At 37.5% G+C, this 131,109-nt stretch overlaps 1 protein-coding gene across 1 annotated transcript; it reads right to left on the bottom strand.

Moving 5' to 3' along the window:
* Positions 1–68,869: 68,869 nt before the first annotated feature.
* MTNR1A (melatonin receptor 1A) lies at positions 68,870–121,612 on the bottom strand. The gene is made up of 2 exons (XM_074904109.1): positions 121,371–121,612; positions 68,870–69,927 (listed from the first exon to the last, which is right to left on the bottom strand). Exons 1-2 carry the CDS (start codon positions 121,561–121,563, stop codon positions 69,059–69,061), a joined length of 1,062 nt encoding a protein of 353 aa, XP_074760210.1. The 5' UTR covers positions 121,564–121,612; the 3' UTR covers positions 68,870–69,058.
* Between the last annotated feature and the right edge of the window lie 9,497 nt (positions 121,613–131,109).

Raw genomic sequence — 131,109 nt, forward strand, 5'->3', positions numbered from 1 at the left:
GGCTTGAAAGGTGGGCCTGTGCAAACATGTTTAACAAGGCCAAGTGCAAGGTCCTGCACATGGGTTGGGTCAATCCCAAGAACAAATACAGGCTGGGCAATGAGTGGATTAAGAGCCCTGGGGAGAAGGACTTGGGGGTATTAGGGGATGGAAAACTGACTATGAGCCAGCAATGTGTGCTCGCAGTCCAGAAAGCCAACTGTATCCTGGGCTGCATCAAGAGAAGTGTGGCCAGCAGGTCCAGGAAGGTGATTCTTCCCCTCTGCTCCACTCTCATGAGACCCCACCTGCAGCACTGTGTCCAGCTCTGTGGCCCCCAGCATAAGAAGGACATGGACCTGCTCGAGCAAGTCTAGAGGAGAGCCATGAAGATCTGATCAGGAGACTGGAGCACCTCCCCTATGAGGACAGGATGAGAGAGTTGGGGTTGTTAGCTTGGAGAAGGGAAGGCTCTGGGGAGACCTTAGAGCAGCCTTCCAGTACTGAAAGGGGGCTACAGGAAAGATGGGGAGGGACTCTTTATCAGGATGTGTAGGGATAGGATGAGGGGTAATGGTTTTAAGCTAAAAGAAGGCAGATTTAGCTTAGATACAGGGAAGAAATTCTTCACTGTGAAGGTAGTGAGACACTGAAACAGGTTATCCAGAGAAGCTGTGGCTGCCCCCGCCCTGGCAGTGCTCAAGGCCAGTTTGGACGGGGCTTTGAGAAACCTGACCTAGTAGAAGATGTCCTTGACCATGGCAGGGGGGTTGGAACTAGATGGTCTTTAAGGTCACTTCCAACCCAAACCATTCTATGATTCTATGATAACAGAATCTCTGATAGCTGTCAAAAAATACATTCAGAAAGAATTATGATAATATGGATTTTTGTTTTAAAACCCTGTCCTGCAGAATGCACTCTAAGAAGCCATTCATGGAGTCACTAGCTCAATAAACATCTAAAGACCTTCATGAGCTTAACTGAGTACTAGTTAGCATTCTGAGAAAATGACAGACCACAAACAAGTAGAGAAACTCAGTTACGATTGATAATATAGAACAGCCCAGGTTGGAAGGGACTTCAAATGATCATCTGGTCAAATCTTTCATGGAAATGGGAGCATAGATTAGAATATTTAGTACCCTGTCCACTCATGCCTTGAAAACCTCTAGTGATGGGGACTCTACCACGTCCCTGAGAAGATTGTTCCAGTGGTCAGTTGTTTTCACTGTGAAAAACCTTTCTTATGTCAAGATGAAAACTCTCCTGATGCAACTTGCACCTGTTGCCCCTTGTCCTCTCCATGCAGCTGCTTGTGAAGTGAGACCCTCAACCCTCTTTGTAGTCACCCCTGAAGTTCTGGAAAACTGTGATGAGATCCCCCTTGACCCTTTTATTCTCCAGGGTGAAAAGACTTCATTCCTTCAGTCTTCCCTCACTGTGCAGGTTTTCCAGCCCTTTGATCATTTACATGGCCCTCCTTTGGGCCCTCTGAAGCCTGTCTGATATTTAAAGCAGTTCTGTGTTTTGACAACTTCTTACATGATAAGAGCATGACAAGAAGGCAAATGGAATCTTATTCATTAGTTCCTTAAAGAAAATGTTCTTTATCCCTCTGGTATTCATTTTCATTTACAATAGAATCAAGATTATCTCACAAACTTTGGCTTTTAACTGTGACACCCAAATTGAAAGTGTCAAATCTGTTAGCAGCAATGCAGATCTAGCTGTAGACTCGTGTTTATAGTCTTTACAAAGGTTTCAGTCAACCAAGGTCTCTCTGCTATTGAAGTTGTTGCCAGTATTTGCACTATCTACACAAGAAGGAGATAACAGTGTCAGGAGAATGGTACAACATTGTGCTGCCAAAAGAGAGGAGGAGAGGGAAATTTAGTAAGTACATTATACCTAATACAAGACCTTATGGTTAGAATGAAATCTGAACATCTTGATCAGGACACATGTGGAATCTAAAACATACTTATTTGAATATTGCAGAGAAAAGATTCTGAAACTGTGTAAATTCTGTGTTGTTTTAGGGAATATGATGCTATGTCATGACAGTAACATGCCTCATCAAAGCTTCTTATAGGTCTGCAGGCTACAAACCTGAATAAGACTGTCACTGAGCTTGAACTCATTCTTTATGAGGCAAAATTAGCACTGGTGTTTCCAGACTGCAGTTACTCTGGTACTGTCACATCCAGTGTTACAGCTCTAACATACAGATTACCAGCAGACAATGTCTACAGCTACAGAAAATAGTCAACAAACAATTTAAAAACAAAACAAAACAATTTTCTCATACAAAAAGCCTTGTTTTAGAAAATTTCTCACTTTAGGAAAAAAATGTTAAAGATCTGGCTCAATACTTCTTATCTATTTTGTCTTTTCAAAATGTTAATTGTACTAACTCTCGTACAAATGAAAAGGTTTAAATTGTAAAAAGTTGTTGAAGCATAATTTTGACAACTCAAAATACACTTTTGACTGGAGAAGAGGAATATTAGTTATTGAAATTTTGAGACTTTGACTCTTCATCCCACTTCAGAATAATGTTGTTCTAATTTCAATAGTTTTCCAATGGGAGAAAATTCTTTGCATTCTGTTTAAATATGAAAAAGAATAGTAAGGTTGACAGATTCAGATTTTCTAAACAAATTGTTCAATAGTAGTCACCGCTGAAATTGTTCATCACTGAATTAGGTTCATTGAGAATGATTCCATCATTAGCAAGTAAAGAATTACATTGTCTCTACCCCCACACAGTTACAGAGCAGAATGAAGTTACGTAATTTTGTATGGAAACCAGTCCAAGTTTAATAGTAAAATAATAATATCAGTGTGCTGATACTTACATTCTTAACAAGCTTCCCATAAGGCTTTCAGTGGTCAAAGTTATAAACCCTTTACAATGCCAAGAAAAGGGATGAAAACAGTCGAGTAACAATGTTTGCAGTCATTTTGATTCACCGAGTCCACAGGAGCTTCTGAGAAACTTTAGAGAGACCCCTTGAGACAGGTGAATAGGGATGAAGACAGAGTATGTTGATAAATGCATGCTGAGGAGCAAATAAATGGATTAATTCTTTCAATTTATAGGGTTATAAAATTCTGGTATTAATTCAGGAAAGAGCCTGGGTATCATTGCAGGCAGCTCAGTGAAAACTACAGCTCAGTAAGCAGTTTCAGTCAAACAAATAATCAGGCTACATGAATGCATATTATTATGCCTTTAGTATACTGGAGACGATGGGGGTCTGCTCTCCCTCCTCCCTCAAAGGATAATTTGATTTTGGATTAGAGATTCAGACAGTGATAGTGAGAAAGAGCAAGGGCACAGAGCAATCTCCTGTGAAGAGAGACTGAAACTACTGGATTTGTTTACCTCAAAGAAGGGATAAATGAAATATTATTTAATAAAAGTATTTAATAAAAATACTTTATGAAAATATTTATATATTTATTATATAATATTATATTATATAATATAATATATAATTTATTATATATGTAATTTTTATATATTATATAATATATAAATATTATATATTATTTAATAAAAGTATTTAATAAAAATACTTTCAGTATGTGCTGAAAGTAGTTACCATTTCACACACGTTCTCCAGCAAAAGACTTGAGAAAATCAACCACTATGAGGTTGGAAAATGCCAAAACTAATAATACTTTAACAGATGTGCCCCACAAGAGAGAGAAATACTATCAAGAAAAACAGTTTGCAAAAAGTTGCTTTCTCAGAGATAAAAGATTTCATTTTAAAATAGGATTTCAGGTTAGTTTCTGCAATTTTGAATCTTCCTTAATATCTTAGAAGAGCTCTTTCTAATGATTTTTGATTTTATACTTAATACAGAGACTTATTTATGTTGCATAATTAATGAAGGGAATCTAACCTGTCACACAAACGTGCATCTCAAGCTTCATGTTCTTTCAGGATACCAGCAGATGGAAATACTTAAAATAGGATGTAACACTAGACAATATTGCAAATGGAAATACTTATTCTCAAAACAATGACCAATAAAACAGTTTTCTTAGACTCTTTCTTAATCCGTTTCTTTTTTCTTCTCTTCTGATTGCAAATCAACAATTTTAATGATTCAAAAAAATTGCTACTTCCCTTCAAAATTTTAATAATCTTTTAATACTTTTTGTTATATAAATATAGGGAAGAGACATACTGCATACTTTTTTTGTGAATGGAACCATCTCTGAATCATACAATTAGTTTACCCCAATGTTACCCAGGGAAAGTAATTCAGTACTAATTTGTAACTAAAGCTAGTAAGAGATGGAAATGTTAAGGTGGGTTTACAGCTTCTGTCACGTGTCAATTTTCAACTGCCAATGATTATTCCTTACTTCAGACCTTTCAAGTGAAAAAAAATGTAATTCTCATTGACTGGTTCCAGTTTAATATTTTTGAAAAAAATGCTAAGATGTAATGTTTAGAAGTTTCTGCGTGTTAGGCTAAGGGAAAAACATTTAGAGAAAATTTTCTCGAAAAATAAACACAACCAAGATGATGGAGATAAATGGTAAATGGCACTAAAGATGACATGAATTTTCTAGAAAGAGCTCATGCCATACTAACTTCAAAGGTTTCTTTGATAACTTTTTTCAACAAGGAAATAAAAGAGGTTTCACCTTTCAGATAGTAGAATCAGAATGATTATGAACATTATCTCCTCAAAAAGAGAAGACAAACTCTCCTGAAAGGAAAAAACTGCAAAAATCTTCTGAAAAGATTATTGAGACAAAAGTAGAAGGGAGTTAATAATAATAATGTCTCATAATCTGTGCAGCATAGGAACAAAACATCAGAGAAAACTCACTGTTGGTGAGAGCAAGAGTAATAAAAGGGAGTAAAATGTAATGATGTAAAGCACGGAGTATCACTGTATCATTCTAGAATGAAAATTATTACTTAGAAATGACATGACAGGTGTGAGATTTAGGCTTGGAAATCCTGGAATGACACTTTTCTTTTAGGTCATTTAGTGACCTGAAAGGCAGACTGTAGTGGGCTTATTTTTAATTGTTAAGCTATCTGAATTTCTCTCTTTCACTGTGTTTTATTTGATTCCAACATCTTCAGACAAATTAGGCATGAAGCATTTCTTGGAGTCATGCAAATCCTTGCAGTCAGGTTTGAATTAAACTCTAATTAGCAAGTCTGGAAACAGTGGTGGTAGTGGAGGGGAGAGCAATAAAAAACCCTGAAATTTATACTGGAAGCAGTAATAATATTTGTTGAATGTATAAGACACACAAACCAAGAATCGCTGTTATGTCAAATATCTTCTACACAGGCCCATTTTGGAAAAGCTGATGTAGTTACATCGGACTGAAATGGCTTTAGTATATATGCTACCAGAGCACAGGATAATCAATGTGTTTCACCTTTAAAAATAATAGAGGGGTAAGTCACTGATGCAATAAAACTAGGTTTTGTAATAGAACTTATTTATAATCTCAACAGCAGAATTGTTCTCTATGAGAAATTTGCTTTGAAGGCTCTTCTGATTAATCTAACCATAAAGCTGCAAATGATAAAGAAGTCTCACTATCATGCAAGCAATTTCACTTGCACATACAACTTTGTGAACCATTGAGACTAAATCATAATTTTTCTTAAATATTTAGCATCTCTTAGAAACAGAAAGATTTTTTAAAATATTGCTAAGATTTTTTAAGTATTTGCTTTGAAACTCCTTTGTACAGGAGTTGCATGCAAAGACACTACTACTGGCTTTTCTAAATATATTTATATTTACTCTATACAATATACTATATACACAGCCTACTAATATACTCACTATTAAACATATCTGACATCCTACCACTCTGGTAGATGCTGTTTGGTTTTGAATAAGACCAGCAAATGATATCATGTTTTAAAACCAGTTTATAATATTATTACTTGCCAAAATAAATGACAGGGTGAAGATCTTTTTATCACAATTTATAATTTGTTTTTAACAGCAGTACTACAAAGGGGGATCATCCTTAAAATCTTGCAGAATGGCGACCTCTTAAAAGCTGCCAACTTCGTACTGAATTAGTATTTAAAATATGCTTTCCTTAGAGTTATACAATTCCACCCCCACAGTATCTCAGTTATACACTTAACGGGTAAGAAATTATCTACAGACTAGGTATTTGCTTGCATTTCTTTCTCCACACTGAGTCAGTTGGCTGACTGTCCTCTGAATACACAATGATGGTTGTGTCAAGCTCTGCATTTCATTATTTATGCTGTTGCATCTGACTACTTATTAAAGACTCGGTTTAAATTAATTCTATTTTCAGGTGCAGTCTGCTGTTAGAATAAAGCTTGAAGGGAAATGTCAGTGGTACATACAAGGTGCAATTTTCTCATATATATGGTCATCTTTTCACATGAAGTTACCAACAATCAAATGAGATTTCTGCCTCTAATTCCATAGATCTTTTGAACAGAGCAAATGTGTATGTTTTCATTTAAAAGGTACTTATTCAAAACATTTTCATGGCAGCTGAATACTCGGTGCTGCCTTGTTTCATCTGAGTAGTAGAGGTAAGAAATTAAATCTCATTCCTATTGGCCTGAATTTTTCCTACTATTTTAAAACCATATGGACTCCTAAAAGAACTCATTCCAACTGCAATAATTTAATACCATAACTAAAAATAGGCAGATAAGAATTTATTTCTTACTCTAATCAAAGATGGTCTTAAATTGCTTCAGCTAACAAACATAATTCCAGAGTCACTATTTCTTTTTCATGTACTGTAAAACTAGTAAAGTGATAGTAGATAAGACATAAACTCTAAGAATCTATGTACTGGAAAAAAAATAGAACAGAACAATTTGATATCAGCTATTGAATCCTAGAGTTCTGCTCATGATATAGCCTTTTTTTTTAAAAATAAATGTCACTGTCTACACTGAGAGAAATACAATAAAATTATGAACAGCTTTTTATCCACAAATAAATCAGAGCATCAGCTCAATTATTTTGTAACAATCTTCACTTGAAAAACTCTGAAGAAAGACTATGGAGTAGTGTGTGTTTCCAGTTTCAACCTAGAGTCCTAAATTAGTATCCCGAGAATCCTTCTTTAGTCACTGAAGGAGGTTCAGAGCTCTAGCTTATCTAAATAATTAACTGAGCTGGGATCAGTACCCAGAGGAACTTACTCACTTATTATGTGTGTGGTGGGTCTCTACAGCCCATTATGCTATATGCAAGAAATAGTGGTGAGGGAAAGGGACATAGTCACCTTGACTATATGACAAATAGATCACATTCCTAGAGATACAACTGGATCACTTGTGATAATCTGCAAGTTCAAATGCTGCAACTATTAGTAGCTACCACTTCTGAGTCCATTTGTGGATAGCAACTTGCTCTTCTTGAGAATGAGTGTTTTCTCTCTTACATTTCTTTGTTTCATGTTTGTTTCACTGAATGATGCTATGCTTCCCAGAGCTGTCTCATCCTGTCATATATTTTGGTGGGAATCTATTGTGACACCACTCTTTCATCTTTTACCCTTTCACCATTATTATTTCTTCATTCCTCACTGTAGTAATAAAATTCCTCTTTCCTATTTCCAAGTAAACTCAGGCCTCTTCCATGCTCCTTCTTTGTTCTTAGTGAGGTATCTCTCCTTCTTCCACTAAATATCCTTACTATTTCTTGCATTTTGCATACCACAGCATTTATTCTCTTCTCTTCCGTTCAAGCTAGGTCTTCTCCAAAATAAAGCAAAGTAAAATTTTTCATTCATAAATTTCCTCAAAATATAGTTAGAAATGTAGGGAATTATAGCTGATAATCTTCAGTAGATCCTCCAGAAACTACTGCTAAGATACGCACCTATGAATATTCAGGTACCTAAAGTTTCATGTCAGTAGAACCTATGTATCATGGAAAGTAGGACTGCCACGATTTGTGAAAAAGCACACATAAATAAAAATAACAGAAGAATTAATTAATCTTTGTGCTTCAGCAACACAAGGTGGAGTTCTGTGGTAGTGGGTTAAAAAGCAGATCTGAATTACATGGTGTCTGTACCACAGACTACAGCTTCCATGGAAAAAACCACACAGTTCACCCACAGTACATCATGAGTTGATGTTTTGAAACAAGTTTAGAAAATTGGCAGAGTGGCATGGATTTCAGCAGTGTAAGTAAATAAATATAGCTCCATTATTAACTGAAGAAAGTACAGCACCAAGAACCTGCACCAAACTAAGCAGTGTTTCTGTGACTTTCTGAAAAACTTGAAAGACACCTTTTGTCTGACAGAATGGAAAAAAAAGTAAAATTTAATACAACAGAGGCGTTTTAAATGCTTATTGTTGCTAGTCACATACCAGTGAAGTAGTACTTTCAACATCAGTGCGTACAACTGCCTAGGGAATAAAGAAAAGAAGAAACAGTTTCAATAACTTTTTCTGCAAATCTATATAATGTTAAACATAAAAGTGATCCAGAAAACATTCCTCTATTACAAAATCAGCAGTAGGCCAGTTTCTCTTATCTCTGTTATGATCATGTACAAAAGCTTTAATCAAGGGTAAATGCCTCGTTCCCTGAAGCACTATAAACCCATCTATAGTAAAAAGTGAGCTATTTAATGAATTAAGGATCTATAGGCATAACTACTGGTAAAGTTAAATTAAATTAATATGTGATGTTTTAATAATGATTAAATCTAGTCATGTTCAATGCTGTGCAAACACACACAAATCACAGTTATTTTTACATTAAAACGTTCAGATTTGAGTCATTATTTGATACAAAATACCCCAGCTGGTGAATCGGTACTAATGAATCCAATATCTTTAAATGGATCTATATGTCTGTCTGGATATGTCTGCGAAAAATAATATTATCATTGAAGTGACGTGGACGATCCCTCATCAGACCTGCAAATCTATAAAGACACTAATAGATCTATGAACGAGTGCTTGCATTACAAAGAAACTGTAGACAGTGGCAATTATTAGGCAAGATTTAGAAGGTATACAGACAGAACAGTGATTATGTTTACCCTAGAGGGCCAAATTACAGGGGGAAAAAAGACTGGAAAACAAGTCTGGTAAAGAAAAACTACTAAATATAGATAGGGTAGAGGAAGTAAAACAGCTTCTGGAGAAATGACCATGGATGGATGAAACTTATGTAAACATTATGAAACCTAATAACAGCTTTGAAAGACATTGCAAGGTATTAAAATAGATGTTAGATACTCAACTGGAAGATATTGGAAGCCCCATGCCTTCAGCGGGCTCTTCATCTGCCTGACTGATTAGCTTCATATCACCTCTGCCTGTCAGATGGAAATATGTGAATCTATAAATAGATATCATATATAATATTTTTTTTAATATTCTGATCAGAATATGAACAAAATACCATGAAGATAAGTGTGGTATATACAAGGGTGATGGAAAAAACTGCCAAAGGGCATTGTCATACTTCCAGATCAACACAACTAACAAGCACAGAATCCTATAAACTTATGAAAGCAAATGCAATTTTCTGCAACTGGAATCATGATATGTTGAGCATATTCATTCCATTATTGAATTTAAGGTGTGAGGAATTAGGCATAATTACTACCTAGACTAAATTTAAGCATATATATATCAAAAAGCTGTGAGACGTACTCTTAACAAAAATCTTGCAGGCATAAGAAAAACAAATTGGACAAAACACATTGAAAAAATAGAATTTACATAAAAGGAAGGTATCTGTTGTATTCACTCATCAATAGAGATATTCTGTCTGACGTGGAAAAGATATTCTATATGATAACAGCATACTTGGATTGACTTCTAGTCTAAGGGAGCAGAGAGTCATTATTAATCCTTTTCTGCAATTCAGAATAAAAACTGAAGAACGTTCATACAGACCGATTATTCTGATTTTTCATATGGCTTGTAGAGACTGAAGAGCTAGGTACTTATGCATAAACTCTATATACCTGCTGTTTGAATATTTGGGGTTACACAATTAAAATGTGAAAGGGAATGGTGGAGGTGGAGCTGAGAGGCTCTGCAAACATCAACTTCATACCTCAGTTTTTCACCTGGGGTGTAAATGATTCGGTGAAGAATAGAGTTCAGAGGCAGTAAAATTTACTGATGACAGAAAATATAATAGAAAAGGAAGAAACCTCTGCAAATGTACAGGTACAAAGACAACAAACTAATTTTCATGGATTAGTCTCAAGTGGCTCATCCATCTCAGCAGAGAGAAGTGCAAAGTGATTAGACTGGGGTTCAAATAATTGGACACCACCAGGCAGGAGTCAAAATATTGACTAGCTGTGTGCTTTGAACACATGCAATAGTAGGTTTGAGCAAATTAATATATGAAGCTCCAGATTACTCTTCACGAACAAGGGGAGCTATATGGATTACAATTTTGCACAAATGACAATTTATTTGATTTTACTTTTGCAGCTTGTAATATTTGTTTTTGTAACTTCATAAATACTTGTGACTTTTGTTTGTGTCTATAGTCTGTGACTATAAAAGACCTTATCCATTATGGGTTGAAAATACTCTGTAAATCAATATAAGCATCCTGAAGATCCTGTCAAGGAGAGAAAATCAGCAGTTTAGATTTCGAAATCTTCTTGATATTGACATCTCTGGGAACAATATGACCAGAATTTTGAGATTGTACTTGGTCTATCAGCATGGCCAGAAAAAAAATCGGCACTGAATACTTCCATGCAACAGATATGGCTACAGTGGCAGTGCACTAGGACAAACTGCATACTTGTGGTTGATTTGGTAAAAAAAAAAAAAAAAGGGGGGAAGAAGGGGTTTGAGATGCAATTTGTGCTTCTATTTTTTGTAATGGGAAAATTATATTGCTAGGAGCCTGATTTTCATTTGATCTGCACTGTTCTGGTTCTGTGGGCTTTATGATTATAAGTATACAAACTTTCCCATAGTTCTGGCTGTTCTGGCTATATTTATGGTGTGGAATATTATTATAAACTGCAGAATATTATAATTTAATGCTAACCATAAAGTCCCGAGGGACCAGATTTTTAATGGTAACTGTTGTAAAATAAATATCATAGGTTTCACAGGAAATAACTAAGTTCAGAAGTTATTGTGGATATGTGGCATAACTTTTCACGTATGTGAATTTATAGCTTATGATATTATCATTTCATCTGTCAAAAAAATACAAGTAAATAGCTAAAACCAATGGTGTCTGGTAGATAGGGGCAGCTCACACCGTAGTAAATGTGATTAAACACACAACAAAACAACTGTACATCGGTGACATGATGAACATCTGTTAGAGAGGCTCTCAAATAAACAGCCAACCACCAAATATTAAAAATTTATTATTAACACAATTAACTAGCTCTCTGCAAATTACAGGTTCGAATGTCTGTGAGACAAAAACAGAACAACTGCCAAGGGTTTAACGGCAACCCGAAATGCTCTATCACCCACCTGGGCAGTGAGGGCTCTCACCCTCGAGGACCTGCTCAGGGCAGATCCCGACCCAAGGCCCCTCGAGGAGTTTCCTTGGGCAGCGTCCTGACCCACGGGGAGAGTCCTGAGGGCAGCTGCTGCTCCAGGGGACGAGCTCCCCACGGCTGCCCAGGGGCCTCCACTGATCCCCAGGCCCAGTCTGACCGGTAGCCAACAGTGGCTCTCACTGGCCAAAGGCCCCAACTACGGCGAGGCCCTGAGAGCAAAGGCAGCCCCAGGCTGCTGCGCTGCGGCACCCGAGCAGCTCTGCCTCCACTGCGCGGGGCACCGGCCGCAGCAGCGCAGCACCGGAACTGCGACACACAACAGGTTTATCTGAGTAGTACAAAAGTGATCTGCAGAGACTATCAAGATTTTTCTGTGTTTCTCAGAGAGCTATGCTATTAATTATTATTTATTAGTACTCATATGGTCGTTGACTTGTCCCTGAAAAATTTTGCATATTGCCAAGACGTCACTCATTTGTCTAATTCTAGCATAAATGAGAGCTTCTCAGAATTAAGCGCATCATTTTCTGTGCAATCATTTATTTGTCCTCTGTTCATTTAATTAGGGAGCAGAAACAATATGATGTTAGATGATAAATTTGACACAACAAATATAAAACAGAGAATGAGGAATGTCCGCAAGAGAAACAGATAAATTATGTTCAATTCATTATCTTACATTTACACACATTGTGCATTTAATTACAATTTGCAGAAAATGTTTGAAAGAAGCGGGATTTGTTCATGAACACAGAGTTAAATATGAAATATCAGACCCTATGTATACCTTAGTTTCACTGTCCTGTTTGATGACTGAAAAAAACAAAAATTAAGTGATTAAATACTATGTCACTACAACCAAATGCATCCCTAGCCTTGTAGGCACAGCACCTATGTTAGCATGAACCTATTACAGCATTGACCTTATCTAATTCATCTGAAAGCAGGAGGTAAAAAGTTCAGCCTGTTGCTCAAATTGTCAGTGTACATAGCATTAGGTAGCTCTGTGAAATCTAAGGAGAAACAGAAAAGCTGCATCATCATTTCAAGAGTATTTTTAAAACTTTTGGTGGTAGACAGTTAGCCAAAGACAAAGCTTTAATAAAATTTGAATTTGTGCCATATTCATTTCCTATATGACATAGACTCCTCTGTAAGAGTGTGATATTGTGGAAGGATAAAGCAATGTCACAAGTCATGTAGAAAAACTATAGTCACATAGAAGAACTATAATTTTTGGGAGACTTGCGTGCATAAAGAAAAGGAATCGTAGTAAATACATGCAAAAAATATTTTGATTTTCTCACTTTAAAGATTTAAGGGAGAAATTCATCAAGGTTACCTTTACAGTTATGTCTCAAAATATGATTCTTTATCAGATCTAATTTTATTTTTTTTATATGGACCAGTTTTTCAAACTTCCTGATGTTCATAATTTGCAATGAAATTAACTTTTTAAGATTTTTCTAAAAAAGCAGAAATATGAAAGTTGCAAGCTTTACTATTATGTAAATAACAGTACATATTCTACAACGAGACTAAACTTTTTAATTGCTAATATGTTTCCTAGCCTTTGCAAAACTTAAATAATAAGAACCCTCTGAAAGCTACTAAAACCGTTCTGATGTTTTGAATTGGAAAAAGAAAAATAAATTTTCAAAACTTTCCCATTAAAAATATAAACACGTTTTGATTCAGAGTTCTTGAAATATTTAATTCTGCATAATTTTATTATAATATTTCAAATTATTAGGAAATACCGTATTATATATCATTAAGATTAATTTGTCAAAATGGAAGTCAATCTGTTAGGTTATGTGATTAAAAGCTATTCACAGGGAACACGGCTGCCCAGCAAATATCACGGGAACAACACAGGCCTTGGTGAAACGACATCGCACAACCAGCTTCTCCGAAGACCATCAGAGGAGACTAATTAAACCATTGACTCCAGTGGGAAACCCACCGGGATGAGTCAGCTAAAACTCCTCTCTCCGTAATGTCATCCGGGGTATCAGGGATGATTGCCTGGGTGGGTATAGAACTTACTACAGAGGCAGGAGGAAGAGCATTTTGTGGCTGTGTAAAGCTTGTGATATGGCTTAAAGGGGTTGTAGGAATAAACAATACTCATGGTGGGAGTCATTATTTACTAATTTATTCATGAGCATTCATCATACTGTCTGACAACAGTTAGAGACGGCAGTCACACCACTGTTAACATCCTTACCGTCACTGCTAGAAGTCCAGTGAAGGAATCAAAGACGTTACCATGACAGAAATTTGACTAGAACTTAATCTCAACATTAAAAATAAATGGGGAATTTGTCAATTTATAGAAAAGGGTCCTCAGTTTTATCCTAACCTGAACTTACTCATATCATATTCACAACTAGAAAGATTTACAAGCAAAAAATACATTCTAAGAAATACATGTATAATATGAGAAATACGGGACATTTTAGGAAGATGAATAAATTTTTTATGCCAGGAATTATGATGTTAACCGTTTAAACAAGACTGTAACTTCACTCTAAATGTTTGTATGTGCTCAGTTAATTCAGTGATTCTCTATCCCATATTTTCTTTAAGAAAAGAAAACAGAAAGGAATATATTTAGGAGGCAGTAATAAACTTGAAAATAATAAAGTTGAAATTTTAATTTATAGTAAATAATGGGAAAAGTTTCCCTTTAAAAGGAAAACTACTGAAACTTATTTAAACTTTTCATTTCTCTAAATGCTCTCTAGATTATACATCAAATACTTTGTGTTTAGAAGTTTGGTTTTTGTCCTTCAGGATGTTTTAAAAATACATTTTTCTTAACATCTAATTAGAATGAAAAAAAAACCTTTTTCTTTATTTTGTTTCAATATATTTTATTTTAAGCCCAAAGGTTCGATCAGTGCTTTTAGGCAGAGTGCAGTAGTTAGCTACCAGTAAAATAAATTCAAAACAATGATACAAGACATTATTAAACGGTAACTGACCCCTCTGGGATCCTTTTTAAAAGCGCTATTACAGTATCTGGGTGCATTACTTCTTTAAAGGTGGGAATTGACTATGATGTGAAGTAAGTGGACCTCATGAGGTTGTGCTGTTCCTATGCTGAGTCTGATTTTCATCTGAAGCTATTTTTTGTGGTTTTTTATGTCAGGAACACACAAAGACAGCTCTCTGCTGTTCCTGTCCAGTAGTGGAGCTGGAAGACACACTGTTCACACTAAACTGGTATTTCTGTTCATATTTTATGACAGATGATCAGCAAAGGTTGCTTTTCCACACTGCACTGAAGTCCTACTGAAAAAGTGTCAGGAAGGTTACATGTTCTGTTCAAAATGATTATTGAACTATAATATTTTTTTGCTATATCTTTTATTCCATATATCAAGAAAGAAATTTGAGCTTTCTATAAAAGACCCTGTTTGGGATATTTATAAAGGACACCAAGTGAGATTTAGCCTGTATGATATAAGACATATCTTTTACAGGTTTTTCTTTTCCTACTGATCAGAAGAATTTACAAGACAACCGATTTAAAGAAAACAAACCCAAACTATCTATTGACTTCAACAGGTCGAATCAGAATGAATATAGAGAAGAAAAACGGAATTTAAAGAGAGGTAGAAATACATTTATATATTAAAAAATGTTTTGGACAACAGAAAAGACATTATTATATTAGAAATTATTAAATATAATAAAAGAGAGATGTTATAAAACATTTTAAAAGAGAAACTGATATGAACATTCATGTCTCTCCTCCTCTACAAGCAAATATACTTGAAGTCCTTCAAGCAGACACATCCCTTTGCAACTCCAGAGCACCACTGCAGACGTAGTGCAGCAACAAAGATTCCCACTAGATGGTAGTGGCACCACTAATTGCTGATCCTTCACCTTAAAACTTCTTTTTTTTTTTTTTTTTTAATTACGTTGACTCTTGCACCTCTCAAGGTTATTATTAAAACATGATATTTTTAATAAACCAATTATAAGCCTACAAAAGTTACTAATAAATTTAACAAATACTGATATTTTCATCCTATGGAAAAGCATTTTAGTAGTAGTTGTTGTTGGGCTAAATGGAACCTAAAATAAAATATGGAAACATTTGCATGACTGAAAAATACTGGGAAATTAAGAAATCATGACAATGAATGAATATATGCAACAAAATAATATTCCACTTTGAGTCAATTCAGGATAAAACTACTTTCCTATGATGTCCTGAGAATCATCAGTTAAGGAAATGGTATTTTATTTTTCTCTAATGTCTTCAGTCCTTGGCTGAATTATACTTCCCAAGACCAGCTATGCTGCTGAAAAAAAATGATACATTGTAATTTAGAAGAAAAAGTCATCGAGAAAGCTCATGAGAAAAATGCTTCAAGCCACAATTTTCAAGAGACACCTCGCCATAAGAGGAGAGTACTGTTTATTATTAAATTACTTGAAACCAAGAATTTATAATCAGTTCAATAAATGAAAACATTTCAGTTCACATCCATTTCCAAACACAATGAATTGTTGTAAAGAAAAAGTATCACCAATTTTTTTCTACACAAACTATTTCCTATTAGGGATTCATTTAAGGAGACATTCCCATCCAGCCCTAGTGCATATCAGTTGTATGTTATGTACATTGGCTTGTCTTAATGTTTTTCTGCCATTACCATTATATTGTGTGTGTGCACAAGCTATCCAGTTCTGCCATGCTTTTAGAAGGGTCTCTGAGACACTCTGGCCTCTAAGATAACTTTCATAAGCCCTTCCCAAAATGGTTTTATCTTTCTGAAGAACTCCTATTCATAGCCCATTAATTTTTTACAAAAAATATCCATATTAATCTGTAATTTCATGAAATCATATTATTCTGCTCATTTTACAGAAGCTTTCAGTTAACTCAAGGTTACCGCTCCTAGATTTTTTTGCTGCTTGACAAACTGGAAGCAGAGGAGGCCAGAAGTAATCGCAACAAGCTAGGAGATAATAACGAAGAGGAAATAAAATCAAGTTAAATATGTTGGGTCCATGCCTTGGGCACAGTATGAAGTCCTAAATCAAGTAAAACTATTCACAAGTAAATCTAGATCCCTGATGTATCTACAGATTAAGAATGGCTTGTCTCTTCTAGAAATTACACTAATTGCTTCCTCAGGGAGGAAAGTGAGGTATATGCGAGCTGTTATGTCTGTGGACAGATGTTTTCTTTCATGGGAGAGACTTCAGGGAAAGCATTCTCTTTTCCTGGCTGTAGCTATTGAAGATCACCACAATGAAGTTATGGTAATCTATCCTGCCAACTTCTGTTATAAATAATGCAGGTTTCATTTTGATTTATGCATATTTCCAGGGTATAACACAGGTAGTAAAATCATGCACGCAGTGAATTCTCCATTAAGTGTTTAAGACAGCTTCACAGGGTTTTTGCCCTAGGAAAGAATGTAGAGTGTGGCCAGGAGGAAATGAACTGTCTTCAGATCTCAGCTGAAATATCTGCAGTAAGTAATCTGTGAAACAATTTCATTTCCCTGAAAAACAAGAAATGTGGACAGTTCCCTTTAACCAAGCGGTGCGCTTAGTTGAGTTTCTGAGAAAAGGATGCCCTAGCATTAATGGCTTTTTTATTTTTCTGATTCCTTTTGTTTTTCTGTGATTTATGTTGTCAAAGGATGCCACATCTGGTGGACTTCAGGATGCAGGTGGCCCCCTCCAGTCCCAGCTTCATAGATGTGAGGCTGCTGTGGCTCCATGTCCCCCAGTCTAGCCAGTGGCAATGCTGAGCACGTATTCCCAGTAGCACACACACATTGCTAACACAGCTGCCCACACAAACCAACACAGAGACAAAACTGGATATTTGCTCAATAACCTGTTCTGTCTGAGTGCCTTGTCCCCTCTCAAATTTTAGGACAGGTAGTGAAAATAAAAGGCCTTTTAGATCATCAAAGATGGCCTTGGACTTAGGCAGATGTCTTGAGCAGCTCATCCTAAACACCATCATGCAACACATGAGGGACAACCAGATACTCAGGCCCCGTCAGCATGGGTTTATGAAAGGCAGGTCCTGCTCGACAACCTGATCTCCTTCTATGACAGAGGATGAGGGAAAGGCTGTGGATGTTGTTTATCTTGACTTTAGCAAGGCTTTTGACACTGTTTCCCACAGCATTCTCCTGGCAAAAATGACTGCTCGAGGTTTAGACAATCGCACACTTCGCTGGGTAAAAAAACTGGCTGGACAACTGGGCCCAGAGAGTTGTGGTGAACGGAGTTAAATCCAGCTGGCGGCCGGTCACGAGTGGTGTCCCCCAGGGCTCGGTGTTGGGGCCACTCCTGTTTAACATCTTTATTGATGATCTAGACGAGGGGATCGAGTGCCCCCTCAGTCAGTTTGCAGATGACACCCAGGTGGGTGGGAGTGTTGATCTGCTCGAGGGCAGGGAGGCTGCAGAGAGACCTGGACAGGCTGGAGCCATGGGCTGAGCCCAACTGGGGGAGTTTCACTGAGGGCAAATGCCAGGGGCTGCCCTTGGGCCACAACAACCCCCAGCAGCGCTACAGGCCTGGGGAGGAGTGACTGGAGAGCTGCCAGTCAGAGAGGGACCTGGGGGGTGACTGACAGCCGGCTGAACAGGAGCCAGCAGTGTGCCCAGGGGGCCAAGAAGGCCAATGGCATCCTGGCTTGTGTCAGCAATAGCGTGGCCAGCAGGGACAGGGAAGGGATCTGAGCCCTGTACTGGCACTGGTGCTGCTGCACCTCGATGCCTGTGTTCAGTTTTGGGCCCCTCACTACAAAAAGGCCATTGAATGACTCGAGCGTGTCCAGAGAAGGGCAACAGAGCTGGGGCAGGGTCTGGAGCACAGGTCGTACGGGGAGCGGCTGAGGGAACTGGGGGGGTTCAGTCTGGAGAAGAGGAGGCTGAGGGGAGACCTCATCCCCTCTACAGCTGCCTGAAAGGAGGGTGCAGAGAGCTGGGGATGAGCCTCTTTAACCAAGTAATAAGTGATAGGACAAGAGGGAATGGCCTCAAATTGCACCAGGGAAGATTTAGACTGGATATCAGGAAGCATTTCTTTACAGAACGGGTTGTTAGGCGTTGGAATGGGCTGCCCAGGGAGGTGGTGGAGTCCCCATCCCTGGAGGTGTTCAAGAGTCGGGTCGATTTAGAGCTTAAGGATATGCTGTAGATGGGAACTGTGCTAGGCGAAAGGTCGGACTAGATGAACTCCAGGGTCCTTTCCAACCTAGAGGATTCTGTGATTCTGTGAAACTCTGAACTATCATTCTTAACTCTATGCTTAATTCCTGACTAATCCTTGAGGTCTGTGAACTCAAATAATACCTCAGTTTCCACTGGCATATAATGTTCCATTTGTGTAAATGACCAAAATCTTACAGGACTGACTCTGTGGGGCAGCTCATTGCTTATATGGTGCCTAAATCTAATCCACATCTACAAATTGAATGGGGCAACGCTTACCAAAGGAGAGTAGAAGCAGTAGCTGTAGGATGGAATATAGTTCACATGGAATACAGAGGATTTTTTTTAAACTACTGTCATCTCAGTGACTACAGCTCTCATTCAGGACCATAAGACCCAGGTCCAGTTTTCCTCTTTCCCTGGGGAGATGTGAATTCAAATTGCCTGCCTCCCTGATCTGGAAGTAAACTCCTCCTGTTGAAGCCATGTAATTGTGAATGAAAACCAGCGGGGCCAGGAGAACTGTTATGTATCATTTAGCAATTATGAGTCTCCTGGACTGTGGTATTTTAAGTACGTAAACCAAAGAAGGGAGCTCAAACCACACCAGCTCTAACATGAGTTACAAGTTTTTCTATGACTCTTTTCTTTCTCTCAACTATGTTCTGAAAGGAAAGAATAGCACATTTTATTTTTCCAAGAAAAATCATAGACCTTTTTCTTACAGAGAAGATTCTGCAGACAGTCCTTCAAGGAAGTATTCTCCTTGTTCAGATAAACCCCAGTTCTACAGAGAAAAGGCATATGAGCTTATTTCAGTTTTTCTGTCTCTAGGTGCTCTCTATCTAGCTTGTCCTGTATTTAACTTTCTTCAGGCATCATCCCGAGGGTCTCTATCCTTGACACATTAATCTGAATTCTACTCAAAGAAGCAGGAACTTCAAAATCACATGTTTAAAGTCTCTGCATTGTGGTGACAACCTTTTTTTCAGACTAGAGCCCTTTGATCTTTTATTATGTGCAGAATGTTCTCATCTGAGACTTTAGTGGATTCATTTTTTATAAAGAGGAGCGTGCAAAGAAAATCGTAAATTATGTGTCAGAGTGATCAGGTCGGAATTTCTCAAGTTCCAGCTGCAGGTTTTAGAAGTCATAATTGCAGAATTAGTTAAAACAGCTAGCACTACAGCTAGAAACTGGGAACAACAAAACTCCCAACATTTTTCTCCAGAGTTATTTATAGCCATATATACAGTAAGGTTCTTATTTAACTATAAAAAGACACTTCAGTGTATAAGTTATACTTTAGTGTAAGTTCCTACAAATAACTGATAATCCTGCTGTCATACAGAAAGACTGCTCAACTCAGGAACTTGTTCTAAATATTTTGTAACCTACGAAAATTCACAAAGGAATATTACAGCTTCATGTAGGAATTTATACTCATTAGCATTAAAGTGTATCATGTGCTGAAGAGGCATAGAGTCAGTGTCTTGTTTTAGCTTGTTTGGTGGGTTTGGGGTTTGGTTTTTTTTTTCAAAGGAACTGTTCTTTCATATACAGCCAGGGATAGGGGGAATATGTTCTGGTATGAAAGGGAAGATTTTTACAATTAATATCATTTATTTTCCATATTTTTATATTTCCAATGAGAAGACAATTACAAGTTTGAAATCTTTAGGATTTGAAATTTTCCTAAATTTAAGATTAAATAAAATACTTATATATAAACCCCTCTTTTGCCTAACAGTATCAAAGTGACTCCCTCAAAGCCTTCCCACATATATCTTAATGTTTCTACTAATCACTGACATCAGGGTAGATGCCAATAATACTTTTCCAGATGGCTGTCATTTTAAGGTACAACAAGAATATAGCTCCTAGAAGTTACTAATACCCTCCCTAGAAGTTACTAATACCCTCCATGATTACTCTTTTGAAAGTCCTTCGTGAGGACATTTTAGTCACTTAAAGTAGAATACTGAAGGGGACTCTGAGTGGCCTTGGGGAATCCTCAGTAGGCTTCTGAGTTGTGATAGTTTATGCAAATATTTATTACCATTATCTTTTATTGTCATACAAGAACCTATGTTCTTCTCCTTTCCTATCATAGAATAATAAAGCTCTGGAAAAATAACGTGTAATGAAGTTCTTACAATACTTTGTGGTTTTGTATTAACTCTCGCTTTGTTTCTAGAATTGTTAAATATGGGAAAATGTTTTCATGTTAAAAAATGTTTCTAGACTCATAAATGAGGGGAAAAGGTAGAAAATTAATCAATTTTTGAGAAAAAAAAAAAAAAAGGTGAGAAGCATTATGTGAAGTATTCTAAGCGCTCTAAAACCAAAAAGCAAAAGAAAACATCTCCCAATTTATTATTTCATTAATAATTTATGACACTGTAGCAAATTTCCTTAATTTTGATAAGTTGTTCTATGATTTCTGAGCACTTTGAAGTGGAAATACTAAAGAGCTACAAGATACAGTGTATCAAGTGTAAAAACTTTGAGTAGTTGGTTGTTTTCAAATTAAAAATGCAGAATAATAAATAAGATCCTTGAAAACCGAAGGGAAACTTTGATTAATTTTTCATTTCAACTTACGCTTATTCAACTGCAAGGATTTTCCATTAAGTCTTCAAACTGTGGGTAATTAGAAACAGCTGTTAAAGATCAATGTTGTTACTTACACAATTTTTATCCATTTTATTGATATCAAGCCTTGCCAAAGACCATCATCATCAAATATGATTGAATATCTCAACACAGAGTCATGTCTGTGGTAAGAGAGTGTGAAGTTTTGTCATTGGTAATTATGTGGATAAGTCAGGACTAGAAAGGAATGTTTTGCAACTCAGATTTGCAGATGCAATCTGCAAATTATTGCACCATGGGAAACCCCAATGCTTTTGAGAGAGTTGTTGGTGACTCATGATTTTAAGACTTGAAGTCTCGCAAAATGTTGAGAAACATTTCAAATATTTTTTTTTTCATCTAATATAAGAAGTAGGAACTTGAAGAAGGTCCCTCTGGAGAAGGGTAACAGAGGAAGAGAAAAACATAGATAAACTGCTTCGTTCTCTTTTCTGTGAAATGCTCATGTATTAACATGAAGACAACCATGAAATTATATAAACAGACATAAATAGAACAGAACCCAAACTCCCTTTTTTTTTTTTTTTTTTTCCCAACAAAACCCAAATCCTCTAAAAAAAAAAAAAAAAGGGCAGGCTGGGCATTATAAAGAAACTTGACTTGTAGAGTCTTGGCTATAGCTGTTTTTAAAATATTTTTTGAAAGCATCAAGTACTAGTTACTTTTTAGAAACGAGATACGGGGGTAGGTTTTAACAGATGATGGGGATGATGACTGTAGCACTTTAGGAGACATTATAATGGACTAAAAATTCAGATTCTGTCTGTTTGGGCAATTATGGTGTTCTTCTAAAAATATACTTCACACTTCAATATTTCTTTCTTTTTTGGGATCTGAAATTACTGTATGAGAGCATATAAATAAGATTATCCAGATTTTTATAGTCAGAAAAACTGGGGCACTGAGTAAATTTGCTTTGTGGCAGAGCTGAGAATTAACTAGCATTTTTCAACTGCTAGTTTCAGCAGAAAATATAATCTCCTGTATTTGTTACCTTTTTTGGAGTTTGGGGGGTTGGGGTTTTTTGATTATTTTACTATTAATTCAGTTTTTGTTAAATTGTATAGCTACAGTAGCCTAGGGTCCAGTTTGCAACCAGCTGTAAATTACTAGTGCAATAGTCATTTCTCCTCATTTTTTAGATGTAAATAGCCTGTGGCTATTTCAGCTACAGAAGAAATAAGCAGACTTGGAAGAAAATTTCTGATTTGCAGCTACATATGATATTATTTGAGTGTGCACACATCCTTGCATATAAGATACAATTAGAAAAATCTTCAGATCTCATCTTTCTTGGCTAAAGGAGTTAACCTTTTTTTAAATTACGGCATACATAATCCTGTCCATAAAACAAATAAAACTACATAAATCTGAAATTACTTTGGGAAAGAGCAGCTCTTAATAAGCTCGTGATAAAGTTTAGCATTTCTCCAGTTTATATTCTTAAAGTCTACTTGCTAAAGAAAGGGAATAATACTTAACTCTTCCAAAGATTTTTAGAAACCCTAACCTAAACTACATATCTGACATTATTAACAAAAATGTTTATGTTCTGTAATGATTCATAGTGCTAGAATACTGTAAATCTTTGCTTTAACCAAGATTTTGAATATGTACCATCAAAGCAGTGAAAGAGTTGTGCAATCTTAGAACAGCAGAGCTTTACATCCAAGTGTGGAATTCAGGAGAAATGCAAAGGGGAAACAGAGGGGGAAAAGAAGGATTTGGAGACTCAATATGCCAGTATACCTGGGCAATTCAGTAGGTGAAACAAAAAATATCGATGCATCAGTCAGCTCCATGGGTAGACAAAGACATGAGTTTATATATTATTACTGTGGAATACAGTATTTGGGCAGTTTACTCTGCTCTTTTCCACCCTTAATGTAACAGACACATTTATAAGACTCTATTACTTTCCTGGGCCTGGGGGATTAACCTTCCACTCAAGCATTTTCTCATTTATTTTTCTCTGACTACCAAATACTACCTTTTTTCTCAGCTGGAAGCTATGATGTTTTATGATTCCCCTGGAGTCTTCCTTCTTTGTCCAGGATGACCAGTGTCTTAAGAGAAGTGAAAAGGAGTAGCGAAAATTTTTCTGTGTACAGAAATCCTTTGTGAATAAATTGCTTGAACATTGTCACTGGCCGGAGTCAACCTTTACTTGTTCATGACTATATCAAGTCCCGTTTCTATCAGTTTGAAACTCCAAGTCATGTTTATCAGCTTATCAGAGATGTGTTACTCCCCTGTGCACCTGGCCACTTTATTTGGTATGATTATTGCAGTTCCCCTTTTACATTTAATTGTTAATGTGGTTAGTGTCATCAGAATGAATTTGTGTCTCATGGAATGTAGTTTGGTTGAATTCTTGTCTTTTTGATTTCTAAATTTGTTTCCTTCTCTGGGCCTTCTATTAATAAGGCATGAATATGAAATAGATATTTCCTGATTTGATTACAGTTTCTTACAAAACAGATTTATGACAGCATTTTCATATATAATGTTTTATAAAAATTAGTAGTAATGGGGATATGGCTGCAAAAAACCATGCCTTTGGGCAGGTGTCTTTCTACTTGATTTGCGAATCACAGTTCAGGCTTATGATGTACAAATTATGATGAATTTTCTTATTAATAATACTTATTGTTTACAGTTTTGGATGGTATGGAAAACTGTTATTGATATTCCCTACTATAATATGTGACGTATGGTAAAATTTACATTATCTTTTCCAAATTAACCTGGGATTACTAATTAAAAAATCAGTAGTCTGTCCTTTTTTTTTTTTTTAATTGCAATTATAGTGGAAGACTTACTGAAAAACACAAATTAGCAAAATAGAAAACAAAAGTTTGGGATAATAAAAAGAAGGATTCAGGAATTATTTAAAAACAGAGAGTCAAGGGCTGTGGTCTACATTTAAAAATCAGACCATATTCTTATTTTATTGATGTCGTAGTAGCAATTTAAGACACATTAAAGGGATTTGATTTTCTGGAAAGTAGATTACTGTATTTTCAAAGCTGGACATATATGAGCAATCTAAAACCTAGAATCACTTTTGTAAATGAAGGCTTACATGCTGACAATTAGAACTAAAGAGGTTAGGAATCTTTATGAGAAGATCTCTTCAAGAGATTCTCTGGCCATGCAGGAGATGCATAGCACAGGGCAGATTCTGGTCTTCAGGATTTCTCTTAGAGTCCATGTGGAGTGTTTTTCTTGCCAGGGAAAAGAATGTATAGACAGGGGCTTTTGTGCATCTGATCTCATTCTAATATGGGATTAAAATATGCCTGTATCACTTACATGGGCCTAGGGACTAAAATTGCTCCTGGATCGTGTACTCTAAATATAGCTCATATATTCTAAAAGGAGCCACTTCACCACTCTGCACTTCTGTTTGATGGTGTCTCATTTCACATCTGAATTCAGAAGAAATTTTCTGGGGAGCTCTTCTACTCCAACTGAGTCTGATAAAATGTTTGCAGGCATTTCTTTCTTCATCTGTCTATGCAAGGCGAGGGTTTAAGTGTACAACAAGTTGATAAGAGATCTATGGTGGTTGAGAGAAAAGAACTATTGGCCTCTGTAAGAAAACTGTTTCCTTGTCGATACTACTTGCCAGCACTTTATTTTAAAAAAAGAACGTTAAATTTCCACTAGTATATTGCTAGTGTCTGTTAAGCAATCTCGAGTGCCCTTAAATGATAACTGATTTCTCATTTCTGTGAGAATGGGATAAAGTTTTCATAGCTGACCTAACATTGTTTTGTTGGTAGTGTGTGTGTCTTAAAAATACAATTCTGTACCTGTATTCATGTATTCATATGGGCTCTTTATTTAACATCATCCCTGACATTAGAGAAGGAAATTATTGTTTTTTAAAAAGAGAGAACAAGAGAGAGAGAGAGAGAGAATGCTCTAAATTAGCACTATATGCCTGGAAAAATTATGTGTCGTTTTAATTGGAGAGGCATACTCTACTAATTAGAAAATCCTTGGGAATATTCAGCCAATGAAATCCAGTGATTGACTGCATGTTGCTAACCTACTATATTTAAATAGATGTTGACTCACTGCAACAGTGGTCATAGCAACAGATCATTCCATTTGGGGGCAAGAGGGTTGTAGAAGAATACTGCACTTGAAATACATTTGTACTTAAACAGGCACAGACACACAGATGGAAATAGATATAAATATCTAAAATCATGCTTTCCAAGAGCTATATAGTCTTTTCACAACCTGTTAGGAGCTTTGCCCTCAACAATACTTGGAGTCTACACACTCAAAGTTATAAAAATGATAATATAACCATTCAGTTTTGCAGTGGCATCTCATATCCTGACTTTGTTCTGCTCATCAATCTTTAAATCAATTGTAGATTAATCAACAAACAGTACATAAAATTATATAAGAGCAGGTTAATAGAGTTTATACTGATTTTTAATACATGATTTTTAGAGGTGAAAACTGAACTTGTAAACAGAAAATTACTTCTGATTTATTTTTACTCTTTTTTTTGTTTGTTTGTTTGTTTGTTTAATCAGAAGGGCTTGGGTTGTAAAAAGTAACATGCCAACATGCATAGTGATATTTTAAACACTCACTACCACAGCAACACGACACTGTCATCACTGATGAGTTCCTGAGGTAAATTGGTTCTGAAGGCTTCATTTACGAGTCAAAAGAAATTGTTTTCATATTACAGGGACAGTTTGGGACTAAAGGTTCCCATTTCAGTAGGTACATCAATAAATGAGAAAAATTATAGGTTACATTTATCATCTGAATAGCTTATTGTCCTTATTATTCTTGTGATAATAATATAATTGATAACAACACCATTTTACACCTAGTGATCTAAGAATATGGAAAAATGAATTGGCCAAAGGCACAGTAAGCATTTTTACCATCACAGTTAGAAAGTTGGACTATTTTTCACCTGAACTGCTGCTGAAAAACATGGATGCAAAATTGCTACAAAAATGTAGGCCCCTATCTCGCTCACTGAACAGGTTTTGCTTCAGTTGGACTGCTCATAGCAATGTTTAAAAGTGCTGCCCAGAATCCCCAGTTCTCTTCACAGGAGAACTGCCTCACCTTATTAAAATTAAGAACAAACTGTATCAAATGCATGCTCAGAATGTGTGTCTTTTCAGACAGAAAATACGTAGTATTGTGGGCCAAACTTTGATCTTATGAGAGCAAATCACTCACTAATTTAGACTGATTTCAAAACAAACATACAAGTCCACTGATCTTTGGCAGAATATGGAAAAGCTGGATCTAGTTTTGTACCTAAAAAAATTCCCCAGCAGTTGTGATGATTCATTAAAAACTGCCAACCATTTCTTGACTTAGACATTTTCTTGTCTTTGCTGCAGCGATTCGTTAATTTATTACATACAATAGTTCACAAACTTGGCAGACCAGAAGACAGAGGCCCATGTGTTTTTTGTTTTCTACTTTGTAAAGTATACAGGGACGGTCTGAGTCTGACTAAAAAAAAAGAAGAACATTAGCTGTGGATCTCTCTGTAGAGCTTCTTTAGTAGTTATTCAGTGTGGATAAGCACAGCTGACTGTTGTGGTCATGGCATTCCCATATGGCAAAATTACTGCAGTATTTTTTTTCTTTTTAATAGCCTGAGACACTTCCCCACAAACCTAGTGGATGTGTTTATCACAGAGTTTACTTAGCCAGAGATAAAGTACAGAAATTCCCCCAGAGGGAGAATGCCTGCTGAATATAAAGGTGTCACTTCTCACAATGGTTGCTTTAAAGATTCTAACAAACTTTGGGACTGTCTAGCTTAGTCACACGTAGTTTAAACATATACATCTAATTACAATATAGAGACACCAGATACAATATCTAGAATGATAATATATATAGTGTGTGCATATAGTAAAGTTTAAATAAATTTTATTAATGACTAGTGCTATTAATCCCTAAAAGATTAATTTTTCCTTATACATTTTTTAGTATCCATTCCTATATATTTTTATACCTGAGGTTCCCTTATAATTCGTAAAATTTTCAGCAATGAATTCTCATTAGTTAAGATTAAAAAGTTTTTTGAAACATGCACTGACAAGTGTGAGAATAATTTTAAGTCATTAGTTCATACTGCAAGGACATTTGGTGAATTTCTATCATCTCATGCTATGGAAAGAAACACAACAGAAAGAGATTGCACTAATCTGCTGATAGCAGCTGTTGTATCATTACACTGTGTAAACTTACACAAAAGGAGCTGGTAAACTACAACAGCATTACCAACAGAAATGCTTAAAGTCCCCTTGGCATTCAGACCAACAAGCTTTCAGAGCTTTCTCAAAGGGAGCTTGGAAACTGCTCACTTGTAGGAGTTTAAGGAATTTCTTTCTCTTCCTATACAGATGCTATTCTTTTAAAGGGAAATTTCAAACCCAATATTGAAGGAACAGGTTGCACTTTTAATACACTTTAACTTTTTTCCAACGCTGCCAGCTTTGGAAACTACAATGCTGCCAGACATACTGAGAACAACCTACACAGAGCTACAGACTGCTATCAACCAAAGCCACTGCTTAGTCTTTTCTGAATTATTTTTTTAAATATATCTTAAAATATAATTTTTCTTTATTTGTTAAGAAATGAATGTTATTCCCACAGAATTATTTAGTAAAGTTACATCCTTCATGTAGGATAGGTCTATCAATTTTCACAGCTTCTAGTCAGTGAAAACACTAGGACTTACAGAAAAACCTTAAAGAATCTAAGACACCATTCTCCCAAAAATTACAGGGCAAAGAAAGTTTACTTCATGATCTTGAAGTAGATGTATTCATCAGTTATCACTGGTTTTTGCTACACTGTTGATGTGGTCAACTATAAAACCAAGTGTTTTTTAAAAGCTTCTCTTATGGATACCTCGTTAGAAGATAATACCAACAAGGCTGCAAGCTTCTATCTTCTTTCTTCTAAGGACCAAATCATTAGTTTCAAATGGTGGTGGGTTCCTATTCTTATGTTCCTGTATAATTTATTGATGCATGTCAGTCATAAAGTAACAAATCTCTAGTACATCTTTCAGCTCTCATGAAAATGTTTCTCTTGCTAACATTTTGGATACTGAGATGGAAAAACAGTCATAGAAAATAGAAAGGACAGAAAGTTTGATCTAATTCCTCAGAATACTTTAAATATTAGCTTGGGGACTGATCAGGAAAAGATCAATCAGGGAAATGATCAGCAGAGAAAAAGGGCCTTGTGGTAACTTTTTGGCAACATGTTTTTTTATTGAGCAAGCAGGTTGTTGTATTTAGTGTCAGCAGGTCGCATGGGTAGATGAAATACAATTGAAGTAATCAGTTGGAAGTCATAAAGGTATGTCGGAGTTGCTAGTATTTGCTGGCTTAAGATAGCATTTCCTGACCAGTCATTTAAGGAAACATGTGAGTTAGTTTAAAGTTAAACCTGCACGGAAACTCAGTCAGTCTAAAGAGATTTCAATGCCAAAAACTGTAGATACAAAACTAATCACATATTTTTCAGTCCTGAGAAAAAAATATGTGATTTTTTTAAAAAGATCTAACACTTCTCAAAATAGTTCTTTAAATACTGATTAACTGAGACATAGAATATGTGGTGGAAAAAAATTTTAAGCCAGAGACAACACGTAACCAGAGCAGTTATAGCAGAACCTTTGTAAACAAATACATTCACATGAAGAGAGTAATGGAACACTGGGGAATAAAATACACCTGAAATGATAAAATGAAATGGGAAAATAAACTCTAGAGTTCCGAGCACAATAATAAATAAAAAATACGGTTGGTAGAAAATAAGTCATATTCTTCCACATGGTTTGTACATTAGAAGGAATTGTGTTGAAGTAGAGTTATAATAGAATAATAATAATAAAAAAAAAAGTTTGTGAAACCAGAATTTGGTCGAATGTGTAAAATGAAAATAGAAGAAAAATGTAGAATTTGTCTTTCAAAGAAGATAAAGCAAAATGCAGGACTGAGATAGTGAATATGTTATATGGGACAGCAAGGCCATAAGCAGTGGTGGTTTTACGGATATGTGAAGAAATTATATAGTACTATAAAAAAGTTGTATTCTTTTTCAAGCAATCACTCAAGCAAGATACCATATATGAGAAACTGAGGAAGGTCAAGAAGAGACAGTTGCATAAATATTACAAACTACTATTTGATAGTAGTTTTTATTTGAGGATTTGTATAAAAAAATACAAAGAATAGGATGGATCAAGTTGTCGTTCAGCAGGACAATAGCACATAGACTGCTTAGCAAGAACATTTGTAAAAATTAAGATATCTATTGCTGAGTAACTGTTCCTTGGTTAAGGCACAACACTGGATAGATATTGATGGCCAGACTGTCTAGCTCAATATTAAATTACAAAGTATAAACCTAATTCAAAAAGGGTATTGCATAGGGATAAGGATAAGGTTTTATATGAATAAGCATCCCACAAAAGTTGACTAGCAGTTACAGAAAGGGAGAAACAAAACTGATGCAGTTATCAGACAGATATAATATCTGATGTACTGTTGCGGAGAAAATAATGAGAAAATTATGTAATTGCTTAATGTAATTTTCATCTTCATTATAAGGAAAATATAGATATATTTGATTCCAAAGGAAACCCAAGTCTAAAACAAAAACACCCACAGAGTTTGAAAGAAGAGGCATCATTCTGTTAATCTGCTGTGTGTGTACCTGAATTTGAAAATGTTACTGTATAACTTTTGTTAAAATTGGCTTTTAAGACATAGCTTGCCTGTTGCATATCACAGAACACTTCAGAGCTTTTTTGGATCCATCGATTTTGAAGTTAGTTGAACCTGTCTTTTGATATTTTTTTTTTTTAATTTGGATTAATTGATTTTCTTCCCTATCTGTACTTGTCCCCACATTTTAAACCTGCTTAACATTACCAGTCTGTTGCTCTCCACTACTGTACTTTGCTAATTTCCTGATTTTCTGTTACAGATTTCCCTAGGATCTCTCTTGCAAATTACACTAAATAATAATCATCAAGGCCATATACTCTCTTTTTTAATTCAAATAAACAATTCAGACAAGAGAAAAATGCCAAGAAGAATAAAGATGCAAGTATAATTACCAAAGCTGATATGAAAGAATAATTATTTAAAAATCAGTTGATATTTTGTGACCTCACTCAGTAAGAATTATACTGAACAAGGTGCAATGATTTCAAACAGGAAATCAAGATATTGCTATTTAGTTCAGTTGAACAGAAATTACATGTGTCTGAACAATGTATAGCCCAACAGAGAAGACCAAATAGCATTGCAATCTCTATTCCTCACTGATGAGATCCCTCTTCAGAAGCCTCTTTCTCTTCCACTGATTCCCAGATACCAAGTTTGCATCAATCTTTCCAGTTGACTGCTTGAAATAAAAAGACTATGAGAAAGGTCTCATTCTTCAGTCATTTTCTCCAAATGAATTGTTGCAAAAGTTCTGATAATGCAAGAAGACTGAATTTAAAAAAAAAAAATAAAAAAATAAAAATCACTCTTTCAGGTTAGGTATGTGCCCAAATTTTTAGGCAAGCAATTGGACCAGTCACAAAGGACAATATATGATGCAGTATTAGAATGTGGTCTCAGCAACAAGATGAAGCACTTCTTCCATTTGAATTTCTCAGGCATTCCTGCACAATGATAATGTACTAATATCACAGAACATATGTTATCACATTACAAGCTAACCAAGATAGGCACATACATGGTAATCTAAAACACTCTAATCACTGTGGAGATATGATGATTTATACCATTATAAAACAAAGTCATATAAAATATGGTGTAAAAAGGTCTCTATCAGACTCCATTGGAGCACTTGCTTGTTAAAGATTCAAAAATAATCTAGACACAGTCAATGTACATAATTATTTTCCTGATTTGGATGCTCTAGAAACTGTAGTACTAGTAAAACCAATCGTAATTTATTTTAAAAACCCTAAATCTCCTCTGGATTTATCTGTAGATTTTAATTTTTCTTTTCATTTTTAGAATAATTACAACTTACTCAGAATGCAGAGATAAATATTTGATAAAGCATTAGCAAATGTCAAATAGATTAAGCATGCCTGAATATAAATACTAATGACCTTTTATGCATTCCTTCAAGAGACTGATTTAGAGATAACAGTTAATCTATTTTAAAATAACTAATCAGCCACAATTAAAATATATGGAAATGTTTATATCAGAAGCTGTCAGAAGACAACTAATCTTTCAGTACAGAGAGAGAATTCTCTTTTCTCATCTTTTGAATGAGACAAATGCCTTAATCTGGGTATTCCCTGAGCTCAGGATAAACAGGTCAGGCAACAGTTGCTGACTATTGCGCAATCTTAACCAAACCACACCCAGCTCAGGCCAAGGCAAGCCAAGGCGAGTGCTGACACCCTGCACTACCAGCTGGGCGTGAAGCCTGGCACCTTCTCCTGTAATGGGGTTTACTGGACTACATGGGGAGATGTTAAATATGTTAGTAGTTACGGTGATTTCAGGGAAATCTGATGACAAGAAGAGATGAGAAAATTTATATAGTTCCCGGCTTTGCTCACAGCTGCTTTCATGGAAGGGAAGCACCTCTTTTTTTATTTACCTCTAGTTCAGTCTTTTACAACTGTTCTTCAAATCCACTTGCTTAGAGATACTTAAAGAGAAGCCCCAAACCTTAGATACTAGGGTAGGATTATTCTGCAAATTAAAACAGAACAACCAAGTAGCCGTTTATAGATTTTCCTGATTCTCCACCTAATTGCATTATGCATGGAGCTGTGTGACATATGCAAGCTTGGCAGACCACACATTGTCTAGTCACTTTTCAGCAACGAAACGATAAACACAAAGTGTCACTTATGATTCAAATGGTTCAGAAAATACCAGTGCTTCAAGCAGATGAAATAATCACATGCTATCAAAGTCAGCTATCAAGAAGTCATGGTATTGTCTCTTTCTTTAGTGAATTGAGGTGAAGGCAACTAATTGATGTATTAACCAATTTAAATCACTGGGTTTATTCATTTTTCCAGAACATCTGCAATCTGAAATTCCCTTTAAAAAAAAAGCAAAAATAGCGAAGGCTCTGTGAACTTCTATTTTGTTTGTTTGTTTGTTTGAGATTGCTGGGGTATTTTATACAGTGTATGTTGTACAACTTAAATAAAACTGCAGTCTCTGGCCTCTCTCCAGGTTCTTAGGTGTATCATAACATTTAGAAGTAGCAATTAAGGCATCTCATAATTTTCCAGTACAATACCTTAATTAATCTTTTTTTCCAAGTATAAAAGCAGTAAAAGCAAATACAAATCAACTTATTCTGCCAGTCATATAAACTGCTCTCCAGTCCCCACTTTATCCAACATAGAACGCCCCTAGTCTCTTTCAAAGTTTACAAAAACAAAACCAAAAATTATTTCTATTCTACGTAGGAGGACAATAAAATGTCCAAGCTCTTTTTGAATCACAGCAAGTTCTTGATTCTGGAAAGCATCCTACTAGTAATTCCTTACCATCTGATTTTAATGACCACAACTAGAAATACTATCATAGATATTTTAGAACTTTGTAACAGAAAACCAATACCTTATACTCTAGACAGACACTTTCCCCAAATCAGATAAGCACATGCTGTCTGCCAGTTACTTTCCTTAAATCACTATTTCATTGGCAGCTGACTTAAACCACATGCCATTACACTTTATAGGACAAATGGGATTATAACACAGTGGATTGGTGAATTTTAATAAACAGTGTAATCAGTGGTAATCAAAAATTGATATAGCACTCTGTAGATCTTTAGGGTATTTACCATCATTAAACTTGAGTTTATAACAACCTGCAATTGTACAAGTCAGAGATTTTTTGCATTATCAAAAGAGAAAACATGGTTTTGTCGATCTTAATATATTAAATAATGAGTACAGTTGTCCATGTTCGGTATTGAGGTTGAGAAACGGATGATCACAAAAGTTTTAGCCTTTAGATAACTGTGAAGTCAATGAAGGCTATTTGAATTATTCTAGATCTAGGCTTGTCAAAATCACAAGGTTTATACAGACCTGTTAGGAGACTGTGACCACAAAACATTCTGTTTGTGTTCTCCAGTTTGGGATTTTTTTTTAAACATAAGGAAAGTTAATTAATGAGCATGCTTAAGATATAATGAACAAATGTCTTAAAGGTCTCTACACTCTGGTAAAGTCCCTTTAATTTGTATGTTGAAAAAACAATGTGAAAAGAGTCTTCAAGGCAAGACTAACCAAAATAAACAATCCCCATGTAAGAAACAAAGCGTGACCTCAGAGATTTGTTAACTACTTAATTAGGATTGAAAAGAAATCTAAACCATACAGTGAATTCGAACAGATAATGGGAATAAAGAGGTGATAAAATGGAAGGAAATGTAAACAGCTTTGTTGATGGATCAGTAAAGACTATGAGAATAAGCACTACGCTTTCAAAAGTTAATATCGCAAGATCTTTTGTACTCAAAAGCAGAACCCCTTTCTGTGCCTCAGATTCTCTATCTGTAACATAAACAATGCTAATCATAATGGGTTTCCCTGTATAGAACTTTGAAATCTTTCCACATCTTTCTAGTAACAGCTTAGTAGACAGCATAACAAAAATGAAACCTGAATGTTTAAAAGAGAAAGACTTTTATGAACTCTGGAAAAAATACAGAACATTTTTTAAATTTTCCTTCAATGAACCAGTGATGAATTAAGGGTTTTCCCCTTCTTACAGACCATTACATTCTTTGTTTGAAGTGAGACTCATGTTTGATGGGTTCGAGTAGCTTTTAAAAAAATAGAGCAAGGCAATGTTGCACATCCAAAGAGAATAATAGAAGCTGAAGGTGTCAACAAGTGAAAATATCACTTGATAGATCAAGATGGGATTATTAAAATTGTTAGCAATAAAAGAGAACTCCTTGGATTACTGATAGTAATAATTCTTTTGTCTAAACTCTGATTAAAACTTCTCTATTAATAGATCAAAGATGAAGCAGACAGGTGCTAAGTAAATTTTCAGGAACTATCTACATGTTTTTAGAAAAATCATCAGTAAAGCTGGAGTATGTGGGGAGCACAGGACGGGATGAAAGAAAGGGCAGTGGACCTAGTGCCAGGAACGAGGCAGCGCAAGAAGTTGCCTGCTGACTTTAACTTGCTCTAATACTTATTTGTTACATAACGGATGCACCATATCCAGCCAGTTTCTAGAGACAGTTTTTGACGTAGACTGGACACCACAATCCGGAAGGTGCTTGCTGGATCTGCTGCTCACAATCAAGGATGAATTTGCAAGATGCATAATAGCCGGTGAAAGCCTTTTCTGAAGTGACTGTGAGAATATTCTCAGAGAAGCGGGGCAGGAGACTTCAGCACAGCAGACTTTGGCATTGTCAGGGAACTGACAGGCACGAAGCCATGGAATGCTGCTGGGCAGGAGAAAGGGGTCCAGGACAGCTAGTTGATCTTCTAGGAGGACAACCTTCACAAAGCACTCTAATGGTCCCTTCCAATGCGCAAGAAACTGTGTATGGAATGTGTATGGAAGGTAGAAAAGGGGACAGGCTATTGGTGTGAAATGCAGAAGCATCACCTAAGTTTGCCGCATTGGACTTGAAAATGGCAAGGATGTGAAAGGCAACTGCAAATGTTATATATCAAATTGATAAGCTTCAGATGTGCCCCCCCAAATATTTTCTCTAAACGTCATGAAGCGTTGTTAAATTGGCACTAAGACTCTTCATCACAGGAAGAATATTTGTGGGGCAGAGTTTGCAGGGGGAACCAAAGTTGGATCAGTGTAGTCAAAGGTGCAAAATCCAAATCAACGTTGTTGGTTCAATTTCCTGGAAAGTAAAATGGGATTAAAAAGGTAATATATACTGTGATCAAATAAATTAATGTTACTGAATCACATTTTAGGATTTGGACACATCAGGTGAATTTTTATTCAACATCTTTTCGATACAGGCAAACATTAGATGGCAATATAGATAAATTTGAGTTTGGGAAAGCTGCAGCTGAATCCACAAGTGAGAAAGGAAAATTTATAACCTGATAATCTCAGAAAGATTTATCGTCTGTAGAGTGTTTTAAGACACTACTGCCCTAACCTATCTGAATCATCTTTCTGCAAAAGGATGCCTTGAAGAGAGCAGAGAACAGACTGCATGTTCTTACAGTTGCTTTGGTTCACAGTCTGGCTGTGTGTCTCCAACGCCTAATAAAGGAACTTTTTATTAATACATCAAAGTGCAGCAGCTGACAAGAATCCTGTTCTACTGTAGCTACTGAGGTGGTGGGGATCTCTGGCAAAAGGACAAGGAAACTGCTTCAGCTAAATCCACACTAGTGCATCTGACAGAAGTTTAAATTAGTATTTCCCATCTCAGACTCGACAAAAATTGAATTTTTCTCTCTTCTAGTTGTGCTTTAGACTCTCTTTTTTCACATTTGTCTGCAGCATCATTTAAAGGAAAAGTGAGACATAATTTAGGAAATAGTTTTTAACTACTGCCAGAATTAAATATATTTTCAATCTATTTGTTTGTGCCTGTGTTCTTATACTTACATAATGTTAAATTTGCTGTCCTTTTAATATTTCATCTCCTAAATTGTTGCTACAGGCTTTGAAATAGCAGTTAACTGCATTTTGGAATTTAGATGAGCTGTGACCTATTTTTTTTTTTTTTTTTTCCCTCAGTGCCAAAAGCACTGCCTTTCAAAACAAGCTGTAACAAATCAAAGATTTGATAAAATTTGTGAGGGAAAAGTATTCACTTCTAATCTATCAATACAAGCACAGTACTGTAGTGCATGATAATGAATACGCAGCAGTTCACGTGAGCTTCATTTGTGAATTTGGTGGGTGCTTGCCCCACATATATAATCAACTTTATGGAAGATAAGATTATCACTCTCATGTTATTGTTAGAAGACTTCTTAACTACTATGGAGAAGTGCTGTCCTTGTCCAAGAAATACAGATTTTGTGGGTACTATTCAGAGCTAAAAATGGTATTTTTGTTCATACATTTAAGACGCTTTTATTTGTAAGAAATCATTTCTAATTGGGCTCTGCCTTTTGGGTAGAATAATCCGGTAATAGTGATTAATTTACATACGCAAATCAGCAGACATTACTGTATATTTTGAAACAGTTCTGTCACTTCATTGGCTCACGGGCTGAATTAATGTACCAGTTGACAAGAAGGAAGGTAGGTAAGCACAATGGTATCCAGGAGATTAAACTTTCCTCCAAGATTGCTGCTGGTAATTTCCTGTGTGAATTCACTTTGCATCAGTTTGGCAGCTGTATGTGTGAGATAAGAAGTGGTTTTATGTTTTCCTATCCTGTCTTCTCTGTTCAGATTGTAAGCTCTTCAAGACAGCAATGTGTTCATATCGATCTATACACTGATATATATATATATACACACACACATACCTATACACTGTAACAAATACAGATAGAGATGGAGATTGAGATACACTCTGTCGGAGAACTGTGCTTATTTCAGAGAAGGTGCTTTATTTGCACTTCAAGAAAAAGGGGAAGAAAAAAATTAATTTACATTCTGGAAAAGTATAAAGATTTTATGTATTAAGTGCAACTATAATACATTAATAAATTTGAAATACAGTTATAAACATTTCCTTTATGGATTCAATATTTTTAACTAGAATTACTAGTAAAAGAACATACTCTAGGTGAATAATTTTTTCCCCAAAACAGTTATCAACAATAGCAGAAAACAGAAAGACAAACAAATACAAGATAACAAAATTGTACCTCAGTTAGTTAAGTAAAAACATTCCAGAAAAACAGATTTTTCCAGAGGCGAGTCATTTCTTTCTTCAAATGCATTTTAATTATTCAGTATAGTTTTATGTAAGCTTTGAATTGAATTTTGTGTAAAGAGGTCTTAGAAAAAAGAAAATAAGGATTATTCATATTTTTATCAAATAAAAAAGGACCCTATAATAGACTTTTTAAACTGGACTCGAATATTTATAAGCATTTAAAATTAGATCAATATCACTCTCAGATATTGAACTGAAGAGCTTTTAAATTGAAGGGTTATTAAAAAATTTCTTCTGGCCTCCTACACCTTTTAAAGCATTTATATTTAAGATATATTATAACCCTCACAAGTTTGATTTGATTTTCATTTCAGACTGTCAGTCGTGTCTCCTACCTAACTTTTGGCAGTAAATTTTCGGTAAGCATACACAAAAAAATTATCTTTCTGCATCTTTCTTAATGCAAGAAATTGCTTATAGGCAATGGCAATGACAATTATTTTATTATTAATAAACTTTCTGATTTCTGAGCATTTGGTTTTATACTACAGCACAGCTGTATGGATTTGAATGAGCAGTCATGCACACGATCAGTTGTGTAGTCATACAGAACTTCTTACAAACCTTATCGTAGTCATCCCCCAACAACAGCAGATGAAATCTGTACAGATGTTCAGCCAATTAAAAACTTTGGTGGTTATATTAAAGATATTCTGTGATAGTCTGTGGAACTTTAATATATTGTACTAAAGAAAGTTCATACAAAAGCCACATTTTTATCATTACTTGTTCATGAAAGGAAACTAACCTCACAAAAACTGTACATGAAAGAGGGGAGGCATTTATGTAGCACAGGAACGGCTCTTCACGGGAAATAGTGAAACTCATGTACAGATTATGGTCAGAATAAGGAAAGTGCTTAAAGCAGACACTCATGACACTTATTACAGTGAGAAAGAGAAACATTAACTCTGTCATTTTGAAACATATGAGCTCCTCCCTTGGAAGTACAAGATTTTTGCCAAGTGCTTTTGTTGTTATTCTGCCTACAGTTCTATTCATGATGAAGTACTTTTTTATTTGTAAAAATGTAGGACAATTACTTGCAGTCTTCTACATTTCATGTCTTTAATAAACCAAGGACAAATCTCCCTGTTACATTTTTAGGGAAAGGACTAGGATCTTAAGACAAAGTTGTAAATATAACACTAGATAAAAGGTCTATTTTATAAATTCAGTACACATTTTATTAACATACATTTTGTTTGGCTGGAAACTGCTGGGAAAATTAAGCTTTAGTTTGTGGAATATAACTTCTTAATATCTGCAATAAGTATTTCTATAAAGAAATACTCCTACAGAAATTTGGTGTCAACATAGTTATGAAGGAAGTAATGGAAGAGAGAATTTAATGAGAGTTCATGTGCTCTGGTTTTTGAATCCTGGAGATAGATACTGCCCTGTTGGACCTGCAGCAGTGGCAGTGATGAAGGAACAGGAAAACTCAGTTACGTGCAAAACTCCAAGACTGCAAAATTGACACAGAAAAAAAAAAAAAAAAAAAAAAAAAAAAAAAAAAAAAAAAAAGCTCCAGCCAGCCACATTTCCTTACTTGTAGAAAGTACAAAGTAGAGAAACAAGTTTGTGAGACTTTCAAAACTTAAGATCTCATGATTTATTTTTAAACAGTCACTTTAATAACAGATTTGATCTTTAAAGACTCATTTCTACTCTTGTTGAAAGCCTTAGTCTAAAGTAAGACCTAAGGCAATAGTGTCAGAACATGGAGCTTGAAGGAGGGTAATGGATAGCTTTCTTTCATATCACATTTACTATTACCAGGTCAGAAAGGCTGTATATATTATTTATCCTTTTATTAATATGGTAATAATGCTATAATCAGTTAAGTTTCAAAAGTTGAATGGGTATGTCTGTTATTTGCCACCTAATTCTTAGGAGGTAATTTGATCCACAAAAAGCAACATTGCACACTAATACAATTAAAAATACAAAGTCTTCTGCTAATTCCAGAAAAATAACACCAGAGTTCTCCTGAATATTCAGCATAGACCTTCCATCTTGTTTTTTCATGTGAAAAAAAATACTGTTGGGCTCTGACTGGATACAGTAACTGTTATTCTTTTCCAAGTTATAGTAAGTGTTATTCTTTTCTGGTCTGTGTCATTCTGTCTTTAATTTAATTTTTTAAAAAAGACTTTAAATAGATAAGTAAACAAGAGGTTAGGGGGGTTCATGCTATTTTTACCAGCATCACTATATGACTTTCAATTCTGCTTTAAGAAGTATTTGACAGACTGGGATTTCTCAAGGCCTTGTATCTCTTTGGTAAGGAAATTCCCAAAGTGGTGAATTCTTTTGTGTACACCATTATGAAGTAGAGAAGGAAAGGAACTAGAAGAAATATTATTCTAAAGGACTCTCACTTCCTAGTACTGTTCATTTTTAGATTGCATCAGATGCTATTATCAGAAAATGTCACTGCAGAGACTCACGTGAGACAAAAACAATCTTCACAAGCTGATAAATCCATTTGTATAACACCTAAATTTTCTCTCAGAGGAATTACAGGAAAGATATGGAGATGATTCTTTTTCTCCAACCCTTCACTGCCTCTGTAATATCTGTATTTAGAGGTACTCCTTTTCATTGACACAAAAGCTGAAAAGGAGCAGCAGCAAGGCCAAACATTTCTCACAAAGACCCTCACTTCAGTGTTAGAGCTATTTCAGCTCTGCAGTCAAGCATACCACACACTATAAGTGAATTGAGAAAGACACGTAAGACACTTTTGATGTGACTTTTGCATCTTGGTAATTCCAGACTTTACCACTTGACTAATTTCCAGAGATTTTACAAGTATAAAAGTTTCTTAGTTGTCAAAATCTGTATCTCATTATCATAAGATCTTTGAAAGTCATTTTAACATCTACATGAGTTGAGGCCTCCATCTCCAATGTAAGCTTATTTTTTTGATATTTAACATAGCTGCTCAATTAATGTTGAAGAGCAATCACACCTCTGAATCTGGCCAGGAAGTAAACACTATTAAAACCCCTCAGGAATGTCTCTGCATGTAGTCATTTACAACACTAGATTCATGATGCCTGCATCATTCCTGGATGATACTGGATGCCAGCACATCCTTTCTGAAGACATTGTGCTATATTCCAGTAAACCTTACTGAAGCCAAAGCTACAGGGCTTGATCAATTTTCGGCATGGGCAGGGTGAGTGTAGACCACTCTGGAAAAGACTGTGAAGAGAAACTGGATCCTAGCACTCCATAACGCATTTGAGTAATGTCTGCCTCTGAATTCAAATACAAACCATGAGGAAGAAAGAAATATACAAAACAGCAACAGTCTGACACACAATAAGATATCGCAGTAGTCTATACTTTGATTTCCAGCTACACTGATCTTAGGCTGCCAAAACTTCAGTAATGAGATAGAAGAAGCAACATTTGGAGAAAAGATATCTGTAATAAATATGGATCCTCGATGCTGGAAAACACTACCAGTCATTTAGGACAAAAAGAAAAATACAAATCCTTCCTCTTTAGTGCTAACATTCAATGTACCTTACTAAAATAAATAAGCTATGCCATTTGTTACACCTCCAGATTTTCACAATTGCCATACATATGAGAGATTGAGATGAGCTATAGAATTTTTATACTCCTTAGAGGAAAAGCAATAATCCTAGCCAAAGCACAATTATCCAGAACTAATGGTGATCTGGAATTCCCTGGCCCTTAGTTATACGATTTATCATCTTCCATTTGCAGTGTATCATAATGGTCCCATATAATCCATTGGTAAACTCTTACGAGACTTGTTTGCGGCCAAGAATTATGTTTTGTGTTATATATTCAGATAATTTAGATCCTGCTACCACATACTACACCCAAATAGCCACTTCTTTAAAAAACAATCTTATGAGAAATACATTAGAAATAAGTAAATGCAGAAGTTTGAAGAAATTACATTAGTCTCAAATGTTTAATCCTAATATGAAGTGACTGCTTGTAGAAAATATAAAAAGTCCTCCTTTGATTACCTTCCTATCCCCAGTCTGCAATGATTCTTGTAACCAACCACACAGTCTATAGACATATTTAGGGAAACTTTTCCACTCAAGTGGTTCTAAAGTTTTGTTTTGCAGCAGCTATGGATGAAGACCTCTCTTTAGTGCCAAGTCCCATATTTGTGGAATGGTTGCTGGAAGAATTATGTCCTGAGCAGATGTATGACACTTGGAAGTTGACAGTCCCATTACTGTGGCTGAAAGTAACTACTACAGGACTTTAGAGTCACTCACATGGGTCATGTAGGCAGGAAAGTAATCTGAATCCCTAAATGAGAGAATTTTGAAGAGAAATAAGACCAGTGCAGGAACTGTAGATACAGCCTCAAGGAGCTTTTTGAATGAGTTTTATTTTCAAATCAATGTAAACATTTTGCTCTCTGTAGACAAAGTTTTAATTTCAAGATACACTGCAATAATCAACCCAGAAGGCCACAGAGCCACAGGTTTCCTAAATGATAACACACAGCCAGAGTAGGATCGAAATTCTGGAAAGATGCTGGAGGCCTGGCAGGACTTTTGCCACTTTTGGTAAGTGAGAGCCATTAAAAGTGTATCTTTTCCATAAATAAATATCTTACTGGTTTCAAAAATTTAACTTTATGACCATAACAAGTTTTGCATCTTTTGACTCCTCACATTTCCTTTTCTGCCCTCTTCCTTCACTTCTTCTTCTTCAGTCAAAAAAAAACCCCAAAAAAGTATGTGGAAATCAAAATTGAGAAGAGAAAAAAAATACTGCTATTTTAGGGGTTTAGTAGTTTTTATCTGTTTTATAAGCTGTTTTAACTCTCTCCAGTACTTTAATACACGTACAGTATACAATGAAAGGGATAGACATTTTCAATTTCACTCCAAATTCACAGTCCAAAAGATCTGACAAGATCAATCTCATTTCTTTCCCCACTAGATAATAAAGCCTTTTTTTTTAGTGAAAAAAAATGGACAAACTGAAAACTGTCCTAGGATCTTTTCATCCTGTAAAAAGATAACAGTAAACGTGAATGTGTCCAAGACAGGGCAACAAAATCATTATTGCCTGCCTAACAGTAACTAGCCCTGGTTATGAATGGGATTGAGGTACCCACTGAAACAAGAGATATTATTAGTAATCATACTATTTCAACAGCCTCAAGAAAACTAATATCTACTACCAAAACAACATTTATAAAAAAGATATGATATCTTGAGCTGAATGAATAATTCATAATAAGTGATTTAATTAGCTAACTCACTTTTTTCTTTCTGCCTGAGATTTGTCCAGGAACAGATTGCCATTTTCACACATTTGTTTCTTACTCAGAATAATTTTTCTTAATTAATCTTTGGCTGAGTAGTTGTTTGTTAAAAATTCATCAAAAATATCCACCATTTCTCATAAATTCAAATTACCTTGACTTATTTTTTTGTGGAAAAAGCATTTGGTTTCCTTTTTGGGGATTAATTTTAGAATTATAGTGTTTGTACAAATATGCATGTTAAGTAAGGCTTTATATTATGTTGGGTAAGTCTTTACGTTTGGCATCAGTCTTAACGGTGTCTGTACTGGACACACGTCTATAAATAATGCAGTAACTGCATAGAAATGGATGCCTAAATAACTAGTCATCAGTGATGACAAATCAGCATAAATATGAGTACAAACAATGTTAGGTCTACAGAAAAATATATGCAGGATCAGAGACATATCCTGGAAAAATGTTTTAGTTCAGTGAAAAGTCCTAGAAATCATGTAAGTATAAAGTGGGCCACTTGCATTTTCATCAGCAGTAATCTTCCACTGACCTCACTAAAGATTCTACCTTTATATGTGAATTTGACACAGGATTACTTCACTGTTTTTAAATAGGGGAATACATTTTCCTGAAATATAATCACAAAAGAATCGAAACTATTTTATGACACAAATGAGTGAATTAATGTTTCTGTACTTAAATGTAAGTCACGATGTTTTAAAGGTGGCCTGTCTCTTCCAGTCTGTCCTTCCCTTCCATTTTATTTTTAAATTGTTACTTACAGAGGTGTTCAGTGTCTTGCCAGCTATGACGACGAGACATACTTGGTAGAGCGTTATGCTCTTGAAACCTGTAGGAACTAAACATGTCCTCCTAAGTCTAGAATAACAATTTATACATGATGCAGTACCAAATGAAAGCAGGAGACTCGATAGATTTAACAAGCAGAAATAAAACATTCACTTTTGAAATATACTTAAAATATATCGTGTGTTAACTTTGTAACAATTACAATATGCTTTAAAATAAGACTGCAATTTTCCAATAGATTTAGACAGAAAATAATATTTTTGTTTTATTTCTATGCACAATTATGAAGGCAATAGGTATTATGTTTTACTACTGTGCTGTAATGGTTTCTTACACAGCAGAAGAGAGATCAAAAATAAATGTTGTGCAATTTTAATGCCTGAGTCATATCTAACAGAAACAGTGACAATAGAGAAAAATACCATATATTTGTTCTGTAAAATAGTAGTTCTTTAAATTTCACGTAACAAATCACTAATGCTTCTGCAATGCAAAAGTACCATATGGCACTAATTCTTCTCCAAAAAACAGAGGTGTGTTTAAGTTACAATGTAGAATTAAATTACCTTGGATGTAGCATGCAACTGGAAGACAAAGCAGAGCCTGAAGTTTCAGAAAGTGACATCTCACCTACGGACTCTGACAAAGCCCTCCCTGGTTCAGCATCTAAGCTGTAATAAGGGCTACATCAAATGATTCCTGGTACTGCAAGTTTCTGGCTAATCTCAGTGTGGACTCTGACTGCCAGAGAACTGAATATGGTGGAGTGAAAAAAAAGAAATAACTGTTAAAACACAGATATACAATGACAGTGCTGAGATGGCAGCTCCAATTAAGACTGCTGCCAAAATGTTGCTCGGGAGGTTGGATAATTTGCTAGAACCATTGCTGCCCTGTTAGCAAGATCTATTCAATCTTCTTTATAATCCAGAAGAAAGGCACATCAACATATGGTATAAATCTGTATTATGTGTGTCATGTAAGGCTTAGGCAAATTTGGCTACAATTTACATCATTATAAGGACATACTTAAACCCAGTATTATATATGGAGAACTACTACACATCTACCAAGTCAACCTACTGTGGATAGGACAGCTGAAAGCTTTGTTTGTTTCAAAAGATGTTTGCACTTTTTTTCTCTAGACATCATGCTCTGAGACTCATCACACTACCTTTTTTCCTGTTTTCTTGTTTGCAACCTCCCAAAAGCCTCAGAAAGCAAACCATATCCTTTTGATTGCAGAGGCAGTGTGGATATTTTCTATCTCTCAACTCCGTGCAAAATCTCAGCAAGTCCCAATTTCTTTCTTTTCTTCTGCAACCTACCCTTTCCTCACGGCACCAAACCTGTGCTCCTGACAGCCAGCTCTGTGTGAGAAGAGCGTTGTTGTAAGTTCTGTTTATATCTGCTTTCTGTACAGAGAATCCTATATCTGGACAAGGTCTGTTTAGGTCATTCCTTTAGTTGACATTTCCATCTTAATACTATTCATTCTCTGAGCTTCAAAGCTCTAATTGCAAGCCAGTGATAGAGGCTGGAACGTGGCCCTTTTCTGATTGAGGCTGATGCCTGGTGTGAGTGACCAGGTAACCTCCGGAGACCCCTTCCAACCACAATCATTCTATGATCCTGTGATTCTATGATAAGGACTATGTTTTGCAGCACTACTTCAGAACATTCTGCATGATAATTTCAAAGCACCACCATACAGAAAAATAATCCGCGTTAGGAGCACCTTTTGTTATATTTGAAAAGAGGATATGGTGCGTTATATCTGGGTATTTAGCAAACACAGTCTATCAACACCACCCTGGTGTCTGCCACAGCCGTGCCAATACAAAAGTGCTTTTGCCTTTATAGGTTGTGCTATGCAGGGTAGGTAGTGTTGCTAGGACAGCTGAAAAGGTTCTTCTGTCAGTCTGTTCTACATCTCCACCAGGATATATGCCAATGTGGCTATGCTAGCATTGGCTTTGTAATGCACATGTGTTCTGAAGTATCCATGGAGCAAGACACCTGGAAATGGGAAGCTTCTGGAAGCTGATACCATATCTGGTAGAAAAGGAATGTTTTCTGTTGTAAATAAAATTAATTCTTTCTCAGAAAACGCGAAGCCATGAAAATGTGGTTGCAGGATACGCTGGTGCAAGCCCTTTGAGAAACTCTGGACATTGTATAATTCCATCCAGATACCATGCCTTGCAGAGGACAGGCTCATTTTGGAGGGTATGTATGGAGGTGTATATGCATTTAGGTGCCTACTGTTTGAACCCCAAGCCAGAGAGACGTTTGTGCCAGATGGCCTTCTTCCAAAGTCCTCAGGAAAACTGTAATTTGGCAGCTGTCCACATTTCCAGTGGTTTCATATATCCAGATCTCTTTAAAAACTGGAAAGGATTCTGATAATATATTTTCAGGTCACGATGAGGAAAAAAAAAAAGAGTAAGGAAGGAACTGTTGTTCATTATATTTCATCATAAGCATGGGGAAACCAAGTATGAAATGCTGTTCATTGGAAGGCTCAAAAACAGATTAGTAAATCACATAAGCACTGATGTTGAAAATACTGATAAAAATCAAACAGAAAATTACCTACCAGTACATAGCAAATGACATAAAACCTTTACAAGCTGCAACACATGAAATACATGGATGCTAGAAAAATATATTTGAAATGACAGTATTTGTAAAGTTGCTTCCTCAGTCCTGTGCGAGAGAGTCCTGGAAGCTGGGCAGACATGTAGGTAACATTGCAATCTTTGTGTTCTTTTACAAAAGAGAGAATCTGAAGTTTCACCTATAGCTTAAATTACGACAAATAAACATTAAAATTTCTGAAACAAGATGGGAGGAGAGGAAAAATCTATTTCTTTCAGCCAGGATACTTTCCCTTCCTCAACAAACAAGGCAAATCCACAATAGTCTATGTTATGTAGTTCACACTACTGTGAGCCAACTACCTTTTCAAAGGATGTATAAAGAACATGGAAAATTGGAGGCCTATTTCAGTCTAAAAGCATTTAAAGGTTGAAAGCTTGTAGAGTATACTTGTGCTGAAATGGAGCAATAGGTTTATGGCCTAGCCTCAGTACAGATAAACGTGATGAAGAAGCAATATCCCATATCCAGGAAAAAAACCAACCTCATCTGAATGTATGCTAGGGAATATACTCTGCACTGTCTGACATAATTTCCTGTCTACAAATACTGAAATCCCTTTGCTTTTGCAAATCTCATCTCTTTGGACCATATACAAAAAGGATTCAACACTGTCCTAGCAAAGAGGTTGCAACCTCCAGGCCTTTACCTTGTAAATTACAGAGACTCCCAGTTCTACTTACAGATGTGAAATAAAAATAAATTATTTCCATCATTTCTCCATGACCACCCTTCTAATAAGCATATATAACTTGTATCCCACACATTGGTGCGAACGTGCTCTTACTGTCACCTGCTGCTATAGCTGTAGAAGCCCAAGAGGATGTCATACACCACAGCATATAGCTGTATGCAGATGACGAGCTTTTCTAAAACTATTCATGATATTCTTCTACCAGGTAAATTTTTGGGTGAACGAATACATAATATTTACCGCCACGCATACACAGTTCAAAGTAGAAGACTTCTTTGCAAGACATTTCTATTCACTGTGCCAACTCAGAATATTTATCACTAATCTAATCCCTAATATAACTAATCACTAGTTTTTTGAGACTGCCTATAGTGCAATTGACAGCACTTCACAGTTTAAGGGAGATGATTGGTGCTCTCTTTGGCCCTGTCTATGCACAAGGACAGCATTTTTTGCCCTTCATTCATATCATGCTATGTCTAATATAAAGAAAAGTAGTTGTATAATTGTCCCTAGACCACAGCAAATCTTTGCTTCTCTATGATCCCGTATAACAGCAATTTAGCTTTAGTAGTCACTGCCATATCTCCTGAAATCCTGTGCACTCTAGCTGGTGGTCTTTGAGCCAGCCTCATCCTCTGGGTGCTATTACCAGTCTATGGTCTACTGTTATTAGGCAATGATTTCTTATCTTAGCCAGACTGTATAATAACCTGAAAAAAAGTTATCACATCAGATAAAAAACAAATAGCTGAATATTACATGAAATATATCACATAGAGGCACTAGCAATGCCATTGTGAGTTTATAGAGGATTTAATGTTAAATCTGCTTAAATGAAATATTGAAGTTCTAGCATATAGAGAGAAGAACTACAGGAACCCAGGGAAAGGAAAGAAAAGCACTAACAATGCCACGATCGTCTGACATGCAGGACTAGTTGAAGAAACTACAAAGAAATGTTTTCTGTTGTTTTAGGTCAGAGTTATGATCAAGGCAAGGAAACACTTTGTTTCTCTTAAAAAGAGCTTTTAAGCAGAGAAGTACAGAAGTAATGTAATTTAAACCAATAAAGCTGAATTTTACATGTCAGGCATATAAATTAAGCGAAATCCTTGTTAGAAAATGAAAAATCTCAGAAAAAATTCTCTAAGTGGCATCTTATAGCACTGCAGATGTGACAAGTAAGTGCTGATTTTTCCACAGAGATCAGACTGTCATTCAAGTTGCTTAGATTTTGTTGCTATTTCCCTGCTGGATCCATTAAAGTGATATACTGTGAAGAAAAAAAAAACAAAAAAACAAAAAAACCACAATTTTAATGAGACCAGATGCTCTTTATGCAGTACTAAAATATGCATGATTTTTGATCTTTAGTTCTTGTATTTTGGTTGGTTTGTTTTGGTTGGGTTTTTTTTCAAATGCTGAAAAAATATTATTTGTGATTAAAGATTTAATGCTGGATGTTCCAGATCTACTTGGCTTTTCTGGTTTCCTATGCAGATGTGTAATTTTCCTCTTTCTCTTAATTTCTGTACAAACTGTGTTTAAGAAAATTTATTTAGTTGGAGGAATTGAATGTAAGGAATTAGTTTACCAACGTCCCATGTCTGGTTACGCGTCTGAACATTTGTTCTATTGAGCTATTCTTGATGACATTTTTTGTAATAGGCAGGCTATATGATTTTTTGCTATTAGTGGCAGCTTTGAAGACTACCTGCTTGCTAAAAACTGGCAGTATGATTAGCCAGTGCTTGTTCATTTGAGCTGTATTTTACATTTTTAAAGCAAAATAGAAGACTACATTGATACAAACTACCATTGTTGGGTTTATTAACCACATTAAGCTGTTTCTGCCTGCACTACTTTACAAGGATGTCTGTCTCCTTGGCAGTCCTTTCTTCAAGGGATGGTGTTTATATATAAACTTTTTTCTATTTTAGTCAAGATAGCAGTTTTGAAAGTGTAGTGATTAATAAGAATGGTGATTAATAAGAACCTTGGAAAACTGGTACTCTGTTCATGTGCATAAACTCAGACTGAGAAGGGCCAAGTAATCAGGCACAAAGATCTAGTGACAGCCTAGGCTTCCACTGCCATCTGGACTTTGAAGGACTTAACACAAATGAACCAGGAACTCATAAAATGAGGCAAGATGGGCCTGCTGAACCACATTTATCAGCAGAGGAGACATGTGGAACTAACTTCATTAGGTCAGCACGTAGTGGAGGTGTTTGTAAAGTGGGACAACTGATAAGGCTGACGTCTCTGATGAAGGAGTAGTGTCCTCTTAGTGTCAGGTGATAACTAGGCAAAAGCAAAACTAAGGGAATTTAGTCTAATCAAGACTAGGAATAAATACGGTACAACTGTTGGCACAAATCTCGAACTAGACAGACCTGTCTTGATGGCAGCTAAGGAGAATCAGATTTGGTGGTAGAAGAAGTCTAATTAAATTCATAAAGGAGTCCTGTGTGAGTGAACCCTCTCTCTGAACACTACTGTGAAGCAACTGAGCCAGCACAAACTGTGCAGGCTGCCATCCATTTTTTTAGCCTTGCTGATTTCTCTTTATGCGAACAGTTATTTACCTCCCACTCCTCAATGAGGTGTTCATCCTCCCAGGAACTACAAACTAGACTGAAAGTGAGAAGAAAACAGTTGTTCTTTGGATTTAGAGCTGAAGTTCCTAACACCTGAAAGTTTCTAGCTCAGGATTAAAACCCAAATATTTTGGGTTTTTTGACAAAAATGAACTGCTAGACATCATACTTGAATTGATTATTGTATTTGCTAACGACACCTAACAAAGAAAGGGTACACACCATAGTTTGCCTGATTTCTTTTTACTGGAGGTCCCCAAACTAATTTGTCATACTTATAAGAAACAGTTTCACTGGTGTGATTCTGAATGATCTGCTTTGAAAAACTACTACTCTCTGTAGCTTAACTGAAACTGACAGTCGGAAGTTGTTTAGATAGTGTTTCAGGAACATTATTCCGGTACGGCAAATTGACATATTGCAAATCACAGTTGCACATAGCTGTTAATTCACTTGACTATAGAATCTTACTACACTTTATGTACATTTTAATACATTTTACATTTTTATAAACCTGAGTGTACTGCATATTTCAGAGAGAGACAGAAAGACAGCACAGTTTTGACATACCTCCTTCAGTCTTACTCAGGAAAGTATTGGGGGAAAAAAAGTTCAAATTCTGGAGCCACATAACCTAGTGGAGTGTATACCATTGACTTTAATGTAGTTGTACACAGAGATGGTGCCTTCTCTCCATCATGATTTTTTCCATCTCTTATTCTCTGTATCTTTCATAACTGTCATGCTGGTACATGGACACAAGTGATCCTGGAGTCTGATGACTCTGTATCAGAAACTCAGACTGAATTTCAGTGAAGATTTTATGTGTTACTCTTACGCACCACTGGTACTCACCACAAACCACTCACCAAACAAAGGATACTTCCTCAAAACATAAGTAATAAGGTTACCTCCAGATCTACCTAATGAGGCAACAATTTAATTCCTTCTCACAGAGAATATCACAGTAGTCATTCGATTTATAGAAACTGAACTTGGGCTCACTTTGTTGAGGTAAAATGCAGAACCCACACAAGCACAAGTGCCGATTGTTTTTGTAACATTTGGAAAAGCTCAGCCTGGCTGTTTTGAGATTTAGACCAGGAAAGCAGAGGCCAAATGTCTTGGTTCTTATTAGAGGGCAGGTGTAGAGAAGGTTAGAATCTGAGGGTGACAAAGATGAAAGGAGAGGCAAGGTGAAAGTGAACTTTTAGAAACTTTTAGAGAGGGAAGCTAGACTTGTAACACTTGAAGATGGGGAGAACAGGAAAATAAAATCCTGCTTTAGAGTTTGCAAGGGAAATCGATGATCATTTAACACTATGCAATTTGTATTTGGTCCCTCCTGCTGTCTGATTTATAAAACATGTTTACAGTTCCATTCTGCTCCTTGTGATGGAGAAATCTAAACCTCTTTCATAACTCTAGGAGAGAAACACGGTGTTTAAATAAGCCAGACTCACTGCTGGAACCTATCCAAAGAACCTGTGATAATTCTCTGTAACAAAGACGTGACTGAATCACTAAACACAATAAAGAGCAAAAAGAACCTTAGAATTTCTGGAAACAAACAATCTGTTTTCTATTAATTCTGTTTTTCATTGACTTTCATTATATTGACTGATAAAAAACCTTTGCTGTTCCTTTAAGACAAAAAAAAAAAAGCAGCTACTTTAAGTAGCTTCCTATTTTTAAACTATGGCAGGCAGAAAACATCCTACTGAGTATTGATTTTATCGGATAGCAGGACTAAAACCTACTTTCAGACAGAAGTAAGGAATGTGAGCTTGGAGTCACGTGCATGGGCTGTTTGACAGAATGACGTGATGGATACGTACTTCGGTTGCTATGGTGATGGCTCATCTGCTTATATGTCCAAGAAATAGGGCTTTTCATAATTTCCTCTAAGGAGAAAAACTGCTAACTCATAATAACAAAGTGAATTGGTTTTGCACTAAAGAACAGCTAATGCAAATACTATTGCTCTGTTTTAATTTGGGCATGAAATTAATATCCTACGTTATCCAAATAGTTACTCCCATGGCATGTTTCACCACAGCAACTGTTTACCTTTTCTGTGAACCTCCAACATATCTGCAATAAATTGGATTTCTGGAATAACTGACACGAGGTCCCAGAATAATAAATTTTATTTTAAAGTAGGATTTAATTTTTTTTTGCCTTAGTCATCCAGATGTTAGAGCTGGGCAGATTTTACCAGTCCTTTCTATTAATAGGTCCCTGAATATTTAAGTGAATTCTGCAGCTGTGGCCATATTCTATTTCTGTTTATTTTCTTCAAGTACCCTCTGACCAATCTCTAGTAGTGGGAATGTTTACGAGAAGCTCATATGAAAAATGCACATCTGAAGTGCCAGTAATTTTTTTTTTAATGTGCACAGGAAATATTTTTGTTAGAATTGCCTCCATTCACAACCCAGGACCAGCAACACCGAGATGTGACTAATCAAATTAATTTCATGGGTCAGACAGAAACAGCTATTTGGTACCACTTGATATTTTAACTCTTTGAGCTGAGATGCGATACTATTTTCCTTAAGCAGTAGTAACATCAGCAGAAAAATGTTAAACAAGAAAGCCAGAGGAAATCATGTTCTTGCCGCAAATGTTCCAAAAGAAAAATTTAATTCTCAGTTAAGATTCTTTGCTGATGTGTCAGCCATGCCATAATTAAATGTAGCTGTCACTTCATTTTAATACTGCTCATGCTGTTTCAGAAATTAAAATAAAACAAATATCAAGGCCAACATGATATAGAAAGTGTTACAGAAATTACAGGCATGTCTGTGAGGCACTGAAGCCATCCTCTCATTCAACTCATTCACAATCAGAATGCATGACCATTTAGTTATATCAAATGAAATAAGGGTTTCTATGGCCTCCAAAAAGTATTTTCGTGGATTAGGATATCGGTAATTGCACCGTGACACATATTTCCAGATGTCTTCTTGAAAAGTATGCCAGATAGAAGAACTAAGAAATCTAAAAATATATTTTAGTTGGCATGCAGCCCCAAATCTGGAGGTACCTGTTGTAGAATAAGCATGTTTGCTTTGAATTAATTTTTATATTAGTTTTGAATTATTTTTCCTCCAGCTATATGCATTACAGAGCGTATTATAACCTTGTTACAGTAATGTAGATCTATATATTTTGAATAGCAATAGTCTTCCTGCTATAATGGGAATTACTTTTTTTTAAAGGAAAAGAAAAGGCATGAAATTTTTCAAATGCCTGTGAACATGAACCTAGTCATCATCCTAAATGCAGAGACACATCCTTATGTGATTTCTACAGATGGTTCATTTTGTTCTAATGATAGTTCTGAGATTGCAAAAAATACAATGACAGCGCTATGCAAATAGTAACGGTGATGACACATACAGTGAAGCAAGGACTACGATTCATGGGAGCAACTAAGGATATTCTACTAGAGCTGTTCCCACTGCAAGACATCTGTGCAAATTCTGTGGTATAGTAGGCTCTCCTGAGTGTTGGATAGCATCTCAATCTCCCTTCCTAGTTTATAAATTATATTTAAAACAGATAATCTGTTTATAAATTTGGGGTTTGTTTTCCTCAAAATTTTTTCACTCCATATTTCAAAGTGATGCTTAGTGCATGCTGAGTGTGTTTTTCTGCAGAAATAATCCAGATTAACCACAGGTAAACTAACCATTTGCTTTACGTTTGAGCAACTTCCTCCCACACTAGAGTTCCTACCAACTCACCCATTTTTCCGTCACACTAACATGGATAAATTGAGGTGAACAAATTTAAAGGCTTAAAGGTCTCTCGTCATCTAAACTGGCTGTCTCACACAGATTGAGGACTCCATCAATACAGCTCTCTAGTCTGTGTCCATCCATTTTTTGTGTGTATCACTCTCTGGTTAAATTTCAGATGGTAGTCCAGAAGCAGAGCTTCCAATCTGGCAGGGAAGCTCTCCTAAATGCACAAAATAGAGACACCCTCACCTTGGTGCTGACGTTAGCAAACATACACTGGGGACACGAGGGCCATCTGCAGTACCGTTTGCCAGTGAGGAGAGATCTGTGCCTGGTTCCCAGCAGTGACGTTTCTGTTTTTAATCTAGTCTCAACTCCTGCTTTAGCTGAGGTGATGTCGGTCACAGCTGGCTCATCAGAGTGCCTCTGGGCTGCAGCAGGAGCAGGTGCTCTGCTTGGCCTGCCATGTTTTGCCTGAAAGGATATGCTGGACTTTAATTGAAAATTGCCTTCTTGTTTGTCTTCCTGTAACAGACTGACCTTAACTATTTTTCTGTGATCCACGTTCTTGTCAAGTACCCACACATACCTTGAACCCCACAGGAAATTTCTATAAATAAGCCATTGCCTGGCCTGTAGCTTGATCAAGCTGAAACCCACTTCTCTGCGGGCTGCACCCCTTACTTACTGCTTCTCTTCAGCAAATGTTCGTGGATACACACCACACTTTTGGGGAGTACGTACCCGCTGCAGCACTCTGCAGAACAACCTTGGTCTTCATTTTTAACGTCCTGATATTCTTCTGCTTCAGGGAAACAGCAGATGTACTAGACACTGCGCAGGAACATTTTGTATCCACCTTGGTCATGGTAAAATGCAAAAGCCCGTTTCAGTCGGAATCATGGCATTGCTACCTGAAGCAATTGCTACCGGAGCTGGTGCTCACCGTGTGCTTTGGCTCGGGTTGTGGTAGGAGTTGGAGCCACATAGCTAAGGCACGGATTGCTGTCTGGAGAGGTGGTAACAGGCTTCCAGGGGTGGAGGTCTGCACACTGTTAGCTTGCTTGGGGTACACAGGACTAACACACCCTGAGGGTTCTCAGAAGCTCCAGCAATCCTGAACGCACTTGTCAACTTCCATGCTCTGCAGTTGGGTGGTATATATACTCATATTGTCAGGTTGTATCTGTAGTGGTGTTCGTAATTATATTTAATTTGTGGTTCACTGCAGAAAGAGAAGAGAGCCTCAGCCAGCAGTGGGAAAGCTTAGTTAGATAAAAGACAAGATTTGATTCTCTGCTGGGGTAGAAAAAGCTGTGAGTGTATCTGGCCCTTGGGTCTGATTCAGCATCCTGCTACCTCAGCATTGATTTGATATAAAAGTGGGGGATGGTTCAAGATACGACAACTGGAGAGCATTCTTTCCTATTGTGTTTTATTATGGAGTGTCCTGAGGGGTTTTTTGCGTGCTTCACCTTATGACTGAAAGTACACCGATAAATAAGTTTCCATGAGATATTTTCAAAGTTTGGTTTCCTTCAGAGGGGCATGCTCATCAAACCTTACTATTGTTGTGCATATGTGAAGCAAATGTACACAGTTACAGGCAAGCTGACAATGGCAACATTTTCTGTGGCCTCTGAAAAAAGCTCTTTGACAATTTAGATGGCTGGGATATTTCCAGCGCTCTTTTGAAATTTGCTGGTTGAAATTAAAAAATAATACACAGTATAATTGCTATCTGTTAGATAAAAGTGCATTCTGGAATCAAAATAACTCATGCCTGGACTGAAATAGAGTTGTATTATTAATTCTGAGCAGCATTTTTCGCTTTTTCGGTACCTATACGTTTGTAGGAAATGAAAACTGAACTATTTACACTTTTTGAAGAATTTTATTTTTTGTTCAATAAATCTTAAAAATTCATATGCCCATTATTTGAATTTAGCTAGTTTTCTTAGACACTCTAAGCCAGCAAATTTTTAACCTTGTACTTTAAATTAAACAAGCAATTTGTCACAAAACTTTATACTATAATTTAAATAACCTTAAATGACAGCATATATTTTGTTACATTAAAAGATATAATTAAATCCCAGTCCAAACTGCATATACGTTTTATTGCCCTCTGCACTCTAGTCTGTATGTCTTACTGTGATGCAAATATGGACTGCGAGTTTTATAATTGCACCCTGAGCCAAACACATTGAAATTAAAAAAAAAAAAAAAAAATCACTTGGACTAAAACAGGCAATAGAAAGCAAATTAAATTATAATTTTATTGGAATTGAGTCTCAAATGTACAACAATTTTCTCAGCTCCAGTAAGGAAAATTTCTCTCATAGAGATGTCTCCACTTTTCTACATTAGGAATATTCAACTTACACAGGTTCTACAAATTTCAGATATCTTGTAAAAATTCATGTAATTTCATATAACCACAGTGGTGTTTACTGCACCAAAAGTTTGCAGTAACACTACTCGAACATAAACACTTGACAAACCTATGCCTGTTTTCACATAAATCATCTTAGAATTCTACATATTGTTGACGTTTCCTAACAATTCAAAAACTAAAAAAAAGCCATAACTTATTTTATGACCTATTACAGTGTCACATGAAGAGAGATTGTTAATAATATGTTAGGAATAACTAAGATTGCAACAATTACAATATTAGGCTAATAATGAGGAAGTTTTAAATTTGCGTTAATTTTGAAAAGTTTTGAGTTAATGTTGGATAGCTTATATGCTAACATCTTGTGGATAGTTACAATTAAATGGGTATTTTCAGACTCATGTTTTAGTTAAAAAGAGTAGGAGAATGATGTGCAAGCACCTTGGTTTAAGTATGCTGGGGACTACATGGATATATTAGCAAAAAGAGAAAACAAAAGAATAAGAGGTCTCTAGTTTAATATCAATAGATTCAAGAACCACTTCTAGTTTTTCGGTTAGTTTAGAAGAATGTGAATTCCAAATAAACAGCAGATTAGTTATATTTCCACTCCTGTACTTTGGGTGTCTCCAGCCTTGATTAAGCTGATTTACAGTGCAAGAATCTTACTGAGTTCAACGCTTAGTGCATAGTGTGAGTAGATATGCATTTGCCAGGTGAAAGAACAACGGCACACAAGCCATATAAGTATTTAACGTGCATTTCCGTACTGGAGAGGCTGCAGTTAATGGGCCGCACGCCAGAACAGTTCACTCAGCACGTGGTTCACTCCCTTGTTATTTCTGGAAAAGTCCTATGCAAGGACCTCGGAGATTTTTCATCTACAATATGCACAGGACATAATTATCCATGGGAATCTGAGTGTATAAAAATAGTGGTTAGTGCTTCTCATAAAGGAAAACGAGGCTAGGGAAATTATCTGAGGATTTGCTTAAGGCTAGAAAAAAATCATACTGTCTTCTTGAATGCAGGTAGTTCTCAAGAATCAACCAACAATTGGATATCTTAAACATGTTAGACTGCCCCCATAGCAGAATTAAGCTTTGTCAAAAACAGACTGAGTAAAATTATAATTTTTATTCAAGAAGGCATCCTGAATTGAATTTGGTTTATTTTGTTTTGAATTCTTGCTTTAGTTCTAATATCCTCCTATATTTTTAAACCCATTTCTTTTACATGTGCATGACAACGTGTACTTTTTAGGATGGCAAAAGTTTAGCCAACAATTGTTACGCATGTTTGAAATTACTGTATATTAATGGGTTGGTTTGGTTTTAATTTTCAAAGCAATAATTTGGAGACAATGTAAAGGCAGTGATAAATCAATCCAAATCAAAACTGATAGCTCCAAAACACTGAAACTCTTAGAAATAATTCCTAATCCTGGAACTGTTATGTAAGGAGAGTACAGCTAAAATTTGTCAAGAGTTGTATGCTGCTGTAAAATCCTGAACGAATTTATTAAACCAAATCTACAAGATTCTCTTATTATACTGGCACATATGTCTTCTCTGCTGGTTTCTACTAAGGACTGTTCCCACATGGAGTCTTGAAGTACCCTCATGCTTCCACAATCAGACCTCTGGGTCTGACTTGCAATAAATAAAACCTGAAAGGGAATTTTACCACCTGCCACTAGCTGCTGCTCTTGCCTGTACAAAATGAGAGTTTCATCAGTATTTTGCTCATTCAGATGTGCAGATGAGCTGAAAGTGATGAATGAGGTACCTGAATTTAAGCCTTTCCTCCAGGCCTTTCAAGTGCCATGAGCTCATGATGCTCTGTGGGCCCTATAGGATTTATAGGATCCATAATCGAAATGAGTTAATTTTGTTGTACAATTGTCTCTATTTTAATATGATTAGAAATTATCTGTTGGAAAAAAAGCCCTAAATAGTTGGAAGAATAACATCTGTGTTTATTTTTTATGAGAAATTTTTTTAAAATATATGTAATATACCAAATTCTTAGGTGACTATTTCAGTAATAGTGTTAATTTTATTTTATTGTTATTTTATTCATATTGCATTTTAATAAACAAATTTTCCTTAGTACTGAATAGCAATAAAATTCTCAGTAAAGATGATATACATGTAGTTCATGAACTGTGGTTTCCTCACACTGCCTCATCCTACCTATGATTATTTGCCGATAATAGATGAAAAGCATTATACAATACCAGGTTGGAAGGGACCTCAAGGATCATGTGGTCCAGCTTTTCTTGGCGAAAGCAGTCTAGACAAGATGGCCCAACACCCTGTCCAGCTGAACCTCAAAAGTGTCCAGTGCTGGGGAATCCACCACTTCCCCGGGGAGATTATTCCAATGGCTGATTGTTCTCATTGTGAAAAATTTTCCTCTTGTTTCCAAGTAGAATCCCTCCAGGAGTAATATGTACTCAATACCACTCAGCTTTTCCACGTGGCTCCTTGTAAAAAAGGAGTCTCTATTCCCCTAGACCTTCTTTTCTCAAGGCTGAGCAAACCCAATTCTCTCAGCCTTTCCTCATGTTTCAGGCTTCCCAGTCCCTTGATCATCTCTATGGCCCTCCTCTGGACCCCCTCCAGCCTGTCCACATCTTTTTTCTATAGCTGAACACAGTACTCCAGGTGCGGCCTGACAAGTGCTGACTAAAGTGGGATGACAACTTCTTTATCTCTGCTGGCGATGCCCTTGTTGATGCAGCCCAGCATCCCGTTGGCTTTGTCACAGCAGCACGCTGTTCACTCACACTGAGCTTGTTGTCCATCAGGACACCCAGGTCCCTTTCCACAGAGCTGCTCTCCAGCCACATAGATCCCAGCCTGTGCTGCACTCCTGGATTATGTTTTCCCAGGGGCAGGACCTTACACTTGTCTTTGCTGAACTTCATAAGGTTCTTGTTAGCCCACTCTTCCAGACTATCCAGGTCTTCCTGCAGGCTGGCTCTCCCTTCTCCACTTCCCCACTCACTTTGGCATCCTTGCCAAACTTCATCAGGGTACACTTGATCCCATCATGCAGATCACTTATGAAGATATTGAACAACGTTGGGCCCAATATCGATCCCTGGGAGACCCCACTAGTGACAGGTTGCCAGTTTGAAAAGGAGCTGTTTACCACCCCCCTCTGGGTGCAGCCTGTCAGCCAGTGCCTCACCCATCGCACAGACCTCTTGTCTAGATCATAACACATCAGTTTCTCTAGGAGGCGGCTGTGGGGAACCGTATCAAACGCCTTGGTAGACAATGTCCACCGCTCACCTCACATCAACCTAACAGGTTACTTTGTCATAGAAGACCATCAGGTTTGTCGAGCATGATTTGCCCTTGGTGAATCTGCGCTGGCTTTTCCCAATCAGGTGCTTCGTTTGTTTTGTGATATCCCCCAGGAGGGGGGGTTCCATAACTTTCCCAGGGACTGAAATAAGACTAATGAGCCTATAATTTCCTGGATCCTCCTTTAAGCCCTTCTTGTAGATGGTGCTGACATTAGCTTTCTGCCAGTCTTCTGGGATGTCCCTCAATCTCCAAGACTTCTCAAAGATTATGGAGAGCAGCCTCACAATGATGTCAGCCAGTTCTCTTAACACCGTTGGGTTGATAATGTCACGGCCCAGGTTAGGGTCCTGTAATAGTTCACATACCAGCTTTTTCTTCACTGACAGTGGGTCTGTGTTTGCACCAACCTGGATTTTTGTTCCCAAGCCTGGGCCCCAACAGTGCTGGTAAAGACAGAGGTGAAGAAAGTATTCAGAACCTCTCCCTTTTCAGCATTGTTGGTGACTAATTCACCTCTCCAGTTTAACCATGGGCCAGTGTTTTCCTTCTGTTTCTGCTTGTTGTTTACATACCTGAAGAATCCTTGTCTCTGGCCAATCTCAATTTGAGCCGAGATTTTGTTTTTCTAACTGCATCTCTGCACACCCTGGCAATGCCCTTGTAGTTCTCAATGGGTATTCGTCCACTTTTCCATCTCTGGTATTCTTCCCTTTCGGTTTTGAGCAGACTCAAAAGCTCACAGTTAAGTCAAGGGGGTCTTTGCTCCACCTACTTCCCTCACATTTAAAGGGAATGAACTGGTTTTGTGCTTCAAGGACTGCATTCTTGAAAAACTCCCAGCACTCGCTATCTGCCTGCTCCTCCATGCAAGCTTCCCATGGTGTTCCTCCCAACTGAGCTCTAAGTGACATGAAGTTTGCCGTTCTAAAATCTAAAACCTGTGTCTTAGAACGAACCTTCAGCATGCTCAGCATGATTCCAAACTCCACAGTATTGTGGTCACTGCAGCCAAGGCTGTCACTAACCGAGCTATTACAAAACAGGTTTTCTTGGTTTGTGAGTGGCAAGTCCATCAGTGCCTCATTCCTGGCTAGCATATCTAACATTTGTATGAGGAAGCAGTTCTCTGTGCATTCGAGGAACCTGAACATGTGAGCTGCTGTATCGTTCTTCCAACAAATGTCTGGGTGGTTGAAGTCACCCATAAGAACCAGCTTCTGTTAAGCCGAATGACAAACTGGTGTGCTTAAAAGATAAGTCAGGTGATTTATCCACCCAACTATTCACAAGCTATTTTGCATTCAAGTGATAAAGAAACACTGAAGTTTATTGAAACTTCTTGCTCTGCTCTTCAGCATGGGAGAAGTACATGGAGAGTGATTTTCCTGGTTTTCAAATATGTATCTTAGTACAGGTCTTCTAATTTCAGCATGATTATGGTATTTGGCATTTTTCACCTACAAACAAGTTACAGGAAAATATCACTTTCCACTGGAAAAGAAAAAGTACACATCTAGTCCTCTGGATTTTAAGGAAATATTGAAAATATGAATATGATTTCATGGTAAAGACCTGAAAATGGAAGGCAAATTAAAGTAATCTATTTTAGTTTAAAGTCATTGTGAGGTTTCTGTGTGCATGATTCATGGCTTGTGAAGAATTAGGGCTGGCAATCCCAAATTTCAAAACGACTCAGGGGATCAATTGCAGTCTATTGCTTTTAATCCTGATTAAATCTCACTCTTTTTCAAGAAAGAAATCAAATTCATGCTGTGGATTTGAGTAGGGACAATTTATCCCATAGTATTTGCAAGGAAAAGCATACATGTACCTGATGGATCATTTGTGCTGCCTCTGTCATTTATTACTGAATTATAGCCATCCTGGGAGTGTAATTCCCATTGCAGTGGAATAGCAATGCATATCAGTGTTAGTACATGAAAGGAAAAATATACTAGCTTAGCTCTAAGACAGAGGAGGGACCTTTAGGCAGGGAGAATATAACTCCTCAGGCTTGAATTTGGACATAACTTACCTATTCTTTCATGGTATGTCCTTCAAAAAAAAAGACAAATAGCAGTGCCCTGATGATACATCTGTCTGAATGAGACCACAATGTCCTCCAGTCTCCCATAATAAATTTGGACTAGTATTGACTGTCATGACTGGATAAAGTTCACTGATAACACCTGAAAAGCTTTCATGCAGATGTCCAGTTCAAATACCAACCAATTCAAACTTTCCTTACTTGCAAGATACGCTGACAGAAATGTGAGAGCAAATTTCAACAAAAGCGTGTTATTTTAGTATAAATTGCTTACATTCTATTTCATTTCATCTTCAGAGTTGGCTGTTCAGAAATTAATTGCCGATTTCAACCTGTACGTTTGAAGTGGCATATCTCAGCTCAGAATAAAATTTATTAATTGAAATAAAAAACATTAGAATCAACACATTTTTGCCAATGAGAAACAAGCATATTTATTCCGGTTGCATAAAACTCTGGACTTCTGGAGGCAATGAAGTCATCGAAGGAAGTTTCGGCCTCCCCTTGGTTTCTGAAGCGTCTCCCACACGGGAACCTGTCGAGATGCTTGAAGAAGTGATAGTCGGTGGGCGAGAGGTCTGGTGAGTACGGTGGATGAGGCAGAGTTTCGTAGCCCAGCTCGTTCAACCGTTGCAGCATCGAAAGTGCAACGTGTGGCCGCACGTTATCATGGAGAAGGATTGGACCCTTTCTGTTGACCAGAGCTGGGCGCAGCCGTTGAAGTTTCTGGTGCATTTCATTGATTGGCTGGACGTACTCCTCCGCCATGATCGTTTCACCCGGATTCAGGAAGCTGTGATGGGTTAAACCGGCAGCAGACCACCAGACAGTCAGCATGACCTTCTTTTGGTGCAGATTCGGCTTTGGGAAGTGCCACGGAGCTTCATCACGGTCCAACCACTGAGCCAATTGTCGCCGGTTGTTGTAGAGCATCCATTTCTTGTTGCACTTCACAATACGGTTGAGAAACAGGTCGTTCTGGTTGCAAAAAAGAAGCGCCAACGACACTTCAAAATGGTGATTTCTGTGATTCTCATTCAACTCGTGCGGCACCCATTTGTCGAGATTCTTCGACTTTCCAATCTTCTGATGCTCAGAAACAGTCGATATGCTTACCCCGAGTTCTCTTGCAAGTTCTCAAACAGTTGTGCGTGTATCTGCTTCCACTAGAGCCTTCATCTCATCGTCGTCAACAGCAGAAGGACGTCCGTGACCTTCTTGATCTTCAAGGTCAAAATCGCCACATCGAAATTTTTGGAACCAAAGTCACACTGTCCGTTCGTTAACACTTCCCTGGCCATAGACCTCACTGATGTTTCGAGCAGCTTGCGCTGCATTACGTCCAAGTTTGAACTCGTAGAAGTAGATCTGTCGAAATTGCTGTTTTGACATCTGAACTTCAAACCTCCAAAATTTGTCAAAACCGCTGTTTATATTATAATTTAATTATACAGCATGAAAGTTCATAACATGAGCTTTTCAAAAATATATAACAGTACGCCAGTCGAGAAGGTACTACTCCTGAAACATATACAATGCAAATCACATTACAAAACGGAAATTAATTTCTGAACAGCCTATAAAAAACCTGCTTTCAGAAGCAGCAAACTCAGAAAATTCTAAATTTCCTTGTCTGAAAACTAAAGAAAATCTGCCAATTAGGTTGACTTTCTGAAATAAAGAGTAGGATATCAGGAGAAATGCAAGTCCAAAAGTTCAGTATAGCTCATTTTGTTATTTGGTGTTCACAGAACAAATGTAATACATATGATTTTCAATTGCCTTAGTCATCCCCTATGGCTGTTACTCCTTACTGAATTAAAACTTAATTTTCATAGCTGCTGTATACTCAGCTATATCCAAACATACCTGGAATGCATTATCAGGGTTCTCCTTGAATGATTTCTTCTTCAAAATAGAAGGAAGAACTGAAACCAAGAATGTTATACACATGCTAAATGGCTGTTCTTAGTATCATGGAACCCTGCCCAAAGTTTGGGATTCTGAAGAAGAAAACTAAAAACTAAAGTGATGAGGCTGGGACTGAACTCCTGTTTAAGAATGCTTTCATGTGACTACAGACACCACTCTAAATCTCCTTCCTTGTGTACTTCTACTATAAATGGAACTTTTTTTCATTTCATCTGCCCACACCATCATCATTCTGCCCTTAACTATGATTAAATGGTTAGTTTGTTGTAACTAATATTTGTCTTTAGATGTGACCCAGTCACACTCTGCAGTTATTTATGACAATGTTCAACAGTCTCTTGACTTGCCTTCTGAACATACATACTCCTCTGTGAACTTTAAGCATAATCACAAAGGGCTTAATGAAGTTTTTCCATGTGAATTTTTAAGCATCTGATATTGTATCATTAAAAAGGGAACAAATGTATCATATTAATTTACTCTTAGTAGACATAAATTATGATTTTGATATCATTATTGTCCACGTGTTTTTCTGCTGTTACTAAGCCTGCTTAATAACTTTGTAATTTGAGTGGCTGTCCTGCTTTGTCCTATCCTAACCTGCCTTACTTTCCTAGGATCTGACCGTGCTGTATTTTTAAAATGCAGTTCTGACTGTATTAGGGGTCATTGGTTAGTAGGAGAAAAAAAAGGACATTGCCAGTTTCTTGAAACAAATTATGATCAGGCCCTTTGTCTTTCAAAGTGCACAGTGTTGGATTAGTTCTGTTTTACATTCTTAGATCATATGTAGTTAGTCAGATAAAAGGTCCATCTACTCCAGGATCCTTTGGCCAAAACCTATACTGAGGAAGAGGAACAGGGTAAGAATATAGTGATACTTCCTCCAGGTATCATTCCAATAATCCTTGATTTAGGGATTTCCTGATGCTGAAGTTGGATTTTTGAGCTTGCTAGCCCTAGGGAATCTTCTTGCAGTGAATCAGTGATACTGTTTTTTTCTGTACCTGTTTAGGGTTTGTACAGACAGTGCTGTTTGGCAGAAAATTCCACAGCCTAAATTGCGTGGAAAAATATTTTGGTCTGTATCATGCACCTGATAATCTCATTGTATTGCCCTGACTTTTATATACATTATGAAAAACTGAGTATTTGTACATATTGAAGAAGAGTGAGGAGAACGTATTTGAGTATAAGCACTTTTAGAATCCGGAAACAAACATGCAAAGTGAAATTGTTGTTGCAATTAAATGAAACCCTTGTGCACACCTGCGATATAAACAGAAAGAATAATGTCGAGGAGACTTGCTGTCTTTGGATTGTCCAGGTCTCTTGTGTTGGTACAACTTTCTGCTACATACATACTATTTATACTATTTATGAAGCCAAATAAGACACTGCTGAGTTTATATATTTACTTATAAAAATGACAAATCATAGGGAGTGTTCTAACGGATCGGGTTAATTTTGCAGATATTTAGCAGACAAATACACATTCTCCCACAACCTGGACAGCTGACAGTTGATGATTTCCTTAGAAATAAAACATATATTGCTTGTCTAACAGTGGAAAATAGCTGAGTTTTAGATATATGAAATGTAATATGCCAAAATCCTCATCTGACATGAATCAGTGAAGCTGTGCTGGTTTATGTGAACTGAAAATGAGACATTGTGTCTCAAATACTGTTTGGTTGTAACTTTTGGATTATTCGGTATATACATTTATGAATAACATACTTCTCAACATATGCATACTTTGGTCAGTGTTTGGTAATAGGATGGTTTGAGCGATGAGTATTTTATTGACTTAGGAAAATATTTTCTGTGATCATTATTAATATATTTACTTCTTTGCTGAATTTGCTTTCCTTTCTATTAAAAATTCTAAAGGCTATTGATGTGTACTGTAAGTCTTTTCCATGCTATTTATTGCAATCTCTCAGACACATATTTGAGGTAGGAATAACATTTTTAATGAGTAAATGTATAAAACCACATAATGGAATTCTTACTTAACACAGGCAAAAAATTGGAGATACAGTACATGGGCTATAAGCCAGGCCACTACTTGAATATCTTCCCTTATAAGAACTTCAGCTTTAGTATGTGTGATTTTCCAAGCCTCAGTGACAAGATGACAGACATTTGCAGCTCTTAATCATTTGTAAACTGTATTAATGATACATAGAAAGTACAGTTATTAGAAAATAATTAAAAGAATAACAGTCCATCTGTATTACTGCAGTTTGTAAACAAGACATTCAAATAGAAGAGTTTCTGAGATTCTGATTTAAATTTGGTGACCACATATACTTATGTTCTTGTGTATTATATTTCAAGGAGTTCTTTTTGTGGGTTTTTTTTTCAGTGCAGTTTAAGGGAAATAACAGTTCCCTTCAGTATGTCATAATAATCAGATTAATCAGATTTAACATGATATCATTTTGAAAGTGGTCCAGAAGAACAAAAAAGGTGGGATATTAACTGATTATAGAAGGATGTGTTATACACTGCAATACAGATTGAGTACTTTAGTATGTTTATTATGGATGATTCAAAGACTTACCTTCAAAAACAAACATGAAGAAAATAAAATCATTGCTCTACATTATGCCTATTGAAATAACATATATTTGCTTCGTATCTATGCACTTCCACTAGCCCAGTGGAAGAAGAAAATGTGCAAAGCAGCCTTAAGTGAGCTATTCCAAATGAAATTACACTGTTTCATACAGTTACATTTTAACTACAATAAATACCCTGTTAATTGATATTAATATATTCATTATTATTCTCTCTGCTGGCAAATATGAAATATTGACAAACTTCATTGTTAATGTGAAGTTTGCAATGAAGATGACCACCAATAAAACCGCCTGTCTGAAAGGGTTCAAGATGTGTTGATATAAGATCATATTCAGATTGTCAACATAATCAAGATTGCAATATAAGAAAGAAGTTTTTGTAGGATAAGATCGGGGGTCAATTAAGCTATGCCTTCAGCCTATTGCATATAAGGGGTTCAATACTCCCTCACAGAGGGCCTTTGGCTTCACTGGGGCTCAGAGCAGAAGTGGATAGGAAGTAGGAAAGGGATGGGTCCCTGCAGGTATGGTAGACTGCTAAGACACATGGTTTAGAATTAAACCCATCCAGGGCTGATGACTGCTACAAGACAAGTACACTATCTACAACTTCCAGACAGAACGCTAAATAATACATTAGTGCTGTGCTAGCCTTTCACAGAGTGGAAAATTTAATGACTTGGAATGTAAAAAACATGTCATGACTCACCCACACAACTAATTTTGGATACGTTTCTAACTCCATCCCCTTAGAATGTATGGAAATCATGATTATTTTCATCAGGCATTTTTATGTTGACCATAAAGAGTCTGTATTTGTGAGGTGCTAACTTACATTATCATGCTCACTGTCAATGAGCAGCTGATGAGGCTGCTGATTGTCTTACATGAATCACTTTGACTCCTTTGAAGCAACAGAATGTGATTGAAAGAAATTGTTACTGCAGAGTTAAACGTCATCATTCCTTCACTTCTGCAATGAGTGGTTTTGCAAACCTTATCTAAAATGTACTTCAGAATGGCAGTAAATGCAAAAATTAATTTGAAGAGGGCAGTAGATATTGCCCAGATTTTTCATCCATATTAATTTAAACTCAATTCTAAAGACTAACACTCCTCCCTCCCCCAAAAGAAGAACAAGAGATTCATTTCTTAAAATTATTGCTATATTTAGCAGGTCATAACATCACCAACATGCATATTTCTGTGATTTAGATTTAGTACAAATATTTCAAAATATCAGATCTGAAAAATGCATTCCAGTTTTATTAGAGGCCTATTCAATAAAATATATACCTTTGGTATAATATGTTTTATTGCATATAGCAAACCATTTTCATTATCATCAAAAATATATTTTAGCACTTGTGAATTACAGGGGACTTTAATTCCTTGGATAACCCACAATATTTGATACAGTATCTTGAACTGGCTCATAAATATGTATCAATGATAAACATATACATTTTCTGTTTGAAATGGCAAGTGAAAGATCTTTGAGAATTCTAAGTTTACTAAAGATTAAGCTACTTAAACTATTTTATACTACTTTATTAGATGTATCATAAGACATTATTTTCACTGAAAATATGCTTTAAATAAGGCAAGTTTTGTAAGAATTTAAATTGTGTTTTTTCTTACATGAAAAACTTTTTATAAGGTAGTCATGCCTCCCTCGCTATTCTGCAGTCACTACACACAAAGCAATAAAATTACAGAGCTAAGCATCCTTCAAGGATGAAATCACAGTGAAGAAAGCTGTGATATACTTTATGCTGTTAATCATGTTGTATCATATCACATCATATCATGACACCACAATAAAAGAGAACTGGTTATTTACACAGTGGTTCTGACTGGCAAATGTAAACAAAGATGAGTCAAGCACCTCGGCAATGCATTGACTGGCTAGTTCGTCTCCAGGGTTTTACAATGTTTATTAGTTCTGCTGTCAATTTGACATGAGGCACCCATTTTTAAGGTAAGAAACTCGTCAACTGACAAAGTGTCAGTAGGGTTTTCAAGTAAGTATGAATCTGTTCCCTTTTAGTTCATTATTAAGTCAAGGGTACACTAATCTATAATCCATGAAAGATGAAATGCTCTTAGATTTGTGTGCAGTTTAAGAAATCATATGACATAGAGTGACTGTTGGTTTCTAAGACATATAAGCTCAAGAAAATCTCCAGTATAGCAAGTAATAATTTAAATGAACTGGTAAAGTCCACATTTTTATACAAATCAACAGAAATCTGATGGCTATGCAGAAACTCTTAGTCCAGTGGAAACGATTGGAATTGGTTTGGGAAAGCTCAAGTGTACTTGAACATCAGTGTAGGTATGAATACTTGAGTATTAAAAGGTATGACAGTTGGAACATCTTTCCAGAACTAAATGCTCCTTCTTTTTAAGTTCAGTTTGAAGGTGAACATTATTGTTGTAAATTGCTTTTCTCCACCAGAGGACTTCATTATAAACAGAGATTCATTCTTGCAGGCGACGGCCTGTCTAGCTATTCTTTCTCACTTCACAGTGCTTCCCCTCACTGAAGACGTGCCTGCTTTCTGTGGAAAGACCATGTAGCAGGTCTTGTCCTGAGAGTCACATGTTCCTCCTTGTACCAGGGTCATAAGTAGCATCTTCTCTTTTCTATTATTTAAAGGTGTCTAATTGTTCTAGGTTATTACACTATGTTCACCATTGTGGTAAACACCTAATTATTATTTTGAAAAGCTTATCTGTAGCAGATTACAAAATAACGTATAGTTATAGAAATAATGGTTCCTTCCTCACTTGTGTTTCTTGGAGGTGTTTCCCCAGAAACATCTCTGCAGCACTTCCTGATTTGGTGAATTACTGTCTCTTCAGAAAGAATGGTAGTTTATATTTCTCTTCCCAACCCTCCCACACATTTTTTCATGTCCAAATGGCTTGAGCTGATGATTCATGGCTCTTTTCTTTTCTTGCTGTCTATCCTCCTGCCCTTGTAGCTTTGGAGATAATCAGTCACATATATTTCTCCTCCTAAAAGCTATTTTAAAATTGAGAAGTCAGTTGAGAATGCCATTCCTAGGAGGGCTGGTGAGATTTAATCTCTAAAAAATCAATAATTGCGTCCATGTTAGGAGCAAAGCAATATAGGCAGAGGTACTTATCGAAAATCCTAATGAATTTTCAATTACCTTGATTTCTCACTGCATATTTCCTAATGTATTTCATAAAGGTCTGTTTTAATCTTTTAAAAGAAGTTCTCAGAGATTTTAGAATCAGGACCATAAGCTGGCCAGAAGAAGCAGGCTGAAAGTGGTAGGAATAGTTTTGTGACTTCTTTTATTGAGCCTGGTAATGTGGATACTTGCTTCAATTTCTTTCTAATTGTTTATCTCCATTTAATGAAAAAAAAAAAAATTTAAAGATCCATACATAATTTTGTAATTCCCTCAAGGATAACTTGTGTTATACGACAGATATAACATTGTATAATAGGATCTCTATGTCAAGGGTCTGTAACTTGAGTTCCCAAATACCATCCAAGGAATTTGATCAAACTGCTTTCAGCGTAGAAGAGATATTTCACTATAATATTCAACAGTAGGTCTAATAAAACAGATGCTTTATTTGGATGCTGTTGAGCGACAGTAATAAGATTCCCATTTTCAGACAGAGTCCACCTTCACTTGATTGTTGTTTGTAATCAGTGGAGAAGGTTTACTTTTCATCCTGTCTCCTGCATCGTTAGAACTATCCTGGTAAAAAACTTTTGCTGTACAAAGAGTGACAATAATTCTCTTGTATTCTCTTCTGAAGTTCTGGTTCAGGAGTCCATATATGATAGCATTAAGGCAGCTGTTGAAATATGCCATGTAATAACTAGATACAAACAACCATTCTGGAATCCTAGGGATTATAGTTTCTGGGTTGACAGCCACAGCAAGGCCTATAAAATTCAAAGGAGCCCAGCAGACTGCAAACAGTACAAATACCACAAACATGGTTACAAAGTTTCTGAAGTCATGTGGTTTCAGCCTGGGGTTATTATCTGGTTTAACCCTTCGCCTTACCTGAATAACAAGGATCCATATTCTCAAGTAACAGAAAGTAACTATGGCTATGGGCAGCAGGAAATGGAAAAACACAACGGCGATCGTATATGCTGAGCTCACAGATTGTGCAAATGTACACGAGTAAATCCTGGGGTCGTACTGTAGCGATCCCACAAACAGGTTGGGCACGATAGCAACAAATGTTAGAATCCAGATAAGAACAACATAGCACAATGAATTCTTGTCGCTGTACAGCTTGTCATATTTAAGACTGTGGCAAATATAGCAGTACCGGTTGATAGCGATGCCTGTAATATTGAAGATTGATCCAATGACACTTAGGCCCATCAGGAAGCCACTAATCTGGCAATGCAGGTATCCCAGATTCCATCCGTTGTGAAATACAGACGTGAGGACCAGTGGATATGGGTAGATTGCTACAACCAAGTCTGCAACTGCCAGGCTTACTACAAACACATTTCCTGTAAAATAAAGATAAAAAAGGCAAGTATTAGTTTTTTTTTTGATCTCTTCTGTTGCTTCTGCTCACAATATATTAATGAGCAGCCCTAGTGGAATAATGTAAATGTAATTATTTTCTACTTTCTAGATCAAAATTCGTTGTTGTATATCAGAAATAAGACACTTATTTTTAATCTAAAAAGGAAGTAGCTTAACCTAAAGATGCACCTTTTAAAAGAAAACTGTCTTTGAGTTTAATTACCATGACCTAATATTTTTGTCATCTCATTTATTTGGATTCTTCCAATTACACAGAGTGAGAATTCATATCAAATTAAAATATTAATAACTTTAAGCTTTCCTTTGATTTTTAATAGGTAGTCTCTCTTGAAAAATCAGCAGAAATAATATGATTACTAATAAATTTCAAATCTCACATTTACCTTTCATGTTTAATTCAATTCCCTTTCCTTACATTACCCCATCACGTTTTGTCCTGAAACAAAAATAATCTTTTTTTTTTTTTTTTTTTTTTTTTTTCCCATTTGTATTTCAAGCTTCCATGGCTTTAACGTGACTTTTAAAGTGACTCCTTTTGAATTTGCTGGCTAGCACTTAACTAAACTTCTAAGAGTCTAGCTGAACACAAATTTGTCTTTCCTAAATTAAGACACATACTCTTAAGTAAAAGAAGTGCTGCTGGGCAGTGACCTAGGCAGTTTCCAGACACTATTGAAGCCACATTCTTTTCTTCCTCCAAACTGGAGAATTAAGCAATGATCCATTCTCTTGGTTCATTTTTTTAATTTTAAAAAAAGAGAGATTATTTTAGACTGTGTTGGTTCTTGATAGAACCCCTCTCTGTTCTTCAAAGACAATGGAACCCATCGTAACTACGTTTTAAAATAGCCTTTTGAGCATAGATTACTTTTTTTTAGTTGCTTAAATAACTCATCTGAACACCTCCCAGCCATTCTAGTTTCTAAGAAGGTGATCACAAAATACACTGATACAGCTTTTATTCTTTTTTAAAAAATAACTACTACATGTATTGGTCTAGTTATTCATGTCCATATCTACAGAAAGCTATAAATATGTATATATACCTGCATGTGTGCATGTCTATAAATGCACATAAATGCATGTATACATAGGTATGTGTGTTTGAGATTATATTTTGGAATTCTGAGATTTTTCACTGAAGATTAAATATGAGCTCCTATTGCAACCTGTAAGAAAATATACTTCTAGTTTTAGATGATGTAGAATTTAATTACTAATCCAAAGCGGGCTTGGTGAACTGTTTCATGCATTTATTTTGAAAAGACAAAATACAAAAAGATAAAAATAGCTTAAAACAAAAGGTAAAAGTATCTATGGACAAACAGGATATTTTAGCTGCTATAATTCTCAAAACAATTTTTTTAATATATTATCTCCAACATCTTAAAATGCATATTCTCTCACTAAGCTTATACTTTAAGTGACCAGGTAGAAATATAAAATCTGCAAACACTTTCAGAGAAAATAACAGAAATTATCTGGCTCAGGATGCTACTTATCCTCTTTTGTTTAAATTTTGATACATGCAGAAAGTACCACATTTGATATTTATACTAACGGCAGCTGGGACAAATGGCCTCAGTTAAAAGATTGCTACACTTCAGAACATCTGTAGTTGTTTCTTCTTTTGACTAGGAATTCACTGTCAGACTCAAATACGCTTATCCTGAAGGCTTTGGCAGAATTCCAGATCATTTCAGCACAAACAGCAGAGCTCCTTTAAGCAGAAGACAAGGGAAAAAAAACACTGCTTTCAGAATTTACCCTTAACATAGTGGCAAGTGATACAAGAATGGAAAAAAGAGGCTATATGAAACTCAGAGCTCTGTGTCTATCTTAAGAAGTGGAAAGTGAATGAAAAGTTGCTGTTGGCAGGGCTTTTTTCCCCACTCAGAATATTGCAGGCTTGATGAAATGGCACCATATAAACTCCAGATGGGACACAGAACCAGAACACTTATTTAAATGTAATAATTAAAAGAATCCTATTGGTATTTGCTTATAAATATTCTGCTTAGTTAGAGACTGCACATCCCAAGCTTCTCTCTCTGATATCCACTGAAACTTCTGCTGGTGCTCTCCATTCATATTGCTAATAGTATCATTACTAACCCACTTGAGCCACAAGATTCAGGTATAAAAACAAAGCTAAAAGTGTGGGGTTTTTCCCTTCGTTGAAAGTAGTTGACAGGTAGTATACTTTTCTCTGAATAGTTTTAGCAGCCCTGTGCTTTGGAAACAGCTGGGTCTAGGAAGAGTAGGTGCTCTGTCTCCGAATCAGCCAAAGTTCAAGCTTTCATAAACAGTTGCACCATGGTTGTCCCAGCTTAACTTCGCAGTGGGTTGTTGTAGAGTGACAAACTGAAAGTCTTGGAAATACCAGCTGTTTCATATGGAAATTGGAGGCTAGCAGGATATCCTGGGAACCTGTCTTTCTAAAAAAAATCATGAGCTTGGAAACCAATTCCCAGGCTGCCAGCCAATGGTTAGCATGTCAGCTGGATGACCAAAGCATTGGGCTAGAAACTGCTTGGAAACCAGATACCTGCTTGCAGAGAGGACTTTTTACTTGCCTTTCAGGAAGGGTTATCTTCAGACTTGAGTTCACATACATTTTCCTAGCGAGCACAGAATTTTGTCATTAAGTTAGAATAGCAAATTCAAGTGAAAATTTGGGATTAGCATGTTTGTTGTATATTTTGAGGTTCATTGTTCCAGACTCTGAAGTTGGATCTGAAATGATGTTGAGCTTTCATAAGCGCATAAAATACAATTTAAAAGTACGATCCTAGACTTAGGCATCCACCATTAGTAGAAAATTATGATATTTTATGAAATTCCCATATATTTAATGACATATTATGAAATTAAACTTCTATGTTCGTTGAACACTTGGTATTGTAGAGGTAAGTACCATAAAAAAGGATATCCACCAACACTGTAACCCTGTCACAGAAGGCCACCAAATTCATCAGGCATGATCTGCCCTCAGTGAAGCCACATTGGCTGTCACCACTCACCTCCTTATTTACCATGTGCCCTAACATAGTTTCCATGATCTTGCTGGGCACAGAGATGAAACTGACTGGCCTGTAGTTGCCTGGGTGTTCTTTTTTCCCTTTTTAAAAATGGGAGTTATGTTTCCCCTTTTCCAGTCAGTGGGAACTTCACCGGACTGCCACAGCTTCTCAGATATGACAGACAGTGGCTCAGCCATTTCATCTACTGGTTCCCTCAGGACCTGTTGATGCATCTTATCAGGTCCCATGGTCTTGTGCACCTTCAGGTTCCTTTGATGGTCTCAAACCTGAGCTTCTGCTACAATGGATGGTTCTTCATTCTCCCAGTCCCTGCCTTTGCCTTCTGTGTCTTGGGCAGTGTGGCTGAAGCCCTTGTCGGTGAAGACTGAGTCAAAAAAGTTGTTGAATACCTCAGTCTTCTCCAAATACTGGGTAACGAGGTCTCCCGTTTCCTTCTGGAGAGGACCCCATTTTCCCTAGTCTTCCTTTTATCTCCAGTGTAATGGAATGTACCTACAGAAGCTTTTCTTGCTTTGCCCTTGACATCCTTGGCCAGATTTAATTGTCAGGGCTTTGGCCTTCCTAACCTGACCCCTGGCTACTCGGACAAGCCTTTCTGCTCAGCAAACACATAGCAACATCAGACCTACCTGCTGAATAAAAAACTTCATTAAATCAACAGAAAACAAACAAGTGCTTTCCTAGAAAATTTGACTTTTCCAAGAGCAAAATACAAAATAAACTGAGTGTACAAACTGTGACTCTGTCAGATTATTAAAAAAAATGCTTATGAGACATAAGTGTCATGATGTTAAAATTAATTCAAGAGGATCAAGTAAGAACTACATGATATAGTTGTTATCAGTAGCAACTTGTATCTGCATAATATATACAAATTACTGTGTGGGTTGTTATTCCCTGGATTTACTGCTAAGTATGTCCTGAAGTTAATGGGAATTAGAAAGCTTCCAGAAATTTCTAGCAAGCTAAATAAGTGCAGAATATTAATGGAAGAAAATTACAGTTACTTAGTCTGTGATGCTGAATGTCTCCCATAAGCTTAGACGGGAGGGCTGAGCACTTTGCCAGCAAATCAAAAAGGCCTAATTCTTTCTGCTGTTTTAGGAGAACTGAGGGAGATGTGGTCTACAGAGCACTTTTCTCAAGTGCTGAGAATGTGAAGTATTTTAACTCTTTCAAAACTTTTAGCCTGGGGAAAAAAAATTGTGAAAAAGGGAAACAGCTTATCTATGGAACAAAATACCAATGTTTTAAAGCATTAGGGACTCCAGCTTGAATCTTTTGGTACTAAGGAAATCTGAATGAATTTTAGAGAAGATCTCCTTTTGCTGGCAAGATTGGTAAGACTACTATTTCTCCTCCTTTTTTTCTAAGATATTTCTGTACCTTTAAATAGTGACCTAGCAACCAATATATAAACTCATTTATTTCAGAATATTTCCTGTGTAAATAATGTATTGGCTTCTTATTATAAAGGTTTCCTGACGCCATCATGTTTTCATCACATTGCTACATTTTGAAGTATATAACATTACATTTCCTATTTAATGCATTAGTGCTTCAGACTGCACCAAATTTAGCTACGAGGGATTTAAAGTCTTTGTGCTAACTGGAGATGCTTGTGCTTTTAAGTAAGACTAAACGGTACATGCAGCTATTGTTGAAGTCACATATGAAGCTTTTGTTTCAGTGGCCATTGACTCAGACCTTGGATGTTTACTTCTTAAGTATATCTTTAAGGAAAGAGGATAGTGTAAACATTTGCAATGTTTGAACAGTTACAAGATCAAATTTATCTTCAAACTACCAGGTCCATGCAATTCTTATTTACAGTCTTTTTATCACCTGTCAGATATTGCCAGATATGCTAACAGTCATTTCCGATTGTTTCTTAACTAGGTTTAATTAACAGGATGCTTTGCTATAAATTTAGATCAGGTTTTCTAGAAGTTATGATGTATTCAAATATCATATTGCCATGATTTTTATGTCCAGTTTTCATGTATTTAATGGCACCAAAGTTTTTATTTACATTTTAAAGCTCTGATTTCTGATCACTCTAATAGTTGTACTGATTTTCTTTGATAGCTTACAGATTTTTTTTTGCATTTTGAAACGTTTCTCATTAATTCGGCCCTTTCTTAGGCTGTTAATCTGGGATTTTATGCTACTATCTGAAAATAAGACTAAGGTTAGATGCACACCGCTAAATGCCTGCAGCAGTAGCAAATTTAAATGTGGTACCTCATAGTTATAACTGAACACAGCATCATACCAACACATTTACATCTAGCAAAAGTGACAGCATTGACAACTGGCAAAACACCTAGTTTAGTAAACTAGTAACTCCCCTTCACAACTGAATGGTAGGAGTGAATGAATCCAGAATGTAAGACATCACATGAAATAAGGCAATGGCCTAGTTCATGAAGAAAGCAAAATTAGAAGGCTAAGCATAATATTCAATATGCTGTATTTTGCCATTAAGAGCTGAAATTTTCCTTAGAAAGGCATTTCATTAGGCCTCTGCTTCTCTCATGCCTGTTTCCATACACAAAATGGTGTCTCAATGACAAGTATTAACACTAGATTTGTTTCATATTCCATGAACAGTTTTTCCTATACATTGTTCTATTAGCACCAGTATTTCACTGGTAAAAAATCACAGACAACTACAAAATCAATGAGTAACAGGCAGTTTTGTGAATGCCTAATAGAAGTTAATAAAAGATCCTCATTCGTGTATCTGGAGACAAGAGCTATGGTCTACAGGTTCAGTAACCCTTCTTCCTGGGACCTTAACCAGTCACAACGTTTCAAGAAATAGATCTGTCCATAATTTTTCCAGGATCAGTTTAATATTGGAAAGTTGCTGTACCTGGCAGCACAGTTTAGGATTCCACAAAGATCACATGCAATAAAGATATTAAATTAAAATACCTGTAAGTGAGGTCAATGACCATTGTTTCTTAGGCAAAATCCCAAAATCAAGTAAGGTTACTGAGACAAGTAAGTGTGAAAACAATGCCAGCCTCACTGAGAAGATTTGAAAGGTGTAAGAAATTAACAGCCCTTGCGGCTCAGCATGAAAATAGCACAAAACAGCTGAGCAAAAATGTAGGAATATATATTACATAAGCTCCAGTTACTCCTGGGAGCTTCATTCACTTTACAGATCATGATATCAACTCCCCTAAATCTGAAAAGCCTATTTTTAAACTAATGTCACTATTTATAAACCTGGCCTGAATCAAGAAGTCCATGTGCACATTAAATTTGAATAGCGTGATGGGCCTGTGTGTTTTGCTTCTCATTAGCAAATTAACCCTGATGATGCAGGTGGTGATGCAGGAAAATTTAAATGGCTCAAACCCCACAATGACCTTTTTAGCTTTAAGCACATGTAGGAAGACCTTTATCTTTCCTTTTAAACTGAAAAGGGACCTTGTATTATTTAGCAATTTTCTTAAAATCTCATTCAAATGTACACTGCTGTCATGTAATAGAAGGGATTTTCAGACCCTCTGTCATCTAGTTGGGACACTAATGAAACCATCTGTGTAATTACAGAGATGACAATTGCCCACAGCTGTAATGATGTCAGGCAGGTAGCTTGTTAGCACTGAGGAGAGAGTATTAAATATTTATGGTTTCAACTTATTTATAATCTTGTTAAGGTAGAGATTTTGAGTGTTGTAGACAAGTTCAGATACTGTAATGACCCAAGTAACCTCAACTTTTAACTGCGGTTGACAGACACCCAGGGTGGCTGAATCTTACAGGTTTGGACAGCTGGAGAACCATATTACAGTATATTTGAGTGATGTGGAAGAACAGATTTGTTAAAGAGCATGTTATCACAATAATCCATATTGTAATACTTCATTCTAGTGTACTGCAAGTTGAAGAAAATTTGACATAGCACAGCATAAATGAAAGATCATACTGATGCACTCTGAAAAGAAAATGTTATCTGGTGTTTAGATTATAACAATTATCATACAGAATTCCAGTGAAGTTGCAGCAACAATTTAATTTGAAATGCCTATGCCATCTTCTGGCCAAGAAAATTAGATGCATGAAAGAGTAATCGGCAGAAAACAGCAGTCAGGAATTATATAATACTCAGAATAAAGGGTTGGAGGACTATGGTGTTCAGGTCCAAGTTGACTGTAGCCCAATACATAGATGTGATTAAGTAGTTTTGCAGATATGCTCAACAGCATACAGTTTTCTATGACTTTATCACCTACCATCTTTTTCTCCAGTCCCATGGCACATATGTGAGACAGCTACTGCTCTCCTTACAGTCTAAAAATATTTGTCAGTGCTCTTCTTGGTGGTTCAGCCATGAGAGGAAAGTGATGTAAGTTTTACTGTCAGGTGGAGAAAGGAATTGAATCCATATGCTGGATGAGTGCTACACACTTGGGAATGTACCTTGCCTCTGGCAGTTTTGTATGACATGTCAGGGCTGCTTTGAAAATGTCTCTTGTATTGGACCTCTCACTTGATAGGAGTACTGAAGTTTGTACCAGGCTGTAGATTTAGTAGGTGCATGGGATATTGAATATCTCACTACTGGCAAGACTTATGCCAAGAAGGGTAGTGCTATCCACTGGATGAATTTATGTGACATGGCATATAAAGCACCTGCAAAAAGTAGCAGTAAAGAAAAGGCCTAGACTACCATTTCACATTTAGGTACCTAACGTGGGAGTAGACAGAAGTTGGCAGAAGGTCCTAAACTTAAAAACCTAGAGGTGGTCAGCGTTTGGGTCTTTTTTTAAGAATTTTTAAGAAATACAGTTTTAAAAGGGCGTTAAATCATAGCAGACAGAGATACCAGTGAACCTCAAAATACACTCGTCTTTCCATTACATTATGCAGTGCCATGAAATATTTTCCTTTGGTACTCTATTACACTGTAGGTTCATGTCCAAGATGTTCTTTCTACAGTTCACTGGGCTGGTGTGTTTTCCAGATCAGGACATCTATTCCCTTTGAACACCAGCCCCTCTACTGTGCTGACAATATTTCAGAGACCAAATAAATTTCCCTGAATAACATAACCGCTTTTACAGAAGGGAATTACATTACCACCCCTGATTTGATCTTTTCTATCTCTAATTTCTATGATGCATTTGGGAGGAAAAAAATTCCTGCAGAACAGCCTGTTCTCCAACAAGGTATTGTCTAGATGTTACAGAACACTAAGGTTGTCATCCCAGTTCAGCAAGCTGTATGAAACCGATTAGAATAACAATACTGCTGATGTCAGAGGACCACACTACTGAAGTGCATCACAGCAAAATCAGCTAAGAGTACTTTTTTCCCCCTTCAACTGTATTTGCATTAGAGGCTGGAAATAAATGGAAGGTCAAAAATGGTACTGTCACAGTAATATCACAGCTCAGATAAATAAAACTAATAGTACAGTTTAGAATAAAAAAAATGAAAGGGGAAAAGCAGGAAAAGGCAGAGAGGGATGAGAGGGATGCTTGTGAAATATAATTATGTTTTGCATTTGTACAAGATCTCATAGATCTGTCAGGGTTGTTGCTAGAAAATGGGAAGATACAGCCTATGCCCTTCCAAGTTTTAATATGTATTTTAAGAAAACAAATAGGATAATACAGGAAAGTGCAGCTACATAATTGACAGCAGACTTCTATACTGTATATAATATTGCAAACACGAAATCCTGTTCCTGGATCTCTTTGAAAGTCAGTTTTATGTAACAGGATTTAGAGATATGATACAGGATGGGTTTATAAGAAATTAAGAAGGTAGGCAGTTTATTCATTATTGCCCTGGTTCATACAGGTATTTGTCACATTTTAGCACCTGTATAGTACAACTGAATCAGAAACAATGTTTGTTTGCTTATACTAGATGTGTATTTTAAAAGCTTGTTGATAAAACCTCAGGCTACAGTTGGAACTTTGTATTAGAGGGAAAGGAATGAAGACATTGCACTACCTTAAGTAAAAGCTGTATTGTAATTTGTATCAAAACGTTGGGGAAAATATATAATTTCTCTGCACCTAAACTTTTTTATTTTTCCCCTAAAGATATAATTTATAGTGCTCTAACAAAACTAAAAAAGGTTTGGAGAAAGTAGTTTCTCAGTTTTCTAATGTTATCCCCATTGCTAGTAGCAATAGTCTATAGAGATCTTAAGATAAACTTTAACATTTAATTAGAATATATAATTAACATTATTATGACATTGAAATGACCATAAAAAATATTTTCATTTATTTTAAGGCTTCTCAGGATTTTTTTCTTTGTACAATTTAGTTTTATTATTACACAAGCAACTGGCAGTACAGATAAAATAACAGGGACAAACTGACTATAAAGAATTTATAGAACTTTAAAACATATTCTTAAGTCATTATTCCTTTAATTCTTCAGACAAATAAAGACATGAGGTGGTTTTTTTTTCAATATGTCTTCTGTGCAGCCTAAAATATACACTGACTTCACTGCAGGCAAATAATGAAGCTATTCTAAATTTATACCAATACCTTTGCAATATACAATTATATGAGAAGTACTGATGCACATGTACATCAGCTAGTTATTCTGCCACAGGATTCATAAAGGTGTTCAAAAACATTAAAATTGTTCAAATAATTTAAAGTAGTATTTAGAACAAGAATTACAATCCTACCTAAGTTTTTCATAGTACAAAATATTTGGAATGGTCTCCATTTAGGCGCTGTGACCTACGGACCAACCGATAGTTACCGCTTATGACAGAATATGGAAACAGGACTCTTGGCTTGGATATACTGTTGTAGCTAATGCATATATCTCATCTTAAATCTTAACTGAATAATCTATTTTTTGCCATCAGTCTGAATGATAAAATTTCCACAGATGTTTGTAGGAGAACGGCTTGCAGAGAGCAAGGCCATGGGTCTCTGCAGAAGCTGATTGCAGCCATCTGAGGTAAACAAAGGAAAAAACCCAGGGTACAGTTATGCCAAACAACAGACTGTTATGTTAACAAAGAGAGAAACTGAGGTACACAATGGCCTTGATGGTAAAAACAACCTTGGGAAAGGAGGCAGGCCAGAAGAGGGAAGATGTTGTGACATGTCTGAGATGCCACAGAGGGCTGGGACATTATAATGTAGCTTTTTACATGTATCCAATAGATTTGTGAGTAGTATGCATGATTATTGTAGAGTGCTTATATAAGGGATGTTGGTTCTAGTTTGACCAGGGTCTAGAAGTTACAATAAGGAGGGAAATTAATTTATTGGTTTTTGCTTTTTTTCCCCCCTGTATGATGGGATTTTTCACAAAGCACGGAATAAAATTTCCAAGCAACAATTATTTGAGAGAAACTATTATGAGAAATAGTCAGGTAAGATTGTGCTTTGACATCACAGAAGACTCCAGGTATTTCCACACAGTACCCTGATGAGCTTACGTAAGTGAGGTCAACCTCTTAAAGGATTTTAATTCTCTTTATTAAATACTGACATACAACTCCAAATTTTTTCACAATCTTCCTGGTTAGTTAATTAAAAAATACATGACTTTTACATTTAATGCTTATTAGAAATGAAATGGAGTTTGGATTTGTGTCTTTTATCTTAACAGTATTAAATGAAGTTCTTTACTAAGAGCTCACTTACATGGAGAGATGTAATTTAGCATGTTGATGAATTTGCCAAACTACTGCATCCTTAGAAGTAGGCTTTTGACTAGAAGCAATTGACTAAAATAAAGATTTAGCTCACCCCACTGACTTCAGACAAGTTGAAGTAGTAGTGTAAGTGAGCAAATAAATGGCTCTGTGTATTGAATATATCTCAGCATTTTATTACTGAATTATTATCTTGCTTTAGTTACTTGCCTGTTCTCTGGGTTGTTCTTTCATGAAGAGTGGTGTGAAAATTTTCAGAAAACACGTATTTTTCTATTGTTTAAGTCTAAACTGTCTATATCAATGAATGTAGTCGAAGGACAATGAGTCTATGACACTAGCTAATAGGAAAGAAATATATAATCGTTGACTTTCAGTACCTACATATGTCTTCAGAATTTAGCACTCAGGGTTCTTACTTAATCTGTAGCACTAGAAAAACTTGTCCAATATTATGAAATAAATTGCTGAAAGCAATATTTGCTGTCAAAAGTATTGGATTTTGTATTATGATAATTTTAGTATGGTAGAATTTCGAAGTTGTGTTATGATATCTCATCTGAAGTGCTTCTACCCATTGATTTTTGTTATAACTCAGAAATATCCTAACTGCTCGTCTTGAGAATCCAAACACAATTTGTATAATCAAGTTCAATACCTCCACTGTAAAATATGTGAACCCTTCTCTGTGTGAAAATAAAATAGATTTGGAAAACTATACCACTAATATAATCTTAGTCTCATAATATTACGTCAATAATATTTTGGCTGTTGGAGCTCCTTTACTTTTTTAATGCCTATCTTTTCTCTTGTACTCCTTTCTTTGTTTAAATGTTAGAGTGAATCTTAGGAAAAAAAAAAAAAGGCATCTAAGCAAGTTGAAAAGCTAAATATAGACAGATAAATATAGTACCTTTTTTAATATTCAGTAAAAACTTTGACTGTTCTCCCTCTGAACCTTACTCCTGAGTTCTTCATCTTTTTTCAGGTACAAGTTTTTACTGTGCAACCACAATTCATTATTTAACAAAATTTAATAAATCAGAAGTCACTTCTGCTTAGTAAGCTAAAAATAAAGAAGACACCCAAAGAATAGTGGGATAATTATCTCAATTGATATTAAAAATAATATATCCCTATGCTGAAAGGATGCCAGAAAGAAGAGGTTCTGTACAATCAGTGTATGTCAAAGATACTTATAAAAGTATATAATATATAGTATATACTTATAAAAGATATTTATATGGTGTTGCAAAACCTGACATGAAGTTTATTATGAAAACAATAGAGTGGTGAGCAAGTGGTAAGGCATCCTTAGCTTCAGACAGCACTGAATGATGCCTTTACTTCGCTTTACTTTATTATGGAATAATCACCTCATTTTTTAAACATTACTCTTGTAAAACGTTCTACAGATGACTGAATGATAAAAAAAGGAGGAAAAATTATCTTCCACATCTCAGCTAAAGCTGCCTAGCTTTTCATACTTTAGCTTCACAAACATCTGTATTTAGCTTTGTAGGTGAAAAGATTCCTTCAACAGCTTTGAAAGACAGCTTGAGCTCCTCAGAGAGCCACTTCAGCTGTTTCCATGTATGAGCACAAAAATGTCTGCTTTAGCAGATTAATGTGTTTTTGTAAAGTAACAGCAGAAGGGCTTCCCCAGAAGACCTGAAAATTCTTCACCTCTTTCCAGAAATATGTAAACCCAGACTAAAAGCCTTCATTTGTGTGAAGTAAAACTGGTCAGACCATGCTGCAGAAGTAACTATTTTGGTAACACATAAAAAAAGTCCTTCAGACTCTTTTATTGAAATGGTTTGTGTCAGTTGCAACCACTGATGGGTAACAGTAGTATCTGCTGTCATTATATTAATTTCCTGATAGACTTGAATTCATATTTTAGGAAGGTCCAAAGGCATTTTTTTTATTATAAATTCCAATACCTGGAATAGGACAGTGTCACTTCTTTATAATATTTTTAGGTATATTTTATTAACAAGTTCAAACTTCCTTTAAATTTGGTGTGGCAGGATGTTGAGCTGGTCAGAGCTTTAAAACAGATCAATTAACCTTCTCCTTATAGTAAGCTCAATGAATAAAACCATTTAAGAAAGACAATAAAACCAAAACAGTTTCTTCCTGACTTTTTTGTACTTTCAAGGAAGATCCTTTCTCCCAAGATTGATTTCAGTCAGTTCACAAACTTCCATGGTCTCCTGTGGTCCTCTCCTCCCCATTTCTTAGGCCTGATCTGTTTTCTGTTCTCAGCCATCTCAGTCCCTGATCTAGGTGCAAGCTCTCTTCTTCTTGATACCTTCCTATGCCTGGTCTTCCTCTGAGCGAGTGCCTGCTTTTATTGACACTGCTCAGCTGCTTCTGCGGGAGAGAGTCATCTCCCCTTCCTTCTGGGTGATCAACCTCACCGAGATATGCCTTTACTAACAGAGAGTAGGCAGAGTGAGAAAAAAAGAAACACATACCTTTAGTCAGACTTAAGGGAGAGAAGAACAGTGGTTAAACTTTTAAGCTTCAAGACAGTTTCTGAAAATGTCTAAGTCTGCATGGAATTAAAAACTTACGCCAAGCTACCAACTCAAACAATTGAACAAACACATTCAAACTTTCTCTTCCAGGATAAGAAAGTTATGTGAGATTTTCAGCAGATGTATAAAAGTCAGTAGATGTACAAAACAGGAGCAGGTTCAGCAGGGATGACAAAGTATCTACCACAGTTTGGTCACCAAACCTTGCCTCCAATGATTAATTGTCTGAACATCAGGTCAACTTGGAGACAAGATCACTGTCAAGCAAGCATTTCTCAGAGCAAGAACTTGTTCCACACTGCTGAACAAGTCCCTAAAGTTGGAAGAATAGTCTGTAAAATAGATGGTAAAAGTGACAACATGGCAAAACTCCTTCATATGACTGATACTGAGACAAATGAAAGAAACAATGGAAGAGAATGAGAGTTCTAGTGTAGAGAGAAAATATTTTGCCACAGAGGAATATGTTCTTCTGGAGTAAATAAATTTAAATTACAGGTGTTAAAGGGAAAAATGATACAGCATTGTTCCTTAGTTACCGTTCCCTTTTAGTAAATCCTATCCTATAGTACATGGTCCAATATTTTGTGACATTTTGCAGTGGTTGGCTTGGTTTCTTTAATCTGTTATAGTGCATAAATTTTCATGGAACTAATGCTGTAGCTCCGTGTTCCATACCAAGCTCATAGCTTTCTATGTATTAGACAAAAAGATTTAAAAAAAAAAAAGAGAGAAAAATGTGAGCACCTTCAAATAAATCTGATAAATTGCTCTAAATATATTTTTGTTTGATGCAAGTCAGAGAATGTCCCCCTTACAACATCTCTAGAAGAAAATGTACCTGATAGTTATTTACAGTCTAAAGTGGGATCAGCACTAAATGGCAGACACGGGATTGCGTTTTGCTCTTGCCTCACTGTGCAACTTTAAAATTCCTTTTTGTTCCATGAAACTGTACTCTTGCCTAGCATTTGTATTCCTCCTTTTCTCAACTTTCTCCCATATTCCTACTTCCCAATATCTATGTATTTATAATCACTCTGTGAACAAAATTTGTAATTCTCAGTGTTATCTATCTAACAGTATATACTTAAGAAAAAACACTTTTTTGATTTCTTACTCTATTTCCATTGCTGTCTTCATATAAATATATACCCCTTAACATACAGAAATTAACATTTTTTGTGACAACGAAGCTCTCCTCCCTGTTCTACCTATATCTGGGTGAGTAAAAGTACAATAAAATGCACAGGATGCTAGTCACCCAAGAATGATAAAATTCTGTTATCCTTAAAAGACATAGAAATTATATTTCTGCAGTTTAAGGTAACAATCAGGATTATAATACTATTTAATTGCATGCACATTTGTTCAATATCTGGTTCACTGTTGAGAAATGCTAGAATCCATCCGCATGGAAGTTTAATGTGTTTAACATGCCGACATTGTTTTCTGTGAATAGGTACACACAGTTTGTAAAATTTTGATATCTATGTATGGCTTCTATCAGTGTGCTTTCTAATAAGTTTACAAACAATAACTGATACAGCTGAACAGCTATATTCATATGTAGACGTGTAATGATGACTATGGAACAAATATGTGCCATACAAGGCTGGAAATAATCTTAGTTCTATTGTGGAAAACAAGCATGGACTGCCATGCATTTGTGGTTCATTATTTGAAATCACTGCTGCCTCTAGTTCATAATGAAAATTTAATTTTTAATGTAAATTAGATTATAGCTAGTGCAAGTTTTAAGATTTAAAAATCATGCTATCCATGAATTCAAATTGCAAATCAACCTCACAACTTCAGTTAGTTGTACAAATATAGAGTATCTGGACTATGGTTTGTCATATTAAATGAGAGCATTAGTTTCTTTTAATGTGATAAGCCTATTGTTCATACATATAATTATTCACTGAGAACACCCATTATTATACAGTGGTCTTTTAGTGTTCCATAGCACCTTGCTCACTGAAACTATTGATCTTCATAAAAATGGAGAGTGAATTCCAATCCACAATAAAAACCCAGTGACAGCAGTCTAGTGAAATTCTCAAACCACCATGAATACATCCTGTATTTTATAGTTCTCAAAGTCATTATTATTGCACACAATCAAGCCCTGCAGGGAAGACACATGCAAATTTACATTAGCAGTAATTGCTGCATTTTATTATTGTAGTCACTTCATCCCAAGAAAAAATAACTAGAGTGTAGGGATTTCAAAGCAGTTCTTTTCTAGAAGAAACTTTTGAGAAGCAATAGAATTAAAATATTAGCTGTTGGCTATTTATGTTGCTGTATTCAACTGCTTCATAATTTTAAAAATAAAATTAAAAAAATGTAGCATGGTTACAAAAAACTTTAATGGCACCTGATTTGCTTTATTTTTCAAATTTCAACATAGTATCTTTTTAAGTTTCAACATACTAATAAATTATGATGCAGTTTCCAAAATTAAAAAATCAAGCATAACCTGCTTCCTTGTGAAGTTAACTATTTTGCAAATAGAATTCATTTACTTGCACTCAAGCGTGTTTAAGAGTGAATAAAAGCACCTCAACACATTCACTCATATAAAGTTCTGAACAAACCTTTGAAGCAAAATCAAGGTTAAAAAAAGATCTCTCAACTCTGGTTTTCCTGGCAAAGGTTAAGGAAAATAGTGCTTTTTACAGAAAGCAGAAATATTTCTCTTTCTAAGCTACACATTAAAACACACTATAGTATTCCAGAGGATACTGGAATTATGTCAACATTTGGAATCCTGTTCTTTAGCAGCATTTTATTTTGGCTTAGATCTTACTCTGTATATTTAAATTAAAATAATTTTTAAAAAGAGAGAGATAGCATATATTATAATTTAGGGAAAAAAAATCTTTATTTTCTTAGCAATTATTGCTAATCCATAATACTTTTCTTGGCAGATGACTGTGAACTGGAACAAAAACCACACTTGTAGTCAGCTAGATCAGAATGACTCAGTATAAGAAGATATGCATGGAGGGAAGAGATACACAGTAGAAGTAAGTTGTTCGGGGCCCTCAAAGCATGTCTACTAGCAACAATATGCCTAAATATTTGCTACAGACAAGGCTCAAGGTCGGAGGAATTTTACTGAAACTTCTAAACCCTCTCTTTCTCTATTAACGTAGAAAGTGTACAGATAAAGCCTTTGGTTCAGGTCCAGATCGTATCTATATGCAAAATATATCTCTGGAATTAGTCGTATCCAAGGGAGACTAACTCTTCAGGATCCTCAGTTAATTTTTAGCTTTTCTGAGACAAAATGATTAAATCAGTCAACATTTGCACATTTGACAGCAGAATATTTCCCACTGATTTTATGAGAGCTAGTAGTATCCTATTTGTGAAAAACTCTGCAAAGAGCCAGCCAGAGCAACCATCAGAAACACGTTCTGTTTAATACAAGGATGCCATTAATTCAGTGAATAATTTTGCCATAAAGAAGATTTCTGTTGCTTCATGAAGTTTAAATTTACATTTGTAATATGTGTTAAAAAAATCCTAGATGGCTATCAAGTGTGGATTAAAATATATGGGAAGACCTTATTTTAGGCGCTTCTTTTCTCATGTAACAAACTACACAAAGTATTTACATACCTGCCAAGCTCCATTCATTTCAAGTGAGACTAATAACCAGCATGCTCTCAAAAGTCAATGCACAATGAAAAACCAAGTATAGAGCAGTGATAACATCTCTGAAAAAAACCTTTGTTGGAAAAACAGATGGGTGCCCAAGTTGAAGTCATGAATCTTTTCCAAGCCGATATTCTGTAAATTTAGCACTTTAATTGTGCATCCATAAATGAGTCCACAAAAAATATTTTAATAAAGTAGTAAGTTAATGACTTGAACACAGGGCACCTCTCTCATAATGCTCGTGTCTTTAGTTTAAATGCATTCCCTCTTCAAAAGATCACAGTCAGGGGAGATGACTTGTGAATATGCAGAAGTCACTGGATGGTTTTGATTTTTATAAGAGAAATGATATACCAGATACCAGTTGATGAAGTAGTCTCTCAAACAAACAAAAAACTCCCCAAAAAAACTTATCCACGAAGTATTTTTATATTTTAATAAACAAAATACTTTAATAGTATTCCAAAACAGATGAAATAAGTGTACAAACAGCAACCCAATATATGGTAGCACTGAATCATTACCGTTACTTTTTAAACTAGGGTATTATGAAAGCTGTGTGTAGAATTTGACAGTACTCAGTGTGTTATTCTAAGCAGTAAGTAAACATGCTTCCTGCACTGTGAGCTGCAGTGGAAAGATGTCTATACATCTTCTATAAAGGAAGTACTCTCCAACCTATTTGCTAGCCAGGACTATCACTGGTAAGAATCACTATGATTCTTACTACTCTGTGGGGAACTGACTCAAACAGAGTCTGCAGGGAGTTTAGCTGTATTTGAAATGGCCCTCACACACACTATAGACTTCAGAAAGGACCATCCAGCTGTGTTAAGAATATGCATAATATAGGCTTTAATTTTGTACATACAGAATCAATTGTATAGGCTGGCTACACAGCCAAATTATAACATTTGTAGAGAGGGTTTAGTAATGATTTGATAGTAGAGGCAACAGTGATAAGAAGTTACAGAAGATTAAATCATAGCCCTTTTTTATAACTTTAGTTCAGATTTTGAAAGCTGTATTTAATGTTTTGACTGATGTCCATCATTTTTAATTGGAATTGGCCATCTAGCAGCTTGAAGTGGCTTTACAAATATTATCCACCAATTACTATTTTACTCTACCAGTAGCTTGTGTTAAACTGTCCTAGCTGTTATAGTAGACCCTACCCTGAAGTTGCTGAGTTAGAACCAAAATGACAGTACAAGAAAGAGTAGAGGAAAAAAATATTTTCCCATCTATATGAAGAAAGCAAAAGAGAACATTTCTGGACTTTTTCGTATTTTATACCTATTGATAGTCTTTTGCTGTACAGACTATAATGAAAAACAAGACGAGGTTAAGTTTATTGAAAAATACACTTGCTAGCAGAAGGATCAAGCTTAGGTTCTAAATATTAAGAAATCCTTTTTTAGGTAAGATCTTTAGATATTATAAAGCCTCAAGAAACATACTTTAAAGACAGTCCTGTCTGGATGTCCTCCTTTTCCAAAGTTTGGAACTTTTCAATCAAATTTGAAAGTGGGTCTCAAAGACACTGCTCCAAAGTTTCTACACATTGTGTGAAAAATTGTAGCTGGTCAAAAGAATAGGGTAGGCAAGCCAAGGGCCCAAGGTGATGGGAACAGAAGAGACTCAGCAATCAACAAAGCAACAGAGTTGAAGTGGAATCCTTTTGAACACAGGCATGGAAAGAAGGAAATGCCTGCAGAACAGCCTTGTGGGGAAAGCTTTTAAGCCTGTACTGGGGAATTGGCACACTTGAGTGCATCTCTGAACTGTCTTTATGCTGATGCATGCAGCATGGAGAACAAACAGGAGTTGAAAGTCTGTGTGCAGCTATAGGGCTATGACCTCACTGGAATAATGGTGACACGGTGGGACGGCTCACACGGCTGGAGTGCTGCAGTGGAGGGATAAGGCTCTTTAGAAAGGGCAGGCTGAGAAGGCAAGGAGGGACAGTTGCCCTTTACGTGACAGAGAGCGGCTGGAATGCATGAACCACTGCTTTGGGATGGGTCAGGTGTCAGTTGAGAGTTTATGTGTGAAGATTAGTGGGAGACCAGCATGGCCGGCTGTTGTAGTCAGGATCTGCTACAGACCTCCTCATCAGGAAGAGGTAGATGAGGTTTTCTTCAAACTAGATGAGGCCTTCAAACAACTGGAAGAAGCCTCACATTCACAGGCCCTGGTCCTCATGGAAGCCTTCAACCACCCTGATATCTGCCAGAAAGACAATACAGCAGGGCTCAAGCAATCTAGGTTTCTTGAGTGCACTGAAGACAACTTCCTGGCACAGGCAACGAACTGTTGCTATACTGGACAGTTCTATACTGGACCTGATACATATGAACAAGGAAGAACTTGTTGGGAACTTGAAAGTCAGAGGCAGCCTTGGCTGCAGTGGCCATGAGATGCTGGAGTTCAGGATCTTAAGAAATTTGGCAAAAAAGCAGGATCACAGCCCTAGACTCCAACCTTTTCAGAGATATGGCCCTGGAGAGAAGAGTGGTCCGGGATAGTTGGCTGATATTCAAGGATCATCTCCTCCAAGATCAAGAAAGGTCTGTCCTGACAATTAGAAAATAAAGCAATGGTGGCAGACACCTGCATGGATAAGCAAGGAACAACTGACTGAACTCAAGACATAAAAAAGAAGTGTACGAGAAGTGGAAACAGGGGCAGGTCACCTAGGAGGATTATAAAGTTGCTGTCCAGTCATGCAGGGGTAGGGTTAGAAAAGCCAACTGGAGTTGCATCTGGCAAGGAATGTGAACAGCAAAAAAGAATTCCAGAGGTACATAAACAGCAGAAAGAAGACCAGGGAAAACATGGGCCTGCTGCTGAATGGGGCAGGGGAACTGGTGGCATATGAAACGTCAAAGGCTGAAGCACTTAGTCCCTTCTTTGCCTCAGTCTTTACCAGACTTCAGGAAGCTCAAACCCCTCAGACAAGAGGTACTGTTCAGCCTGGAGAACAGAAGGCTCAAGGGGGAATTTATCAATGTGTATAATAAATACCTGATGGAAGGAATGGAGATGAGAGAGCCAGACTCTTCTCGGTGGTGCCCCATGATAGGACAAGAGGCAGTAGGCACAAATTTAAATACACGAAATTCCCTCTGAACATAAGAAAACACTTTCTTACTGTAAGGGTGGTTGTCCTGGTTTTGACCAGGATGGAGTTAATTTTCATTGGAGTATTTCATACCATGTGATGTCATGCCCAGGTGAGTGGGTTGCTCTCTCCCTCTTGGCTTTCTGCTGGAGGTTTTCGGCAGCTGTCTGCTCCTCGGGCCATGTTGCTGCTGAGAAGAGCAGTTGCCACGCTCACTAAACTACTGTTGCATTTTACCCATTTTCTTTTGAATCCTCTTCTTTTGTCCCTCCCCTATCTTACCGGAGAGGGGCAGGGGAGGTGAAGGGCCGGCCACGTGGCATCTGGCTGCCACCTGAGTTCAGACCGCCACAGTGGTCAGTCACTGGCAGGGAGGTTGTGGAGATACTCAAAACTCGATGGGACACTGTCCTAGGCAACCTACTTTAGCTGACCCTGCTTGAGCAGGGTGACAGACTAGATGATCTCAAGAGGTCCCTTACATCTTAAATGATTCTGTGATTCTGTGAATTTCTGTTAACAAAAAAACCAGCATTTTCTTGATAATTAACACTCATAAAACTGATAGGAGGTGGTCTTCAGTTCCTTAAACACAGGGGTCTTGTGTCATTTGTGAGACCCTAGGGTGCCTTTAGTAGTCTCTTGCAGCTGCCTCAGGAGGTGGTTGCCCTGCAGGTTCTGTTTATATGTCCCAGCCCTGTGCAGACATCTGTCTCAAATACCGTAGGGCACCTCAGATGGCACCTAGGTTTAAGTACCTCATTTGTAAGTATCTTAAGAAAGTAAGATGAATGTCTGAAAAAGCTACGGAGCAGACACGGAGAAGAAAAACAATTTATAGAAAGGAATGGAATCTTTATGTTCTTAATTTTCAGAAAATTAGTGTCATGCCTTGTCTGAGAAGGCTTAAAGAAGTATGCAAAATACTGAAAAGATAAGCATGAACTTCTGGGATCTTGGCAATCAAGGGGGTTTATGACACATCTACTCAGAGGTGAGACATTCTTGGAAAAATGAGTTTGACTATACTCAAAATAAACTTTCCCAAAACAGCAAAAAATAATCTTCTTTGGAGAAGTACTTATTTGTAGAAAGTATTTAAAATAGGCAAAGAGAATTTGATATTTCTATACAAAGTATGAATGTCACATTGCTGCATCAGAAAAGGAACACTCTAGTAGCAACATGAAGAAACTAGGACTATGCCAGATCCTTCATTTACACTTCTGTTCTAATTCTCAGCTACTGTACTACTAATTCTCTCAGTAACATTTTGTGCCATTAAGGATTATCTATAGTACTATGAAACAGGAGGCCTAACCCTCAGTACAGCAGAGTTCAATTTTAAATTTTAAGGAATGCAGGTTAATCCAGCCTGAATTGCACTGGATCTTTGTTAGTAGATGAACAAAATATATTTTCCCGTTTCTTCTAGATTACATAGAAATGTTTGTAAAGATTAAGGATTGTCGTATCTTAGAGCTCAGTAACAAAGCTTTATTGTTTATGATTTCAACACCAAAAAAACACTATATTTGCAATTGACAAACTCTCTAGGAAATAGGAGGACACAAAAAATCAGAAGTCACAGAAGAAAATGAAGGTTTTTCTGGATATATATAGTCTTTTCCATAAGGATCTCTCTTTGTTCTCTTCTAAATTAATATTTTTACAATTTTTATGTATTAATTATGCAACTGCAGGAGAACAATCTAATTCTTATTAGACACATATGCACGATAATACTTACATACACAAATATAGTATTATATACATAATGTCAGATTGTCTCTGGTATAAATATAGCACAAGAAATAAAATGCAGGTAGTTGTGATGGATACCTCTATGAATATTAGAGAAGTTCAAGTCCATATCAAGTTTATGGCAGAAACCCGACTCTATTACAAACCAAGCTGAACTCTGTAATTTTTTTAGGTATGTTTATTTGATCATAACTCATAGCATAGCCAAAGTTGTATAAAATTAAAAAACAGTGTGATAGAATAGTCCAAAATTAAGCTATTAACATACTGAGAAATCTCAGTGACAAGTCTCATTCATTAGAGATATATTTTCCCCTTATTGAGCCTTATTAACGGGAGTGATTTCTGCATGCTTAAAACTGAAGATAACATTTAATAACTGCATCAGCAACTTTATGGATATGTGTTCAGATAATCTGACTACTAATTTCTGGAAATCATTGTCTGGAACATTTCAGTCTTGCTAAGTAGTCATGTTTGCTATACATTACGGATTAAATCATCCAAAACATACGAAGTACTCCCTTTTATATGTAATTCCATTATAGATGATTACTTTTACATGTCATGATTTAAACCCAGCCTGCAGCCAAACACCATGAAGCTGCTCACTCACGCTCCCCCACCCAGGGGATGGGGAAGAAAATCGGAGGGGTAAAGGTAAGGAGACTCATAGGCTGAGATAAAAACAATTTAATAATTGAAAATATTATTATTAATAACAATATAGTAATAATAGAAAATACAAACAGGTAATGCACAATGTGATTGCTCATCACCTGCTCACTGATGCCGAGCCCATTCCCCGTTAGCGATCCCTGAAAAGATCCCAAAACCACAATCCTGGAAGTAAAAGAGCCAGTTTCCCAGCCAACCCTCACCTATACACTGAGCGTGACGTTATATGATATGGAATATTCCACTGACCAGTTTGGGTCCATTGCTCTTATGCTTCTTGTACACCTGGACAAGTAAAGTCTTTGATTTCTTAGCAACAACTGAAAACATCAGTGTATTATCAACATTGTTCTCATACCAAATCCCATACTGAATTCAAAACACAGCAGTATTCTAGCTACTAAGAAGAAACATTAGCTCTATCCTAGCCAAAATTAGGACAGTGGTGCTTTGGTTTGTCTAATTATTTACACACTTTAACAATGAAGACCTTAATTTGAGAGACGCTGGAATTTTACTGCTAAGAGAACTGTCAAGTCACAATTGTAAAAGGATAAATAAAAATAAGTCTTCCAAATTATTTGAAGTAGCTATACAGAATCCTGTCTAAACTCTGTATTTGGCTGTCTATATATAAAATTACCTACTTTCAGATGACTAAACCAACTGACCTGTTTGAGGAACTCTTTTCCTTCAAGTTCAGATATACTTACACTTTAGAATATAACTTCATCAGGAATTTGGGGACTTCTGAAAAATCTTGCCATTCTTTCCTTTTGATATTTATTCTTTTTTAAAAAGCCCAAACAAGCCCAAATAACTTTGGGGAAAGTTGTCAGCCTTTTGCTTGTTATGATCATCTTCCCCCCAGCCTGAAAATGTAATTGCATCCTTGTCTTCTCACCTACCAAGTGAGTATCAAATGAAAATTCATAGTATTCTTCACTTGTCAAGTCATGTTTTGTCACCTAGTAGAACTAGCACAGCATTATCTCTCACCATACTGGAGCACTCAGACAAGGGGTAACCAAATACGTTGAGTAATTCTCTTAGCCAACATCTCTCTTTCCTCCCTTTTACTCTGTTTCTTGCATCTATCAATAGGAAAAACAGATTAACACGCATCTCTGCCCCAGAGTATTCATACACCTTTTCCTGAAACTAACCAACTGAGATTGGGTCAATCTAAGCAAGAAATCAAAGTAATAACGTAGCAGATGTCTTCATATGAGAACCCTGGCCTGAGGTTCAAAAATGGGCTTCAGGGACACGAATACCCACATCTCGCTCAGGTTCAGTAGCAACCAGAAATCTAGTTTCTTTGGGCTTCTTTGAAAATCTCAATCACATTTTTCATCAGTACAGACAGCAGGTTGTATTAAGCAGTTGTAATAGAAACAACCATAAGCACAGTTTATAAAATTCTAGCAATTAAAAAATTACAGTTCTGAAAACTCTGGAGATAACTGAACTTTAACTTACAGGACATAGAGAAAGACACCAGGTAACATCCCACTGCTTTTAACTCTGTCCCATAATGCCATATGCCTTTTAGTACTGGAAACATTCCAACATGTGGGTTAGGATGGTTTTTGGCTGTTTGAGGAGTACACTTGCACACATCTGTTGTGCTCCCTGTTACCCATGACTGCTACACACTTCTGCTTTGTGTACCTGTCTGGGAGAAAACACCACTGAATTTTCAAAAATCTCCAGATTATTTCAAATAAAATGTATTTGGGTATATATTTTTATATATATACATATCCAAAATATTTGGATTCTGCAAATGTCTAAGTACACTCAATTTTTTTTTTTTTTTTTTTTTTTTTTTTTTTTTTTGTGGAAAAGCAAAACATAGCATAGCGTTCAAGAAAAATCTAGGCAACTCGCTTGGAGAAAGATGGTCACAAACATAAAAGAATTCTCTGTGCTCATGAAAATTAAGAAAAGATGAACCGCAGTTTCTGTGAATGAAGATGCACCTATAAAATGTTCATTTGAATTTTGTCTGTAGATGGGAATGAAATGAACCAGTTACCATTACCTGGACAAAATTGTTACTGTATTATAATGGATTTTCAGCTTCTGTAATGATTAAAAAATCAGACTGTATCACATCTTAATACCGGCTGACTTCTTAGTAAAAAACACTGTTAGGAATCCCATGTTGTCTCAGATCTGACTGCTAATTCAATGACTCAATAACATTACAACAGTAAAATTAATCACTTCCTGCTACAACTAGAAAATCTTTAACAAATGTGTGACTGCATTCTTATTTTGACAAGTGATGCATAAAATGGAATACATTACAGTTTGTTTTGCATCTTCATGGTCTAAAAACCAGAACATTTTTCCCCTCTAGTGTCTGATAGTGGAAATTACAATTAGTTGAACGCATTTCTTTAATAATTCCAATATTTTAGTTAATTTATAAATATTTTTTCAAAATTATGAGCATGTTAAAGTCTTAGTTAGACCTAGTGAGTTACTTTGAAATTATTTCCTAGTGAAGAATTAATATCAGACCCAATTCTCATACTGAAATCAAGGAAAGTTTTATTGTTGATGTCAATGGGCTTTAAATTCCTTAACGAAATGACAAACTGGTGAAACGACACATCTTCAGAAATTTCAGATGAGTTAAAGTAACATCATACTACTGAGTCAGAAGCAGTTATAGCAAATATAGATTGGAACTCATGTTGAAAATGTGAATATTTAACTTCTGGAAAAGTTCTACACCTTCAGATGTATCAATATCACTACAAAGCAAAGGTTTCTTGGAATAGCCAACATCCGTTAACTGGCAGCAAGAGCCTGATTTGCCCCATCTGAGCTTGCCTCTATAGGATCTATAAATTTAATACAGTGGAGCCACAGACTGATACTGCCACTAGAGCAACTAAATTCAAGAAATGAAGAAGAGCAATTCTAAGCGACTGCTATCTGTTCTGTCAAATCTGAGTCCTATCGAGTCAACAGAGAAAAGCAGGCGCGTAATCTAGGAATTTGCAGTAGATGTTTTGCATAGGGCATTTTCCTGTCTGTGTTGGGGACTTTGCAGAACAGACGGTCAGAACCATAACTGCTGCTTTGAATGTCACTATAGTGACCAGATTTTCTCTTAGGCCTGAGAATCTGAATACATCCCAGTTCTCTGAATACACCCAGAAAGTGGTAAATGTTATTAAAAAGAAATCAGAGTAAACATTGGAACGTTTCTGATCTTCTGCATGGAGCATACATTCCTACAGAATTTACATCCCAGTGTATAATTACATTAAACTAAAAGCCTTTGTGTGTAAATGAGACTTAGCCTGGATTTTGCTGCTTCCTGTCAGATCTCATGAGAAAAATCTATGCTAGAAGTCTGTCTGTTTTCTCCAGCTCATATTTTAGTGAAATTTATTATCCCTTTGCACAAATCTTACCTCAGATAACCAAATTTCTCTAACTTTTCCAAATTGGTGTTAATGGCAACTTTTGAACATTGTTTCTCCTGTTGGGTTTTTTGGAATGTGTTGTGTGGTTATTTGGATGAAATGTCTTTTTTTTTGGCTAAAGATGCACTGACTGTCAAAGACAGCAAGCTCACTCTTGCATACCAAGCCTACTCTCCAGTTGACCTTTTTCAGGAAAGCATTCATGTTTATTTGTTCCTAAGTACACATACACCATTTCTTCCCTCTTCCCACTCTCAGGCTGAGGAAGGGTGTAAGATAAGAGGGATTTTTCTGGCTATGCAGTAGTGAGCTAAAATCACATGCAGGAGTTTGCACATCTTGATGCCTGCCATCTGCTCCTCTAGCTAGATTATCAAGATATATGTTTTTCTCTTACTGCTCCTCTCTTTTTACTTTTCTGCTTTTAAGCAGAGTAACAGATCAGTAAAAAATGTAATTGATCATCAACAAGGAGAAAAAAAATTAATGTGTTCATACTATTTAAGAAGTAGTAATATTTATTACATATTATATGAGGGGAACATTGTCAAAACCAATTATTTATTTAAAATATATATATATTTAGATATTTCTTTATAAAGGAAAAATCTCTGAAAAGTCTTTATCCTGGACTCTAAAGTTTGCACACAAGATTCCAGAGGTGAAAAATAAGAGTGCCAGGTTCAATTATTTACTCTTTTTTTTTAATTGATTAGAAAATAAAAGAGAAGCAAGAAGTTGAATCTTTCTCTACTTTATCCCTCTGTACCTCTGCTCCAATTTGTACGTCTAGCCTTCGTTGTTCTGGTTTCGGATCTCTTTGTAATGATCTCCTATATTGTCATATATTTAATGGGAAAAATGAAATTTCATACCTTTTCAATGAAACCTCTCACCTTGCTCCTTCTCTGTTACAATTAATAGGCCTTCCTCTTCCTTTCAGTGATTCAGGCATGACATATATATATAAGAATGAGTAGTTATCCCAGTAACATTACAAACTGAAAACCAGAAATAGTTACTAGTGGAATGGAGCAAAGAGCAGCCAGATGTTTGTTTAATGAGAAAATGATGGCTCGCAGAATAAGTCATAACATTATTATCATTATAAGTCATAATATTATTATCATCAACCACTCTTAAGAACCTCTGAGAGTTTGTGCAAAAACATAATGGAGAATTCTCTCAGTGGACCAGCTTTCTTGAGGTGTTTCCATTGACTTTGTATATAGAGGCCTCAGATACTGTACTCCTAACTGAGGTACTTTGGTTGGTACTCTACAGCAGAAGACTTGAATGACACTCCAAAAAAGAGAGCAACTATGATATAAAGAAAAGAAGAATGCCAAATACTACCCATTCTTGTTTTACTCAAATTTCAAAAGTTTGTAGCTGCCACAGATCTGCAGACTTTTGTCTAGACTTCTGTCTAGTCCTTTGATAAAACACTGTATTTTCCGTGTTAAGGTAACTGACTAAGTATCTTCTGGCCTAAAAAATATTTGTAGAGGAGGGTACATTCTGGAGAAAAAACTCCTCCATATGTCAGATTGTTTTATTATGACTCTCCTATGAAGGCAACAAGAAAAGGTATACAATTTTCAGAGACAGTTTATAAATATACTTAAATACAATACTGATGTCCATTATTATTTAAAGTATTTAGCATTCCAGTATATGAATGAAATCAAATAGCTAGTTTTCAGTTAAAGAGGATGTTGGTCATCCTTATGGAGACATTTTTACAGAAGTATATCAGGCTTAACAAAAATGAAGAAACTGTATTCCAAGAGAAGAAAGTTTCGACACCCTGTAGCAATCTCAGCAAAATATGCTTTAGTACAACAAGTAATTAATGTCTCTTACAGAATACACAAATTGAAAGATGCTGCAACTTATTACTTTTTAGCATCCTTTAATGAAGATAATTTCCCTCCAGAGAAAAAAAGTTCTAAACAGTTTGATGCAATAACACACAAGATGTTTATTGTGGTATTTGCCCACTAACAAAATCACTAACGGATTACTTTCAAAATCTCAAGAAGCAAAAAATCTTACCAAGCTTGGGTGAGCTGTAAAAATCTGATGTTTGTTGAACCTTTGGCTAAATAGTGCCAAAGGAAGTATAAATCAAATACTTTGCCTAAAATGGCTCTTTAACAAAATCCCTCAGAGTTTGCTATAGATGAATTAACAAGCAATTGGTTTCAGAGGGAGTTCTCTGAGATGGCAAGCTAATGAATTCTGACAGGTTGAATGGGGCAAAGATAATGGGCTGAGCTGTCCACTGACTGTAAAGCAGAAGCTGATTAAGGTTAAGACTTTAGGAAAACACCCCAACAAAGCCAGATCAAATGGAAGAATTTTTTTTGATTTAGGTGTTGAACTGCAGGGGTTCAGTTTCTTTACTAAAGGTTGATGTGTTAGTCCAATTCAGGCAACTGAAGTTTTACTATGGTATCATGACTTGCCACGTAATTCAGGATCGTTCTAATATTGCCATTCACTCCTTTCCAAATATGAAGGGTCACACAAAATTTATTTCATCATCTTAATACTGTCTTTGAAATAATTTCAGATTCAATTAGATATTATTGCATAATTTATTATTTATTGCATAATTTGTTGGTATTATTACATTATCGCATATTATTATATATTATTGCATAGTTTGTTGCAAAACTTTTTCAAAACACAGTATCTGAAATCAGATTTCAGGAAATGAGGCAATATTAAGTAATAGTAATCACTATCTACCAAAGAACTGTTATACAGTCTTTCTTCCAGAAGTGTCATTTTGTGTCTTTAAAATCATGGCTGATGAAACGAAGACTTTATGTAAGGAAGGTGGAAAGACATATGTGAAAAGGCTGGATGACTTTTGTCAGGCCTAAAATCAGGAAAAAATACGTAGTGCTTGTTAGGTAGAAAAGAAAGTTTTGCTTCTATAGATATTAATTTGTTTAGCTTATGCACAAAACAGATTAATGAAATCTCTCAGAAACCAGCAATAGAAGAAACAACACCTGCTCTTCCTATCATCAGCAAAATGAAATTAAAATATACTTTTTTTTTTCTGTTTTTTCTTTTATGTCATCTGCAAAAAGCACACCGAGTTGTCCTAGACAGTGACAGTGTAATCAGCCAGGGCTGAATCCTATTATCAGTACTCAAGTATCAACAGACCAAGGTGCTCTTCTTGGTCATCATTACAAAAACCAAAAAAAATTCCCTAAACCTAAACCAGAGAAAAAGAAACCAAATCTGAATCCTCAGGTGAATTTAGCAAGATATCAAACTGCGCTTTCATAACGAGGTTCTGAAAATTCTGACAGAATTATGAATCATTAACATCAGTAGGGTGCTGGAAACAACTTTGAGGGACAAAAACTCCCAAAACTTCAATAAGACGACAAAGATTGTTTGCAATGGACAAGTATGAAATCTTCACTGTTAACGCTCAAGGTTAAGCCACATTTTACCAATCCCAAACTATAGATAAAACAACCTTATTCTTCTCAAAAGACATGCAATAACATTAAAGTCTTTTTTTAAATGAAATGCTAATCTATCTTGAAGCATAAAAATATAGTTTGAAATTAAAGATTTTGCCTTCCAAAACTGTAAACACTCCAACATATGCAGACATTTGTTGTCATAAACTTCAACAAGATGATTCACATGATCCAAAGTAGGTTTATAACTGGTCAAACTCTTTTGAGAATTTTCTTTATAAAGTCTTGGGTAAAGGATAAAGGTAAAGTGAATATTTCTCATATTATTTCACTGGAAGAACGATTATGTGTTATTGGAAAATGGTTATGTATTTTTAATCTCTGTACACAACGCAGACATGTGGCAAAGACAGAACCCTCAGAGATTGATAATACTTTTAAACTCCCTTCAGTTCTACGTGTCATTAGAAACAGGAATAGAAACACTTCCAGAAGAGAATGAGAAAGCAGTTACTGTATGCATAGATGCAAAGTCAGTCTTTACTCCATAACCTTACTTGCACAGAAATAAACAAGCCGATTCTGAAATACAGTAACGAATTGACCTAGGAGATACTTTTTCACGGTCAGAGCTGATCCCGTGTTAGGTAGAATAAGAGGCAGACTGGATGACCCCTTGAAATTCCTGTAACAGGCGTTTGGTCTCATCCCTATAGAATTTGACATACCTAGTATTTTGAGAGCTACCAATATTTCATTCTGAGGGAAAAAAAGACTTAAGAGGTTGAAGGCAGATAGAGTGGAACAGATCAAATTTTCCAACAAGAAAAAAAAAATGTCGATACATGTTGTAAGTTCCCAAGCACCTTAGATTATGCCTTCTAAGGTCATGCTTATGTGTCCCACTCAGAATTCAAGTGCCATTAGAATGCCATAGTTCCTTTTTAAGCCACTGCAATCTGCCAGGTAGAAATCTGACAGCAATCATTGTGTCTATACAGTTTCCAAACCGTTGAAAATACTGATGTAAGAAATTTTACCATTCTGGCTAACTACAAAACATACGGAGTCTAAAAAGAGTTTCTGCTTTGTACAGGTGACAATATCATTGTCAAAGCACACGTCAGGCAGATTTGGCTTGACAGTCCAACAGGTAGTAACTTCATCCTTTTCCTGTTCTCTTATGACAGTCATGCTCCTGGAAATTTTGGGAGGAAAAAATCTGCAAAAAGTGCAAATTAGCTTAAAAGACTGGATTAGTGAAAGTAATCACTGGCACAAAACAGTGAAGTCATCTCCTTGCCGGAAACAATCAAATCTGTCTTTTGCAAACCGTCCATTTGCCTTTAGAAACAAGAAAAACCCTGGCTGCTTAATAACATCAATAAGAGCTCTCATAAAAAACATTAAAAGATAAGGTAAAACAGATACTAAAATTGTGGAATAAAATCACCTGGAAATTAATTTTTTAAAAATACAAATAAACCCCAGAAAATTCAACATTGAAAGCTGCTTTTGAACTTTGGATTGCAATTGATGTGCACAGCTTCGGCCTGTCAGTACTCAAAGAACAGCATCACAAACTTTATTTTGATGAAAAGCAGCTGCCTCTATTAATATGACTTCTGTGATAATCCAGGCAGCTAAGGATAAGCCAAAGGGGAATGCATTGTGTTGGAACTGATTTTGATTTTAGATAAATCCATGGATCTGAGTGCCTGGAACATGGATATACTCAACATGTAGATACAATGACATAAGAAAACTTCCAGTTACCATCGCTAAAAACATGTTTTAGGAACTTCAATTTGAATACTTTGTTTACCAGAAGAAGAGTTGAGTCATTCAGGCAGAAAGTGCCTTGAGCATGTGGATAGAAAATAAAATACATTTGTCTCTTCTTCTAAAGTGTAACTGGCACTGAAGCTATTTTTTTTTCCCCCTAGATGTTTAATACATTAATCATGCTCTGCTTTTGTGAAGGTGTTGCAATAAGATGAAGACAGAACTATCTGAAGTAACTGAAGTATTCTTGGCACTTGTTGCAAATTCAGTGGCAGCATTTTGTGTGTCCTGAATATTTTCTGCTCTCAAAAACATTTGAATCCTAAGTTCAGTTTAGACAAGCGAAAAAAAAGGAAGACAAAAATTCTTTATATTGACTTTTAGTTCCAGGCATTCCAATAGCAACATACACAGCTGAGCCTCAGATCTGCAAAGCAATTACATGTAAGACAGCTTCAGGGATAAGCATTGATTGACTGGGGCATTCACATCCTTAAAAAGTTTGTGTTGAAATGGAACTGCACAGAAAAGAACACTGCCCGAAGAAACAACAAAAAACCAGCAGTGACCACCTTCCACCTTATTGACTTGTACAACAAAGGTAATGTGAAAAAAGAGACTTAATCTGAGTCCCCTGGGAGGTGACATTTGAAAGACGGCAGGAACCTAAACAGGTCCTTAGCAAACCGTAAAGCCTTGCTAAGCTACCCAGGTTTTCCTGAAGTGGCCAGAATGGATTGTTCCCCAGTCAGCAGTTCCCACAAATCCCTCTATCTCAGGGAGGTAAAAAGGAAGACTCACTAATAATTACAGATCTTCAGAACTCTATGCATTCCCTTAACAGTAGAGGAGGTGTGTGCACCATAAAGCTGGAAACTATCTCAAGAATACTCCTGTAGAGCTCAACTGTCCTGCTGTTCTCTCTACTACACAGTTGAGGTAGAGAAGTTAGTACTTGCCTTTCACCTCTCAGTTCTTCTGAACTGCAGAGTCCTGGTGTGTCAGGAACTTCCATAAGGGGTTAGGGAGAGTCAAAGGTGATGAAGAGCACGCACATGAATAACACATACTGCAAAGCTCCAATTCCTGGTACACAGCTTATGTCTTTTACCTCTAGAAGTTTCAAGTGCGTATCTTACTATGGGTGACTCTCATCCACCCTACACAGCTCGCAGCTGTAAACAAAGATCTCTAGAGGACTGCTTGGTCAATCCCAGTGTCCTCTCTGAAGCCTCTACAATGATGTAAAGCACACTGAAAGTGTGTAAGGAGTCTTAAATTGCATTATATGGAAATGCTGGAAATAAAGACTCTTTGAAGGGAAGCCACTTAATCTACCTGACAGTATTCAATCGAGTTCTGTTTTGGTTTCAGTAGGCAGATGTCTTATTGAATAAGACAATACCATAGCTTCTTATGGTTTGAAACTGAATTTAAATAGGCAAAGGTAATTACAGGGCTGTGTGTAACATCAGCTGCAACTGTCACAGCTGTAGGAGCTGAGAACATTAACATCAGTTAAGCATCTGTTTGTTTGATTTAAAGTAGATTAAGGAGGAAACTACCAAACTGCATTAGCACAGACACCCCACTTTCACACAAATGTGGGCAATGCCACTGCTGTTAAAATCAACTGTGAAACTCTCAATTCAATGTAAAAAAATCAGCATAGCTGAATCCAAAGGGACTGATGGCTCTGGATTTTCATCCGATAGATGAAATGTGACACTGACGTGACAATAACAGTTTGAGATATTCAGTCCATTTGAAATTAGGTTTGAAGGCAAATGTATCAGTAGATGTAGATTCTCACATACTAAGAGGGCAGAAAATCTAAACATCTGCAGCCAAAGGTATGCAAATGTTAATTAAAAATGAAATTATTACTGTAAGGGGTGCTGCTCTAGGCAATATAAAAGATATCATGTAACAGGGATATATATTTCCCATAGTATATGATACATATATACACTATACAGGCTTTCAGCCTGCCACATCTCTTACACAATTGTAACACAAGTTATAGCTATGAGACACATCTGCAATGAATGATCAGCAGAGAATTCCAGAATACTGCCAGGATCAGATCTCAAATAATTGCATGAAAAAAAAAAAAAAAAAAAAATCCTAATTATTTGATTGCAATCCTTTCACTAGGGACCTCTTTTTTGGTGCTTTTGCAATGGTTACTACATGGAAGCTCAATCCATGACACAGGCAGTATAGGTAAGCATGAAATTGGTAAATATTATTCCTATTGCTACGTAATTTCATTTCTGTTGTCATAAACATAAGTCTCTTTCATCTTTTTCCTACAATTTAGTGTGGCAGTTTGAACTCAGGCGGCAGCCAGACACCATGTGGCCGGCCCTTCACCTCCCGCTCCGGTAAGATAGGGGAGGGACAGAAGAAGAGGATTCGTGGGTTGAATAAAAAGAAAGAATTTACCAAATATAACAAGAGAACAAAAGTAACAATAGCGAGTTCAAAAGAAACGGGTAAAATGCAGATGTGGCTTTACCGAGCGCGGCAACTGCCCTCGACAGCAGCAACACAGCCGAGGAGCAGACAGCGTGCCACGAGCAGCATGAGCCAGAGAGCGAGTCCCACCCCACTTGGGCATGACATCACATGGTATGAAATACTCCAATGAAAATTAACTCCATCCTGGTCGAAACCAGGACAGTCTCCACCCCTATTCCATACCATTGACGTTATGATCAGGTTTCCAAATACATCTTAAGGAATCTCACAACCTCCTTTTTTTTTTTTTCCCAGGTCTCACAGATATCATTCCCTCAGTGTATGGTCCACCCTTCCTCAATGTTTGCTGAGTTCATTTGGTCCATAACCTCAGGTTCCATCTGTTATGACAGTCATTAAGGCTGAGGAATGAGGCGGAGTTGGCTCAGTTGGTGGAGCAGGAGGCTTTGGATGTGGCACGGGGATGTTGCAAGGCACTAAATGCAATAACAGGGTTATGTGACAGTCTGGTTCATTGGCTATTCTCACCTAAAATCAAATCTCCCTGAGGCACGCATCAGACCTCTCCATCCTTCTGCATCACCCATCAAGTACACCCAGGTCCTTGGGCAAAAGTAATTCCATGCATGGGTTTACTTTTAGCCAATGCAGATACAGCTTGCCTCGAGCAGCACGAGCTGGAGAGTGAGCCCCACTTGGGCACGACATCACATGGTATGAAATACTCCAATGAAAATTAACTCCATCCTGGTTGAAACCAGGACATTTAGAAAATACTTGTTCAACTTAGTAGATAAGGCTCATGGAAATGAAAACAAGAGACTGCTTCCAAATTTGTGCTTCCCCCTTATAGTTTCAATATTTAAAGCACTGCATATATCAAAAGATGGACCACTCCAGTGCTTTTTACACTTTATAGCTGTATTAACAAATCTCGCTAGCAGCTTGATTTGTGGTTTACTCTATGTGGCCTCACCTTTGCTATTGAGTTTCTTCAGGGACAAGATTTTTTCAGGAGTCTGTCTGAATTGCTGTTGCTGTTATGAGAGAGAATATTTGGCTGCTAGACCTAGACTAATATTTTAATGTAAAAAGCATGATAATTCTATGATAATAATACTCTGAAGTCAAAGTCACTCATTATGACATCGCATGTGATAGTCGCATCAATGTCATGTACTGTCAGTAAAACAGAAACTTTCTAGAAAGTTTTGATGTCTGCAGTTTATGTGGCAAAGACCATAACTGTAGTAGCAGGGCACAACCAGCATGAATACTCTACAGCTGTCAGTAGAATTTCCACACACACATAGTCACCATCAACTGGTATTTCAGCTTGTTTACAAGGACATAAACAATTTTATCAGAAGTTTAAAAATTCACAGGCTAAGAGAGACCTGAATTTCTTACTGTAAATGTGTTCACACATAACCTGCAGTCTTCTGAACATGATCATCAGACATGCTGGTCTTAGGACAAAACAGACAAAGCTGCCCGTAAATAAGAAGTGCTGTAGGCCTTCCCAGCAAAGTGGGTTTTGGCCAAACCGAGGGGCTGACCACTGCACGTATGTACACTTTAAAACAACGTTAACTTCACTGATGTGAGCAATATTATCAAGGAGAAAAATGCAACTCACGCCCATCTCCTGCTTTCAGCAGAGTCTGCTATCTTTTGTGAAGTTGCTGATTTCAACAGTAAGGAAAGCTATGGAAAGGTGGTGGAAGAGATGACAACAGTTACTTCACATGGTAAAACTGAGATCTTAGGGCTAAACTCTGTGAGAAACATCATGAACTTTAGGAACTAGTGGAATAAATCAGAGAAGATACATTCTGAGGCATATTAAACATTATTTGAACTGTCATTTGAGACACAAAGAGTGGAAATATCCAAAAGCTGTATTTTCACTGAAGCTAGGCAATATGAGGCAGAAAAGTCAATTAAATGCCATGGCTAAAGGGGCTGACAGAAAGCTAAAAGAATTCACATGAGCTTTTGAACTTTGTGTCACTAGTGACCAACTCATACATTTAATTCAATGATCTTCATGATGTACCTAGATCAAAAGAGGTAAACAGAGATAAGAATATTAAATGGTATTAGATGGAAATTCTGGAAATAAACTTTTTGAAGGGAAGCCGCTTCATCTACCTGATAGTATCCAATACCTGTAATCCAGTAACAAATGGTTAGTTATACGGAAAAGACTACACTGTAGTGGAACCCACCAGATCAGGTGAATGACAGTCTTGTGGACTCCACTAGCTTTGCCATCTAACTGATGCCTCTCAAAATAATATGTCTTGGAACAATTCCAGTTAGATAAACCCAGAATCTTCTAATGTTTATCTTCATTGTATCATCTCATCCAAAAACAGCTGTGCAAACTTAAAGAGGAAATTGCCTCAGTACATGATCTTGAAAGAACATCTAATTACACAGTTCATTTCAAGGTAACTTTTTTGAAGGTGTATTGGACATATTCTCTGAATAAACCACTTTGGTGAACAAAAGGCATTTATAAGGAAGCATATTTGGAAAAACCTCAAGTGTTTTAATGTAATTCTTGCAACATGAAAGGCACTTTTTCAGAATTTACAAGCTGCACAAAACCTGTTTTTAAAATATATGGAAAGATCAAGACTGAATTGCATATTGACAGACTACTCACAAAAGAGTAGGGAGGCTACCAAAGTCAGAAATTAATACATATAATTATATGTATGGAATATATACAACAGTCTGCACAACTGAGTTTACATACAGACACAAATTTTGAAGTAATGGGTCACAAATGTGGAAAACAAAATCACAGTCTGCCATATTCAGAATACATGACTCACCCAAAAAATAAATTCACAGATTTCTTCGTCTGTACTAAAGTACTACAGAATAAATCACCTATAAAGCTTGGAATTCAGAGAAAGTTAGTATCCTTCACTGTATTCAAAGAACATATCTCTCAAGCTTTTGAAAGGGACTGAAGCTAACGTATTGCATTATTATAGATACTCACTTTATAAAGATAATAGATCTCCTTCAGACAAGGTAGTCTGACATTGTGCTTGTAAGATGTGAAGGGATCCAAAAAGCCTGAGGTGAGATGACCTTAGTGGAAGCAACAGTCCAGAATAAGGACAGTTTTTAGTACTTTTTCTTGAAAAGTTCTATAGTGCCACTGAAACTGAAAAACTTCCTTTTTGGTAAGCTTAAAGATGCTAAACTAGGCATGCTCAGAACAAATGCATCCATCAATGAAATGTATCTAATTGTGCAGCATCTGAAATACTTTGAGGGGCTAGGGGCATTCCTGAGCACCGTACATTTGTAATGATTCATATACTCCTTTAAAATACACAAGTTTCAGAAAAATGAGTTTTGGTCAATAGGCTCAGAAATACACCTAGAAAGGGAAGAACCATAAGTAGCGTGAATTTATCATGACAAAGGTTAATAGCACAGCCCTAAGGCAGCCTCCCAACTACGATTTGTATTGATCTAGAAGACCCTAACATTGCTATTAAGCAATAAGAAGTCTATACACTTAACCACAAACATTTAAGATCAAATAATCAAATAGGTGGTAGAAAAAAAACCCAAAACTATTCTGGATAGGGAAAATTGATATTGACAAAAAAAGATGAGGAATCAGCTAAGATACATGGTATCACACTTCTTTTTTTCATATCCTTTTGGGGTAAAAGTCAGCTGTGGAATAGTGGAATACTTTGACAAAAGAACTTTGAAAGGAAGCTGCAGAGACCTGGGGATGAGTCTCTTCAACGAAGTAACAAGCGATAGTACAAGACGTAACAGCCTCCAGTAGCACCAAGGAAGGTTTAGACTGGATATCGGGAAGCATTTCTTTACAGAAAGGGCTGTTAGGGGTTGGAATGGGCTGCCCAGGGAGGTGGTGGAGTCCCCATCCCTGGAGGGGTTTAAGAGTCAAGTTGAGATAGTGCTGAGGGATCTGGTGTAGTTGGGAACTGTCAGTGTTAGGTTAATGGATGGGCTAGATGATCTTCAAGGTTTTTTCCAGATGATTCTCTGAACTAAGACTAATTCAGGGACATTACAGGCATCCATGCAATAGCTAAGGTCATGATACAAATTCAGAGAGAATAATATGAGGAGGCACTGTAAAGCAGTGACAGAAATTAGCAAGTTGGATCAGATAACATTGAGGACCTAGTGAAAGAAATCAAATGCATTAACAATATGTTCTCTCCATGGAAAACCAAACCAAATGACAGAAAAGCTGCAGTTGTAGTCTGGTACAAGGCTTCTATATGGCACAGAGGTGCTGGGGAAGATTATATTCCTTGCACACATTTCACATAAAGAATCACTGACTGCCCTGCTAAGACAAAAGACTGTTGCAGAATGAAGCTGGGAAATGTTTGTGGGAACATAAAGTATTGGAACAAGTAAATTCAACAGCAGAACTGGGATGCTACACACAAGCCAGCATGATTCAAACACCGAAATCCAAAATGGCTTAGGCACTGGGCTTTTACAATACTACAACAGTAGGTGTAACAGGAGACAGACAGCTGTGACATGAGAAAAAAATAAGAGCCTCAGGTGAGAAGAAATTACTTATTGCATATGCCCCAAAGAAAAGTCAACAAATATATAAACAATATGTGTCAAAATAAAACAGACTGCAGTCAATTCCAGGTGATATTTAATTTTCTTGGAAAATACTTCTATGGTTATGCTGTGCATTACTTTGGTTAAAAAAAAAAATTGATCTTAAAGTCATATTCCTATTTCATTTTGTATAGAAGGGAATCAGAAGTCACCCTAGTCTTTTTTCTTCTTCAAATATATGATTAACTTTGCCTATGGCATTCCTATACATAACTGCCTATTCCATCTGTATCTTAAATCTACACGTTCTAATATCTTTCTGATCCTGGACTAATGTTTTACACTGTCCAAGTCTCATTTACAAAGTACTCCAGACTGTTACAGAACTTCACGAGCTCTGAAAACTGAGCATCTGTAAGATCTTGAGCATCTGTGGCATCTTAAGCCAAAGGCCTTGTGTCCAGTTAGGCTTGGACAGAATCAGCTCCACGGAATACAAATGCACAGATTCTTTAGAAGAGAGTCACTACTTTTAACCCCATCTGAGTCCACATTTTTCTAATACTAGGATTTTGAAAAATCTCATATGGTTGAAATTTTTTGTTCCATACTTAGAATGGCCTTACTCTTCGTATTTCATTACATATTTCTGTCACCTATTTTTTGGTGTCAATAGTTTGTGTAATGTATACACTATTACTGCTCAAAGGGCTTTACTGTGGATCAAAGAAAACCATTTAGACCCAAACAATAGTTAGCTGTGTAAGTAAAAGTCACTGGTGACAGAAGAAACTTGCAATGATTTTTTTTTTTTTTTTTTTTCTGGATTCACAAAGCTAGCAAATGGGAATTTCAGGTACCTATGAGTTTCAGGTTCAATATTAACCTACCATTTGCTCCATTTAACTTGAGACTAATTCCAAGACTCATTTTAATCCCTTTCTCCACAGCCCCTCCTCTCAGAAGATTGCCAGTACAATTCTGAAGGCAATGCTAAATCATTAAAATAAGTAATCTGTCTGGACAATTAACAAAGTTTCTGAATACAGAAGACAATGTTTTAATTTATAGATGATCATTAGACAGTCCTTTATTTCCAGAAACATTCCAATGTACTAAAAATGTCAAACTTTTAATGCTTCTAGAAAAAGTAGTTGGTCACATTGATGCCTGAAAGTAGTTGGTGCTAACTGCTGTAAGGGGCCTCAGACAGGAATGCGCCCAAGGACATATTTTTGCAACTGATGGGTACATCCCACGGAGGACAGGGAAACCAACAGATGCCTGTGGTAGTCAAAAATAAGAAAGCTGAGAAACTTTACAGACAGAGCAATGAGCCAAGACAAGGCCTTATATGAAAAAAACCCATCTTCAACAACCACTAGGGTCCACCACAGATCCCCATGGAACCCCCTTAGAAACCCTTCCCCAAATTCTTTACACTTGTGCAATGTACTGACATATGCATTAGATCCTCTAGAAACAGGTGTGTACTTCTCGAAAATCACATGGATATTAATTTTTTTTTATTGTATATAATAAGTGTGCTTTTGTCATTTGACATGCACGTTAGGTAAAATGATTCCCTGTGCATTCAGCGCTTCAATAAAGAGTGCCTGCCTTCTAAAACTTCAAACTAAGTCTTAGGGGGTTCTTTTAAGACTGAATTTACTGTAACAACATACTACATTTGTACTTGACACATGAACACATAGAAATGCTTCTAACAAAAGTAATTCTTAATAAATATGTCTTCAGAATGGGTTTGATCTTGAAGTCAACATATAATGGAGCTGCCACCCACTGTTACTACTGGAAATTCTATTTACTTCATCGGAATACCTGTATAAGAGAGTAGACCAGAAAATGACACAAGTAAATTCATGATTTGGAGATTTAATTGCAAGACAAGCAAGTTTTGTGGTTTTAAGTAAGCAAACATTCTGTCCAGTCATCACAAGGAATGGGCAGCAATTCAAAAGACAGAAACAGGTGAAATCTGTGAAATTTGAATCTGATTAAGGAAGTTTTCCGGTAAATATGGGGACAAGAGATAATACGAATATCTGAATATAAGCAAAAGATCTTAGAAATCAATTCACTACTTCAGTGGTAGCCTATGAAGTTCTCTCTGCACAGGAAAGATGTGCTCAGGCAGCTAGACTTCAAGCAAAGCCCTGTCACTGGAACCGCTTGAGAAAAGAGAAGACCCACTAGAAAAGCTTACAACGCATCACTGTTGTGACGAATGGGATACCCCAGTACAAAATAAGCACTGACAACAAGCAGATTACAAATTTTATGTCCACAAGGTTGCTTCAATTTAGCTTATTTGCTTCTTTTTTTCCCATTCATACTTCTTCATTTACCTGTTTGTCAGATTCAGCCACACCTTTAGGGCATGTTTTAGATGATGACAGCTGCAAGCAGTGCAGGGTGGAAGTGCAAGCTTCGTACAACTGTATAATCTCCCCTAGGCTGTCACTAAGTATGCATTAGAAATTCTTACCAGGAATAATTGCAAAGGCAGCACTCAACCTCCGTTTAAAATGCTAGTGCTCATAACGCCCCTAAGAACAGTGCAGCATCTCAGTATTCTATTATTACAGAGTGTATAAAAAAACAGCTTTCACAGAATGTGTAATGGATCCTGTAAGGGACAGACCCAAGTCAATAAGAACTCTAAACCAAGAGCCTTTCAGGGAAAAAAAAAAGTGACAGACTACCCTCAATAGAAAAATGCAGGGGGGGAAGAGAAAAAAAAACAACAAACTTCAGCAGCAAACAATTACCAAGGATAGTGCAAAGTTATTCTTCAATACAGAAGCAGTCATCTTTATGCCATCTTCAGCATAATACCCAGTGGGTACAGACTATCCAAAGAAAAAGTACAAATGTACGATGAATTTCTAAGCATGACAAATTCCTAGGAACAGCCAAGGATAATTGAAGTGGGTATGTTAGATACAAAATATTGCTGGAGGACAGCGTCTGTAAACAAGACAAGTATTATGCCATAAAAACTATGCAAAGCAGGGCAGGTTTCCAGCAACCAACAAAATGTTCATAGTTGACAGTCTTATCAGGCACTGCAGAGATTCTCAGTAGTGGGATACGCTGAATGGGTAAAAGAAAAAGGAGTGCGGAGAAGAGCTGCAAAAAACAGGAGCAGGATATAAACAGATTTGTAAGAGAAGCTGCAAAAGAAATGACCAATTATTTGCTAAAAACAATGTTCAAAAAACTTTGTTGCAAGAAAATCTGACTGCATTTTAAGCTCTACATTAGGTATTTACTACACACCAACTCAAAAACTTGGTTCTGCTGTTTTCTTCATACTTACCATTATACAGAGGAGGTGAAAAGCTGGTTTACCCAGCCTGGTGAAGATTACTGTGTTAACTGTGTAGTCCTGAACTTACATACAGAATAGTTAGAGTGAGCTTGGCCAGTGAAGGCTGTGTTTACATGACACTTACAGACAGAATAATCCCCATGGAGGCTGTCTCAATAAGCATGAATTACAGAAACACTGAAACTGTTCTAATTTATACCATGAACTAAACCCACAGCCTGTGTCTAGGTAGAGGAAAGATAAGGAAACATTACTGTCCTTCCTTCCTGTCAGACATGCTGATTATGTTCTCCTACATATGAGAGATCCTCATTTCTAAGGAGAGCATGCATATTCACAAATATACAAAAATATGAGTTACCATGTGCCAGGGGATGTTGCATTAGGAAAAAAAAAAAAAGAAAAATGAAAAGATACTTTTTGCAAAAATACCCAAATAATTAGAGGAAATGTTTCTAGATGCATCTACAAATTCATAAAACCAATGTTTACCAGTAAATGAAACCACCTTTACTATGAGTACCTTCTGCAACATGGTAAAAACCAGTAGGATTCATGTATGCTTTAATACTGTGTACCCTCAAAATAAGACATAGCCAATGTTAAGAAAATCCTTAGCAACAGCGTTGAAATGTGTTACATTAGGAAAGGAGAGTGAGTTTGAGGCACAGAGGTTCTCAACAGCACAGTTCTTTAGACAAGAAGAAAAATCAAAAGGAGAGCTGAAAAGATAGTGGTCGGAGATAGTCAGATCGATAAGAGATTATTTCCAAAGTAACATCATACATATATATGATGTCATATCTTGCAACAGAACCACCAGACAATCCGTACAATCAGGCTACAGCAGCAAAGCCCCAATTCTGAAATTCATTCTGCTTAATGAACATATTCAAGAACTACAAAGTTCCTAGAAAGCCAAAGAGGACAAAAATAATATCAAGGATAAACTGACATGATCTGACCAGACAACTCTAGCACAAGCAAACTGTCCTTAAGTAACATAATTTCTGTTTGTTAGACAAAAAATTCCCAAATCCTAGAAAGGACAGCATTGCAGTAGTAGATGGTCTCTTGTGTTTTCTTTATTCCTGGGGTGTTCTTGAAGCATCCATTTTCAGACGTAATAGCTTGCACACCTACTATACAGGAAATTGTAAGTGGCTTCCCATGACATCCCAACCTCAGGATATGCAGATCAGGCACTTATGACCCTGATCTGTAAGCAGCATTATTGCAAGGATATGAGTGATCCAACAAAAATTCCTGTTCTTACTCCAAAATCACAGTAAAGACTTCCCTGCTTATCACACTTCAGGTTTAAGGCCATTAGCAGTATAGCAGCTTTCTCACCCATGGGCAAGCACTGCAGCCAAAAAAGTGAAAGATGACAGGCACTGACCTTGGTAAGAGGTTTGCTGTTGATTTCATTAAAACAAGGATTTTGCTTTTAGGGAAGGTATTTCCAGAGATGAGGCATACTCCTTGGTTTAGTGCTCTCTCACAGGAGAAAGGTTATTTTGTAAATAAACTAACAGAATTTGACATCTACCTTTTCAGGACTAGCAAAATGACAGCCAAGAGGTGATGGCTTTATTCTTATTACAAGAATAGAGAGATGTTAAGTAACACTGGTACAATAGCAAAAGCATATAAATCGACAGAATACACATTTAGGCAGTGAGAACATCCTTCTTTAGTTTGAATGGGAGAAAAAGCTTAACTTAAGGTAAAAGGTGATTCTGAAAGGATTGGTATGAACACCTAGTACACCTGGAAATTGGAATTGATGATCAGGAAGGTCCCTTTCAATCCTTTGTTCTAAATGAGAACAAATTCAGTTACAGAGATTCAGGGAAGGTTTGGAGATGTAATATGGCATAATGGAAATGTGGCGAACAACCTATGGTTTTTTTAATGTAAGTTGCAATTACATGAACCTGTGTATTAGGTGCAGGCATTACAGTGCATTACAATTCTCAAATTACAGAAGGCAGACCCCAGAATTACACAGGCAGAGATAATCTAGAGATGTACATTTAATGTAAATAATTACTATAATTAAGACAGAACATATTAATGCAAAATACACAAACTGTTAATAAAAACAGGTGGGTTTTTATTTCTAGACCATTAATTCTTCATCCAAAACAAAACAAAAATACAACTGAAGTAACTGATTCATTGACATTCATGCAAACTTTGATTCTTCATAATAGGTAAGTCACATATTTTCAACAATATTCAGTCTCAAAATAAGTCTGAGGATACTCTTACTTAAGGAAAGAAAAAACAGAGTGCCAAAGGAAGATAAAAAGGCACGGTAATTGTTCATTTTATGAGTGACTATGATGTTTGACTGAAGGGGCAAAGAGTGGCTGTTAATGAGGAAAATTCACATAAAGAGGTACCTTCCTTTCAGTATCTCTAACACAAAAATGTCCATATTCTAACTGTACTGGGTCAAGAATACTCTTTCACCTATGAAAATGAAATCACTGCTTTTCTCCCAAACAGACAGGGAGATGAATGTGTCCTTAAAAAATCAAGTAAGACTAAGGAGAGAGAACTACTCACTCAATCTGGAAAACAGGAACATCAAATGAAATCCACAGCTACCACTGAGGTGGGGAGGGAAGAACATTTATGATTCTTCCCCAAAACACACACACATATAGGTATCTGCTGAAACTTCTCTATGGTGTGACTGGATACCAATTTTCAAGGCTGATCCCTGTACTCCTGCCCATTCACCACTCTGGCCAATGGCTACAGAGCTGGCCATCTCATCTGGCTAAATAACATAGTACTGACAGTTGCACTATAACCACACTAGGTTAATACTCCGGTGCAGCTGAAAGAAGCAGTGTTAATGATTGACCTCACACAGTACCAAGCACCAGGGAGGAGGTGACCTCTGTCAGAACAGGGGCAGAGTTTCTCTGCATGGTAACCTCTCTCTGAAGACCAATTACCTTCGCTAACCTTGCATCTGCACCCCAAAAGAAAAGTCAAGGTGATACAACAGAAACAGAACTTAGACTTCAGCATCCCATGTAAAGTCACACGTGCACATCATGCAGAATCAGGTTTCTGTAAGCCTGAATGGAAGAATTACATATCCTGCCCAACTTACACAACAAAGGTAGCTAAATAGCCTGTTTAAAGGTATGGACAGAAAAAGTAAAACAAACTAACTTAAAACCATCCACAAACATTTCCAGCTGCTTAGTATGTATTTGAAGAGAGAATTCTAGTCCTCGGTCACACACAGCAGGGTTTGAAATTAGCTGCTTCTATTCTCTTTTTCATTTTAGAGAGCAGGGGACCTTAGGAGTTAGGGAAGATGGAGTCCAAGTGAAGTGTTAAAGGACTTTTAGAACTCCAGCGATGGAAAAGATGAGGAGTCCTCCACAATCAAGAAAACACAACCCATGCCCCTTCCCAAAACCAGACAACCTGATTCAAGTCCCTAACTCAAGCACAGGACTCTGATATAATCAAGAGCTGCATTTTTATGATCAATAAGGTAATAACTGTCCTTCAAAAAGCACAGCTAACTGTATGATCTGGTACTGTATTAGACCATTTATGAAATGAAAAGAATGAGATGAAAATCTTCTGGTGCAAGGTGTTTCTTCAAGGAAAGGGTACAAGTTTTCCTCCTTTATGGATAATGAGATTCATTAAAAAAAGAACTATAGGACATGAAAACTTTGTATGCTTCCTGGTCAGTTATTACCACAAAACTATTAGGAAGCTACAGGAGTCACTATCTAAAAAGCTTTAAATAGACTTACTGATTATACCTCAGTTTCTGCTCTAGTTTAAAAAGAACAGATTAAGGAGTTTGCAGCATGCTTATCTGAATTTAAGGGTATTGATAAAAGCTTTTTTGTATATTTTAACCATTCTTAAAACTAAGAAGATAGTCAGAACTTTATTCTGTCATATAAGATTGGAACCTTGATTATCTTTCTGAACTGTAATATTGCCCATCTTTGACTTCAGGAGGGCTAAATATTGAAAGAACACTTCTTTAGTAGCAGCATTTGTATAATAGTCCTAAGCATTACTTAACTACATGTTAAATACAAGTTTATTCATTCATTAAATAAGCAACATTAAAACATTAACAAAATATATTTGTTATCCTGAGGAATTCTTAGTAACACTTGTCCTCCTGAAACAAGAGGTTGGTAATTGTTTCTCAGGAGTGGAAAATGTGGAATTTGAGGCAGCTCATGGATGCAGCAGAAGAAAAACTGCCAATGGCAAGGGTGACAAGGTTCTTATTAAGGTTGAAAAATTAAACTGCGATGCATAGCATTGAATTGACACTGCAACATTTTTATTGCCCTAGGAAAACAAGCCTTCATTGTACAAACAGAACAGACATATCGGCACTGGATCCTATTGTTGGTAGCATTTGCTGGCACTAAACTAGACTTGCTGATGATGTCTTATGATAGAGAGGCATAAAGTATCTGTTTTACAAGACAGAAGAGTGGACAGTGTAAAAAGAAACAGAAAAGAGTTGAGCAGATCAGAAGTTGCTAATGAAAAGATTAAAGACGAAAAAAATCTGGAGGAAAGAACTCCTTAAAAAAAATAACCTAAGAGACAGTAAATAGTATAGTGTATCAGTATCATTGTCTCCTGGCAGCAGCGAATTAGAAAAAGCAGTGCTTCTAAAAACTTCAGAATGCAGAATGTTGCAGAAAGAATAAATGAGTTTGACAGACATATTAGTAAGAACAGAGAATTATTTGAAATAATCTGTCTTTGGTCACTGACAGCAGAGTGACATTTAAACAGGTCTGTGAAGTAAACCTTTGATTCAGTCAAATAATCAAAACCAGTCTGAGAAACAGCTTTATTTAAACTGTATTTTTATGCTCAGCTCTGTTCAACAATTGTCAAAGTTCAGCATCTCCACTAGGTCTTTTCCCTTCTCCCAAACAGCTTACCATATTTAATATTGGAAGTTATTCATGTCTGAAATAACGTTCATTGCCATCAACATCTCAGTTTTCATCAGAACCCTGAATTTGTGCTACAACTTGATCTTCAACAAGTTTGAGTCAAATATTTTCAGGCTACCCATTGTCTCTCAGGGCAGAAAAAGAAGTCCAAGGATCACCTGCGACAAAAACAATGATTCCGTTAGTCTGAATTCACAACAGGAGTTTCATTTATTAGATAAAACAATCTTTAATAGAGCATTTAACATTATTTTTAAACTAAAACCAAAACATCATCAAGAACAGTCATATTCTTATAAGACTGATGAGATCTCCAAACTGAACTATCTTTTGATAATCCACTCTTATATTTAAAATTTATATTCTAGAAAATGCACTGAGAGGAACACTTCAAATAGATTCGTACACTGCTCAAACCAAAACACAGGGCCAATTTGAAAAGCCTCCAAAATAAAATTCTGATAGGTCCCATTCCCCATTTCTGCAAAGGCTGTACTATTTAACAAATATTGGGTTAATAATCATAAGTAGCTGTGTTCCTTAGTTCTTTCATAAGTGACTTTACTGATCATACAAATTTTGGTCAGAGATTACTCTTGAGTTCACTATTCTTTTAAGCACTCACAGAGCTGTCTTTACAGAACTGTTCAGACCTAATGCAGCTGAGGCAGATTTATACAAGTATTGTTTTTTCCTTTTTCATTGTCATTCAGAAACGTAGTTAACATACATAACTTTAAGCATGTGTGCAGTCCTAGTGAAGTTAACTGTATCTTGCTACTCTAGGGCCTCAGCAACATCACACTTCCTTTCTGCCTTCTTCACTAGTAACAAGTTTTACCAAGAACACATTTAGGCCAAGGACATGGGAAACCAGGAAAAAGTACAAACCCCCAAATGCATCTAGTACAGATCAGAGATGGGTGAGAAGGGATAAATGCAGCTTTCTGTCCTGATGTGGTAGGTGCTAGTTACAGCTTGGCACGAGTCCCTGTGTCATCCCAGCTCATGCCAGGTGGTAGCAGGCAGGACAGGCACAGCAGAATGAGCGTAAGACTTCTGGGGCTCTCTTCTTGCCTGCTGTAGGCTCCCTTCCAACACAGGGCTTTGATGGAGGGCTAAGTCAGGGCACCTTTGAACCTCTGCACATAAAGTGCCCAGGCAAGAGCAACCCACCAGGCCAAGAGAACGGTTTCAAAAGGAAGAAAAAGAGCAAGAGGTGTAATAGCACTCAAGAGAGCTTTCTCCACTGACCTTAAGAATGGTCCAGTCCTGTAAATTAGCAAGTACCCAAATCCCCCATCACCAAAATGACAGGCGCCTGTTAACTGGCATCTTAATGTAACAAGCAGTAAAACTAATCTCCATAGTCAGAGACTTACAACTGCTCCCTCACCTTGTTCTTAGTGCATTGTTTTTCTTGGTGTGGGTAACAACAAAGGCATAAGGATACCAGCAATCACTGAATTTGTGTGTAATGTCACATAAATCACTTTTAAATTACCTCTTTAGTTTTCTGAGATGCTCTAATCCAATGTTGATAGTTTCAAGTAAAAACTCCACTTGTTGCAAAAAGTACTAGTAGTTCTTTAATCCACCTTCCCTAAAGCTAGTTATTTCCTCTTTTCAGGGTGGAACTGTTGAATGACCTTATTTCTGATCTACTAGTATTAGTGATGGAAAACAAGATGCATTAGGATGGTTTACACTAAACAAAATGAGCTATTCTCATTCTTTTTTAAAATTAATTATTAAAGCACACCAGTTTAAAGCTGCATGAATGTGCTATCAAGCTACAGGCATTAAAATCCTTATGCCTTGAATGTTCCCCTTGAACTTTGTTTCAAAGTTAAAGGATCACAGTCCAAATCAAACCAAATCCAGCCTTTGTGCAGGACAGCATTAAACTGCAGCTGTTCCCATCAGGACTGAATTGGTGTCAGGCACCTGTTAGATTACACAGTCACCACAAAAAAAAAAAAATAAACAGTCCAGAACTATGAAACTTATTACAAATCAAGTATATTAAATAAAAGAGGATCCTACCAGTTGCATCATCAGCTTCTGTGTCTAGAAGAGCATCTACTGAAGTCATGCTTGTGACTATGAAGGAGTCTGTAGTATCAGACACTCCTCGCTTGCTGAGACAAACTTCGAGATACTGATTTCTGCTTTGGTCAGTGTCTTTTACTAACCTTCTCTCGGGAAGGTTGCACCACTTGTTGAGAAGGTTTTTCTAGGCCTTCCTACTATTCCCCAATGCACTTTTTAAATCATAAGTCCACAGGTTCAATCTGTAGTTATCTTCAAAAAATATTTATATAATAGAAAGTAGGACAGAGATGCAACATGTTTTCCCCCACCAACTCCACCTTTTTGGTAGTGTTAAATATTCCTTATTTCTGTTAGTCCTCTCTTGCAAAGAGGTAATAAAGTCTTCAGTGAGATACATTTTCTTCAGGAGGTATCTTCTGTTCTTCCCTGACCTTTTTCCAGTGGAGTTTTCATCATGTGTCCTTTTTCCTCAATAAACATGCCAGCAAAAGACTTATTAATATAGGTTGTTATAAACTCAGAAGTTTCTTTCCTATTACAGCTCTAAAAAATTATAACTGTCTTTAATAGCAACTTACAAATTAGTTGTATGTCTAAATCAGATTATTTTCAATGTAATCTCTTCCTGAATAATCTGAATTACTGTAAGCAAGATTTAGGAAGCTTTCTTCATATTCACAAATATCAGGCCAGGGTATTCTAAATACTTATGCCTAATCATAAATTTACTCATCCAAATATCCCCTTCTTAATTCAATGCCAAGTTTAATAGCGGTGCTCACACAAAGTTATGCCCAGCATAGGTTTTTGAAGGATTAGTCAAAAACACTTTGCACATCTTTTTGAAGCTTATTAGTTACATTCTTCCAAAAGTCTCTCCACGTACTAAAAAACCCTTTACTTTGAAGAAAAACAGACTTTAAAACTTTAAAAACAGACTATAAACTATTTCCCCATCTTGTACCAAGTACCTACTTGTTTTAACTAATCCTTAATTTCAGAGGGTAAACTAGTCTCTAGTTCATGTTCCAGTCTAAAATTTATGTTCAGAAGAATGCTCTGTTCCCCTAGCTGTAGGAGATGACTGTTGCCGGTTTGCTGCCATTCTTAACAGCGACTATGATAGAAAAGTCAAGAACAAGAAATGCAGTAAGAGTGAGCACATGTCAGGATTCAAGAGGGATTACGCAAGATCTACAGTAGAGAATATGCACATGCATAGAGCCCAATGATTCAGTTAGGCTTCCAGAAGACAGGCACCACCATTTATTTCAGACATTAACAGGCATGTCTGTATTGCAAACTCCCCACAGAAGTGCTGAAGTATGCATTTAGTAACTAAGGGAGAGGAGAATATCACTCTTTCCCCTGGAGTAACCCCAGCAATATGCCTATCTCAACCCTTCCTCCCTTCCATCTGAAAACCTCCCAGTGAACAAGGGTAGACAAAGCATTAACTTGGATTTCTGGAGTCTGATTCTCCTCTCAAATATACAGTATAGCAGTGTGCAACTCTGCCAGCTCCAGTGAATGAAATTTCTGTCAATGAAAGCAAGAAGAGAATATAGTTTTTAGAATTTACATCAGTGCCAACCACAGGCAGAAAGAAATTACAATCTGCTATTCATTGTTTTGGTACTGCTTGTTGGCATTCTACTATGACTAAAACTGAAACGTCCAATCCATTTACATTACCTGACAGCCTTAAAAAGTTAAGCATGACACTGTTTGCCAGAATCCAATATTAGCTACCTTTATTAGGCTAGTTTATAGCAAAGCCCAGGCTCAAGTTCCTCCTCAGATGAATTTTAAACCACTAGCTAATGAACTTAGTGGAGTCATAGTAAAGAACCTGACAGGTAGTCGTGGAAAAAATAAAAGCAGCACCTTAATCATCATAGAGTAAAATTCTGTTTTCATTAACAATGCAGCTCTCTTCACACGCTCCCATATTTTTTTTTTTTTTCAATGAAAGATGCATAGTTTTGACTGCACAGATTTGGTACACGTGCACAACAGCTGGTCTGACATGATAAAGCAGAATGAATCTGAAGAAGTTCCTGCCTGTCTGAACAATAATCCATGAACTAAGAGGGATTTACTCAATAGACCATCACAGATTCTATCCTGACAAAATTAGAGTTGTGGGTTTTTTTTAAGAACGTGCCTAAATCTGTTTTCTGTCAGATGTTCCCCATTCTCAAAAACCTAGATAGCAAATAGGAAGCAAACAGAAGAAAATGAAATTACTGTCGGGGGCGGGGGACGACAGGGGATGGGGGCCTGCCTAAATCCTGCCATATCTATAACTTAGTATTTGCTTGATTTGAAGCTCCAACCACAGTATCTGTTACTGGAGACATTTCTGTAACTCACTCAGGGTCAGGTACAGAAAATCACTCCGAAGAGCATCCACAGACACACACTGCATGCCACAGCATGACCCCCAGCACCACCCCTCGATTTCATGCTTCAATAAGGCTGACTTGCCTTCTTTCCTCCTAGGTGGGAACTGCCGCGAGGTAAAAACAGCACCACGATTCTGTGGCGGGCGCTAAAAATACCCTTACGCGCTCGATCGCCGACTCGGTCGGAAAGATGAAGCCCTGGGGATCTGTCAGAGCCTCTAACCGCTGCCTGGGAACGAAGGCAAAGAGCGCCCAGCCCTGGAGTTGCGCGCCCGGGCAAAGTTTTAACCGGCAGCCTCAGAGAGCACGGCGCCGCGCCCCGCCACCCGCCCCTTACCCGCGTTCCGCAGCTTCTTGTTGCGGTAGACGGAGAGGATGACCAGGAGGTTGCCCAGCAGGTCCACCACGATGGTGAAGATGAGGATGGCGGCCAAGGTGGAGGTCACCCAGGGCGGGCGGCGCGGGGCGCCCTCGGCCGGCGGCTCCCGCGGGAGGCCGGAGCTGTTCAGCTCGCTCCCGTTCACTCTCATCCTGCCGCCGCCTCCCAGCGCGGAGCTGATACCGGCGGGGCGGGTGTCCCGGCCGCCGGCCGCCCTCCGCCACGGGGCTGCCCGCCCTACGGCGGAGCAGGCGCTCCCCCCATGAAAACTCAAACCTCCCCCCCAGCATGTGCCGCGGCCGCCGCTTTTATAGCCCCGCCCGCCGCCGCCAGGTGACACGGAGCCGCCCCGCGCCGGCCCGCGCGCTGCCGGGGCTGCCAGCTGCACGCGGCGGCGCAGCGCCACAGCGCCCCCTCGCGGGGCTCCCCCCCCATTCCCGCGCCGCTCAGCGCCGCTCCGCGGAGGGGGCTGGGCGGGGTGGTGCTGCCCGCGGTTTGCAGCGTTCGGGATTATGTTTAGCTCTCCGGGTTAACGCCCTCTCTTAGTTGGGGGCGCGCTAATCTCCCCTCCCCTCCGCCCCGGCTTTTTTACTCGGGGGGGGGTGTCTGAGGACCCGCGTCCTGGGAGCACGGCGGCGGCGGGGAGACACACCGCCCCGGCAGCCCCCCGCTTCTCCCCCCGGCCCCGCGGGCGAGCCGCACGCCGCGGCAGCGTCTGGCCCCGCCGTTCCCCAAAAGCAGCGTGGAGCGAACAGGGAGCCGCCACCCGGCCGTGAGGAGGAGTTGAGGGACCGGGGTACCCCCTCATCCCCTCGCACGGTGGGTGTTCCGGTTAAAAACTAAAAAAGAAAAGGCATTTTCTACCGGCTGTAATAACGGCACTGAATGTTCTCGCGGGCGTGCTGTGAAGCTGTTTAAAACACCTGAGTAAACGGGGCGCGGGGATCGCTCCCCCACCCCGGACAGCAGCAGGCGGGGAGCGCGCACCGCGCAGGCCGTGTCCCGTGAGCCCGGGCCGCCACGGGCGACTCCCGCGCAGCCGCCCCAAACGCTCCCTGGGGCACTGCGGCTTGGGGGACCCGACAGCCCGGGGCGGCGGGGCAGTCCGAGGTGGGAGCGCGGGGCTCCTCCGGGGACGGCGCGGGCTCCGCGGGGCGCAGGCAGCGGCGCTGCGCGGGGCGGGAGAGGCTCCTGCCGCCGCCGCCAGGTCACGGCCCGCAGCCTGCGCTCAACCGCCTGGCGCTTACAGCGTTGTGCTTGTGGCAGCCCTCGGTGGGGAAGGATTAAAGCCGTCGTTATGAACGGTTAAAATCCGTTATGACCAACGGTGGCTCCGCCGGACGGACACGTTACGTAACGGCCGGCGGGTGTGACAAGAAAACCGGCGGCCGTTGGCAGCACGGCCGGGCCCGGTCCTTGCCGCCGTCTCGTACCCCGAGGCGCTACCGACAGCCGCGCTTCCCCGGGCCACCCCCCAGACTGAACCCCCTCTGCGGGCCCGCCGGGAGCAGCCGGCCTGCCGCCGTCTCCAGCGCACCCGCGGAGAGGCGCGCAGGAGCAGGGCGGCGGCGGCGGCCCCGTCCCCGGGCAGCCCCGCACGGCCGGGCCCGGCTGGGCGGGGGGGTGTCGGGGAAACCCCGAGCGGCCGATCCCCCTAGGGGTTTCTTGCACCGCCGCGGGCGGTGGAGCACAGCGGCTTAGCCTCCCGCAGGTGCATGAGAGCTCTTTTTTCCCCTTGGGGGAGCGCTGACTTATTTCATCCCTTACCGACATAAAGTGCTCAATATTCCCCCCGCCCCGATAAGGAGCAGGCCCGGGGGGGTGTGTCGGCACTGCAGAGCAGTCCCTGCGACTTCTGCCCCCAGCAGAGCAAAGCCCATCGCTGGAGATGGCGAGCAGCAGCCCGCACTAGAGGGGAGCCTGCGGTACGCCCCCCCCATCACCGCGGCGTCGCAGACCCTGGCGGGGGGAAGCGGGGGGCGATGATGAGCACACCCTGTCCCGTCCCCTTCCCACCCCGGAGGTGATCTTGCAGAGAGAGGAAAGCGAGCGTGTGTGTCCTTGTAGGTGCGTTACAAATAGGTTATCAAGCAGTGGAAGAAGATTAAAATGAGGGAGAGCCAGTATCAGGAGGCCATCAGGTCGAGGGCGGGCACACGTGGAGACGGGCAGCACTGCCTGGGCCTCAGCAGCCCTTACCGGGTGTTTCATGGGACAGGGAGGGGCTGCTCAGGGAGAGTTGTGAAGTTTTACAAGGTCAGATATTTTTAACCAGAAGGCAGAGTGGCGATGAGGATCAGCCCAGGATTTTGCTGCTCCACGGGGGGGGCCTGCTGTCATTTGTCGCATTGGTGGGATGTTCAGCCACACGTTTGCAATTTAGATTTACAGGGGAACGGAGACATCACTCAGTCCCACTTTAGTCTTGTGACAAGAGTATACCCTGGGCACAAAGGCTGCTTGTGCTGGGGAGAGCAGTGCTTTAGGGAAGGGAATGCTTCTTGAAGAGAGGTCCTATCAGAAAGCCCTGTGAGAACTAAGGGATGCCCAGGCACCAACAAGGACCAAGATACATTGAGAAGCCTTCCGCTCTTGCTCCATGTGCTGACTTTGCTTCCTGGCGAGTGGGAACTGAGCATCAGTACATGGGTCAGGCTCCATCCAAGACTACCTTCCCATTCCCCCTTGGGCTGTCCTTCTCTCACCTTGATGGAGACACCTCAGCCTAGAAAACATGCTGCTCTAAGGTTTTACAGGTGTTTACTCAGAAGAGAAGATGCTGCTCTGAGGTTTTACAGGTGTTTACTCGCATTTTTGAGAGTTAGAGACTTTAAGATGCCACCCAGATAAGCAGGCTGTGAAAACTGCAGAGGAGCAGCTCTGACAAGATCAGGATAGTTCATACCGATCAGCATTCAGAGCCAGTCAGACAGTCTTAGAAGCAGTTTACCTGGTTCTGTCTGTTACATCCTCTGGGACTGGCCTCCTTTTCCTCACATTTTCTATATTTTTCTTCCATATATGCATTTTTAAAGAGTAAATGAAGTTATATTATGCTTTGCATGAAAGCAGCACAGAGGTGATCAAGGCATGAGAACAAGAAAATCACTAGGGCCAGTCACCTCCTATTATAATGGTTTAAATCAGCATTGACTTCACTGTAATCAGCAAAGTTAGCAGAGATCCAAATCAGCTTTTGGTGAATTTTTTATGTGAAGAAACACAGAACTTCTCTGGTCTGTCTTAGAAGAGCCCTGATTTGTCTTTGCTTGAGTTACGTTGGGGGTGTGCCTGTTGCCAGTCCTGTTTCTGACCTTGTTTCTGGCTGACCTTGGACTGATGTTGTAGTCTTGATGTTGGTCCTGTCTCCTTGTTGATCCTACCATGAGTGGGCTGCTCTCATAACCTGTGGGACTGTGCTGTGTTTTCCCTTGGCTCCTGGCTTGCCTTCCCTTGTGGAGAAGCTCTTACTGCTACCCAGCAGGGACACCAGATGAGTGGAGGGAGGTAATAGATCCACACTGTCCAGCTGAAAAGATAGGTGGAAATGTAGAAAGTATGAGAAGGAATTAGCATTTCAGCTGGTTCTCTGAGTAAGAGAATGAAGGTTGCCTGGCAGGCAGTACTGGAATATGTGACAGTCAGCAACAGGACCAAGTACTGAGAGTGTGCTGGTATGGGTGCCTGCCAGAGAATGCAGTGGAAGGGAAAAAGGTCTAACACTTGTCTCCATCTGGAGAAGTGTTCATCAGAGTACTGCGTGGTTTTTATCCATCAGAGCGAAGAGCTGGGGAGGCTGATGATGCAGATAGCATACCTCAGATGGGTCTGACTTGGACACAAATCTGGGAGGAAGGCCTTGGAGGGCTGTACTGGGACGAGAAAGTAGGTAAGCTGTAGTGCCTGTGGCAGTGAATCGGCAGCTTCTGATATCCTTTATGTTCTGGTGCCTTTCTCTTCTGCAGAGAAGCCCCGGAGCTGCATGAAATACATACAGACTCTGTTCTGCTCAATCCCAATAGGCATTTCAGTAGTAAAATCTTAGAGCTGAGGGAGAAAAGGATGAGGTAAACGAAATGGCAGTGTGTTTCTGTGGCAGGCAGTAGTGTGGAGAGTAGGAGCAGCTGCTCATTTGAATACTCAGCATTAAATTATGTGGGTGAAGATTCTGTCTGGTGTTATTCTTTATTATAAAGCTTATTTTGAGACCTTCAGAGTTCCGCCATTATCCTGAAGGACAGTTATGATGCTGATGGTCCTTGGGCACTCTTGGAAAAAAAGAAACCCATAGTTCCTCTTCACTGTCATGTTCTAAGCCACTTACATTTGCCAGACTTGGGCTGCTGTCGCAGAGCGCTATCATAGTCCTTGTAGTGGGTTTGCATGGCATGGTTTTGGTAGTGGTGAGACTAGAGGGATGGCTTCTGTGAAGAGCTGCTAGAAGCTTCCCCTGTGCCTGATAGAGCCAATCCCAGCTGGCCTCAAGGTGGACCCACTGCTGGCCAAGACCGAGCCCACTGGTGATGCTGGTAGTGCTGCTGTGGTAACATGTTTAAGAAGGGGAAAAAGCCTGCACAATGGCAACTTCAGCCAGAGAGTGGAGTGAGAATATGTGAAAGAAAACAACTCTGCAGACACCAAGGTCAGTGAAGAAGGAGGGGGAGGAGGTGCTCCAGGCACCGGAACAGAGATTCCCCTGCAGCCTGTGATGGAGACCATGGTGAGGCAGGCGGTGCCCCTGCACCCATGGAAGTTAGTTGTGGGGCAGATACCCACCTGCAGCCCGTGGAGGACCCCACACCAGAGCAGGTGGATGCTTGAAGGAGGTTGTGGCCCTGTGGGAAGCCCTTGCTGGAGCAGGCTGCTGGCAGAACTTGTGGCCCTGTGGAGAGAGGAGCCCATGCTAGAGCAGGTTTGCTGGTGGGATTTGTGAACCCATGGGGGACCCATGCTGGAGCAGTCTGCTCCTAAAGGACTGCAGGCCGTGGAAGGAGCTTGAAGAACTTCATGAAGAACTGCAGCCTGTGGTAAAGACTCACGTTGGAGGAAGTTCGTGGAGAACTGTCTCTCGTGGGAGGAATCCCATGCTGGAGAAAGGGAAGAGTGTGATGAGTGCTCCCGCTGAGAAGGAAGGAGCAGCAGAAATAAAGGTGATGAACTGACCGCAACCCCCGTTCCCTGTCCCCCTGTGCCACTGGTGGGGGAGGAGGTAGAAAAATTGGGAATAAAGTTATTTGGGAAGAAGGGAGGGGTGGGGGGAAGGTGTTTTAAGGTTTGGTTTTATTTCTCATTACCCTGCTCTGATTTGATTGGTAATACTTTCTCACTATAGAATAGTATACCTAGTTGTTAAAGCATTATCTAGGATGATTAGAAAATTATCTTTGAAACTTTGCAAGGAGAAAAGATAACTAATCTTGTCTCATCTGTGTTTGAGGGTAGGAATGTGAAATGTTGCATATTGTAGCTGACTTTTAAGCATAATACCTCATAATTTTGATTTTAAAGATTAATTGGAAGCTAACTTTGAACTTGAGGGGATCGGGGTGGGTAAGGTTCAGGGCAATAAATTCTGATCGGAAACAGATACTTTCTGAAGTCTGTAGTCTGACACCAAAGTTGCTGAGATAACTGCATTAATACTCAGCTTTGTCATCAGTGTATTAAATTGGTGCTTCTAGTGGTAGATCACACTAAGGGGCCTAACTTGTTACATGTAAGTATAGAGTGAGGTCGCTTACCTCAAACTACCACTTACTACATGACCCGTTTCCTTGCCCTGTCCATTTCTTTGTCCTGTGATTCTTAAGGATATTGGTCCCTAACAGATGCTTTTGAGAGGTCATTGATGTAGATTATTGCAAAATGGTAGCAGTCCAGTGAGTAACGAGCAAAGCTCCTAGATGAGGCAGTCTGTATTACTGCATACTGGTACACTGAGGGGCCAGAAATGTTTTATTATTTGTGACTGCCCTCTGCTTCCATCATGTCTGCATTTAAAACGTTAAGAATAGAGATTTCCATGGTGCTAGCATTTTGCAGCATTGTGACAATGCGTCGCTCTGCTCCCCTCCCTTCTGGGCAGTTCCGGACACTGCCTGGTACGTACCATTTACTAGCATTGACTGTAGAAGTTGAGCTACTCCTGCAATTAAAGTTAAGTTCTGCCAAAAGCCAGAACATACCTACACATCCGGATTGTCAGTTGGTATTCTTATTTTGCAAGGCTGTTGCCTGTTTATGTATGCTGTTACAGTGCTTTGTTATTTATCAAACTCTGAAATTCATACTGATTCCAGTTCACCCATTTCTCTATAGTGCTGACTAAATGCAGGCTGTCTACTTAATACTTTGTTTTTTTCTATACAGGAGTCATACTTCGTATGATGATGAGGGAAATAGCATATTCCTTTAACAGAACTTGCAAAATAGTTTAAATTAGAGAGAAAATTCTCTTTCTGGTTGTATATTTTTTATACTCACCTTTGAATATTCTGCTCTTGTGTGTTTGGTTTTTTCCGTTGCAGCAGCAATTTTAACACCTTTCCATATTCCCTTGTATTCTCTTCTGTGACTGTTTTCTCAGTCTAAGTAAATGTTTTATTTGGCTTTCCTTTTGTTTAAATATGGGGAAGAGAGAAGACATGTTTTTAATGGAAATCACTGAACTGGAAAGGGACTACAAAAAAGAATTGACTGCAGTAGAGATTCATGTATTAAAATCCAGACAGTACGGTTCTTACCAAGTGTAGAAAGGCAAAAAAAATACAAGTTCAAAAAATGCATAAAGTTAATATGGAAGTGGTTAAAATGAGTAGGAAGAATTGAGATTGATACTCTTTGGCATGAAGCTGGATGAGAATGAGCCGGGGTGGGGATGAGAATGAGCCGGGGTGGGGTAAGGTGCTGAGTGTGGGGGAATGGAAGAGGTTTAAATGCTTACAGTGAAATAATATATGATTGTTGCGTGTAGTCAATATTCTAGTTTTAGGTTGTTAATACTCTCCTGAAATCAGTGGAATATAACTTGACAGAAACAGTGATGACACAATTCCATGATGAAATGCTATGGAGAACTTGCCAATGGGCCCTTTAAGAAATGTGGAACTGTGCAATTAGAATTCATGGAAAAACACTAAGACTTAATTGGGTTTGAAATCATGAGAGGCTGTACCAAGTATTGAGTGTTTTTGATAATACAGAACCTCACAAAAAAGGAATCATTAACAGTTGCTTTTAAAGTTTATTCAGCAAATATGAGCTCAGCCATTTTCTTCATTTAGAGTATTATCAGTAAAGCAAGGAATAGATCTTTAAACATTCTCCTCTGTCTGCAGTGTTTCCAAACCCACAGTAGGCTCAGATATAGTCTGTAGGTGACAGTAAGGCTCATGATATTGATTTACCTTTCCCCCTTGATCTATGAAAATGACAAAACTCCCACTTAATCATCCAGGTGATATACCACTGTGAGCACTTTCTAAACTTAAATTCTAGAAGGACAGAATGTGTATGAAGAAATGGAGGCTAGAAAGGCAGAATAAGTAATTTTGTTTGAGCTGGCAATTGTATACTGCTGCTTGTTTGCTCAGCTTCTCTTTATATTAATTTTTCTTACTTACTTCAACAGCTTATTTCACACTTTATCTAATTTATTTTTACTTCCTACTCTTTCTGTTTCAGTAATAAACAAAAAATTGATTTAGTGACAGTTTTTGCTATAACCTGTTGATTCCCTCCTCAGTATGATGAACAAGACTTTAAGCTTAGTATTAGTAACTCCTCGAGTTGTTAAGAGTCATGCGTCAATATAAAACCTAGCCACAAAATAAAACACAAGGTCAGCAAAGGTTTCTCAATCTTCTCAGGGATCTCAAAGACAACAAATGTGATGTTTTCCTCAAATAACTAAACAAGTAACACGTCAGAGGTCCTTTAGAAAGGATTCAACCACGTTTAGTATTGTTCAGTAATCAAAAAACACTTTTTCGAGTGAATACAGTGCTCTTCAAAGAGACAGCTCTGAGAAATGTTTTTTATCTGTGGAAAGATGCCATACACCCAGGACATAGAAATGCTGTCTCTATTACTGTTGTACCTGAATTATACTTCAGAGACAGTGATGCATGAGAGGGCAATTCTGCCTTCACAGAAAGAGCTTGAGATCTTTTCTGAAACTTCCAGTCAGGTTACCGAGTGTGATGATGGTTATATTGAGGTAGTTAATATTATTCTGGACATGTAAGAAGAGACTGTCTCATTTCCTCTGTGTGTTTAAAAAAAAGCTGGAGTGGTGATGAGAAGCCGTAAGATCTTACTGAAGTCAGTGGCTGGCACTACAGCACTCTCTCACACTCGGCCTAGCCTGTTCAGGTAACATGAACTGCATCCTGTGATTCCTCACGCATCCTATTCGGGGCTGATTGTATTAATTGGATCTGCTGATTTATGCATCCTCATGGCAAGATATGTTGTGGGTGTGCGCTTATCTAACAGGTAACATCTTGAAGCTTTAGTTAGTATTTATGTTATCTTCCTCCACACACTCTTGCTAAGAAATCCAGTTTGTTTGCCCAGCTTTGCCCCAATCCTTGTGCTTAGCCACAGAAGTTCCCTTCAGTTTTGAACCAGTCTCACCCTGAAATGTAATTTCTGCACTTGCAGTTTTTCATTTCACTTCCATACTTAAATCCTCAGCCTGGGATGATACGACAGAGGTATTTATTAACTTGTGATCTTTACTTCTTCAGAGGATGCTGTTTCATGATAATTAGTCCCCTCTTCCAACAAACAACCTCTAATGTCTGTACAGAAAAGATGAAGAAAAACGAGAAGACGGTAAAAGATAAAAAAATAAATCTGGTGATTAATCAGTTAATAAACACCACTCGCAGTACATAGTCACTAGGGGTATACCATTTAAATGTATTGTCTTAGAAATTTCACATCGTTAATCCACGGTTAATCCTTGAAAAAAATATTTCTGGTTTCAGTGAAACTGTTTTGCATTCTAAAACAAAATGAAAAAAGTGGCAACGTGCAAATCAAAACTGCTGGCAAAGACAACATGAATGATAATGAAAGTGTTAAAAGTAATCTGAAAATCTTTGCCTCTTGAAAGTTGTGATGGTTACCATTTACTTATTTATCCTCACTAGTTTATAAAAAAAAAAAAAATAATTACCCACAGTCTCTAATCATGAAAATGCTAGAGACTGTTCACATGTGTATAATTACTTATATGCACAAGGCTTCCAGGCTAAGTTCTTATAACTGCTCTATTTAACATAAGAATGCATAATATTTGTTACTCAACCTGTGATACAATACTTAATGATGTGGTGGAATGATTCTTTTTACAGCTATAAAATTGTTTCAGAGCTCTTGAAAATATGCATGAACAGTTCCTTCACCCTCTGTGGAAAACCTCAAGTCAAAGTTATAAAAATACTTAAGGAATTACTTAAGTTCAGGGGATACACATAAACAAATTGTTAACAGATATTTTCTTAACAATTTTTGGTTTTCACAGCACATATTAAACGAGTTTTTTGTTTCAGCAAGATACAAGTTTTTCTCAAATGTAGCAGTTGCACGTCACTCACGCAGTTTATTTGTTGCATACTGTTATCACACAGAAGAAACATTTAGATTCAAATCTTACATAATCTTTGGGCAATTTACAACCCACTTCTTT

Source organism: Athene noctua, chromosome 4 (genome assembly GCF_965140245.1).
Source record: "Athene noctua chromosome 4, bAthNoc1.hap1.1, whole genome shotgun sequence".
NCBI lineage: Eukaryota > Metazoa > Chordata > Aves > Strigiformes > Strigidae > Athene > Athene noctua.

Excerpts from the sequence above, each read along its gene's own strand:
- MTNR1A (XM_074904109.1), bottom strand. The coding sequence starts at position 121,563 with ATGAGAGTGAACGGGAGCGAGCTGAACAGCTCCGGCCTCCCGCGGGAG. Across the intron at positions 69,928-121,370 it reads CAAGAAGCTGCGGAACGCGG|GAAATGTGTTTGTAGTAAGC; the intron begins GTAAGGGGCGGG and ends TTTATTTTACAG.